Below are 144,179 nucleotides of genomic sequence, written 5' to 3'. Positions count from 1 at the left end.
AATGACATTACGCAAGATGAGCGAACCTAAACGATCGGAGAAATTCCAACCTGCGAGAGGCATTTGGACGGATGCAATTGTTCCGCTGACATTTTCGTGGGTGGCAAGCCAGCCAGGTTGACCTTATTCGCGCTCCCCCCGATCCCCATCCCCTGCCTTCTTGCATCCTGCATTGAAATGTCACCGACTAAACTATGTCGGCCAAAGTGTTGCGTTCCGGGCTCAGAATTTCGTTAATAACAACCACTCGCCCGCTCCGCAGTTAGGATCCGTTGTTCGCCTTGTTCCTACTCGATTTTCCATCTGTTCAACATCCGCGTGCCAACTGCTGCTTGAGGTTGTCCCTCTCAAAGCCCGAGCATTCTTCGTCGGGTTATGTGGCTGATTTGCTCCGGCGTTTGCCGCTGCATCGCATCTTTTCGCGCCACTGGATTAGGCGTGGTGCAGGTTCGATAATACGAAAATACCGAGTCGAATATTCTCGCTTGTCACTCGACGTCCCAATGGAGACGGTACTTTTATATTGGCTTCGAAAAATTACAATTCAGCAGTAGAAATGGGGCGCGCTGCGTGGTCCACGGGAGCCGGGACATTAGGATCGCGTTAGGAGTCCTCACGTTTCCAAATAACACAAAAACTCCACAAGACATCGCAAGTCAAATCGTACGGCATCCCGAACGCTGACGACCGGAAACCCGGCGTAAAAATATACCGTCATCTCGGTTGCAGAGCCATTATAAAGCGGGTAAAACTGTTTACAATGATCTATGGATCGCATTGCTCCTTGACGCCCTGCCAAGATCGGGATCCGAGAGGGATATTATTGACAACGGTGCATGGTCGCTGAAATGGGGGACCAAAAAATATTGTCAGACACCCACCTGGCCCCCGCATTGAACGCTGCAGATGCGCAATGGGGCGAGGCAACTCGACGAAAGGATGCTCCTCAGGCTACCTGATCTAACAGAGATATCCGCATAATCTTCACCGCTGCCACGGGGAAACTGTGAGAATCAAGATATCCGACAAAACAACTCACTACACCGGAATCGCGGCAAGTCAGTCTATAGTGAAAACATTCGATCAGAACGACTCGTTGCTGGACAGCTGAAAGCATGTAATAAATAATTGAGTGGATGCGTATTGTCTGTAACGAATGATTGAGTAGACGGTATCCGTACGAAAAAAATATCTCCGGGATTTGTTTGATGAAAAAAAACCAAAAAAACAAAACCATTAGATCTGAGGAGAAAATTTTTAATTCGTAATCCATGTTACACCTCGTTCTGTTAACTGATACGAAGCAAAAAAATCTGAGCTGTATCAATCATTTCAAATCAAAAACAAAGAACAACGTTCAATCGTCAATTTTTTACGAAGAAAGGAAATAAAAATGGGCTCTGGAAATTTCAGGTTAATTCGAACCATGGTTCTCCAATTCCAATCTACGTGGCTCGATAAAAAGTGACCGAAGAGAAACCGAGCCAGCCATCTAAGATGGACTTTTTCCGGCGACATCTTTTTACCGTTTCTAATTCAATATACACCTGGGCCAAACAAGGGACTTTATTCCGTACTACCACAGTTTTTAGCCCTGTCCTTCTTTGTTCTTCGTTATCTTCCTCGTCCAGTGTAGTGTTTCACACGGATGCTGGCTGACAGGTTGCAAGTTGCACCGATCCATTTCTAGAAATACAATTTCGTAAGTGTGCAAATAATTGGGTCGAATAGAATTTGAGGTGTTCCGAAGAGAAATAGTTGTAACAATACGTGACGAAACGGTAAAGAATTTTCATTTGACACGTTGAAATTTACACGAACACTGTGTCCAATACAGTGGATATTATTTTGAACGTAGAGGCATCTTCAGTTAGAGATTGTTGAAAAGCCAGAATAGAATCTTTTTATAACCATTTTTTTCACATCTCCACCGTCCAGGCACATACGGCTGCTAGGAATTCAATAGATCAGCGATAGCTATAGTAAAGATCAAATGGTTCATGCTTCAGTTAACAGATTGCGAATCACTTTCGCCATTTCAAATTGCTTGGCTTGATAGAAATGATTCTCCAAGTACGACATTTACGGGCACACAATTTATCGTTGAATCATGAAAACTCTCTGGTGTGTCTATCCATCAAAATTTTGTTGACACTTTTTTTACTGTCTAGACGCATCGCAGTTACAGATGCCTCGTGATCGATCAGATGCAATTTTTAAAACTCGAGTATCGAATAGGCCACTCATTTTCACATAATCCCATTGACAAATGAGTTGTATTCCGTGACGGAAGCATAATCCCAAACTTCCTTGTACCTGCAATGATTTCTACTCGATTTTATGGCATAAAATTTTTGCAAAAAGCGCCTGCCACCATGAAAAACGTTGACTCAACAAATTGTGGCACTGTTCCTAAAATATCGAGGCGATCAACGGTACCGATTTATTTATTTTTTTTCCATACGTTATGTTTTTACAAAAACACGAATAGGAAAAATGACGCCCGGCGGATAAAGAATGGACAAATAGAAAAATGAAAACTGATTCGGACAGCACGTCGGACGCTGCAAAGAGAGGCACAGAGATAGATAGAAGCAGAGAGAGAGAGAGATTTGTACGTACATGTATACACGAAATGTAGAAAGGAAAGAGAGAGGGAGAAAACTCTGGAGAAAATTGAAGTGAATAAATCAGGTAGGGCGTCCCTTTAACCCTTTGCCCTTTTAGCAAAAAAATTGACTTTACGATTTGTAATTTTTTTTATCGCTCGGAGGCTCGACTATAAATCACCTAAAATCTAAAATACTTATATTTATAACCTATAAATATGGAGATTGGGTAAAAGACGTGCTTGGCTGGTAACGGCGTCGCCGTAGTCAGCAAAGGAGCCCGCGATATCATAAGTCGAAGAAATTGCGCGCCCTCCAAAAGCGGAGGAGAACGAGTGAGCAAGAGAGTAAGAGAGAAAGAGAGAGAGAGAAAGACAGAAAAGAGAATTGTATCATTTTCGCAGAGACAGCTATACTCGTTTGACAGAAGCACTTTTCACCGTTCGATCCAGGCACGCATTTGCGCAAAACATCTCAAGGTGACCCGGTCCAGCCTCACAATCAGATCTCCAGCGTTCGTCGAGCCCGGAGCTAGTCTTCGCTTTACTTGCACTAGTTTCCGAATCGAGATTAAATTGGGTTCTGCGGTCAGTGAAATTTAGCCGCTCAGACATGCAAATTACCCTACGTCAAAAGACCGCCGCCTGTCACATACAGGCTCCAATGGCAACGTTATACACTTAAGCTTACCTCGCAAGAGCCGTTTCGACACAGCCATTGGTCAAACTTCCTCTCTGTGACTGCGTCTGCCTCTTCCACCGGTCTAAGGTAAGCCGGAGCTATACCAATGCTGGTACAGCTCTCGCGTGTCTTCCTGCATCTGTTTCGCGGTAACCGTCCTTGGCAAACCGATATCGGGCAAAATCTCAAGGGAAGCGGTTTATCGCCTACCGCTCAGTACAGAAGTAGTACGAGAACATAGAATTCGCGACGCGATTTTCCATGGGATGAATTTTGCCGAATTACGCCCACCTATCCGTCTTTAAAGACTTCTTGAAAGGGCAAATGCTTCATCGTCAGCTGGCATAATACGACCAGCTTTTAGTGAAATGAAATAAACTTGCAGTTGCAGGCTGCAAGTTTAAATCAATCACCCGCATCCTCTCGTTATTCGAGTGCAAATTATTGGAAATTCGGTGAAACCAGATAACGCGTGATGTGGTAGCTTGAATGGCAGTTTAGTCGTGTTACAAAGTTCAAGATCACGTATATTCACATGTTTGAAAATTAATTACATTCTACACAATCGCACTTCCGAGTGTCAATAAACAGCCACATTACAGAAACATTTAGCACGCTCGTACAGTTGAGTGTGCAGAGCTGGAATGCGTGCCTACACGGTGCTTTGAGACTAGATCCGCATTCGACACACGGCTCGGCGGTGATATTTCGTTGCCAAAAGGCAAGTAGTCGTAGCTGTTGGCAAGCCAGTAAGCTTATATTTCTCCTCTCATTCAAGGGACGTCCGTTGCATACATTAGATCAAGCGATAAGAGACTCGGCATGATCCCGATGTTGCCGAGCTCAAACGAAAGCCACGCGCGCTAAGTGAGAGCTTAGTATAAAACCGACCGCAAAAGAGAGCTGGCAGATAAAGAAAAGTGGCCGGAAAATTCACCGATCGGTAAGAGGCAATCCCCAAGAAGAAGGAGATCTCTTTCGGAAGAGAGAAAGAGAGAGAAAGAAAAAGCGAGAGACGCGAGGAGAGCGAAGATACCGAGACATTAGGCACCCCACTGCTTCTTGGGTCAAGAACAATGAAAATATCTCTTTAGTGCTGTGCCCTGGAGTGTAGGACATTCCCTAATTTACAATAAACACGCACAAGAAACAGGGCTACACGATCTATGGTCTGGACTCTGAGATACAAGACGCTGGTCACTGATCAATGCGCTTCAGGGTTTTTTAACGACTCCAAAGGGACCGTTTCACAATTCACTATTTCTAATAGTCAAACTGGACAGCGGTTGAAAAAACGAGTTTGAATGAACTAAAAAATGAAGAAAGTGGAGTATCTCTGTAGGGTAACGCCTAATCAGTATTCCTGTTACTATGGACAGGATACGTTCTTGTATATTTGCCAAAACCCCGATGAAAATAATAATAATAACAACAATAATAGTATTAATAATAATAATGGGGAAAAAAGAATAGGAAATATAAATAACGACGATAGTATGAGGATAATAATAATAATATTGATTATACGGCCTTTGCTGCTTTTCAATTCGATACGACACAGTTGGCGGATACAAACCTTATTAGGGTTGCGGGAGCCTTTCATCAATCGTTGAAACGGGAAGCACAAAGGACACGTATTGGCACACAGAAATGTACCGCTGCAATAATGGTGAAGATTCATCGAACCGGTAAATACATTTGCATTGAAAAAGTCGGTTTTTGAATCACACGTTGGCATCGTTTCCGTGCACTTCGATCGCCAACGTAGGCGCGAAATACGTCAATACGTGTACGTTCACCGACGCACACACGCAAGGCATTTTCCCCTCCTTGTGTGTAATAATAGACTAAAATTGTCGAGGAGGAACCTACGTGTAGATACCATCGAGTTACGAGTCTATTCATTATAACCTCGTAGTATCGGATGTGACAATTAAGGTCACTGAATTTGATTTTTTCTCGTTGCAGCAAGTGCGAGTTAGTCTATGCATGCATAGAAGCGAGATTAAAAGGGTGGAGGGGTTTGAAACTCGTTGGTGTCGACACATTATAACGAAAAGAATAAAACCCAGGCGTAATCAGGTTGCTTTTAAGCTCATGGCGGCAGAAGTGTCGGGTGGACGCGTCTGTTTGTAAATTCGCAGTAGCGGGGACAATATTTGCTTTGTACCGACATGAGGACAATGGGATCCTCTATCCATCACTTGATATACGATGCGTACTCGCGTCACAGGCTGAGCCACCCTCAAACTTGACGGTCCTTTGCCCTTCATGGTACTCGAATATCGCGTCGTACCCCGCTATCCGTTATCCCGTCGTCTTCCGGAGTGATTTGCAATTCGCTGTATCGAAATGTGTGTTGCCAGGAGTCGCGTAAATCATGTACGACCACGTTAATATTCCCATCCTTGATTGAGCTCCGAGTTGTACAAATTGCATAACTTTACCTATTCCCTCGAGTCCGTCCATAGCGACCATGTCGAGAGCAGCATGCGCCTCGAGCACTCGATATGTTACATTCAAGCTTGTTTCTCGAGTTCGTTCCAGTATCGCTTTCATTGTGGAGTCGATAACTTTTAACCGCTGTGTTCTTAGATTTACGAGGGAAAAACACCCAGCTTATTATTACCGGCAGAGTGAAAGTGGAAAACCCGTAGGTTTTGTCATGAGAACACCATTTTACAACGAGTCTCTTTTCCGAAATTATGTCTTGATGTAACCAGGTCAAGACCCGTTGCTCATTTGGCTCTGACCGTGAGCAGGGTCTTAAGTGAAACGGTAGCCGAACATCAGGTACCTATCCGCGGTAGTCGTACCTACTTTCCTTCGGCTGTAATTTACGTCATGGGTACTTGAGGGATTACCGAACGACAGCTTTCACCGACCGCAAACAGGGTGAGACCAAGGGCCTTCCGTTTTCGGCTCTGTGGGGTGGAAATTTGAAGAAAGCATAAATAGCGCTGCAGGCCAGAAGAGGAAACGAGCTAGGCGGACCTCCTGCGTTTTGGGCACCAAACGGTGTTTGACATTTGCCCATTTGCCCTCAAGTTGTGACCAAAGTGTCCTCCCACGCGGACCACCGACACAGTTCAGCTCCATTGTGCCCTCGCCGAGGTTCCCGCATTTTATTGGTGCTTCCGGATTAGCCGACTCCTTTCAGGATTTATAAGTAGTCAGAGAGTCGTCCCTGCATCGAATCCAGACGTCACGCGTTTTATACCACATGCACATTTATTCTGAACCTTGTTCCAGACCTTGCCATCGCTATAGACCCGCGCGTATGCGTCTTCGTATAAGGAATGGAATGCACTCTATAATTCTTTTGCCTGCTTCATATAACCTCCGCGTAGGCTTAACTTTTGATTTATTCAGGTCCCGTGGGTTAATTCATTTTTACCTTGCGGAGTTCGGTCAACCACACGTAATATTACCATGTATGGTCTCGCTTCATAACGGTTTCAATCCTACCGCTGAGGTTCACTGTACCAATCAGCCAAAAATTCTGTGGATTAATTTTGTCGCATCTTCTCTTGTTAATGACCTTTGAAAATGATTGTAGTCTTGTATCGTAGAAAATGAGTAATCATTTTTGAAATGTAAGAAAATGCATCCCAGTACGGATAATCGGTTGCTAGCTCGAGAGTAACTCTCCGAATTTTTCATAATATTTACTGCTCAACAGAAAAAAGGAAAAAATAAAAAATTAAATTAAGAAGCCGGACACTGTATGTTTGGTGAACGCGACATTTCATTTTCTTTAAATTAACCCTAGCCACGCGGATAACGTATGCGATTTAACGGAGGTGGTGAGTGGTGACAAATACCATGGTTCTCAATTAATACGCCGCGGTTCCAGAGGTGTCTATATTAAATTTTTTCAAATGACGAATGGTCAACGAGTCGTTAAGCGCTCTCTGGCGTGTTTTGTACAGAGTTATGATGGAGCGTTAAATGAATTAGTAAGCGATGTCTATTTATCAAGTTCACCGTGAAATGACCCCAACGAATTGGTGGGCTGAAGCGTTGTCTCTTGCTCGAAGAATACGTTAGCGTAGCGGAAGACTAACGTTTCACTAGGTAATAAATTAAGACTTAAGGTAAAACGGCCCGCCGCTGAAGCGAGGACGAATACCGCGAGGTCATTTAATGACACAGGCACAGGTAAGGCGGGACTGTATCAGCGAAAGTTAATAAAAGAAGAATCGAAGAGAAGGGAAAAGTTGGTGCGTCCATTTCATTTGTGGAACGGCGCGTCGCCGTCTGTCGCGAAATTACTCTGCCCACGACTCCTAGACTCCGCTCCGCTCGGTTTCTTCTCCTGTTTCTTCTTCTTCTTCTCCTCCTTCGTAAAACTGTTTTCGAAGCCTCGTATAAACTTTTTCCCGCCGACCCGTATCTTCGAGTCAATTACGAAGGTTGTCTCGAGCTCGACCTGCAGGCGCACTCCTCGTCCCGGCAGGATGACTACCTTGGAAAAGTCACCCTTTGACGTAAGGTGTAATAAATTAGAAGGGGGCTCGGATAAAGAACGCCGTCTGTCCTCCGAGAGAATGCTTTCATACCGAAGCTGAAGCTACGGCCGAGAAAGATACCGTGTCACGCACGCAGGAAGCGTGGAGGGCGGGAATGGGCAGGGCGCAGTTATACCTTGCCGTGGGTTTAAGTTCGCATTAATTTAAGTGATTCGAGTCGTGAGTCAAGACTAAAACCCAGCCCCCCGAACCCCCGGATAGTTTCATTGTCGTTGGGGGGCGAATAATCCAGGTCCCCGGGGCTCAGGATTTACGCACGAAACTTTCACCTCGGCATCGATGGCGACGTTGCGTCGGTGTGAAGCAAAGTAACCCCGGTCCTAATCTGGTGACGTCACTGGGTCAGAACCTCGGAAGAAAAGAACCCGAAAAAATATGCGGCGGAGTGCTGTGTATTAGGTATATTAGAGGATCTCTCCGTTCTTTTTTAGTTTTTTGCTTCTTCTTCTCTTCGCGGGCGAAACTCGGGCGTTTATTGGACGGCAGGTAAACACCGGCAAATTGCACGTATCCGAGAAGTTGTTAAAATTCTCCATCTCACTAAATCAAGCCGAATTTTGGGCCCGGTGAACTGCCAGAAATGACGTAGGAGAAGACTGACTATGTAGTTGGAGCTTTGGGCCACAATTTTAACCACCGCCATATATTTCACCGGGCAGTGAGTTATGGCAGAGACTCTCGACGCAAATGATTTAGGTTTAATAACGACGAGAACCGCACCGCACCGCGCCGCACCACTATGCCCCCTCAGGTCAGCCGGGCATTGTGGGACCTGGAAGGTGTCTCCGTGCAACACGAGGCAAGAAGGACCCCCGCGGCAACGGGGCCCGAAGACTCGGTCCCAGTCCATCCGCTCAAGGATACCCGATGTTTATGGCTCGGCTGGAATTTCAGTTAGCCGCAGCCGAGAGAGATAACGTAATTTTAGTCGGGCGTAATTGGGCCCTGAAAATGGGCCCCTATCGCGTAAATATCCACCTAATGTCCGGAGGCACTTTACTCCTCAAGCCTTTCGAGTCGCAAGTCCTACGGTGGCATGAAGACGTCAACGTCGCCTTCCTTGGGACGTTGCACCGAACACCTTGACCACGATACCAGCTGCACGTTACAGACGCGCGAGTCATACGCGCGTTTCGGGATCATTGCGCCACTCGACTGCCAAGATATTGTAAATGCCCGTGTATCACAGCCAATTTTTTGTCCTCGGCGAACATCACCGAGTGCTCGAAGCGCTCGTTCATCTTCGGAGAGTTAGTCACAGGTGATTATCTCCCGGTTATTATACCTGCCCAACGGTCAGGTGGATCACGCGCAAAATTCTTCAACTTTAACGTCGCTCATCTCGCGCTGCATGTCTTGGAACCGCGATATTTCGTAGAATCGTTTTTTGCGACACCTCGGGGTGATTCATGGGATGGAATAAACGCTCGTTTCGTCTTCGGCGAGAGCGGTCAAGAGAGCAATTTATTCCTCGGGCCGCGATGGATTCTTATGGGTAGTACAGGTGGTTTTACTTAGCAGCGGCAAGATTATACGATTCTCGAAAACCGGCTGTATAACACAGAGAGAAAACTCCTGGCATTGGTATATAGATTTCTATAAAGTTCGAATTTCGGTTACCGCGAGCTTTCAGCGAACCGACAGGATATACCTGCCATGCAGACGCGTACGAAGTATGCTGCCCGCCTGTGTAGGCGAGCGTTCGGCTTCAGGAGTACTATAAATTGCGAAGACGTAATGTAAGTAAGAAGTTTGAAACGGTTCAACTTTGTAATTTGATTACCACGACGCGAGATAATTTATAACAAAGTAGCCCGAAGAGTTGACGCAACGTTAATTCAAATTTATACACTTAAACTTCAATATCGAGAAATCCTGGAAAGAATTCGCCGCCATATATGAGTATGAAGAGAAAGGAAATAAGAACGAGAAGAAAGGAGGAACATTCCGCGCTCTGAACCCAACACATTAGCTGATTGACTATACGTTAGCAATATTTACCCGCCTCTCGTCTCCGTGGCGTCCGGAACGCGCTTCGTCATCCCCGTTGGACCTGGATGCGGCACGAACCGCTCCAAGTGACAACGATAAATTTAAAAACACATTTGTCAATTTTCACCTACATACGCGCACACGTGGCTGACTTCATTTCCGGGAGAGAATAACCGTAGTTTTGTTCATCGTTGATTGAAAAAATGGAGAACCCAAGGCTACGGTGCATCGTTTGCGCCGGCAATCGAGATCGCGTAATCGCATCTATCGCTTCCGTCCGTCAAAGCCTTGTAGGAATAATCTGTGGTCCATCAAAGGGTCGTTAAAGTGATTTGTGAATTGCAATTCCCCCCCGCACTGCATTCACGTCGTCGAGGCTGCACGGAGTACATTTTTCACAGGGTCTCGGAACCCTCCCCTTAGCTTTCTTTATAGGTATAAGCTTATATTATTAAAGACGTTTAGGGGACCCCAGCCAAAAGTGTCTCTCCATCCAGAACGATGAGTAATGTTCCCTCGTATCGTCGAGGACCGGGAAAGCGCCGCCCCAGCTCCCTTAAAATACATTTATGGATATCGGCTGCGCACTCGTAGCGTAGTTTAAAATTTTATCAACTGCCTACGAATGATTATTTCCCTCAATATATACCCACGTGATTTATCTCACCACGTCGAATAAATTTCGATACCTCTATGCACCTAGCCGCGCAGTGTCTTCATTATATTGGTCAAACCACTTTGACTATCCGCGGCAATTTAAAATTTTTTAAAAATAGTCAGGTGCATAATTTATAGCGCTAAGATGGATCGTATTTTAATTCCAGTAAATTTTACGCAGGTATAGCATACGGATTTCGTGCTTCCGTCATCGCCCTGAGGGATCCTATTTTTTTTCATCAGAATTCAACCGCATCGAAGGATACATCATAGCACGAGTATAGAATTTCGTATAAATTTAAGACCCTACTCCCCCCGTTTGGTTCGGAATAAAATCGGAGTCGTGGCAAACAGCACGAATTTAGAGTATAAGGCGGATAGGAAGGAAGGCCTGCGAAGTCTGTCGACTGATTGTGAGTGCTGGCTGGCCCTCGTCTTCGACCAGAAGCAGGGACCCGGGTACTCGGGAAGCCTGGCGTACCCGGTAGACCAAAACGCCCTCGTCTCTGGCTCGTGGTAAAAACGAGATTGCTTAAATTCAGCAGCAGCCCCCAAAGTAACCGAAGAAGACTGGCCAACCCCCTGAGTTATAAATAATGGGCTGCCCGCCCTTTGGCCTTCCATCAGTGTTGCGCTCAGCCAGGTTGCCGGCGGAATCCCTCCGCTCTCTGCCTTCCTGCGGCGCGACTTAGCGAGGCCTTCGGACATGCGGAGTCTTTTTTTCCCCTTTTCCATTACACGCAGGCGAGTAAGTCCAACGTACGTGACGCGCGATGTCTGCGCCGCGATTCGTCCGACGTCCGTAAATTTTTAGGAATGTGAAACTAGAAAAAGTCGTCCGAAATACAAGCGGCTTTTTCCCTCCGTCGCAAGAATTTACAACTATTATCCCTAATGCGTCAGCGCTTTTTGACCAGCCGACTGTGGGTAATAAGTCCGAGGGGATCTCGAACAATGCAATTTCCGAAAAATTATATTAAGAATAATGACAGGGGGTCATTCCCCTGGAAGATTAGTTTTGTGTTTACCCGACACTATCTCCTCTCATCAGTAAACATGACTGTTGATTTCTTTAAAAAGACTTCCCAAAAAAACGCCTTCTGCTCGGCCGCGGCGAACCGACGTCTCCCTTTCCAAACCCGGACTCGGACACAGCAGGATGTGCCAGGGATGTCAATATGTTTAGCCGCGATACGCTCGACCGCCCTAAAATTTCCCCTCCCTCGGGCTACCTGACCTTCAACTTGAAATTTTTAACCAATATCCGCAATGTCATTCGAGCAAATTTCACTCACAAATTCCTGTTTAAACAGCGAGCCAACAAATATACATGCACATTGTACACCATTAAATATCGGAGTGTGAGATTATATTTACAGGAATCCACGATGTGACCGTACTTTCAATTTCTCCCGGCTTTGTCCAGCCTCGTTTTTTCTACGAGCTCAGCATTGTCCGAACCCAAGGGTTAAAAGAGAAGTGAGAATGCCTCCAAAACCCTCGGATCCGCGTGTAAGGTATACGCACACTGCAGGGTCAACGAAATTGTCCCCGGTCAAAACTGTTTAAGCCAGTATCGAGGGCCTCGCGTTGTCGTAAACACGTAAGGGATTTGGTCATTTGGGATTCAACATGAAACCCCAGCCCTTTCGAGAATCCCTTAAGGCTTGGAGGCCTAGTCGAGATTCTTGCCCGGATAGAAGGGGCGGTCACGGAAGAATTTATAAACGGAGATGCGGACGCGGAGCAAAGCTCCGCTCCAGAGGCGAATTTTAAAAAGAGGACTCAACGCCGGTGCCATGCCATGCCGTGCCATACGGGGGCGGCTCGACCCCCCGGGTCGCCGGGACAAAGAACAGGCCGCAAACTCGAGTCCTAAGGAAAACACACAAGCTTTTAAATCATTATTGGGCAAATTTTGCGACAAACTTTATCCTGCCTCATCTATGTCGAGCCGGATAGCCCCACGTGTAGAACCTTAGCCGGTAGGTACTTTTTTCTCCAAAAAAGAAGAAATTGACTCGATGAAACCGGTGGAACTATTTCTCAAAGTCGTTCCGTGTTGTGAGTTTCGTCTACTTCTTATTATTTGCTTTTCGTTACCATCTATACACACACACACGCGCGAGTATATTTCGTAACCAGAGGATCACGTCGAATTTTATCGCAAAGTAGACTCTACGATGAAATATTGATTAAGCATGAAAGATTGTATTTCAAGTGAGTCGCTCGAGAGGAATTTGTGGACGAAAAAAGAATAGACAAAAACGTTCGAGCAACGAGGCGAGTTCGCTTGTCAAGATGATGTGATATTGTTGTCGATATTTGACGATTGTTTGTAGATAATGTGCGAGTCTGGTACCTGACCGGAAAGATTGGTCGTGTTCGTGGTAAGCGAGCTAACTGTAAAAATTCTGAAATTCCATTCTCAGCAATGTAGCACGATGCGTATACTTATACAAACGCATATATGCAATAGTCGGCGTTGGGAGAAAGGTTAATATTTTTTTTACGCCGCAAGAAGAGAAGTATAAGAGGAAGAAAAATGTGAAACTCTCAAGTTCTGTGTTATTCTAAGAAAGAAATTGCAGAACCATCGACATTACGAGATCGAACGGAGCTGGGGTGAGGGGGAAAAGAAACTACGATACGAAAGTTGGTAGGTGTACCTGTAAGCGGCGGATGGGTATACGTGTGTAACGTATGGCGTGAGGGACGTGTTGTCGGAAAATTAGCGCTCTTCTGCGTTTACAAAAACACAGTCTGAAAGCACTTCTGTCTCGGTGCTTAAATAGAGGAGAGCAAATATTTACTTTTCAAGCGTGCCTCGTAATCCAGAATAGTGCCGCGTTAGTTTCTCTTGGCACAAGGGGATGGCACCACCCGCACAATCTTGAATTTCCAGGTCCGCCGGAGTCACTCCCCGGCACCGCGAACCAAGCTCGTTTATTATCTTGCTATTTGAAATTGAGCCAATTACACGTCTCAAGCATAAAGTTTCAGCGACGCCGAGCCGGAGTCGGTATTACGTCTACCTACATTTTTTTTCATCTTCTTCCGCAGTTTTTTCCCCTTCTCCTTCTTGTTTTCACCGCGTTTCATTTCTCTTCTACCCCCTCGGCGAATTCGAGCTCCTCGTTTTATTCGAGGTCCCTGGGATGGACGCAAAGCGATGGTAACTGTTATCGTTACGACTGTGCAGGAGGCTCGGATAGTCGTAATCAAAAGTTACGCAACGGGCTGCGCTTTAAGCGCTAAGCGGTTCACACCTTTCGTATAATTTATCACCTGCCGAGATGATGCTTGTAAATATACGTCACACGCATATGTGGCTATAACAGTTGTATCTCGACGTGTGCATGTAAGTAATTTTCTTGCAGGCTAGGCGGGGCTGTCTTTGCAAGAATTGAATAGCCCCCGCTGGATGCTCGTCCTGCGGTTAATTCTTTACCCACTTCATCTCAGACGAACAGTTTATCACTTCAGTGATTAAAGTCTGAACGAAAATTCGAAAATCTCGTTACCTCTCGCTGCACGAAGGTCCTTAGGCACACTTGGATTTATATTTCACGCGTAAATCTCACAGAATAATATGATCCCGTGTATAGATATAGTTTATATTCAAGTTTACCGACGCGTATTGAGGGAAAAAATTTATCACGATTCGCATGTCTGATCCAATTTAATACCGCTGCGCATTTCATTCGACAATGTTCTGAATTCATTGGAATTTCGAAAATTCAGACGCACGAGGGGAACCAGTTTTTCGCCGTTACGTCAGGAGCATTGGAAATTTCATCGATAATGAAGTATTTGGTATAAACCAGCTAATTCAACTACCACGAATCTCGCGTATTAATTTAAAATTAATCTTTCTAATTGGTGCTTTGACCATGTGCAATCGGAAATAATTGATGATAATTACATACGCGGGCTACTTGGTTCGGACGAGGTGAATCGATCCAGCGTACATTTTCTATTCCAGTGATGTTATATAAGGGCGAAGGCCTGTGTGTACATATACTGCGCGATCTACTTATACTTATCGCGTCTAAGAGAGAAATTGTGTAAGAAACGTTAGGGAATCCCGGCGTTATATAATCCGTGGAAATTGTTGTTTCGCGAACACTCTAAAGCCTTGAATAACGTCGTTCGCTCTCAGACCCTATTAGCGAATAAATAAAACAGATTTATGACTTCACAACAGAGCCATAAAGGAGACTGAAACACCGGGGTTGTATACAGCCTGATTTTGTTACTCCCGCCAGTCATTTTATTTTTTTCGTAAAAAAGATGCGTAAAAACTTACGGGGAAAAAAATAAAGGGTGTTATATTATACGCGATAAAGCGGCAGACGCGAAGCAAAGTGCGACTCGGAACTCAAGAGAGATAAATTGTGTCACGGAGAAAAATCGCATTTCACGTGCAGTTTCAGAAAATCGAACATCCCACATCTCCCGATCTCTGATAATCGCCGATATCTTGACGCGTCCGGCAAATAATTCCTTCGTCGCATGAATATCTACCGTACTATAAAATGGGCTCGATCTGCCCCTGGGGGGGGAGTGAAATTTATTGAAAGACAGCCGACTTTTGTCCCCCGGGGCTGTTACTCACGATTCTTGGCGCCTCGCCTCCCAACCCTGAGTAACGCTGAGCTTTCGCGATGTACAAAGGGCCGTACTTGTCCCGAAGAACCCCGGGCTACGCGAAGCAACGCTAAGTATGTGGCTAGGGGTGGAAGCCGGGCGGCCCCAACAGCCCCCAACAGCCCCCAGCAATCATAACAAGCTCCCCTGAGCCGGTTCGAAAGTCCGCGGGGGGATTTCCCTACCGATTCAGTGACGCGGGGAGAGGAACCCCTGCGAAATAATGCGTACGCGCAGAATTCGCCACGCGAGAACTGCGGCTCACCGGGCGGCGCGAATCGTACCTATAAATTATCGGGCCCAGGCGCTAGCAGGGATTGTAATTATTTAAATCTAACGGCGGGCAAGCCTAGCTGCAGACGCTAACCGAGGGGCGGGATAATGCAGCGGGACACGTTGATGAAACTGCTCGTGATACGTCTGTATGCATCCGCGATTTGGCGAAAAAACAGTTGCATTGTCGGCGTCGAGTTGGCGCGGTTGCGGAATTTGAAACCTATAAATATACGCGTTCGCACGACGCGTCTAACAACAAGTGAGTTAGAAAATGTTTTTGAAAAGGGATGGACGGCTCCTTCAATCCAATATTCTTCCATCGTGCTGGATTTCAATGCCCGTTATCTTCATGGAGTTACCCATAGACAATGCGCGCGTCGGGGAGAAAAGGAGCGTGTTCGCAATAAAACTCGACTCGTGAATCGTCGCGACGTGAAATATGTTGCCAAACGGTTAGGATCGATTTTATCATAGGCGTGATGCGAAACGTCCGATACGTTGTAAAACATGCAGAAAACTATCTCTGTTTGGTCTTATGTATTTTCTAAGGAATTCCACGCCCTTGATCTAGAGCTTCAATAACCGCAGAGCTATTAACTACCCTACAGCAAAAAATGCACATCTCATTTTCGTGGAATTGATTTTCGATAAGTTCAAGATCATTCTTCCGATGCGAAAAATGTATGGAGCAATGAGATTGTGCCCGTTAATTTAGGTTCACAATTTTGTGGAAAAAATTATTTTAGCTCATATCTCTCAGGTGGATTCATACTTTTAAGTCAAATCAATTATGCACATACCGCTCTGTAATTTTATTCAGGCAAATGTCAGTCGTAAAAATTTCTGTATACGTGTGTGCAGAGTGGCAAAAATAAGTGAGATTGTTTGGCTCTTGATTAAAAACGCAGAGATTTGTAAAATCCAAGATCAGTGTTAACGAACCGCAGGCCGGCGTTTTGCGTGAAAAAGAGGCCGACAGGTTAATTATTACACACAAATTACTCACGGCTAACGCGTCAGAATAACCAATTGTACGTCGGTACGTGAACACGTCCGAAACGGGCTTGAATTCCACTCCTCGATGTCAATTTGGAGTGACATAAACGTAGAAAGCAGACTGCAGCGTCTGAAGGTTCTCTCGCGAATATACTTACGCATATATATATACATCTATAGAAGGTCTAATACGTAACGCCATAGAGCGCATAAGGTGGGTCATAGATCGTAGGTTAACGTCTCCCGAAAGTGGGGCAAATCTGAGGAAGAGCCATCGTAATGGTGAGGACCGGCTCATCCGTTCGAGAGTATAAGGAGAGGGAAGCAGAAAAGGAGCACAAATCGCCCGAGACAGGCATCCCTGGGTTTTAACTGTCCTGTGGGACCCAGGAGATCTCTCGTCGCGGGAATATCCCGAAGGAATTTGAGAGATCCTATTTGTTGAAATATACGTGACAACGTTAATCCTCCACGGACAGCCCCGCGATACGTACCAAGGTGTTTTTATTTATTGCCTACGTACCTACGTTTGTCCTCAAGCTCCTTTTTCGCCGTTTTCACGAGGGTGCGGAATTTCTGATACCGACGATGTAGCTGCAGCAGGCAGCCAGGCGAAAACAAGTCTAACAACGAATAGTCAAGAATTTAATTTGAATCCATACTAATACAATGATATTTTCCCGAATCAACAAGATCCAGAACATATTTTCAATATTCGTAATTCACGCCAGATTTTAAATATACTTTCTGTATGGCTGTATTTTTTTATAAATGTTCTTACCGTGATTCATTGCGTTGTCGCAGAATAAAATAGTGATAGTTGATCTTCGCCTTTCCAAATCATCGTATCAGCGTACTTCTTTTCTTTCCAACGTAATTCCGAAGAGGTTGGGAAAATCAACCTGTCACTTTCACCCCATTTAAACAAATATAGTTGATTATTTATTACACCGACCGACGACTCAGTTCCTCTTTCCTACAATCGTACAGTCAATCGTACATTACCTTTACAATAAATTCACCCAAAAAAATCTGCGTACCATATTTTACGCCAGTAAATATCCCACGGGGTTTGAAATTGCACAAATTGTCCTTGCGATTTTGTCTCCAGTCAATGTACGACTGTACAAAGATGCGGATCCGATGCTGATTTCGTGCACAGTCGACAATGAGTCACGGTGTCCGTTTCACTGCGAGAGCAACATTGGCATCCGGTTTGAGGTTTTAACCGGTGAACTGCGGGAGAGCCGCTGCACCAACCGAAACGGTCGTGAATTGACGTGAGTACGGCGATGCGATGGCGGTTTTAACAATGGCGGTAGAAAATTACAGGCGAACCACGTGTCTCGTATGGCGACCGCACCAGCTTCCGGTTTCTCGTCCCACACGTTGCCTCCGTCCGATACCAAGACGTTGTAGCGGCCCCCGCGTCTTCGCCTTGCGTGAGCGATGTCTTACCTGTCTTCCGCTCGCGGAAGCCGGGAGAAGGCAACGAGAAAAAAGTGAGAGGATCCGCCATTACGCGAATGGGATATCATTCGTATACCGAAGAGTCGGTCCAGATCCCTCTCGGAGCGAGGACCGCGAGCGGCATCATCTTAGGGCATCGCTCACTCCACGGACAATGCTGCAATACTGCTTTTGAACAATGGCCTAGGACGCAACGGATTTATCCAAGTCGATTCACCGCCACCCGATCCCCCGACGCTAATTTCACCCACGTCGTTTTAATTGAAGATGATCTCGCGGAACTGGCGCCGCCTGCTGCCGATGGAAACCTCTAATTACGCCGAGTTATTCATGCGCATGACACCTATGTCCCTTGCATGCACGTAATTACCGGTGCTTACGTGCTTCGTAACTGTATGCAAGCGGATGGACGGATATCACGGACCGCCTGCAGAGGCCAAGATGAATTCGACGTTTCCCTCTCGGCGGAAAGCTCTTATAAATTTTCTCCGAATTAACCGGGGTGATTTATCAGCCCCCATCCTCGACTCTCACACCTTCCGAAATACCTTTCAGCCTCGTTGTGTGTTGGGCTCCACGCACTTTGATCATATCGAGGAGCTTGCGGATAATCGTTCGCGAAAAGAATGGCCTCGCTCTGCAGGCATCGTTTTACTCACGCCACGGTGGAAAAGTTTTTTGCGAGCTTCCAAGAGTATTGCTTGGGTTCTGAAGGGGCACCGAGAAAGCATGCGGAGAAAATTTTAATCGGATAAAAGGCTTATGCGGGTCAAAGCTCCGGCCATTTTCCTTCCTCAACCCACTCTTACGCTCTCGAGTTTTCCAGGCTCTTATGTACACGCACCAAGGTCAACCTTGTTAAGGACCAGCTCCAACTCTATCCCCCGCGGATTTGCATTTTTATTTTCGCCAATTAGACCTATATCCGTTTACACGTTAATTGTCTCTGCCATGTTCTATTTCGCCCCAGCTTCGCTGCTCGCTGTTTTCGTTCTCAGTGATATTTTTCCCAACTTCTCGTCAGGCCGCAGACGACCGGCTTATTATACTCGGAAAACACGCGGACGGTGTTGACTCTGGCATATATTTGCTGATTCGAAATAATTTCGCCTGACGGCTACGCGGGTTGGAAAGGCGTGGTAAGCTGGTACCGCGATGGCACTGTGCAGGGGGAAGTTTGCATTGTTCACCCTTGAGAAAACTCGCGAAAGCAATATCGAGTCTTTGTTTCCCCAACGAAGTCGTAACTTTTTCTCTCAAGATGGTGAAAAGAGGCGAGACAAGAGTGAACGAATGAACGAAAAAGAGATAAAGCGACAAAAGATGAACGAGGGGTGAGGGGTGAGGGGAAAAGCACAACACCAGTTCCATCCAGGACGTCAAAATTCTTCGGCAAATAGCGTGCGCGACATTCTAAAGAAAGGCGAGTTGTTGAAGTGGTGGACGTACTCGAGTCTCTCCTATATCGAAACGGTGGTTGTCCTATTCGGGGTCAAATATTGACGAAATTCTCGAAGAAAGCGACCCACGCTGTAAGTCGAAGTATTATAAGGGGATGCGCGGGATGAGGAGATGGAAAACCAAACAAAATTCGTGCGTTGAAAGCAGAAAAAGAAAAAAAAAAAAAAGACGATAAAAAAATAAGGAGGATGAAGCCAGAAATGCTTTGGGGATAATCAAAGTCCGATTCCGGGAGTTATTACCGCGTGATCGAATCCACAGAACGATCAAACGACTGCGACGATCGGTTCGCAAGCACGCGGAAAAGCGCGACTTAGTAAGGGGACAGCGAAAGGAAAAAAGAGAGATTCCCGTAATAAGCGAGTCGAACGAAATTAGGCAGTTGATCAAAGCCGGGGAGGTCGTTCATCTACGTCGATCCGTCTAGTCGGGCAGACGGCTGGTCTCGGGAGTCTACCGTGAAAACGACGACCGTGCCCGCAGCGAATCGGCTGCAGTCACGCCCAAATACTATTGCTTTGTATTCAGTCCCTCGGTCACCCATCACCCCGTGGGTAATTTCGTTTGCTTGGACCAATGCTCACAACTGAGTTGCACAAAGGGATGATCGGTCCGTCCGCCAATCGGCCGGTAGCTCCAGGGGAAGACGCGGGACTCCCGCAGTTCGTGACGCCGATTCCGCCCCGAGGATCAACGTTTTCGGCCCTGACTCATTCCGGGGTAAGAGACAAGAGGAGGAAGCAGCAGCGGTAATCCGAACCAGATTTCGCTTCATGCTTATTCGAGTTCCGTTTATGATCGTCTCGACCCAAATCCACCGTCTACGTTTTCCATCCGACCGCTCCTCGGGGATGTCGCCCGCCGCAATGCGCCCCAGAGGAAAATTACGCGTGCATGCGTATCTGTACGGATACGTTTCGAATATATCCGCAAAACGAACCGACGCCTAGATTTTACGGCACTGATCGCTATCGCGCATGGATAGCTGTGCGTGCAAGTTTTTTTTTACCGTAGATTCGAGTGGCTTCTCTGACTACTCCGTCGAAGTTTCATAAAGAAACATAGTAATTTTGGGATAGATTCTTCGCTGGTACGACGCGACTGTTATACAACAGTTATCGTGGTAAGAAGAAAAATTTATTTTTACGTATATACACTGAAGAAAAATGAAAAGTTTCTTGAATTTACCAAAGATGGCGATCAAATATGAAATCGTGGAAATGTTTTGTTCATTGAAATAAATGTGACTTCATTTGATAGCACAACTTATTGTTCTGATCGTGAGCACTTTTCTGTCGAATCAAATAATATTTCTTCAGATTAAAAAATCAGTTGTTTCGCCGCACGTAATAGCCATATTAAACAAATCGTTTTTCTGTGTTCAGATGCTCCGTTTTTCCATTCAATGACCGCTACGCATTGACGAAACAAATAAATCGGTTATTACTGCGAGTTGAAATATTGATAGTCAATAAACATATACATCAATTGAAAACCCCTAAAATTTAATATCGTTAAATAAAAAAGTCACTACATGTGCGAATTTCAAATTACGAGAAAGAATATTCCGTACGCGGGTACAAACTGTTTCAATTATTCCATAGACAGAAGCCGGTGAAAGAGGAAAAAAAAACAAGTATAGAAAAAGGGTGAATTTGATCAACATTGAACTCTGCAGCCGTAACGTTTTCGCAGTCCACAGGCATTCGGTTGTAAAACCTGTCGACCCCCGGATCACCGCGGATGAAATCCGCGGAGGATGTCGCAAATCACTTGACCGTGCAGAGGATTGAGAAGCTGACGGTTTCGACGAAGGCCGAGAGATTCACGGTATCTCAAATTCCTGGCAGCCCATTGGCTCTACGCCGATCAGCATCGACGGTTTCGCGTTTCTGTGAACGTATACAGAGAGGCAGGGTGTTTGTGGAAAGCGCATTGCGGTGTGTCGAGCGACGGTGAGCAATGCCAGCGAACGAACGGGGGGCAATGAATTATTCGAGAAACTCGAACGGCCCGAGTCGTAATTGAAAGGCGGCACGCCGATCGCGTGGAAAGTGACGCCTCGTGTTCCCGCGGCGTCGCCACCCGGACAGCCAACCCCTGACTGCAGGGCCCAGGAGCGGGGCCCGCCTTGTCCCGCGACTCGAGTGCCCTTCCAGGAGTCTTGACACACCGAAGGAATGTCGCGATTGGACCTGGCTGCCCGCACTCGGCGGCACTTTCCTGGGAAGCCGGGAACCCCGGGGTCGAGGTTACCCTCCAGTCGCCACCGCGGGAGCCCCGCAACCCCCGCTGAACACGAGGCGACCAAGTACTTCGGGGGAAATAACCGACCCCTCTGTTCTCCCGCCTGTTTTTACAATGAATCCCTATTTATGGGGCTGTCAATGCGATATTTATGTTACCCGATATTGCCTTACGAACCGAGTAATTGAAATTTCCCTGCTGCTCTCTTATACTCCCGCGATTCCATCCTCCGGAGCTGAGTCAGCGATCGTCTTCGTACGAGCAACTCTCCTCTTATCCCCGCGGTATCCTTTCGGGAATCATTGCCAAGGTTATATACTACATGTGTACGTATATATCCCACCCTTCTAATCGCAAACGATCCTTCACTGCAGGTTAGAGAATCGAATTCCTTCATTTCGATAAAACACGAAACCTGTTGGAGATAGATACGACACATGGTTTCTTCCTCGTTATCTTTTATCTCAGTGAACCTGGCATGTGTCATAAATCTTACTCGAACTTTTTTATTCCAAAATACGTGAATTTCATTCGAAAGTTCGCGACCTCGTGACCATATAAGATACAGGCAATAAACGTGGTCGCGTTATGTATTCGCGAATGCACATCGAGGGAAAACTCATATATACGCCAGAATGGAACTTGTGCAACATAGTCTTGAGTTGTGAATAGTTCCTATGACATCGGTGTGGAACATGAATGGATATTTGGCAGCTAGCGGTATCGCTGTATGCCTATGTGGGGCAAATGGCAGTATTCCAAATCTTGGAGTTTGCGGCGGGGACAAAATCTTCTCAATATAGAGATAGGAGAAGCTTTTCTTGCCTGTAAAATTATGGAACACACAATTGGCAACTAAAAACGTACCTGGGCATAAAACGATCTCGGTATAAAAAAATAAATAAAAAATCCCGGAGGAATTATTATTGCCGAGGTTATACCCGAGGGTCTACGGCCAGAGTACGTGTCTGGATATAAATCCACTCAAAACAGCGGGTCTCTCGACTAGCCAGACGTGTAACGGTTGGTAAACGGAGCAATTTGAATAACTACTAGTTGCGTTCGAATACCTGAATTTCACAAACTATCGAGAAGATGCTGGTTTCCGGCGTTGTATCATTCTTGCGCATTTTTTTCCTTTCCTCAACTCACTGCGCTGGAATATGATCCAGGGAAAAAAACAAAAATAAGATTCTTTAAGCAAAAGCTGGGAGAAAATACAGTCGTAAGTATGCTATTTATTCGGATCGAGAAAATGTACACCGTCAAAAATTCGAAAAGAAGACTTCGCGCAAGCTGTTTCAAAATTTACAATTTTTTTATTGCCAATCTGAAACCATTATACGTGTGTATTAATATGAAAAATTTAAAATTAAACGAACGAAGGTCAAAGGTTCTCATTGGTCTACCGAATTGATTTATCTTTGAGAAATTTCGAAATGACAGACATTGATATTCCTCCGTTGCCATGTTTCAAGAAACATGACCTCGATTTATCCCCAGAAACCGAACAGCCGTTTCTTCACCGAAGAATTTATACGCGTACAACTCCGGGTGCTTCGCACTCTCCTCTTCGTGGAAAGTCCGCAGCATCAAAGGATCGGCGATGTAGAAGAGTGCCGCGAACATGGTTCGAGATTAAGCTCTATACCTCATGCCTCTCTCGTATAATGTGGCGTACAGAACCATGGCAGGGTATAAGGAAGCGATTGCCCGCAAGCTATGGAGAACCATAATTGTCGCAAGATGCCAGGCGGCGGATATATAAGAGGCACATATAGAACGGTGCGTGCATGAAGTTCTATGGTAATCCACTTGTTGAATACATGCATGCATGCAGCTGCAGCTAACGAGTCCAGCCTATCCGTATTCGGATATGCATTAATTTCTGTTGCATCGACATTCGACGTTGTCACGGGTAAAGCGAGGAACCGCTTTGGAGTAGCGATTATACTGAAATGTTCGTACGGCCATTGTTCTTCGGTAGGAAAATAAATGAGCAAACCTATGACGCGTAGGCATTTGATTCTTAATTACCGTGACTCACGTCGATCTCTCTCGGGAACTTTTCAAAAATACGAAATTCACGTAGCAATTATGACTGAGACTAGCCAGAAATCTTAACCGTTTTACTCAGTACGGAAATCAAGTTAACGCTTCCAAAGTTTTTCAAATTTTTGCTTTAAATAGGATTTTGGTCACAAAAGTATAGACTACGTAGTGTTACAATAGCAGACAAGGCGATGTGAAGTATCTGTATTGCAAAAAGACGCCTGAGTTAAGGAGTGAAGTGCGTTTCTTAAAAAAATACTGAAAAAAAGTTGTGTGACAAATTTCGAACAACTAACTGCGATTTCAATCAATTCTCGTACTTCCATTGTCCTATTAAAAGATAAATATATCGCAATTTCTTAGAACGTAAGTAATCAAGTCGGGTACCAATTGCTTTGATGATTCCATTTTATCGTTCTTACATAACTCAGTTTTGAATTAATTTCGATAATATACATATTCATAGGCAGTTGTCTGCTGTAACATGTTCCAGATAATAAATTGGATATCAAAGTGTATTCGGAGCGCGGTACTTCTTCCTAAAATTGTCACCACTAGATTACTGCAAAGTGCCTTACGATTAGCTTTCATTCCGCATGTAGAGAGACGTCGTATAAACCGGTAAAACTAGAATGATTATGGAAATTGTTGCCGAGGACATGTATCGATGTAGCCGAGTAACACGGAAAACTAATGAAATATAATCCACCTCTCAAAATGTCGCCCGCCCTCCCACGGAGCCTCCGTGCAGGCAGTAACCTGAGCCCGCCGAAAGCGTCGGCGGCGTTTCGGTAGAAGAGAAAGCGAGAGAGAGAGAGAGAGAGAGAGTGAGAAAAGGAAGGAGATAAAGAGATAAAGAGAGAGCGACAGAGTGAGCTTACTGTTATTACTTCTGACCGTAAAGCTGTCGGAGGGGCGCGTGCCGCGTTGAGAGGAATTCGCAAAGGCAGCTTCGCCCGGGGTGGAGTTGGCGTTAGCTATCGACGCCTCTCCCTGCGGGGGAGCTTTTCTTGAAGGGGACCACCACCCCCTCCACCCACACCTCGAAGATGGCTGAAAATGTGCATTGAACCCGAGGAGAAGCCGACCAGGTCGGACAACGGTGACCTTTGCGAGGATGAGAGGTGGAGGCGGAGGAAGAGGACGCGTTCATTTGTCCTGAGTTACCGCCTGCCGTAGTAATTACGCTTTCGCGTTGCGTTACTTCGCTCTGCGTTGGCCGGACGGCGAGGGGTCTGCACGACTGGGGGTCGAGGGTGGCTATGGCGAGGATTTTCGCTATTCAAGCTTTTCTTTGCATCTTTTTCCACCGCCATTCCGCTTTACGCCTATAATATTTGCATTTTCTCTCTTCCACAGGGCGAGGATCCTTCCATTTATCTGGCACGTTAGGTTTTCTATTTTTCCCCAATTTTTTCGCGCTCATTTTTCTTCGAAATCGTTAGTTATCAATGACCCAATTCGTCTGCAGTGAAGTTATTACACGGCGTTGGGTCGGTTCGGGTCACACGCGATGATCGGGCTTTGCTCAAGCATTTCTGTACACGGAAGCCTTTCGTGCTTCCGCGTTTGGTTATACACCGAAATCAGTCGATGAAAGATATATCAAGCGGTGGGTATACCCACTATGGCTAATACAGGAAGAGTGATAAGTCTGTTTGCCCAACTCGATCGTTGCGCCGCGTCGCACGAGGAACATGCATGCATAAACCGCAGTGCATTAAAAGTTAATCCTCTTCGCCGTATATACATAATATATCATAATCGTTATCGAAAGTGCATGATCTTTCACCTGGACATACCTACACATTACCGTAATTATAAGAACAGCCGCATTCCATCCGCGCATGTAATTAGCGACCGCGACGTCGATCGATGGCATCGTAGATACAGAATACCTGTACAACACTCATATCTGACTGCGCGTACAATAATTACGAGTTTAAGTCAACTGGCCTAGGAACGTTACGTACGATTAACCCGTTACTGACCTCATTAGCACGCGGCTCGGACTCGACGTTCCACGTTCCACCTAAATACTGCAGTAACGAAGGCGGATAGTCACGCGCATTATTTCTGCGACACGGAATATCCTCCGCACAAAAGAATGTTATACCTAGAAGCAAGAATATTCCACGGGTTGTTCGACCGTATTGTTCACAGCCTCGGCATGCGTCAGTAACAATAGAATTTTCGGCGAATGGTTATCCCGTCGGGGAATAGGCAGCCGATTTTTACGGTCGCCGATCGTTATTACCGTTCTGCAGTTTATACCTCACGCAGAATGCGAAACATTTTATTGTCCGGGTCTCCTCACTCACTAATATCGCTCCACGGGTACCGGGCAACATGCCCCCGCCATATGGTGTCCGTGCAGAGCTTATTTTCCGCGTTTGCAACCCCTTTTTTATACCCGCACTGCACGTCTTCTCCGTTCGTTATTATTTACAACGGCGAGGTAGAAGCTGTTATAGCTTTACGAGTTTATTAGCCGGTCCCCAATTTTTTTTTCGTCATTCGTGTTTTTTTCCTCGTCTTCTTCCAATCCTTTCCTCTTGTGATATTCACTTTTCTACCCGCGCTAATCCTTTTATGTTTTAATTGCACAGGCGTACCGCAATGACCGCACCGTCTAGGTAAGCCGGGTGATACGGGCCGGACAACTTTGCCTCCTCTGCAGCGGACCTCAACATTCTGGAAAGAGAATTTCCGTACTCAACACTACCCGAGCAACGAAAAGGGTATAACGATTTTTAACAAGGCCAATATCGCTGCAATGTATTTACCCAGTTTGGATCTACAACATTTTCCAGAAAATACTCGACTGTTATTGCGCCCCGCGATGTGGGGCACGAATGCCACCCATTGGACCTCGACATCCGTCACTTTATCGCGTCGGTTTCACCCTGCATATATTCTCGTTGTTTCTATTATTCATCCTGAGCCGCGTAGGTCGGGAAATATGTACAACGCCGTTGCTCTTTCTTATACATGTATATTCACACGCGGTACGTGATAGCCGGGAGAGTCTGGTCTGAAAACGACGGTGAAAAATATACTAGACACTAGAGGTCGTTGAAAAGGTTCGAAACTATCACCGTGGAGACGGAATTCTCCGTCGACGTCGATTCCCCGTCATGATTCAACCCGCGACATTCGTGGAACAGGTTTCACTATATCGCTATTCGACCATGACGTATTGTAAAAGTAATACGTTCAATCGATGTCTTTGATAATATGTTTGGCAGACTCGATTCATTGGTGAATTGTAATTTAAATTCAGTGGACCACTGAGCTAAAATAACGACTTGTCATTTGAATAACGTTTTTATACCTAACGACAGCAAGAATCTGACATCGTTAACGTCACACAGCTGAGAACACAAGTGGCGGTGTGGCAGGTAATTGTTGGGTGGACGGTTTTTATTTCTCTCATTTAATTGCAGCATTTGTACCGTACGCCGTTGGAATCGTTCAGTTGGTTTCATACGAATATTTTTCAAACATCACTCGTAAAGGTGAGAAATTTTCTTCACTCCGAACCATTAAAATTCAAAAACAGTGCGATTAGTTCGAGCCTTCACCGATGTAGAATACTCGTAATCAAGCTCTCCGTTACTTTTCACCTCGACTTTTACGTTTTCATTATTTACAGTAATTTTTCTATTCGCGTTTTTATATGCCTATATACGTGCACACTACCTCAGGTGAAATTTTTCATCCTTATTCATTTCAGTTTGCCCTTTACCCAACCAGTCGACTTTGCACATTTCGTGCGTCTAGATCTAATTCATTTTAAACTTCGAGAACGTTTTTTGCTTGTTGAACAAAATCAATTTATTACGGATGCGCGGTGCAAAAGTTTTTTCGAGGGAATACGATATTGCGTTGCATAATAAACGGATATGTAGTTCTCAATTTAATAAAGCTGTTTCTTTAGCTGTTTTCCGGATTCAAAAAGTTTTTTTACGAGATTCGATAAGTATTACAAAAATTTGGTTTAGTCAAATTTGTAAATTAGTCGGTAGAATTAACGTATTACGTGTTCGTTACTCACGTCGGTTACGTCGAGGATGAATTTATTTCTGGGCTTACACTGGAACAAGATGTAAGCGAATCCCAGGAGGCATTCGTTATTCAAACCCTTATAAATAGGGTATGAAGCATAAAGTTACTTGAGCAAAAAATTACCTAAATCCAGTTTCCTGTAGGTACCCCGTATTACACAATACCAAAGTAGGTTGAATCATTTCCGCGAGTATTTCCGGTAGCGGTCGTGAGAGTTGTTCTTGTAACAGGCTTAACACGCATGTGCCTACACGTGTATATATTTCCATGTCGATATTTGCCAGAGGCTGGAGCTTTGGCAACCATAGCCGTGCGCATTAATTGAACAATTCGACAAGCCAGATCCGGCGGTATACGTAACTTCTTGATCTGGGTCGAGACGAGGCGTCGGGCGATTCGCGATCCACGATCCTCGAAACCGCAGTACGAGTGACGTGTACGATTTGCACGCTGCACGCCAGCTCGCCTCGTTCCGAATTCCTCCAGAAATTCCTAGCGATATTGACCGAGTCATCGCGCCCTCGCGGCATGAGAGGAAAATTCGCGATACCTGAACACCGTTGAACCGTGCAACGATGCATGTGCACAGTGAAACCGCACACGCCGCGCATATCGATACATAAATATATTAAAATCCTCTGGCAGATACACGCGGACGTGCACGGCATCCCGCCTTCCAGCTTTATGCGCAATTCACGTAGGCCAACGCTCGCAGATTCTGCCGAAAAGGACTTGACCCGGTTTTCGGTAGCTTTGACAGAATTTAACAAATACCAGAAACGTAAACTAATCGTGCAGTCTCGCAAATATTTTTTTATCCCCGAGTGCGAGGAGCTTGCATGAATTCAATGGCGAGTTATAAGACGAAATTTTACGAACAGCGGTACACCTGCAGCAATTATAACGTGAATTTTACGCGGATATACGTATCACCTCGATTCACAACGAAAAACAAATCACGGGTAGGCGTTGCAACTTTAATCCCGTGGACAGTTTGTGAAATTTTCATACGACCGACTCGAAATTCTGTCTGATTGTCAGCGTGCCGCTAAATTTGCACGAACTCGTATACCTACCCACCGCGGTATGTATAACTGGAATCACACCTCATAAACGTGTTCAACAGCGCGTATAAAGTCAGTTCATTTAACCGAGTTCCTATCGGCACTAAAATATGGCTTAAGGTCCACAATCCGCCTGCAGCGTGAACTACAAGCGAACGGCAAAAATAGCGACCGACGGATGGCAGAGGGGGGGTCGATTTCTGCGATAGGTGGGGTCGTTCTTTCAAATAAAGTGCAGTAGCGTACCGACGACACAGGAATAAGAGTGTGCCCGCATACCTGGTCCCGTGCAGCAGCGTCTGGGGGGTTGGATAAGGAGCGAAGGGTGCGGCGAGGGTCGACCAAGAGGGAGATCCGGCAGGGGTGGTTTTGTCGAAAAGGTCCGAAAGAGGGACTCCGAGTCGAGGCGAGACGGCGAGTGGAGGGGAGGACCTCGAGCACAGCCAGTCGAGCCCCGGCCCCAGCTTGCAACGCGGTATTCAGTAGAGTGGCGAGAGCCGTTGCGAGCGGTGTAGGCTTCTCGCGATCGCTTCCGAGCTTTTAAACGCACGACGCGGCCGTCGTTCACCGTACGTCACACTGATATAAAGTTGTTGCGACCATAGTTGAGAGTGCGATACGTTTACCCCGACCAAGGATCGTTATCGAACGGGACAAATTCCAAAGGGAAGAAAAAAAGTAAACAATACGGTAGAGATATAAAGCGAGAATCTCCGTCCGTTTGGAGCAGGGCGAATAGTGACTCGGTACTCGGTTCGATTCCTACCCTTAGTTACAGAGGATCACGACAACGAGTGGCAACACGATCAGTGACGTTTTTGGATTATTGTGATTGTTCCGATTTACCGGTTACGTAGTCGGAAAGAGAGCGAGGTGACGAACGGAGGCTTATCAACGTCGACTAAACTCCCGTGTCGGGTTCGCTGCAGAGCCGATCTCACAGTGCGCGCCGATTTTCCTAAGTTCGAAACGGTTTCGTAGGCGCGATTCGAGGTGTCGCTGACGGCGATCGAATACGTCTGATTTGAGTGTCGAGCCTCTTCGGTGGTGTGACGTGTTTTTCGGTATTTGTGTGTGCTGAAGAAGGCGCAGGAAGAGAGGGAGAGTCTTCTCTAAGGCAGAGACGCAACCCATTACCGGACTGCACACAAACGCGATATCATAAAACGGGCGGCAGACTTGAAAGGAATCTCCGTCGAGCAAGTGGTAAGTTTTTCCATCCCGGACTGAAATTGGTTATACTTTGAGACGGAGGGGAGCCGGAGGATCCGGAAGGCTCATCTCGATCTGAAAGAAGGCCTTCCAGCGGCGCGCTTTGACCGTGATACGCGTGTGTTCGCCCACATTGCGTATACGATTATAGGTGGTGCACTAAAAGCCTTGTGTAAACAATCGTCCCCCTTCACCTTCGGCAACACCAGAAGGAGGAAACCTTTTACGACACGTTCATCTCTTTGACTAGTTCTTCAATCGCATTTTCTCTCGGTCCTCTCTGATACCCGAGCACGAGACTCGACCGATTGCGAGACTCTTGATACGTTGGGGGGAAGTTGAGAATAAGCCTGTCATTAATCCAGCCGTGTGAATCGGTGTTCGATATTTTTCTTGGATTGCGCGTCGAGCTGATCTGTCTTCGTACAAATCCGTACTTTATATCCTCGTTTCCGATACCAGAGACAACTGCCGACGACGACGAGGGCGTTTCAATGCGTAAAAATTCAAACTCAGGTCACGTAGATTCAGATCCGAGCTACTGATGCTGCCTGACGAAAGAAACGGAATTAGTTTTTTCAGCTAAATAGGTACTAATCGTGTCGAGGATTTCAGGCGTTAATTCGTTTGGCCAATTGTCTTTGGTTCCGATTTTTGTCGCTCGTAGTAGTACTTGTGAAAAATTTGTTAGAATTTCTTGATACTCACTTTATTTTATTTATTTTACTTCTATAAATATAGATTCTATATTACGTGATGAGATTTAGATAAAATAAGACCACAAATAGGGAAAAGTGATGATCGAAGCGTTGGAGGTTGTTAACCGTCGGAACTAAATTTATTACCATCTTGGAACGGTGGTATTCTATTAACATGCAACGCATTTATATATCGACGCCTCTTACGAAAAGTAGCATGTTTCAGATTTCTTACGAAAACTAGCATGGTTTGGCTTTCACTGCGAAACTAGCACGTTTTAGGTGTTGTAGCGGAAATTAGCAGGTCTCGGTTACCTCCGCGAAAACAATCATGTCTCGATTATTGCAATAAGGATTTTGTGAAGATTTGTGCGGTGTGCGGTAGACGAAATGAAAGTCAATTTGCGGATGCAGAAGTGCGTCTTTTCCCGTCAAAGTAAACTTATTAATATCCTCGAAATTATTATTATTACAGGTTCTTTACAGATATTTCATTTGATCTAGCTTTATTATCGATATAAATCAATCGGTCTTGTTATATTTACATCAATTAGTCCTTACCTAAACTATGCGTAATCTTTCTACAAGAGTGTAACAATTATTGTAACTTATTGCAGATGACGTAATCAGTCTTTATGGATTTTCATACCCAGATATACTACACTCTTACTAATCTGTATTAAAACGTGTTAGTTTTCGCGATAAAAACCACAACATGCTACTTTTTGCAAGAGGCGTCGATATTTGTATTAATTTGAAATCGTAATTTAGTCGCAGGCAAAAATTTTGCAAGCTGTGCGAGTCGTCGAATTGTTTGTTCAGGTGATTAATATTATTGTTGACAATCACGTTCGTTGGTCGACGAGGATAGTTGCAAAGCGCCAGCTCGTCTTGAGTTAACCCGTAGATAATTGAGATTGTGTTCCGTCGAGAAAAAGAAAGAGTGAGAGGGAAAGTACTCGAATGTCTTCGTTGTGAAAATCGTCTCCTGGTCCTAAAAGCCGTGGTTGAAGAAAGACAGCAAATCTCTCCAGGTTCCACGGTATGTGCAAAAATGCAGCCTCCGACGTGACGATTGCAACCGAAAATTTGGCCGTTACGTTGAATACGAGTTGAATAGTAGTGAGTGATTGGATTTGGGCGTAGTGGTATTAATTTTGATTCCTCCCGGCCGGAGGATCCGGAAGCCGACTGCTGCCTTAGTCGTCCCTGATTTTCACAACGGCATGCTGCCTAATAGTTTTGTGGTTCCGTTCCTTCGTCTCTCTTTCTTTCCTTCCTCTCTCTTTCTTCTTCCTTTCTCTCTGTCCTCTTATTCGTATACCTCGCACGGATTCTTGGTTCCTGGAAAATTTGGATAAAACTGTAAGCTGGAATTTCCAAGTTCGGATCTCTGTGCGAGTCTTACACGCCAGCTTTATGCGTCAAAATGTGGAGGAAACCGTCGAGTTTCGTGGTTTGGGTGAGATGTAAAATCCCGACTGCTTCTACGCTGACGTATTTCTGGAAAAAAGTAGTCAGTTCAATTAAGAGATGAGAAAAAGAAGAAGAAGAATAAGAATGCTGGCACACGACTCTGCGAATCTGCAGCAGTGCTGGCCGCGGTCATTGTGCGACGCTCGATTATTGCGCGGGGAGTGAAGAGAGCCTCTTTTACCGAGGGCAAAGTTGCGGAGATCCTGGAAAACACAAAGAAGTTCTTCGCCTTGTCGTCGACGTCCTCGGCAGCTCCGCCCCCGAACACAAGGCTGCTCCCTGGGAACAACAAAACGAAATTAAAAGCATTGTCGTGTTGCTTACGGAAATAAGAAAAGTCCAGGTGAACTATATAAGCGTAAGCGTCTGCCCCTCTCCTCGACGACGCCGGAGAGAATTTCACTCCCTCTCCGACCCTCTTTTTCCCTCTCTCTTTCTCTCTCTCTCTCTCTCTCTCTCTCTCTCTCTCTCTCTCTCTCTCTCTCTCTCTCTCTATTTCTCGGAGGAGTTGCACGTGTCTGTAAATCGGACGAAAACTGCGAAGCGTTCGTTCTTTTCTTCTTTCTTTTCGCCTCTCCAAGTTTTCCCTCTTTCGCGTTTTTTTTTTTTTTTTTTCCTCCTGTTTTTCCTTCACATTTCCCCAACCCGAGTTTGGAATACACAATCAAAGTTATAAGCAGGAAGAAATGGGAAATAAACCAGGGCTCGGTGGAGGAGAGGAAAATTACCCGGCGACGAGAGCTGGGACGTCGAGCCATCTTTCTCTCTTCTTATACCCGTCGCAAAAATCCGCTCTCCGCAGTTTGGATCAACGCGGATGCGATATCCATTAGTCGAGGAATAGCTGTTGCAGGTTCTCTCCTCGCAAAGTGGAGAAAAATTTCGGCTCGGATGGAACGAAGCCGGAGAGCCGGGAGTGGTCCAGATTCACGAGCATCTTTCATCGTCTTCGGCTATCCTCTTTAAGGATACCCCGAAGCTTTCTTCCTCTCTCCTCTCTTGTCAGTCTGGTTGGTTGCTTTTTGCGGGCCCGCGTTTTCGCATGAAAATGACGGCGGCGTTTTGTATGCACCGGTCCTGCAAAACGCTCCATTCAAACGAGCCAAAGAATATTTTCTATCCTTTCAACCTCCTTCTCCGACATTCTGACTTTCCGTAACGCTCGACGTTCCTCGTTTCTTCCGCCCGGCACTCGCGCTGCTGAGTCGCACGACAAGAATCATTCAATTTTCAACTTCCGACGCTTCGGCTCTTTTCTCATAATATATACTTGTATAACCGAGCGACATCTGTCACAACGCTTCCATTAAATAGAGAGACGCCCCGAGAATCCCAGGAGAAAACTCTATGCTGCTCCTTCCTTATGCTTACGTATTATTTATCCTAAATTGTATACGCTCCCTTTCTCGTTCCCGCGATCTGTCCCTTCGTCTGCTCGCCCGATTCAATGGCCACCCGGCACGAAACAACTTCGTTCGCCTCGAGCAAAGAATCAGCGTGTTCTCCGCGATGGAACAAGAAACAAAATCGAAAGTACTTGTTCCTACTGAACAGTAGCGATACATTCGTGGACGAGCGTGAGATGAATCGTGCAGAAAAAAAAAATCGATGTTTTAACGCAGCCTAGTAGTAAAAGAATCGTATTTCGGAATTCGAATTATTAGCTGTCGGCAAATGCAGTGATTTCATAACAAAATTTATACATTTAGATAGAAGATGAGGTTGAAGTTAATATACCGAAATATCGCCGTCAAATCACCATTTCGAAAATTAAGAATAATTTAGGAGCAGTTGAGATTGCAAAGTACGAGTATTTTTTATTCAGTATATATTTTACTAAATTTCAGACAGTCCTAAAGTTACGAAGTAACAATTTTTTGCCGAAAACGCAACTTACGAAAATGAATAACACTGCCTTATTAGATACTCGATCCTGTATCGAACTACCTGCCAAATTGGATAACTGAGAAGTCAGGTAGGTACGTTTCAGCTGCTTGCGTCGGTAGTGACGATAATTGTGAGATGAGAATTTGAACAAGTTTGCAAAAAAGTCGAGGGCTTATTCGGTTCGAATATTGCGAAACGTAGGATATGTGAGAAAAATATCGAGTAGGGGAGAAGCGGCGAACGGGAATTGTAACGATATAATAATTACACGATTTCGAATTTAATTGGAACTGATTGGACGCCGAGGCGGAGCACGTCGAATCTCTCCCTCGCGGGGGTTGCAGGCGTATATCACTAATGCGAATTATCAGGATTTGACGAGAAATAATATTAATTTGCACGTTGATTGGCGTCACTTTGCATACGTTTTGTGGACGCTGCTATAACCCGCCTGACAATGCAGTGGGTTTGGAAAATTAAAATAATTATCGAAGGGTTGTTATTGGCTAGGCTCGGACCTGAATTCAAAGCCGTTCTCATCCTGGAAATAATTGCATGTCTCTGTTACGGACCCGGTAATTTGATAACTTGTGATTCGATTAAGCCCCGGAGTGCCCGAACTGTTGGAAATAACTAGTGTTGTAGACTTCAAATTTTTGGGGGTGAAATTATGTAACACGATTCATAAATTGATTTGAATTTTGCACACGCTTTACCGGTTCAGTTTCCTAAAGTTTTCAACAATACACAGTCGACATATCTCATCGTCAAAAAAAGGGAACACGCAATAACGAAGTTTTCATAATTTTAACCATCGAAAAATCCAACCCCTAATTATTCCTCAACGTTGAATACTAAATTAGAATAATTTATTATTCGCATGCTCAAATTCTGATTCCGAAGTATTCAAACACGCGCCGATAATTCACCCCAAATTTGCGTACGTATGAATTTGTCAAAAAACTCCCGAGGCACGGTACTAGGTCAATCAATTGTACGAGGAGTAGGTACCCACTAGATTCTTGTACGAAGAAAGAGAGGGAAAAAGGGAGGGCGGAAAACAAGCATCAGAGAGTGACTTCAATTTTACTGAAGGTGAAATTTAACGGGGCGGAAACGACAGGTTAATACACCGTAGATGTGCTACGTTCATTTTGGGTCGGACGACGTAGGCGTACGGCGATCATTGTATGGGAAGAACCGTTTGTTGATCTACCGCATATTACAACACCAAATAGAATTGGTCCTTCGCCGGAACCTTATTATTATCGCTTAGGTGTCACCCTAATCGTTTTATTTATCTTTCCCTCCCGTCGTCGCGGAGAGAAAGCGAAACTTTGGCCTCGTTGACGTGGTTGCCGAACGTATTTATTTCGCGTTGAGCCTGGGGTGCGAAAGTGAGAGGAAAGCTGAAAGATGGAGAAAAAAAGGAGAGGAAATGAATGAAAAATAAGGAAAGTCCTCTTCCGCTCCCGCAACGCGCTCACGTATGCTTTATTTTACAGCCACGCGTCTTCATCCCCTCCACCTTTCCTTGCCAAACGGTCCCGGCTACTCCTTCTTCTCGTGTTGTTGTTATTCCGACTTTTCCTCTCTCTGCTTTCCAGCGCCGTGCAGTAGTCATAAATCCTAGAAATATATCTAAACTGAACCTCCGCCGTCGTCCGGCGAGCCTGAACCCCTTGGCTCTGTATATTATTCTATGTATCTACGGTGTTTGTTATCGCCGAACATTTCAACACCGACGCCACCGCAAGGCGAGAGGAATTTTATCCACCTTCTTGTTGCGCTGGATCCCTGGATAATGTATTCTTTTTTGAATTATTACTCCGACCGCTTTTACAAACTCGTTTTAACCAACCCGTACACCCTACGCCCAAAAATTTTCGATGTACCATGGCTTCGAGAAAGGAAGCTACGCGACACGGCCCAGAGCTTTCAAGCTTCGGGTTTAACCTTGTTACGCTGTTCTCCGAAATCCTTTTTTTCTTCTTTCACTTGCAAGTTGACCCCGTTTCTTATGAAACGCACATAGTCTTTGTTACTATAGCAGCTTTTACACCGGACGAAATTATTATGTGTAATATTGTTGACGAGGATTATTTTTACCGTGAAAAAGAGACGCGTTACCCGGTACCAGTTTTTTTATTTGGCATCAGATCATGAAGCTGAAGCTAGCCGCCAGAGTTACCAACCAAACGTGTTAATCATTTTGGAAGTAGAAAAAGGCAGTTCAGTTTCATCTTCAGCATTGGGCGTTCAAGGTATCTGACAAAATTTTTATTTTCGGTCGCTAGCTTCGGTCTCGTCATCAGGACTAAGCCGTTACTTTCCTTCTTCGGCTTTCGATCGATTAGTTATCAACGGAACAACGCGGTGTAACGTTAACGTTGTCGAGCCTTATTTTGTGTGAATTATTTATAGAATTTCACGTCGATCTGATAAGCTCAAGCTCGTCCGAGAAGACGGGCCGTTCCTTCCGACGTAAAAATAAGAAGCATATACGTAAAGGTATAACTAGACAGCTAGATAAGAAAAACAGGCATCTTCTTCCTCCACCCGTTGAACACATGTAGCGTCGCATTGCCTTTGAAGTGCATAGGATGTAACGACATCGGCGCATTTCCTGTGAATTAGAATTCGAGCCTGCCTCACCGATGTCACGTGGCCTCGGCTCGGATCGTTTACCAGGTGTCATCCGATCGTGTCCGGTCTTGGAACGTGTGTCGGTACCGGATCACGGTGTCTTGTGTTTGTCGTACGAATCGAAGGTGGGAAATACACACGGGGTTGGAATGTTAAATGCAGTGATGTACAAGAATCGTGATTGTAAAGGGGCATAACGTCGGTGAAACTGTTTAAAAATTGAAAAGTACATAATTGTGTTGAAAACTTGACTCAAGAGCACCACACATGAATTTTGTTAAATTCCACATGATGAATTTAATTTTTCTACTCGCTTGATATAAAGTGAAAACGTATAATTAGCCCTCGAGATAGATTTTTTTTTTTTTAATTTATTTCTTTTTTTATCTTTTATGGAACTGACTGGTTTCTCGTTTTTGGCAAGGTATGATATTTGAAAAATTGTTATATACCTATACCTGGGCTTTGATCCAGCCATGATTGTAATCTTCATCGAGGCGTGGGTCCAGGAGAAATTAATCGGCGTCCATGGGGTCACGGATGTTGGATATAATGCGGAAAAGGGAAGGGCTGAAGGGTGGCGTTGCCGGTGACGACCTCGCGTCGAATATGTGCGAGAGCTGGTGGACCCCGCAGGAACAGCGAGCGAAGAGGGCGTTGGTCGAGGGACGAGTGTGATCTGTAATTTGGTTGTCCGTATATGTATACTTATGAATTACAACGAATAGAATTCGATGGACGATATGACGGTCCGAGACACACCAGAGGGGTAATTTGAAAGGGCGACGAGGCATTAAAGTCGCCCGTCCGCAGTATAACTGTCATTTGATTCGACAGTCGTCGCGTCCTCTGTAGCTTCTACAACCGGGGGGCGTTAATGGTCGGGGGTGAAGAAAATTCGAACCGTCATTTCCGCTTAAATTAACCAATATCAGTGCCTACTACTCGCCACTTTTCGGGGGTCGCAGACGCCTCGGGACAGACTCGCGCCACCACCCCTCGTCTCTCCTTGATTCGAACATTTTAATTGCGTCTTCTTTACATTCGACTCGGAACTCTCGAGTTTCTTTTGCGAGCCATTCTTTCGTCTCTGGCTCCTTCTATTCAATTTAGTTTCATAATTGAAAGTTATAACCATATAAATTCAATTGTAATTCATTTCTTTAGTGAGCAATTAAATTTCTGAATACGCGTGCCATTGTTTTCCTCATTTCCTTCAATCTTTAAAGGTACAACACGAATGACCGAAATCCAAGTTCCTTTCTTCTGGCTAAATTTGCAGCTGAGAATATCTCACAGACGTATGTACAGTCTCAGTAGTAGGTTTAAAATACGGTGGTAAACAGCTGCCAAGTGACAGCGGAATCTGGGGGAAATTCGGTTGATATAAACCAATCCACAGAAATTCTATCCCCTCTCTAAGCGTGGTGTGGCTTCTTCTTCGGCGGCTCTTCCTCCTCGAATTCGAAGGTTATCTTGGATTACTATTTTCTACCGATGCAAAAAACGCGGATGAACAAAGGTTACCCGGCGTAGGCGTGCGTCTAACGGCACGTACCCTGTACGTTATTATCACCATCAGACGCAGCGGCATCGACGAGGTTGGCCCGGTATCCAGTCTCGGGGGCGTCGAGGGGCGCTATTTAGGGGCGACAGACCCCGGAGCACCGGTTGACAGCACCGCAGGCAATTCAGTGACTGCCTTCGCCGGCTTACACACCACAAGCAATAACGCTGCAGCGTCTATAAATATACAGCATCCACACCGAGACCATACCAGACCATACCAGACCTGGAATAATATAATTATCCTGGTGATATACACACTGTGACTCTCGCGTACATTGGCCTGTTTTCTCTAGACCGTTCGTCACACAGCCTAATACGTTACTCGAAGACTCGACAACCGCCAGCGTGAAAGGCTCGTTCATTTAGGAAGGAGCGGTACGTATACGTCGGTTAAACAGTGAATGAAATACACGCTTCTAATTAGTTTCTGTGCCGTAGCTTCATTCAGCTGCAGATATCCTGGTTCGCGTATTCATGGTTGAGAGTAGAGTCTGTGGTACCAGGGACAATTTTTTTAGTGGCATTTCTCTGGTTGTATTTTGATCTCTTTCCATTGAGGCAATTTCCGGGTAAAAGGGAATGAGAATACTCTCGGCGTGCAGGTTGGTTGGAGCATTCTGAACGAGATCAGCGGTAACGATTCTTGACCGAAGCGAAATATCCGCGAAAAAGGAGTGCTGAGTATCCAATCAACCAGGGCTCCCGCTAATCGAAGGTAAAAAGGGTACTTGGGATTTTTCACTCAGCGTTTGCTGCTCCATTTTACCTGCAGCTGTAGTGGCTCTCAATATTTAAACGTAAGAAGTCCGCAATACCTTTTGTACACAATACGTTCTTTGTATCGTAGCTTGTGATGCAGGGGCAAATCACTTTGCGATTAGCACGCATGTACTCTCGTTGACAAAAGATCGAGAAATGTTTTCGATTCATTTAAATGTACTTTCGAACGTTATGAGCGACGAACAATAGTATCTCCACTTGAGACCGAGCGAATCAAGGTACAATAATTGATTTGCGTTCAACGTACAATTAGATTCAGGGAGATGCAATCTGGAGTTTGAGGTTGACGCCGAAATGGCGGGTTAACGCTGACTCACAATCAAGTCAAGCCAAAGTGGCTGCTGTGTGGTGGAAAAAGTTTCGGAGTAATCTCGAGTAGTGTCGGTGACCTTTGTCAGTAATTCTCCTTAATTTTTCACTAGTTTTTATAACCTCGGATGCTTTTTGCCAGTTAAGCACAGCCGTTATACGCGATACACATCACGGTTGAGCGTAAATTCAAACAGGAAGAGAATAATTGGTCCCCCAGCTAGCTCGCGCTTGGTAAACACATGGTCAGAAACTTTGTGACGACGCGTTGCCCGCAAGCCGCGCTTATACAACTTATCACGAGCGAGACGACAGAGCGAGCTATTTTCTTTAGCCCTCGAAAGAGCGAGAGCACACCGGCATTATCACTCAATAAGGGTGAGCGGCGTTTAACGGGCAACATATGCGACTAGGTGACGACGAGTCCTTTCCCTCTTTCCCCTCGTCTCGTCTCGTCGCGAGCTTCGAGAGCTTCTCCCGCCGCTTCCACTTCTTTCTGCGTATCCAACGCAGCGTCGCGACGCCCAAGCTGGTCTTGACGAATGTTTGCGATGCAAAGGGGGCGAGTTGCGCCACAGCGCAAGCAGTCTGGCGAGCTTTTCGTAGGGGAATTCCTGCCACGGCTCTTCAGACATGCGCACCGCGACGATTAACGCGTAGGTGCACTTCGTCAGACGGAAGAGCGACTCGCCTGGAGTCCTTTTAAGCTCGGGAGCGTGTGCGAGACCTCGTCGCCCTCCTCGTTCAACCCGCGACGCGAATTTATAAACCCCGCAAAGGCACACGCATCGGAGGAAAAACGAATTTCAGAAATCTCTCCGCGCGAATAGACTCGCGCCCTTCCGCAGCACACCACCGTAGGTACGGTATAAATTGATTGTTTGCGGACGATGGGGAGGAAGGCGGCAGCCATCGGCTTCTACCCGCCTTACTTAATATCTGATTTTCAGAGGATCCCCACGTCGCCTCGAGCCAGAGAGCTGAGCTGCCATGATAATTCCGAAAACCCCGTTCCGCTCGGTGAACCTTATCGCTTCTGCTGGTGAATGGAGCGGGGTGAGCGACGGTTTCCTTCTTCGCGCCAATTCAGGAGCTCGATTTCGTCGAGCCAGAAAGAAACTCTCGCTCCTCACTGTGCGATGGCGTTTGATTGTGATCGGTAATTGGACCAGTAGTTAACATTTGATTGGAAACTTTTTTCCTCTACCTTATACCTAGGAATTCCACTCAGGCACATTTCTGTGTGAATTACGTATGAGCGGTGTGCTTGACACACGGCAATGACACAAATTTGTCGGGTTCGAGTTTTTCTGCACAATCAATTTCGTCCCTGGTTCAAGTACCCGTGACAAATTTTATCAGTACTGGGGTGTCCGGTGACTTGGAATAACCGAAAATTAGTGCGATATTTTCAATCGCTGGTCACGATAATAACGCAAGTTTCGCCGTCCTTTGAGAAGCAGTATCGCTCAAAACTGTTTCGAAAACTACCCATCGCGATTCCGGACTGTTCTGCAATCAATACGAGACTGAATTTTGACCGATTTCGGTTCGATCGCGTACTCGCCGTGTGTAGATATATATATGTTCCATCCGACGAATATTCTCAAGATCATAAACAACGCCTTTGAGAGGGGATCGTTGCCGGTCGCGGGACTAGAAGGCAGCAGGGTTCAACCCACGTTGTAGTTATGGGCGTGGGCCGAAGGCTGGACACCGAGTATGGATCAACCGAGTGGCCGAAGAGTCCTGAGGGTACGTCGCGACGGCGGTAACGAGTCGCGCATCTGTTGGCACGTGTATAATCTGCTCGTGCCCCGGTCGACGGGCAATGCGTCAATACGAGACATCGGGCGTGGGTCGTCCAGGATATCGCGACGGAACTCGGCCCTTCTTCCTTCATCCCTCTTCGCCGTTCACACACCTCTTTATCCTCCGGCTTTCGCCGCGTATCCAGCAGCTGTCCGACCCGCCATCGGTGTACGCGACGTTACCACGGAAGCTCCGGCTTAGCGGCGGGTGGAGACGCTCGGCTCGGGCGGCCTGTCGAGACTTCCGGTCCCGTCATGGGCTCATAGCCAAATTAAACTTATTACCTACCGGCGACGTTCCAGAACGGCCTCGGATCTCGCATGGATTCGCTCGAAGCACCACGTGTTTTTCACCCATCTCCGGTTACCCTTCGGGACTATTTACGACCCGCACAGACCGGCTTGATATTCCGGACCTAGCTCCGTGACGGGTGAAGGCTGCGGGATGCAGAGACTGATTCGGACCTCACGATTTAGTCGACTGACCCTCGGAAGGTGTCCGAGTACTCTGGACATTTTTAGATGTGTCACAAAATCGTTTCTATCGAACAATCAGTTTTGAAAAAAATCGTTTTCGAACTAATATTGTTACTAAAAATTTGATGACTTTTGCAATAGTTTTAAAAAATTACCAAAAACCAGCTTGCAACCGATTTCAATCTATAATAAATTTCACGGCTTCATACATCCAGAGTATCAGTTGCTAAAATCGGTTAGCTTGAAAATATTTGATCAAAAACCGGGTGCTGCACGGTCTTACAAAATTATGTACAAAAAGAAGAGGAACGGTTACTTAATTTTAGTTGACTATAATGGCTGGGTTTGTAAAAACGATAAAAATTTCATCAAACTCACAAGAAAATAGTCCTTTCCAAATCGCAGAACAGTCTTCCTATTAGACAGCTGTAAGCTCCAGAAGCTTTTATCCTCACAATCGAATACGTTGGTCGAGTTGAAACGGCTCGTCGGTGCGTCTCAAGGTGGGTACATCTAGGTACATTTTGACGACCCCGTCCTTTGTCTCCGGTAATGATCAGGATCGCAGTGGACTCTGAGAGACTTTGAAACACCGTCAGACTTTATGCTAATCCGCTTTGGGCCTGGCCGAGGCGCGGCATTGTCCGCTAATAATCATCTCGGGGACGACGACTCGGGGCCTCCACGGGGGGAGAACCAGACATCCCTGCGTCCGGAGACTAGCAATTATCACGCTGGTACGTGGTTAGAAAATTCCTGGCTATCATTACAGAGCGTAAGGCATCGTCCTCCGCGTCGAGGAGATGACACTAGCCAGCCCCCTCTGTAGGATTCATGCATCGTACGTGCAGTCCACCTTATCTCTTCAACGCACCCCGTGTATTTATATGACCTTTCGTATTATACGAACGGGTTCGCTTGGGAATGAATTAACAATTGTGAGGTGCGGGTTTCTTGAAAGGATCTGTTCGTGTGATGAAAATACCGCGTCGACGAGCTTTGGATGAATATTAAATAGTCTTGTGTCTGGAAATCTGCTACAGTGCTTGGAATACTGTGCTCCGAACGTAAATTAATATTACAGTGGCGATTTTTTTCCACGAGTGCAATTCGCGGTTGTTCATTAATATCCTGATTGCTTTCCTTTTTGCTGCGCCGTGGAGTTTCGCTATTTCGGCGAGCGGCTGAATCGAGTTGAAGCGCCCTGCAAAGAAGCTGTGGAAATTCGACGCGAGGTGCGGGTGGGCCTTTGGTTATGTAAGAGATTCTCGCGGCCGTCTTGTGCTCCTCCAAGACGTTACGAGTCGTCGTCGTCGTCGTCGTCGAGGATTGCGAGAAGAACGATTTAAATTTAAATAAGCGTGACAAAGCTGCGATAAAATATAATTAAGTTTCATAGCGGTGGCGGCGGGAGAGGAAAAAAAGAGAATAAGAAAACAAAGGCGACGTGGACGAGGAAGAGGAAGAAGAAGAAGAAAAAGAAGACGAAGAAACTGCTAGCTCGAGGCGAGACGGCTGGCGGGGAGGATCCTTGAAGTCCTGGCGAAAGAGGTCCTCTCGGGGTTGCGGCGCTGGGCGTCACGTCGCTGCTTAACTTGACGAACTTAATGGGAAAAGGCGTAATGGGTGCAGACTGCGAAAAAAAAACGTAATTAAGGAAAGGAAGGATACCGAGCTGTTCCGGCGCGAAGATTTATGCATCGCTGCCCTCCTTTAGCGGCGTTCGCGTTTATATACACGGGGGAGAACGAGGAGCCTTGCCGCTTGCTGCAGGACGTTTTCCGTTGAACACGATCGCCAAGTCTCTCGAGAAGCAGCGTGTACGGTATCTCCGCGAAGGGTATGCAGATAGCGCCCGAGCATTTCTCATCCTAATGTGATTTATGGGGCATTTTTAACCCCGGGTAATGGCGCGTGGTGGGAGGAAGGAAACCGCCGCGCCGCTCCGGCTCTTCCAATCCTTCGCCACTCTCCCGACCGAAAAACCTCATACTCGCGGGTTACCGGCTCGAGTCTCCCGCCGCGAAACATCCCCGATATTTTCGCCTAATTATACAGGGGTCTGTGAGGTCCCGGCAATAATATTGCGATAAAGGGGAAGCAAGGCGAAGTAAGGAATACCATATACATTTATTTTACCTCCGTGGGTCGATGTGTTGAGAAAAAAAAATATTATAAACATTTTTTACGATGATTGGTCTTGCAATTGGATCGTCCGAGGCTTAATGTTTCAAAATATTTTGATCCGTTCGTTGTATGTCTGTCCAACTAGTATGTGAAAGAGATACAATTTGAAGGAAAAAGGATTCTTAGGAATCATTTTTTGAAGTATACGGTGATCGGGTGTGAGAATCAGCCGAGGGATTGTTCACTGCCGAGCATACTCGTTTCTCACTACCTTATTTAACTTTTTTTGCCTGTCTATCCAAAGACTCGTCGGTAATCGCCGATATTCACCGACGAATCAGCATCTGCTGTGGCGAAAGTTCGCGCCCCGCAAAAAAGCATAGCAGTGGATGTAGTCGATTTATTTTTGTATCCTAAGATATGTTAATTAAACTCCTGATCTATTATAGCCCAACGTATACCTAATAAATGATGAAATTCGCCTTTCTTTAAGTCAGACTCATATTGTTTTCAAGTCCTTTCTGCGACCACTTGATCCAGAAACTTTTAACAAGAATTCTTTTCGTACTGGCTTATCTCGACGAGCGATGGAAGGTCAGCTCTCTAAAGGATTTGAGGTTGGGTAAGGGAGGTACAGAGTTGGCAGAAAAAAAGAAAAAAAAATAAGAAACGTAGAAAGGAAGAGATAAAATACATGACAACGACGACGCGAGTGCGTAATTCCGTTTTCGGAGTTTCGGTAGAAGGAGGTGGAGGGTTCATACATAAAAAGGTTATACCGGTGACCGGAAGTCCTCTTCACGCGTGGATGGTATCACTCGTTTCTTTCTCTGTGCGTTTCGCACCCTCGCGAACCCTTCGGATGTTTATCCGCATCCTCCGGACCCTCGCGAGAGAAGGAAATGAAAAGAAGAAAAATTGTGAAACAGGCAAAAAAAAATGTCAAGTTCGGAATTAGACGGCTGTTTTGCCTTCCAAATATCACGCAAAAACGAAGCCGCGACGATGAACGAACGAGGGGATGCAAGAGTGGGTTCGGTTCGCTGGTTGGTTGGAAGGTTCGCGAGCTGATGAGTTTTTCATAAAGTCACGGCCATCGGGCCATCCTCTCCACGTAGGAAAACAAAGGGGCGGAGGAGGTGGAGGGGTACCTTATTTTCAACGTTCATTAATCCCCGACATCCCATTACACTTTGCGTCGTAAATAATCGCTGGAGTCTCTCGGACGCGGCGCCTTACGTGTTGCGTCGAGACGCCGCGCAAATAACCACCGGATCGTAAAGCATAATCATAAAGACTGGGCGATGGACCAAAGATTGTCGGTCGCTAGCACAACGCCACTGCTGATCTTCGCCGCGTTGTTGCCGTTGTTGCTACTCCATGCATTCGGACCCTTCGGCCACCCCGGGAACCCGTCGATGATGCCGTTGCTGATGCTGCTGATGTTGCTGCACCGGGCGTAGGTGTCGGCTGTGGTAGGTATTTGTAATGAACAACGCCACTTACGGCTTCCCCTCCCCTCTCCTAACCTCCCCTACCCTACCCTTCTTCGCCCGCTCTCGCCAATTCACGTTCCCGTATATGTATATGTCTTTGTAGATTCGTAAATTGATACGCGCACGTACGCCTTATGCACCTACCTACCTTCCACCTTCCTGCATGTATATGCCGCGTCCATCCACCCCACGCCTAGCAATCATCTCCGCGCGAGATTCGCGGCAATTTGTTCGACATCGGGAGAAAATAGAAAAAAAAAACAACAACAAACGAAAAGAGAAACTCTTGTTTGCGAAAGATTTCGAACCGTCCAATTACGAAAAACGCATCAGATTTGTATGTCGGTCCCGTTTTAAAAAAGAATCATATTCAAATCTGATTCCAAATATCGTACGTGGTATTTTTTTGTCACACCATCGTGATCCATACATTATTTCTTATATTCTGATTTGAATCCCATTAAAAACCGATCGATTCAAGGCGTCAACAGATCGAAGGCCTGAAAAAATTGATACTCTTATCATCCCAAGCACGAGTTAGAGAGAGGAATTTTTAGGTATTTTTGCATTTCGTATTAGGAAGCAGGGAAAGTGTGGAGGGGCTATCCGAGTTTATTCCTCGCACTCTGTTCCGACCGCTTTTGTTGTAATTAAATACATACGGTGGGTAACGTCCCAAAACGACATTTCCGCAAATTACAAGCTACCGCAGTGGATTTTCCCGCGGTCGGAGCTGCACGGGAGGATGATTTCAGGGGATGTTACTCCGGTTCCGTCCCTCAGGGGGGTTTCGCAGCCATGGTTCTCCGGAGGAAGCGGGGCGATAAATACAACGTTGCACGCCTCACGTTTCATCGACGATACAATATAATAAACCGTGAACAAACCTCCGCACGCCCAACGATTTATGGAACGCCTTCTGGGACCAACAAATTTTTTTTTCTGCGCCCCTCCAATCATCTCTTCGGAGCAAAATGACTTAGGGTCGGAATTAAAGATTCTTCTCCCAACCGCGGATGTGCCATTGAACAATAACTCTACGACAGCATCGTCAACTATATGCCCCGTAGAGGTTGTGAAACGGTATTCCTAAAATGGCGCGCACGGCTCAGGCGTAACAACGTCCATTTCAAGCACCGTCATCATCATCATCCGTTCTTCTTTAAAGATTCACGAAGGAAGAACAGGAAAAGTCGGGAAGACAAAACGGTTGGATATTTTCAAGGTGATGCGACCTACTCTGTCTGTGGCTCGCCTTCTTATCTCTACGGAGTAAAAAATATCTCTCTACCTCGACTCCAGCTTCCTCCTGCTTCCATTCCCGCGCCGCGGTGAAGAATGATGAATTATTTTAACCCGTCAGCCTTTCGTTCGTTCTCGCACTTGTACCAGCTCTCGGGTCGAAACAGACATGGATTTGCGGTGCACCGTTCGTGCATTTATCTGCAATATGCACAGCCAACTATGGTTTCTTTTCTAATTAGACGTTGAACGGATCTATCTCGCCGAATGCGTATCGTTACGAGTGAAGACCTTAACCGTCTCAACTTACTACAATGACCATGATTTCCCTCAATTATTGGATCGTTCGAGAGATGAAAAAAAGAAAAAAAAAATTGCAAACTCAGAGATAATCGTAACTGTAGACTTGCAGTAAATATTGAGTCAAATGCAAAGATCAGAGCTACGTGCATGGATTATTCTCTTTTTCACCTCGGCACTGAATTGTTTATTATATCGATTGGAATCCGCGCAGCTCAATGCCAGGGTGAAAAAAGCACAGGTAGACAGAGACCGGAGGCAATGACCCACCGCCCGGTTTCTCTTGCGCGAAGTCTCGACTATTACACATATTTATTTCGCGCGCTATGCGCACAGCTTCGTACACAATCACGGAAACTCGCATAAAGTTACGTAGGTTGTATCGGTGCGCACCAGAAGTGCAAGTCGAGCGAGCATTATTCAGGAGTCGTTAGTGTTTTCGCGTTTCTTTGGAACTTGCATGCGGTTCGCTCGTTCAGTTTCAGTCGTGCCGCACTTCCTACCGAGGTTTACGATGCGGATGACCTCAACGGCGGTTTGTATGCCCGGTGGTGGGAGGACGGACACGATTCCCGTAAGTAATTTGCGGGGACCATTACCGTCCCAGTTTGTTCTGCCGATTATAGGCGAACTCTAATAACGAGACAATTATGCCATTTCGAGGGAATTCGACCGCCTGTGGTGCTACGGAACAATGGCTTCGTTAAGGACCCCGTACGTGTGTGACGCGCGTATATCGGATGCCACCTACACTCTTCGAGAGCTTCCTCCTGCCTGGACAACAGTTTCGACGCAGCCACGATGACGGGGGTCTTCGTTGCGGGTATAGTTATACGGGTACATTGGTGCCTTCGCCACACCTAGAGATCACCCTAGTTCTGTTTCACCCAAATACGTACCCCTGATGAAGGGGCGGACCTCTTACGGGTAGCTGAGCTCCAGGTATCGGACAATTCGTCGTTTGCCAGCTGAATTCCACCGTTTTATCAGATCACGTATGTAACTCGCTTATACCGAATCATCGCATCGTTAGGGTTACAGTTTACATGGATTCAACATGCGTTCTGGGAACGGCCGGGACACGGAAGTCTTCTTTGAAAGATCCTCTTTAATAAATTCTTTCCCACATTTAATCAAACTTTGTAGAACGCTCGGTTATGAAATCTTAATAGAACTACGGTTTGTAATCTAGGTCGATTGAGGAAGAGCTGCCTGTAGCAGCTTATTTTGAAGATCCAAATATCCGGAAAATTGGAGCAAGATGTCGATTTTGTTTGAAATATTCGGTATTCGGTGAGTGCGTGTGGCAACAACTGTTTTAAAATTCACGGATAGGGTGGGGCTTATCATCATTCGTCACTTTCGTTTGCGAGACTGTTTACCCTGGATCAAAAGCATTTTTTAAACCGGCGAAAGAGTCTGGAATTTTGACGTTAAGGATCACTGTTTGTTTGTACGTCGCGGCGTGCGTTAGCGCCTCACCGTTCGAACCGGAACTCGGTCCGACGTAAAACATCAAACTAGTCAAAAGTCGTGCTTTTGATGTTTGCGCAGAGCATAAGGCATTCGGACCTTCTCTCTATCACCTTACTCGAAATAACTCGGCCGCTCGTTACGTTTCGGGCCGATCCCGATCCGCGGCCCTCCGAAATACCGATATCAAAATCTCCGTTGCTTATGTACACATGAGTCCGAATGTCGGCAGGCAGCATTTTTTATTACTCGATTTCAGACACCGCTCAGCATCCTGCCCGAATGCCATACTTCTCGCACCTCGGAAGCAGGCAGGCTGGCAGGTGGGCTTTGAATAGTCCCCAGAGTGAAATTAATCCGTGCCTCGTGTTTATTTTCCTTCTTCCTCGATGTAGATGTACATGGCTACGTATACGCACGTACATATGTGTATATACGCGACTTTCACGTAACACGTATCTGGGGCGGTGGATTAATGGTGACTGGCTGCTCACCCTTCTCGCGGACTGCCTGTGTCGGTAATCGAATAACGTGAAATTTTACCAGCGAAAAAAAAAAAAAAAAAAAAAAAAATAAAATAAAGGAAGATGGAACTGAAAATGGTATAAAAAACGGGGTGCGCCGAGCGCTTCGTCGCTCGAGACATGAATATAAATAGCGTATGATTCCTCGATCCGCTGCCCACGTAATATCATCATCATCGCCACCCCGTTCCGCAATATACCCTAACTGCGTCACAAATATCCTCACGAATTCACGCGGCTGTATAAGAAGGATATTACAAGGAGGCGAGGATAGACCCGGTGCGTAACGAGGTTGCATTATCTCCGGACGGCAATTGCCGCGAGGCGCTAATACGGTCAATGAAAACATTGGTTCGGGCCCAATTTTCTCATCAAGCCTCCGAGCCCCCCAAATTGGAAGTCGGAGTATGCACGCATCCGAAGTTGGCTCTCATCTACACGTCAGAATATACCTAATAGTAGAGGAGAGCTGTCGTGCGTTTTTTGGATAGGTGAAACTCCCGCCTGCCCCCGTACACAACAATTTAATCTAACCGTGCAGCAATAACAAGCAATGACACGGCACGCGGTTTACGAGCCGTAGCTGAGGGACTTGGAGGCGAGAGAAGGCGTCACATAATTACATGCCGGCTGCCGGTGCTGTTAGTTCTGATGCGAAGAACTCTCTTCGGGAGTTCCCAGTTACTCGGAGCGTCGCGGTGTCGGGTACTCTCGAGAGGTCCGCGAAGACGGGGGTTCCTTATGCAGCGTTCCCGGAACGTGCCTTTGGAAGACGAGATGGAAGTTGGTGAAACGCGTACGTTCACAGGGACGGATGTTTCCGGCACGAGGTGAAACTTGGAGGGTATGCGCAGGTAGCGGCGTTCCTCGTGTAATCGGGGGAGCTGAAATAGCCTCTGCATAAACGAGATTAACGTCGCATCACCAAATTATTACTCTGTATTAATATTACATCAGAGCACTCGTCTACGCGGGACCTCCGCAGTATAGACACGGCCTTTGATCCGGAATATACGCGGCTACCCTACTCGATGGATTTTTAACGCATTAAAAATACACTCCGGTACACGTTGCCCGTGATCCATAAGGTGTGTGTATCTGTGTGTTTGTGTTGGTGGATGTGCGATATACACGTGCCCCGTTTCTTTACCGGGCGACAGGATTTACGATGTCCCCATAATTCAACCTTTTCAAGCACCACCGGCTTCGCCGTGCTGTATAAGTTCAACGTTCATCGATCAAATCTTTTCAAAAGTATCACTTTCCGCCCTTGTAGTTCTCGACATACCCCCACCCCCTCACTCTTTTTAGAATTTTGACGCGTAATCGTCCAGACGTGTTTTAAACACTCGGAACCGTCGAACGTCATCACGATGCTGCTGCGTTACGATATACGTGCGCTTCCATTTCACGCCCACCCCGACAAAAAAGAAAAAAAAAAAAGAACATCAACGCCGATAAAAAGCACTTGAACTTCGTATCAAGACCTCGGATGCTTCAGAGTCAGTGAAAGAAACCGAGTGTAGTGAACTTGGATAGACACGAGAGACAGACGATATGTGTTCTAGACTTGTAGTTACACCCACAATCTGAATTGTAATCAATCCTGTTATCGGTTAAGTGCGATGTTCTTTAAGTGAGTTGTGTATGTGTGTGTATATACATTATGTATATATGAAAATGACGCCGGCGGCGTCTGTCAATGCATTCGTTGCATTCTCCTCGATCTTAATTTCTACTATCAATATCTCGCGATCTTTCTCTTGCAATTACAAAGATATTTCTTTTCTCTCTCTCTCCCCCACTCCCCCCACCCTCTCTCCCTCGCTCTCTTCGTCAAGTTTCTTTCTCCGAGGCAATGTCGGTAGCTGCAGGAAATCTGCGATCACGCGATCGTCTAAGAGTCTAGACCCGTTCCCCGGTCTTCTTTTCCTCGTCTGCGCTGTTCGTATACATCGCTTCTCGCTAGGCTGACGGTGAAAAACGGTAAAATCGTTTCTCAATCACGCCGCGTCCGCTCAACTTCTCAGGACCGAATCTCTGAGAAGAAGGTGAAGAGGGAGAACGAGGAGAATGAGAATGAGAAAACGAAGAAGAAGAAGCGGATTATTATCTCTGAAAGGGGGCTAGACGGGTACTACCGGAAATGAGAGCTCGGGTGGCGAGGTGCCGGCAACAAGCGGCCCGTCAACATCGAGACACTGCGGCGCCGCGGCTTCTGCGTTCGCAAGCGTTAACAGTCTCTTCGTGATCGCATTCCCAGGCCTAACGACATCTTGCCTTCAAGGGATGCGTGCCGCCGTCATTCGGTACCGCTGCGGTATAATATTCACTCGATGTTTTGCCCGGTGTTTTTTCAACGCCTATAATACCACCGCGTCACGTCCTTCGCGAAGTCGGTTGCAGTTTCTTCGCCGCTTCGCTATCCGGCTTATCTGCATCGCGCGCGTTGTAATAATAAACGTGACGTACCTACCTCGCACAAGGGTCGGCGATAAATGTTTCCGATAGCTTCTGACCGGACGAGAAGATGGTAAAGTCAGCACCTGCGACGAGACGCGGAGGTGTGCCATTTCTCGCTTCGCGCATCATGTTGCCGCTGATTCGTTTTATTCACCTCAACTCCGCTTTCCCCGAACGCGAATGAAGATCGGAGAACGGGCCGGAGTCCTCATTATTGTACGCAACTCTCGAAGATGACCGTCGATCCGCTTGTCGTAACGCGTACGAGCCACGTGATTTCAAGGTTTTTCATCTCCACCTAGGCACGCGGCCTTTTCTCAAGTTCATCTTGGGACAGCCGGTGTCAGAGGTCGGAAGGCGACAGCCCCGGGTCGCGGTCCCGTTGCGTTCGTTGCCGGACCGACTCCGCGTCCGCGCCACATCCGAGATCTCACCAGATTCCGGCTCTATCTTGGGACGCGACCGATCGCTCCAGCCTGCGGCAGCCTCGCCTAACTCAGCTCCACGCCACCTCCGATTACACGCCGGCGAACCAGACGAGCCCGAGGTGTAATTCCGCCTGTTTTATTATCCTTGGATCACCGCGCCCATTCCGCTCGCCTCTCCTCTCCTTTTTGCGACACTCTTTTAGCCGCAGAAGCCGGCTAGATCTCTACCTCCGAGGCGCAAGTTGGGCCACCCTGGTCCTTCGGGTCGGCCAGGTCACCTCTGCACGTACCGTTACACACCTCGACTCGTTTGGCTCACGTTTTCTCAGAGGCCGCATCTTGCTCGTCGTCTCTCCCATATACCTCTACCTTGTACCGTCACGTACGGCCGTAAAATATTATGTTGATGTCGTGCCGCGATCCTTACTACAAACGCCACTGCGACTTACGATCTTGTACCCGTCTTTTGTACATACAAAGCGATTACATTTGCTCCGCTGCGGTATGTATACGCGCATTATACGCTCGTACATATTTCCACGTCTTCGGTGGACGGGCAAACCTTTCGCTTGTGTGTTTTCCACACAGTGTGCGGGTTGCGTTTTTCATTCTCTTACGCGACACGTGCGATTCCCGACTACTTTCAGTGCATCATACACACGATATCGGTAGTTCAACGAATTCAGTTTTAGATGGAATTCTCCTTTATTTCACTGCGAGAATTTACTTCGGCTTTTCCACCAGCTATAACGTTGAAATTTCGCAAAACTGATACATACTTGTACTTTCTATCGGTGGCGGTACGCTATAGATTCTGTGACTTTGCCGTGTATTTCATACCGCGAGTATATCATGTAACCGTAGCGTACGTTTTATACCGGTCGTAAAGTGCAGATATAACGGTATTGCTTGCACATATCGGCTGCGTATCTGCCAGATGGTGTCCAAGAATATGGCACACTGACCGTGTCTTATACTGTTTGCAGATCGATGAGAAGGACTCTCTGGTATTCGTTCGAATGCCGTTATGAGAGGTCCGGTGGTCGTCTCTCACTCTCTCCTCGCGTCAGATTCCAGGCTGTATCCTCTCTCGTTCTATCCCGGACAATGGGCTCATATGTATTGCAGAGAACACCGCGTTATATCCATCCGTATTCCATCGATTTCGCGAATTCGTCGACACCCTCGGGACGCGAGGTCATTCGGAATCATTTTTTTTTCGCGCAATATCGTTTCTCGATGATATATATTTTTTTTTTATTTTCGTCTTTTTGTCTTTCCATACAATTTTTTTTTTCTTTCACTCCTACCGTTTCTTTTTATTGCCATACGCCCAAACGCTATTGATCGCTTGTACGGAATTACTATTTGGGAATTGGAACTTGCCGCAACTGTGGCTATCAACTTTCCGGCAATCAAGCTCAGCGTTCTTGTACAGCGCTTCAAATTTTTCCCCCCACCGAAGTAAAAACGACGAAGAACGAGCGGGTTGAACCCAGCCGCGTGAACCAAGAAAAATTAAGAAGGAAAAAAACCACTTTGCCCAAACATTGATCTTTCAACTTGTTGATAAATCGTGGATGCAGCGTAGTTGTGCTAGCGGTACGGAATGGTGAAAAACCGGGGACTCGAACACTTTGGACATCTGCCACCCTTTTTGGGGGATGGAAAGGCACGCATGTATAAACACTCTAAAACCGAACCTAAAATCGCGGGCGAAGAGGCTTGAGTGCGGAGCCGTTAAGTGACGAAACACGGTTCTCTGCTCGGTCCTGGGATGCACTAGGATGGGTCGGACAAGAGGATCACGAGAGTTCGGGTCGTCAATTTAACTCGCTGGGTGGGATTTGACGGACCAAGAACTTCGTCCCGCCGCGCTTCCGAGGACATGAAACGAGTCTGAATTACAAAACACGGCTTCTTGAGATATGGCAACAGGGTATATTTGCGTGACGATACTTACTGAACTGTATCTGGGTGTAAGCGAAAATCATCGCTTTTACACGTAGATCCGCAGACGAACGTTTTATCGGATTCCAATAGAAATGATTAATTTGACGAAAAGTTTGGAAATACGATCCGCGCCATTATACTTCGTGAAACCGATAGCTTCCTGGATCCTATAAGTCGGACCGACGGACTCGAATCCTGAGAAAAGCAGCTGCTTGTTGCTTCTGTACATCACAGCTACCCGCGGTGCGTAACGCGTGCATCTTGTAACGTAAACTGACACGTAATGTAAAACTGGGAAACGTGGTTAATCCGGCGTGTAACGTTTGCGCGGGGCTGCCGCCCGACGTGCCCGGAGTAAAGTTTGAAGTTTTTCGTGAATGGAGGCATCTGTTAGACCCGGGGGGAAACTTACTTTTGCCAAAGAAAAAATGACGCCAAGTAGGATCGGAGAGGAGGAAGGAAGGCAAGCGGATCGAGGTTCGGCCCGTTCGGTCGGCCGGAGGAGGTAAAAATAAGTGGAGCCCATAACTCAGCTCCCGGGAGTGATTAGAAGACTTATGTTTTCACAGTAACGTTGATGCGAGAATACGTACGAGAGCGTCTTCGGCGCCAAGAGGTTTACTCATCATGGTTGCTGCCCAGATGCTCGTCTCGTCGACCGAAATGTCGACAGCATGACGTTTCCCGGTCTCCCAAAGAGACCTCCTCCTCTATTTGATACCGAAACTTGACCTAACCAACCGTGTCTTTCTTGCTCCGTCTCGATATTCGCTTTGCTTCGGTTCATCCTTCTAACCGCCATGCTCGATTCTTTTTGTTTCAGGTGAGTTTCACGCGGTCCATATACCGATGCGCACAAGTCCGCGTGACGTAGATTCGCAAAGACGAGGATCAGCATCGCTGCACGGAGCTCGAAGAGTCTTCGTCTTCGTGGTCGTAACGCGCGGGTGTTGGTATGCCCGTGATGTACGTTCATCGAACGATAACTATACTTGATACCCGGGTTCGCCGATCAATCTTTCGAACCTTCTATTTTGGGGTATCGGGTTTTCACGCGAGCCCGGGTCAGAGGACCTTGGAATTCGCTCGTGTGTTCAGTTTTACGACCGAGTTGGTGAACCGCTCCGACCGGGGCTGCTGAAAATTCACCGCGTCCTTTTTCCCTCCTTGCAATTAAGGTTCAGAAGTATCCACTCGTAGTAATCAGAGGGCCGTTGCGGAGTCCCCTGTAATATAATATATTATCTTCGCCTGACGATTTCGTGGCACATATATACCCACGTGAGTTGGCAAGTATTTCTTTATCTTTCTCGCCTCGCCCCCTCAGAATTTCCTATCGTACATCCCTATCACGTCTTCCTGATTCGGGGCTGCTTCTATTCGGGTCCTTTTGTACCGACAAGTTGTGCTTCGCCCAACTGAACCCTTAACAAGCGTTCCTCCCTACTGCTTTTCCCGGGAACAAACTTGCCTGGACATTTTCGCCTTGATTGATTCTTTCGTTGTCAATGATCTACTTGGCCGTCTAGTAGAAAATTATGGACGTTTCACGCAAGGAACTGGTTACGCCCCGGATGAATGTTGCACGAGCCATTAGGTATCGTCGTGTCTTTGAAGTAAATTAGCCGAGGATAAGACCGGAATGACAATCCATTATTACACGTACAGTCCGTTCACGGTCGTTTGACGAGTCGTTTCTTTCATTTCTTTCATTTCATCCGTTCGCTAAAGTTTGAGCGTGAGATTCCGTGTGGACGGTTTACTGTAATGAATTTCACTTTCGCCTTGGGCACTTTTTACTCCTATGAAGTCATTGCGCATGCGCATCTTTTCAGTCATTAAAAATAAATTATCCCATCGTTCCTAATTTACGTCGTATCATTTTTTACTGCCGCGGTCAGGCTTTCGGCCGTACAACTTTGAAAACTTAACCCGCTTTTAAAATACATTTTTACTGCTTGACCGACCGCTTTGTATCTATACGTATATGATTACGCATGCCGCAACAAAGCCTGCGTCTCGGCCTGCGTTATACGCCACAAGGCTTTCTGCAACTGTGTCGAGGAAATCCTTCGTAGAGCCGTAAATACGTTGTAATAAAGGCCGTTGAAATTAAAGCATTTGCCTAATTATTTTAAAACCCGGCTTCGTGCTTGTTCCATCCACCATCTCACGAGTGATTCTCAACTTGTATATCCGTGGGGATTACAAAAATCAATATGGAACATTTCTGGCATAGAAAAGCACCTTATTCTTTTAAAATTGCCTTTGCATCTTCTCTGCTCTTGTAAAACCCTGCTCCGTATTTTCAACTGGGATAGACACAAATTGCAGAGTCCACCGAGTCTCGTTTTGTTTTTCGTTTCTCATATCTTTGCCTGTCATCGGCGTAAGTTGTCCTCTTCAACTTTCCACGAACCAATTACAATTTCATTTAAAATTTCCCCCTCATTTTCCCTTCGGCGATTCTTCTCCGCATTCGGAGAGATGGTGAAACGGATCTAGGACGATGTTTCTTCTTCCGGGAATACCTCTGTGTCGTCCTTTGTTCCGAGGATCAGGCAAATTTCCTTCTCGGAAAAGCTAAACGAAGCACTCCTTGCGAGGCTTATGGGAAAGACTGAAAACGCGGAATTATGGAATTCTGGGGAAAACGATCGATTTTCTTGCTTCCATTTCCTCTCGCCCTACCGGGTTGCGGATGTTACTCGGATACCAACAACACCTGCTCTCCACTGTTGGGGTAAGAAGATGCGGTTGACAAACGACCTAATAACTCAGCGCATCCTTGCAAAGTACTGCCGAACAGCGTTCCGTATAAGCCAGTCCTTGTTGTTTGCGAAGAAGACGACCTATATTGAAGTATCGTTCTGTTCGGCGACCGACCAAGCTTACGAATGGCCAAGCCGGGCATTTCCTGCCGATCCTAAATCCACAGTAACGGGAGACCGAAGGATTCTTCCTACGCGCAAAGACAGGGATAAAGCTATACGTGTGTGTACGCACGCTGCAGGATAGTCGCGTCTGTGGCGGGTCTTGATCCCGCTGTTGGTATTTTTTATTCCCTGTTCCATTTTCAGACGGTGTTCCCGATCCTTCAGTCTCGGCCAAGCGGGGGAGGATTAGCCCCGATGACCAAGGTGTCAGGGTTAAGCTCCTCGCCATGATACGGGATTATGCCGGGTTGAAATATCGCCCGATACTCGCACCAACGAACGTCTACGAATTTCTCCCTAGGTCTTGCACGGGTCCTGTTTTTCGTTGCCCGAAACCTGATCCTTCTCCTTCGCCAGAGCTATACCACCGTACCTCCTGCTCGCATTCCGTTGGCGTTTTGAAACGTTCGGTCGGCGGCAGTCAAGACGCCTCTTTTGAAATCAATTCGAAATCAGATATTCCTGCTTCTGGTGCAGCATGTCTGCTGGCGATGCGCCGCGTCAGTTTTGATTTAACGGGCATGGCTGTAAAGATTAGGCGTCACTGGAATTGGAAGATTCGATGTATTTTGCTGACGGTGAGTTCTCCTTCCTGAAATCCACTCGGTCTCTGGAATCGAATCGTGCAGCTTCTACCGGCCTTTAGCAACGTCCGTTAAACGGCACGTCCGTTTCACGTTCAACGTACGCCGATGCGAAAAGCCCCCGGGGTCCCGACGGGGCACCGGATTCCGCAGGGGAATGACGGAGATCGTGACGAAGGGCGACGGAAAAAGGGGGCAAGGTGTCTCGCGGACAGCTCCGGTATTGTGCCGAAGCCGGCTTACGTGTAACGCGATATCCTGCCGACGCAACTACTGCGCGACTTCGTCGTCTTCGTCGTCGTCGCACTTACGTAATCCATGCGGAACACACCGAACACGAGCCCGACGCTGACTCCGGGATACATAACACGGGGCCAAAACAACCGACATCAGGCCCTAAACTTACGACGGGAGGTTCTTTGCCCTCTCTCTAGAATCTTGGATGCTGCGCAGGGAGTTCCCTTTTTGTCACTGAATTCCCGGCTAATTAGTCAAGAAGTTAATTACCCAACCTTCCCATAGCTCGCGGGTCTCTGCAGCTTTTAGATTAAATCTCCTTTCCACGGCGCGATGCAGATAGGTATATTATATCTCCGTCGTGTCGTGTTTGAGATCGAGAAATCTCGAAAGAAACGGAAATGAGAATTGTGCAGAGGTAACAGCTGCCGGTGAGAAGATTATTATTATTGCTTAATTAGTAAGGTGCGACGATGCTGATTATCGTTGCTGATCCGTCAAAGCAGGTGAGGAATGCGACCGTTTCGGGTTATACCGTGAATTGAGACGCGGGTGTGACGCTGCGCAGTTCCGACTTAATCCTCTGACAGATCTCGGAAAGTCTTCTCATCGAGCGATCCGCGAAACTGAACGAATAAGCCGGGAGCTGAAAAGCGTCGTCGGTCGACAGCCGATTCTTGGTCGGAATGCATTCGGCGTGAAAGTAAATCTTCGCGAAGATTAAATCTAGTCTCGGGTGTAGTCGAGTATTGTATTTGACGCGATGAACGTTCACGCGCATGGATAAACTTGTCCGAGAGAGAGAGAGACGCCTTCCAGCCGAATTTTAAATCCGAAGAAACTAACTGGAATCGACGAAGCAAGGCGATAGATATTCGCACGAGCCAATCGAGCGGCAGTAATAGCGATCATGGCAAACTGCGACGGCGTCTTGAAGGAGGTGGTCGTATGCAAGGGATTCCTCCCATTCGCACTCTGGAAATTATGAAAGAATATTTCACTCTCATTTTTTTTTTTTCCGACACCTTTCCCCCTCACCGAAGCTCTCGCATCCGGACATATTTTCTCTCTCTCATCTCGAATATTACTTTGCAGAAACGCGCTGCTGTTCTTTCGTCGCCTCGAGTCGGGCTGCTCCGCAGATTTTAATCAACTATGCCTGCCCAAGGTAAAGAAAGTATCATGGGACCTGCTGCTTCGGGACGAACTTCATTTGATCCCAAGTATCCTGTTTTATTCCGCTCCTTTTTTTTTTTCTCCCTCTCTCCTACTTTCCTCTCACAATCAGCTGTCATCTCCTTCTCGCAGAGACAGATAAAGCGCTGAATTTTCGCCATCTTGGCGCACGTGCGCGGGGGATAAAGAGGAATCGCATTCGCATTATAGATTCGCCTGCGGGGTTAATTTACACCAGCAATAAATACACGCCCCGGACAGTTGGTTGTATTTTTTTTTTTCTTTTTTAAGCTCACGCACAGCTACGTCGCGCTGCCTCGGTGCGAAATCTCTGAGTAGCTCTCAGGTAATTTGTTTTTTATCGTGCGTCTACCATCGGAAAAAAGTTTTTTCTTGCAGAGTAACGCTCGGCGAGCTGCTGCTTCATGCTCCTGTGAATTTTATTAAGATGTCCGCGGATAAGAATCCCAGCTTTTATAAACCCTCGGCTAGGTGTTTACGACCGATCGTTCGCAATTGCTACTCGACCGTTGAGTGACTTTATTACGCCCAGGGGCAAGATATACCACGTATTTTTTCTTTTATTTAGTTCGTTTGCCCTGCATCGCCTGACTCGCATACGCGAAACGAAAAGGGGGTCGAGAGAAATTGGTCGGCACGTGCCCCGGTGTTGTTTGAAAAGTTGTGGAATTCACTTGTACCTACCTACGCCCACGCGATACGTCTAATCAACCGGAATCGGGACCCGACCCTTTTTGTCCCAGGGAAAACTAACGAGGGACAGAACAGGGGGCCTGTTTTCCAGTTTCCTCGCCGGTCTAACGCTCGAAGATTTATAACCCGTCGACCGACTGCGTCCCCCGGAATGAGTAATGATGGATTTGTTGGCATGCAACGCGCCAGAGATTGAAATTCGCGATAAGAGAAACAGTTGCGTCGGGCACGAGTCGGGGTGCCTGGTTGGTTCCACCCGCGGGTTAGTTTGTATGAAAACAATGTCGCCCGGGTCGTACTCGCCCCTAAAATCATCCCCCAGTGTCGACCGTGACCGAAGGTACCCATCTCCCTACCAGAATATTAACGCATCCTGGGTCCGCGAACCTTCGCTTATCCGGCGCAGCCACCGCCGACTCCGAATGCTTCGGGAGAATTTTAACCAGTGGTAAATTAAATTATGTATGAACCTTGCTTACGGCCGTTACATCTATATGTACGCGCTTTCACCTCTTCTTATACCTTTTGGGAAAACTTTCGCCATTTCAGCAGCAGCAAAGTTGTGCGTAAAAAATCCAAATCCTCGCGCCGAGATCATGTCTTGGTTTTCCTCGTTTCGCCCAGGCTGATGGAGCCCAAATTCCAGTCGTATTTTATGGTCTTGCTTTTCGCTTTTCGGGGGCAAACACGCGGGTGAATCGGAACCGGTTGGCCCGAAACTTGGGACAGAATACGTATCGCGTCTTCCCCCCCGCGGCGACGGATGACTGTTATTTTTGTTGAGAAACGTTGAAAATGATGAGGAGTAAATAAACGCGTTTGTGGTGAAAAGAGTAGTGCGATTTTCCAGTGATCGGAAGACCGTAAAATGCCGCGTAAATACCAGGCATTGCAACGAATGCCAGGCATTGTTCCCTCGTCAGTCGCATGAATAAATAATAATGCAGCGGGCAGCGGGACCCGCTCGAGGCCTTCTCTCTTGTTCTCTTCTCGCCCTATTCGCCCCCGCGGAAACCAAAATATAAATATTTCTATTGAACCGTCTTTAAAGCGATCCCACAACCGGCATTTCCCCATTCATTCACTCCCGTCAATGCGGCTTCTTACCATCCCGCCTTCCTTCCTTCCGTCCTTCCTCCCATCCTCGGAGCACAAGGATCACCGTTCGATGTTCCCGGCAACCACCACCCGTGTCCGTGATGCTGCACCGTTCTCACTCGCTCCGCCTTGCTTCACCTCGCCTCGGTTTAAGTGCCTCCGAACGGCAAAGGGTTGTTTGCTTGGCTTAGCGAAGATCGAGGCGTGTCAGGAACAACAAACTCCTAAGCAAGTCTGAATATTCCCTTTCAACGTAAATCCTTCTCATACTGCTTGTCTATCATCCCTGCAACGGTACGAGGTACAGTGTAAGGGCGCTCGAGTTCTCGAACGTCAACCGAGCCGCAAGTTCTCGTTATATCCGTTCTCGGCGAATGATCATTATTATACCTGCCTTATGTAGACCTTCTCTTTCCCCTTAATGACCCTTTTGCACGATTACGCAGCAGAGAGAGAGAGAGAGAGAGAGAGAGAGGACTTTGAATCGTGAAATTTAGGCCGGTTGTCGCAGTCAATTTCAACGACATCAGTCGAAATCGTTTCATCGATCGCGTCGCGTGGACCGGCGCTATCTTTCCGCCAGGATTCCAGCACGAAAGCACCGCAGGAATTATAGACAAGGATTAACAAAAGTGATGTTGGCACACCTGCCCTCCGACGTCGTTGTTTGCTCGGCGCACACAACGGCCGCCCAAACCATCGAAACCCAGCCGGAGTCCCGGCGAGTGGGCTGTGTTTTTAAAATAATATTTCACACGGATTATTGTCCGTACAGTCGTGAGGGGATGCCGCTGGCCGAACGGTGGATCGATCGTGTCCACCGACATAGTTGGCTACGATTACAAATGCCGTTGGACTTTTATCGATGGGCTGTGGGGAAAAAATTGAATAACGATCAAAGATAATAGAAAGAAGCTCGGTGTAACGAAGCGAGCTTTCAGGCCCTCCGCACGGACCTGGTCCTTCATACACTTTACGGGATAAATGTTTCCCCGCGACGGCAACTCCGCCTCGTTGTTTTTCCGCCCGCCTGCCGACGCTGCAGGTAGTATAATCAGCCGGAACCTCGTATCCGTCTTGGTTGGCGTTTCGGGTATTCTTTGGGGAATACACGAGTTCCAAACGAAGTGTGCGCCTCTGGCTAAAGACTCTAATGACGCGACGTTCATCAAGGAGCACCGAGGCACAAGGAAAGGCCATGCCTCTGCGAACACCGGCGTTCCCGTTTCGCCGAGAGGGGGGAAAGCGGATGGAAGCGTGAACCCGGGTTCCCAAAGCTCGGGAACTGGCTGGCTGGGAGAAAGGCTGGTTAACCGTCGAGAATACCGGCGTGCTATGCCCACCCGGAATAGAATGGCATTGAGGCCGAAGATCCTTGCCGGGTCGAAATATAATATATTATGTGTGCACATCCGACCGCCGATGTTTGCGTTCGCGTAGAATTTTCCCACTTGTTAAAAATGGGAATTCCTACTTGCTCGAATCGAGGAAAAGGAGGACTTAAAATCACGCGTAATAATGATCGTTGCGTGTGTGCAAACACCGTGCGTGTACCGTACCCGCGACGTCGCGTCTACAACAAATATTGATTTTACCTTAAAGCCGAATGCTACAAAACGACAATAATTTGTCGACGTTTCAAGGTGTGTACCGAACTTGGACCCCGGCACAAGATGCGGTGCCACGATGTTTGTCAAACCGAAAGACGAGGAGAGATGATAGTGGGAATTACAAGAAACCCGGGTCATCTTTCGGTCGTCGCTGGTTCCGGCGATGCGCGCGGCCGACGTCGGGAAGGAGATGGACCGAGGGACCTCGAAATGTTTTGTTCACTGAAATAATCCGTTCCTGTAAAGCCCATCGACCGAAGTCAGTAAAAGCCATTACAAGACGCGGCTAAACGCGGGAATTACAACCTTGTTGAATCGTGTGAAACCCATTTGCGCCTTCATCCGATATCTGTCGCCGCTGAGATACCATACCAGCTATACATACGTACACGTACAGTCTCGGTTCGAGTGTTTTATTGCTTTTATAAAGAAATTAACGACCACGTTTCTTCCCGCCTTTAGACTTGCCTACTTGATGTGTAAGTACTCCTTTATACTCATACTTTACGACTAATTTGTCGGGAAGCATCATCGAAACGAGGGATATAAATATACCTGAAACAAGAAATTCTCCGCGACTTGAAATCCGTTAACGGGCCTCCGGCCGGTCGCAAAGACGGACACGATTCACTCTCTCTCTCTCTCTCTCTCTTTCTTTCTTCCTCTTTCTCTGCCTTGATATTCGAATTGAAATTCAATAAAAGAGCGGATAGAGCCGGGCATACGTGAACGAGCTAAGCCGGACGTTACTTAGCATTATCTAATTTTACGTCCGAAGCGTTAGAGTCGAACTTTTATGTTCCTTACCTCCCCCTTCCTCCTTCTTTGATCCGTCCTCAAAGGGTCATTTCTTCAAGTTTCTCGTGGTTCCCCAGCAGTTTACGACACGCCTTAGCTTACACCTCCTGCCGCTGCTCTCGTCCTCTTTCATGCCCATGGAGAGACGCGTCTAAACGACCAATTTGTACTCTTCGTAGAAATCTTGTTCTTCGTCAGTGTCACCACGACCACCGTCCTCACCACCGCTGTACCGGCGAAGACACGGGTGATTGTCACGACTATCGTCTCTCGACTTCCCCGCAGAGCGTTACTGAATGCCCGTTTTATACCGGCGTTTGTATGTTGATCGAATCTTTTATTAAGGGAATGCGACTGTAACGTCAAGCCTTCTTCTTCTTCTTCGCGGTTTTATCGATTCTACCGCCTATACCCGTTATTTCACGCCTGCTATTCAAGTCGAGATTCTAGGCGATCTTTATTCCCCTCGGTTTGCTTATTTTATATTTATTTTCACCTTCATTCCTTTCTTCTTCTTCTTCTTCTTCTTCTTCTTCTACTTTTCCTCCGACTCCTCGGCAGGCGGCAAGGATTGTAGTTTTGCTCGGGTTCAAGTTTTAGCGTCATTCAATAATTATTCTCGCCTCAGTCCCTCTAACGAGTTTTGCGAATACCGTGGGATTAAAGGCCGAACCGTCGATCCGGGATAATCCCTTCTCGAAACAGACGAAAACTCGGAGCACTTTGAATATTTGGTTGGAAGGCGTGGGTGCGCGGCGATGTAGGTATACGGATATCGTAGATCGTTGTGTACAGAGGAATCGGAAACGGCATTCATATAAATTCACCAGTCGGCCTACCAAATACGACTTTCCATTATTTCGAGCCCTTGGATCCAAAAGCCGATATTTTATCGCAATATTTACCCACGGATTCCGGCGTTGTACAAACGCAACAAGCAATAATCCTCTCCTCTCCACCTCCCCGGGCAAATACGGGCGTTTCAAATTACCGGGTTTAATCAGAAAATTTCTGATTCCGTATCAAATAAATTCCACTTTCATTCTATTCAATTGTAAATACTGAAGAATCGGCAGTTTTCGATAAACTTTTTAAACCGCGATGCGTCCGCTTATTGAAAAAAAAAAAAAATATGGATGCTTGGCGCCGAGTTTTAAAATTCATTCGTCAGTTGAGAAAAAAATACATGTTGCGGATGGAAGGGAAATTGAATTCAGAGCCGTACCTCGGTGTCCTTCGGGTACAGCTTTGTCCTAATTTTGTCTACATCGAGTCCTGCGGGGTAATGCCGTCGTCACGCATAAAGCACCCGGAGTATAAATATCGGCGGGGGAACGCCATTAGTCAGAGACGTCGTCGCGTGCGACTGGATCTTGTGAACTTTCACGGAGGGCGAGTCCGCTGCGTCATTCTGTAAACACATGCCGGCGTCGCAGCACTGTGCTATTTGTTGTAAAGCTCACAGTAACTTTCCTCCTCGAATCTACTCTATGAATTTAACGATTCGGTTTTGAAATTTTTGAAATTCGTAAAAGCATGCGTGCACGAATGTACGACGACTAAGTCTAACCTTCGATATTTAGACGGCTCGTTTTCGCTCCGGTACAATGAACAAGGAAGAAAAAATGAAGAAAGAAACGACAACCCTGGAACTTTCGGAGCAGGGTTTGAAACGACTGCGACGATTGCTCACCCAGGTCGCGAGGATGTCACCTGAAGTGGGGTCCTTTTACCTTGGTTCGAGTATCGAATGGATAGTAACTTCATCCCGATGAAGAAGGTGTACGTGTGGATGCATCTCGGCACCTGCATCACCACCCTGAACGGTTTTGTGACTACGTCACGATCTTAGAAAGCTAAGACGAGAGATATATGGGCTCGGACCGACTCGTGCCCGAGTAATCGATTGTCATCGACATCAGGCCGGTGTTGGCGACGCCCAGTTGGCCCGGAGGCAAGGGGTGGCGAGAAGGTTGGCTGACCCGCTTTGGCCGAGGACCGCGAGGCCACCCAAGCCGAGGGATCATTATCGTGAAAGTATTTTCCCGTCGCGATAGGATTTTATTGGATAGCGAACGGGGTGATAAACCGGCTGAAGAACTGCAGATATTACGTAAAATGGCGGGTGCAAGAAAGAAAAGGGAGCGATGTAACAGTGGCAGTCGATGGATGGTGCGGGTGGAAGAAACGGAGGTGGTTCCGCACAATTGCCAATCTGAGAACAGCGCGAAGCGCGGCCGCGCGTGAAGGGGGGAAAAGGAAAGTGGAAAAGGAGGACGGATACCGAGCTCACCAAAGGAGCATCAACTCCGTCCCGTTTCCGTTCCACGGCTCCTTGTTAGCGCCTCGCTACGCCAGCGATTGGGCGAAACCACGCGAAACTGCGGAGAACCGTCTAAAGGATCCGGAGGCCTCCTCGAGAGCGGATCTCTGACCAGTCGTTTATCCTGCCCTTATTATTACCGTCGACAGGGACCATTTGCCCTGTCCGCCACGTTTGAATTTATCCTGCTGGCGCCTAAAACGTGCAGAAGGTATGGTATCTCCTGCGAAGTGTGCGCTGAACTTTATGGACTGTTGTACCGTTATGAAAAGATAATTAAAGCTCGGTTTGGTGGAATTTAATTGTGGCAACCAGTTGCTGCTTTTAACAATGAAGCTGTTGGCGGGTGTTCATTTTTTCTCACTTTTCACCAAACCGACGCTCCACCCTCGCGACCAGTGTGCTTTTTATCAGTTTCCAGCCTGCCGCGTCGCTTCTGATGCTCCGTTTTGTTCTCGTCGACCGGTTTTCGCGGGGTGACCTTGACCCAGAGTATTCCCAGCCAGACTTGAGTGCACGGCTTAAATAAACTCTGCTCAGACGCTCCTTGGAACACCTTGGAGACATAAATTTACCCATTTTTCGAATTGGCACAGAACCTCCGCCAACTTGGCTGGACTTATTGTGTACCATTTGAAAACGGGGCGCGGATCGATAAATAACTGCTGCATCAGGCGAGGACTACGATTCTCGATATAGTATAAGGTAAACTTGATCCGTGAACCCGTTTCGACGTAACAAGGGGTAAACTACGGGCGAGCTTCCCACAATTGGGAAAACATGTCGGCGAGTTTCTTAGCTCGATCTACAGCTCGAAAGTAATCGGAACAAGTATTGTTAATACTCGACAACGGCGACGCCGGGCAGACGGAGGCTACAACTGATATTTGTGTGTCTACAGGTTCGGAGATTCTTGGAACTACAGAGAGCGACCTTCGTAGTCGTTCCTTCATTATCGACTTCAATCATTCCCAGGACTCTAAAACTGTACACTTTCGGTGAATTTCCGGTTGAATAGAGCAATCTGTTATTTACTTGGGCAAGTATATTTGATGAGCGAATAGAGCAGAGGGAGAAAGAAAACGAGAGAAAGAGAGTGAGGGGGAAGAGAGAGGGAAATGGTGTAGGTGTAGTCAACTAACAACGGTATAAAACCGTTTCAATTTGGCGCCTATCGAGGAATATCGTCGTTTCTACTTTAAAAAGGGAACGAGAAACTCGCGGTTCCACTGTCATGGGTAACATTAGCTTAATTGATATGTTTTACACCGGGAATATGTATGTACATATAACATTGGCACGCAAACAAATTGGAGGATGTACCTACTTACTCTCTGAGTTTATAACGCAGCTCGGCATGGAAAGCGATGGGTTAAATCGCGAGATGAATTTTTTGGATCGAATTCTCCACGAACAAGAACCAATGATTGAAAAATTTACCGCTACGATTTTTCAACTAACTTTCTCCTTACGGCGCGTATCTGCCATAAATTAACTGGTTGTAGTCGCGGTGAACGCAATTATAGCGCCTTAATTAACGTGTTGTACCACTGTTGTAGCAGCAGTGGCGTAATATCCTCGCAGCAAAGAGCACGGAGGATGTTCTCTTCCGGTGATTTGAGAAGAAAAAGAATAATCTTCCTAAATGGAGTGGTGGATTCGAATTTAAAACGAATCTGATCAAGCGAGTACTTGGTTTCAAAATCGAACGGATCGTTGGAACCAGTCAATTCGGCTTAGCGAGTATTTCATTCGGTTATTTCGGTGGTTTCATTAATTTACGCCGTACAGTGTGCCTATCAAATTTTTTATTTTAACACATAGTCGTGTGTCAGGTGATTATAGAAGCTTTATTTTTATCACAGATAAAACATCAGTGAAATTTTATCCGCACATATTTGTTCACAGTTGGTTCCATTTCACCCCCTTCACTGTTCATTCGGTTTTCAATAACTGGGAGGAAAATACACCCTTTCATATCAAACAAGCCTCTCGAGCTCCCGTGTTTTTGTCATTTCGAATACAAAACAATAATTCAGCGTACATGTTTTCCAGCCTACGAATAGTCTCACCGGAGTTTCGTCATCCGTGGTACAATTTAAAATAATTAACCCTTACGCAAAAGCGTGCTGCGGGGCCCGGGGGAATGGTCCATCCTTAATTAAAATGTTTGACTACTGTCTCTGCGCCGCGGTTCGTTATGCTTGATCGCCTTGTGTGACCGATTCCAGGAATAATCGTACGTAATCTGGATCGGGGAGAGAAGAACACGAGGGATAAATATCGTACAGCAAAGTCTGTACGGTATTTGTATCCACTCATTCGAGAGCGATCTCGTCCAACGAGGAACTCACGTTCGTGCGACTTGGAGAGTCTTTCAAACTTGAACATAATTTTGAGCAAATTGCCCGGTAAAGTAGTGGAATATTGCTGCACGGAGGGTCGGGACCAGTACTTTGCCACAAAGTGCCCTCTCTTCGGTAGAGGAAACTACCAGATTCCGCGGGGCAGTTTGAGAGAAGATGGCGGAGCGCGACTCGCGAGACCTCGCAGTGTTGCATTAGCCTCTGGCCTCTCGGTAGCTGAATTACCTATTACACATTCTTGTACTAGCCGCCACGTTGAGTTCGTAATTTCTTCTCAAATCACTTAGCTTTGTTTCAGCACAGCAAACTCTCTAGCATTCGTTAGTTCTCCATTTGCCAGCGTGCAGCGCACCAGCGGTATTATCATTGAAGAGGACTAAAGTTGGGCTGTGTTTTCATCGTTGAATTAGTATCGTTGCTCGCTAACCGGCCTCCACCACCTCCTTCGCTCAAGATTTTCAACGTTTATATTTTTATTTGTTTTCCCGCTTGAATTAACTCCGGGATCTAATTGAGCATGAAATGATCACGTTGAGGTATCTGTTTGAGTGACTTGGCAGAAAATCGAAACAGACCAAGTTTTGACCCGCGGACAAGAGTTTTGGCGAAGAACGAAGATCGCGTAGGCGTGGGTGAAAAAACAAAACGGAGTTGAAGTTAGCAGCCAGAATTAACAGCCAAACGTTCTAACGTTCGTCCGAATGAGGTAGTGAAGTCCGAAAATCGAAATTTTGTGGAATACCTCGAACCCCCGACACGTTCATACATTTATAAGGATAAGATTGAACCGCATTTTTCTACTTCCACGAAGTTTAACACGTTTGGCGGCTGCTAACTTTGGCTGCTAGTTTCAGCCACATAAAAACAAAAAGGGTACTCGTGATACCTGCAAAATTTTCGTTAAGTTCAGATTGAAAATTTTTACCCTCGTGAGAAGAATTCTTTTCTACCTCGGGGGCGAATAACGGTGCTTTTTGTTTCGCGGAGGTTTACTTTCGCTTGAAACGTAAACATTCGATCATCCTCTGAAATTTTCATACATTATATTGCCTCCATGTTTGTTATCATTTTTCTTCTCTTTTATTTTTCATTTTAGAGCCAGTATACCTGTATTACGAGTGCGAAGTTATGCCAGGAAGGATACGGCGACGTTTCGCTGGAGCGGAAATTCGCTGAAGGTATTGCGAGCCGAATAAACAGGTCAAAGGTCGCTGGCAACATGCTCACTACCAAACGACTCGCAACTGTTCTCTCATTACGCGGGGGGCACAAGTAGGTCATTCGTATAACACGGAACGTTACGAATACACGTGTGTATCCCTCTCGAGTGTTTAAACATATATTATACAAGGTATATACGGGCATATATGTATATACACGCTTATATACACTTGTGCGTATAATAATATTGTTTATAATACAACGTAGGAACACAGCTACCTAAATTCACTTCTAATTCTCCGAGACATGGTAAACCCGAGAGGAGAAACGGCCGAGTAGTGCACGGCCATAGAGAAAGAGAGGTTGGCGGGAAACGGCGGGGGGGGGGGGGGGGGGATAATAACGACACAACCGAATGTCGCGTGTTCACCACGGGGTGCAAATTGAATATTTTTCTTGGCAGGTTCCCGGCATAACCCCCTTCGTTCCTTCCTTCCTCGATTTAGTACACGAGCATTTGCGCTCGGGCTGAATAATAATTATTTCTTAGTCGTGGAAAGTCGGTCCAATCTCATTCCAACTCCCTGGTACCCGAAACGCAGTTAGATTCTATCGGTAATAATATCTCGAGTTAATCCATTTGTTTGCGGGCCGTTTTTGTTTATTTCTCTTTCCCACCCGTAAACAAATAATAATGACGATAATAATGATAATAATAATAATTTCGCAGCGTTTCCCGAAGGGGAACGGGAGCCGGTGCGGAATTGGGTTTGAACAGAACGCGAATAATTTTCCAGGTAGGGGAGCGGGAATTAAATTGACAAACAACCCGTTCCAGCATCCCGTATTGCTTTCTCAGCCGGAACTGACGAGGTTCGAAACCGCCGCAAATCCAATCGCCTTCATCAGCCTCGGAGAGCTGCGGGCAGGCAAATATCAGTTTTGCTGCGTGCTCGTCGCTTGCCGATCTTCGTAGGAAACGGTATAAGGTAGCGGATCGCCGGGGAACTTTTCGACGATTGGCTACCACCGTGAGGGATGAAAAAAGACAAATTCTAGGACCGAGAGAATTTGAGGCCGGAGTATAATGCTGGGTGCAGTATTTGTGGCGTATCGGTTGATCGACTCGTTCGCCAAATGACGAGAATCGGCACCGCTTACTCGCTGCTACAATTTTCACCGAGCGAAAAGCGCAAACCAATTTCAACCGGATCGATAGATTATTTCAGACGACATTCTCTGACTCGCTCGTCTCTGGAAAGCTCGTCTCACCGAACCACGCGACGCATTCCTTCGGCTTTCTTCCCTCACTATCTGTTATTTCCTAGGTCGATGCATGGTATAGGTATATCGGTATGACGTATAGCGGCGAGCCGCGTTTGAAGTGGATATCAGCTCGTTTTTCCTTATTCTCAAACAGAGCCGACACAAAGCTCTCGGATATTCCGATTGCTTTGATCGTAGCATCGCGGTACTGATCCACAATCGTAATTACCTTCTTGTTTATTCAAACAGTCATTTCGACGTCGATCATCTAGACTCTGTACAAGTTCATTGTTTACAATCCTTTAGCACAACAAATATCATCAAGATATGTTGAATTTTACAGTATGCATCTAACAGTCTATCAATTAACATTCAACTTCCCGCACTCTGGCAATTATCATATTAAGTATCTGCAGTCAGCCTTGTCAGTCGTATATATACGTAAACCGCAATTTGCTTAATTACCCGGAAATAGCGAAGGAGGAGAAAAGCAGACTTTCGATATATGTACAAGAATTGCAAATTTCAACGTGATTATCTAGGCTATTACGCGGTATAACAAAAATGTTACGAGGCAATTTGAAAATCATCGGGTGCGCGGGTTGCCTGTATGAAAAAAATTTCAACCGTCGAACATGCCATTCTATTTCTGTATCCCGTCCGCACATTTGCATCCTCAACCTGGAAGCTGCGGCGTTGAAACTGGATGGGCGAATGCCCGTATCGTCACGTCTAGCGGTGTTACATTGCCGCATGAAATCTTTCTCCGCGAGTCTTCCACCTGCATCCAAATACTCGAATAACGTCCCCAAGTGGTGGTGCAGTGCTAATTAGCTCGTTAACGCGCGGTTTGTCCGGGAAACGTCTACCTACCATCAACGGTAATTGACCGTACGCCTGGTCGCTTTTGATGCCTTTCCGACCTGGGTGACCCGAGTGTTCCATCCTACGCGGTCAACTTCCGCCCTCGTCTAGTGCAGTTCGTTGTCGCCACCCGCGCAAATGCACCAGTCGTCTAACAAAGCAAACACGGGTCCATTTTAGAATCTCCGGCCTTTCTACTCGAGCACGGTCGGGAAAACGAGTCTGTCACAGAGCCGGGGGAGTGAAAATTTTTCGCGGAACGGCAATTCTCCGCTGGAAAGGGTCCACCCTGCGGAGCTTCTAACGAATAAACGAGGCCCCGCAGAATTGGGGCAGCGAGTATCACCTGGGTCGGCTTTGATTTGCGGCGTGTCGTTCAGTCGATTGCCTCCAAATTACGTCCAGCACTCCCGGCATCGTGTTGGAATGTCCAATAGCGGGCATCGCTTGACCGTTTCAATTCCCTCCGCTCACCTCCGCCGCTCTCGTTGACCCCGGTGCTGATGCCTCATTGCATCCAAACGTGCTATAAATTAAATGAATCTGGTTAAATTGTTGTCGAGAACAAATTCCGGATTTTCTGATATTCCGGTACAGGTCCGACCGCTCGTCGAAATTCAATCAGTCGACGGATTGTGCTCACGATCAGAGCCATTTAAAAATTAGGAACAAAAAAACAAATCGGAGAAAAAAAAAATGGCGTTGGTGAATCGGTCGATCAAGGCCTAATTCGCCCGGACGAATAACGAATACTTTCGGTCTGCTCAACGGTTGTAGATTCGTGACAAACAATCCGCGTCAGGTTTCGAACCGCGATACTGTGATAAGTTTGGGGCTGGGCAAGGCAGGACTTGCTTTCGGTGAAACTTTGGAAATGGAACTATACGACCACTTGTAATTACGGCATGATACTCGTGGAAAACTTGGTCGAACTTAGTCAGCAGTCGGCGGGGGTCGTCTGGAGTCCCGGCGCGATATCGAGTCCAAAATTGCTCGAAACACGCAAGTTTCGCCGTGGCTGCCAACCATTGTCGAGGAGCAAGTGCCGAGGCCCCCGCATCTTTCCGAACCGGCGATCTTAGAGCCGGTACCTTTCACGGACCGTTTGAATTCGCAGTTTCGGATGATGCGGAACCCGGTGGAAAGGGAGGGACACGAACGCGGGGTGGGAAAAGCGAAAACGGGAGGCAACAGAGGCGGCTTGAGTGCCTCTCTCGTTCGCCTGCTCAAATATTAAAAGGCAATATTCTCACCTGGCCTACGAGGATGTAAAACTCGCCTAATAGGATCGTAGCGGGATGCTGATGCGGCCTTTATCGCCCGGATATATATACACGCACCGCGCGAATACCTGCCAGCTTAGCAATATTGCGAGTTGTTGCAGGGATTTTGCGTATACGTATTATATTCAAAAGCTGAAAATTCCATCCTCCAATTTTCCCCATTCTTGTCGAGCTCCGCGGCGGAACTTCACCTCTGTAACTAACGGCCGGTTATATTCTCTGACGTGAACACCCTTGTTAAACGGCCATTCGAAACGCCGCGTATCCTCGCCATTAACCTAGCCGCAGGGGGTAACGAAGACCGGAAAATTTGAGACTCCTTGTGAATATTGTATCATATGCAGATTACACCTGGCCTAAGAGATGAGAGATAAGTGGAAAGAACGGGATGACGAAATCCTGAAGAATTGCAGATATCGTCCCATTCGAGGTGTCGATGTTGCTGCGAAGCAAATGCGCTGTACTCCATCCGACCTGAGGGAATTTTGCTCAACAGTTGCGTTCACCTTTCTGTTCCAGATGCTGTGAGTCGCGTTACAGTCTCAAAGGCGAGGCGAGAGAGGCGCGGAAAGTACTCATCTCGAACGATGGAAGCTCTCGTTGCAGCTTTTATCATCGCGTTCGCTCTCTTCGGCAACTGCCTTTGCGTCGAATGGCGACACAGCGCGGTGCTCGACAACAATTTCCTTGTCCTATGGACCCCGGGTGAGAAGGACGTCACCTTCGAGGTCCAGGTAAAGACTCTAGGCTACGTTGGCCTGGGATTTACCAAGGATGAGGGACGCGCCGGAGCTGACATGGTCATTGGCTGGGTCGACAACAATGGACAGGTTCATCTCCAGGTAAGATCCTCACCCCCATTATCTCGCGATTAGAGAAATACGTGGCGTCAGCCTTCGATCCGGGGCGGGTTTCCCGACATCGGTCGTTCGGTACGAGAATTTTCGCGTCGAGCGACGGAACCTGATTACTGTAAAGCCGTTCAAGTTTAAAGGTGCAAAGCGCCCGGCTCCGTTAGTTGGCGCAAGCGGTTACATTATTTCTGACTCCTTTTGTACATCCTTCATCCAGACATGCCGACACAATCGAGCCTGCATCGAGCGACGTGGAACGAACTCTGAAACATCCCGTTGCACTGATTTTTTCGAGGCTCGCTACCGTCGCGATCAGGTGTCCCGGTCAATCGTATGGTAATAACAGAGTCGAAGGTTATAACAATCCGCCGAGGAAATGTCGGTAATGATAGTCGTTGAGCTTCGGTAAGCATCGGGTGTCCGGTTTCAATCGGTGCATCGAACGGTAACGAATCCCACCAACTGCGGTCGAGGCGCCCTGTCATTACGCGTTATTGTTATTTTATACGACGACACCGTCGGTCGCGCGCCAAGGATCATCTGCGTTTCACCCCCCAAAATTCAGGACGATTATTTCCCTCGTACGCAAGCTACGATAAAACCACGCACTCAGCCGCAGGGATCGTCCTGCACGAATTCGCCGTAAAACATACATCGCAAACTCGGAACGGTATAATAGAAGAAAGCAATCTTCCGGGAATACCGAGTGACCGCAAGCATCACGTGGCAGAATGAAGAGCCGCTTGCGAGATCGCAGGCATTGCAGCAGCAGCGTAGCGGAAGAGTCGGCAAGTCGCATATTTAAACGCGTCCGCGGTATGGCGTGTTCGCTATTTTTTCACCACTTCTATCGCCGTCCATCGCGTCTCTCCGTTCCATAATTCATGCCGGTCCGAGAACGAGCGTCGCTTCTGTTCGCCCGATGCGCAGGTCAGGCCGCAGGAGTCGCGGAACGCTGGGCTAATCTCCCGCGGTTCGGTTTTCTCGGCACAGTCGCGGTGCGGAACAAACGCAGCCGCGGGGCGAGCAGCACGACAACCGACCAATGGGAGTTAGAGGGCTTTTTCGTTATGATTGTAATCTTAGAACCAGACCAGCCCCGGGCATCTAGACCTCGAACTGACCGCGGGCATTCCCCGTACACAGCCGCCGCGGACACCTTTATAAAACCCATACCTGTAACGTGGCTATTTTATCCGGCACCATGGGGCAGCGGCTCTCTTGTCTAGAACCACCGAGCGATCTCGACGCTGCAGCCGCAGGTAGTTACACACGTATAAGTCCATTCCCATTTCTCACAGTGACCAATATGAATAATTCAGTGACGCTTCGCGTGGCAAGTTTCTATCGCCGCGGCGAGTCAGGGGTGTTATTAACTTTCATTACAATTGTTAACAGTCCGGGAGCAAATTGGGCGGATGATATACACGCTTGACCCGATGCACTATATAAATTCTCTTGGTCCAGGTACGGCGCACACATTTCACCTTTCGGTAACACGGCTAGGTTTATACTACAACTATAACCTGCTTGTCTATGGAACATTTCAACCGAGTCTTCTTTCATCTTGCCACTCGGCACCCTTGTTATTCATTCTTTCCACGTCACTTTTATCTCTACGCGGTTCGTTTCCCGATTCCACGTTACGGCTTTCGAATAGTTTCGCAGATGTCCCTCCGCGTCCTCAGTCCCGTCGCCGTGATATAAAACGCGGCGCGACGTGATGACGAAAATAGTTTACTTTTACCCCGGAGTTTCGAGTACTTTGAACTCTGCATCATGCTGCTCTGCAGTGCGGTAGGTACTTGTTTAGCGGCGTGGATTCTGGCACATATTGTCGATGATCAAGGGAGGCGAGGGGCGGGTCAAACACAGACAAGGGAGTCGAGAGAGCGACGAGAAGCGGGGTAGAAAAGAGTTAAGGGAACGAGTGCTCTCGGCATAAATGAAAACGCCACTCCGTTTCTACATCAGGGTGGGTGTAGGTATTTCATACACGTTGAAAGCGAGTTTAATGCACTTGGAAAATCCCTACGAGACTGCGACCGTCGCCTCGACGAATGCAATTATTTATTTCATCAAACGTTACCGCAGCTGTCGTCCCGCACCGGTGAATATAAAATAGCGAAATTATTTTTCATACTGTTCGTAAATTTCTATACAGTCAAACGGCAGTCGAGACGCGATCAACGTTTGCGAAACAATTAACGTTTTCTTTGCGAAAATCTAATTCCCGTTCTATTCATATCTCACACAAATGACGCCGAATTTTTTCGACCTCCTGCCAGTCGGTCGCGCTGATACGGCCGGATTCACCGGCGCCAATAAACCGTAAGCCTATTAAAAATTACAACCATTTATACTCGGTGGGCGCGATAGTGCCGCGCGGCTATTGAAAGCCTCGGATTCAAACACAACCACCGTCGCATTCACGGTCCGGTATAACTGCATTCGTGTTGAATCCTATTCACCGTGCCGTCACCCAATCGCATCCCAATCCAACTCCGACTGCATACTCCTCGCGAGTTACAGCCATGCACCCTGTGCATGGGTAGCGAGCTACTGCAAGATACCGGGACGCAGTTGCCTTTCAATGGTTAACTGATGCGGTCGCGTACGATCGCTGTTCTCTGCAGCGTGCGGATCATGCATCCAGCGGAAAATGCACAATCCGGCGTATTTTATACAAGGATCGCCGCTCATTCTTGTTCGCAATGATTCCCAGTTTCTGTATCATCTTCGCACAGAGGACTGTATTTATGCGGCTATTCACTCGGCGATCCGGCTATTTTATATACCAACTTCATACCGCGGTTGCGTTCAATACGTATATTGTGGACATAATAGGGAAGCTACGTGCGACGTTTTTACCTAGCATTGCAGGCGAACGAATGGAAAATAGTGTGGGACACGTTTTAGCCGAGAAAATTGCACGTTTCCGAACGATCGCGTACACGTGTATAGGAGAAGGAAGATTTACTACCGTCGTCCGGGTAAATGAAACTCCCGTACCGAACCGCTTTTATAGGCTATCTTCGAAATCTTTGCAGCCACCGCATTCGCGACGCGCGCCGTAATCCGATGTAAGATTAATTCGTACGTGCGGCGGCGGCGGCGGCCAAGCTCTACGTGATCCCGTTTCTAAACCACGGCTCGTCTCGTTAAGTGCCCAACGGAATGGCCCAAATAAGGCCCGGCTTTTTTCGGCCCCACTGTCGTCACCGTTGCGCGCGCGCGCTTCTCTAGCCCCAAGACTTACTTGGCAGCGCGTATAAAACGACGGCCAAATTCCACCCGCGCTCGCGGATTCCTGCTTCCCAGATTTACTGTCCGCACCCTTGTTAAACTCGGCTATATGTTAATACCGCGACGACGTATGCGCCTGTGTTACGCCGCTACCGCGCAAATTCACCGAGGCTTTAGTCGCCGGCTGATATATCGCCGCATCCGTGCTGGACGTGCCGCCATTCTTCAACTATCGTTCACTGTACAATTATTATACTCGCGGCCAATTAATTTAATTATTTCTCTCATACAATTGTTGTATACCATTGTATGAAATTTCGCAGGTGAAAAAAGAGAAGATATTCGAAGAGAAAAGAAAACTCGGGAAACTGTTATTATATATATAAATTGAAAACGCGCTGAATACAAGGGACAAAGAACAGCGTGGGGAGTGTGGGATATTAAAGGAAAGAAAAAATACAATCGAAAACAATGGAATACTTCGTCAAGAAAAAAAGGAGTGAGGCTGCCGGGCCAAGTTTTGTGAAGAATTTACTCGACGCAACTTTCTGACCTATTTCGCGTTACAGTTGAAGCGTTTTTTTCACTTTAATAATCTTTGTTATTTTTTTTTTTTTTTTTTGTACCCATTGTTTTTTATTCCATTTTTTTCATTCCGCCCGAGACCCCTTTCGCGATAACCCAAACAGCCTGCTTGGATTATTCAAATAGGTTATCTACGATTTTAGGAACCCTCGCCGTTACTCGAGTAACATCTGCAAAAAGCACTTGACCCTGGACGTGCCTGGTGGACGCACTGTACGTCGGCGAATGGCGGCTCGACAGTCTAAGGGATCGAGTATATACATATACGCACACGTACCGATAAGCCGGTTGATATAAAGGGTAACAACGAGTCACCCGAGAAGCTGAGTTTTATTTTACCGCATTGCATAAACTTTGCCGGGGTATAGAAAATCGGGGAAAAGAGACGTACGTGTTTCATGTAGGTACACGTACCGAGTTATACCTACCCATAATACACGTGTGTAATGCCGGATGTGTTGGAATTGCACCGACTCGCGTCGGCGAGAAACATGCGGGGCAATCTCGCATATCCGGGAAAGAATAAGACCTCGGAGAGAAATTTACCCCGTATACGATATCCGAAGAGCGGTCGAGGATTGTGTATGTACGGACCTCTGTCTGCGGTCTCTCTACGCCGGGAGGGTAAAGGAGAACGGAGAGCGAAATAGAAGGTGATGGATCACGCCTAGTCTCGTGGATACGCTACAGATCAATATTATAACGCCAGCCGACTGACTGACTTCGCGCCGGTACAAACGTCCAGCGGCTACCTTCCTGGTAGGACGTCGATCATAGATCCGATAGTGTCACACACGGATACGTAAGGTGCGAAGGAACGACGGAGAATCTTGAATCTTGAATCTTGGATCTTGGATCGGGAGGGAGATGCCCGGACGTCAGATACGGGATCGAAACGAAATTAGGTCGAAGGAGTCTGCGGCGCTATCCTTTTTAGGTTCTCCGGATGAACCCTTTCTCTACTGACACCTTGATCACTTATGTCACAGAAAATTTCCACCCAACAAAGGATAAATATTTTGGCTCCAGGCTCTCGAGTTTCTATCACAGTACGCGGCCTGTGTGTGTTGTTACAGCGTGCAATACTTTTCTTCCCTGCTTATTTGTTCTCTGTAAAGCCGAAGCCTATCGGTCGACGCCAATCTGTTAGCTTCAAAGCCGAACGTTGCGCTCGCGCGGTACGTCCATAGTCAAGACGAAGTGCAGCTGTCCCCATATCTTCGAGTAAAGAAGAAAAGAAGAGGAAGAAGAAGAAGAAGAAAAAGAAGAAGAAGAAGAAGAAGAAGATGAAGGGTTGCTGGCGCGTGTATACACGAGAGTACAATTGTACACGTACATGGATACCTACCCACATGTCGTAGGCACGTCGATATATCTTTTCACCCGTTAAGCCAGGCGCCGACGCCACCAAACGGCGTTGTCCTTATCTCGTCCCTCTAAATTCCGAGTCGTCGTTGTTGTGCCTTTATCCAAACTTTTGGCGAATGGCTCCGTTCCTTATTTGCATTTTTATTCGATTCGTATGTACGATACTTGAGAACACCGTGATTTGCCGTTGCTTGTGACGATATGACGCGAACTTTGACCATGAGCATCAGAGATATTGTCAATGGCGGTAGACTACCTACGGCAAGAAGACCGTTATCGTCGTATGGACTTATGATTACTGCTTATCTGGTGAAATTTTCGGAACAGGCACGAGCGACGTAGCTTGATTATGCTCAAATACCGCGCATCGACTCGCTTCTCGTTCAAACAAGCGTCGTCCGAGGCCGGCCGTTGGAGGTTATATCGGTGGGTATCGAAACCTGATGCCCGCGCGTCTTATCGATGATCCTAGACACACACAGTTGCTTGTTGGTTTGTCGAGTGACTCGCGACGAGGCAATATGTAACCAGTTTATCAACTGACTTGGAGCCAGCGGACCTTGGTCTGCCGATCGAAGTCCCGTCCCTTCTCAGACTGGCTAATTGCGCCACGTTTTGACGTCCCGCTGGTATTTCCACAAATCACAATTCAGCTATGTCCGAGCTACCGTGAATCGGACGGCTTAGCAGCAAACACCAAGTCAGATCCGAAATTCTCCAAGCAGAAACACCCGATCGTCAGAGGTGACATCCGTCGGATCGGATCGGATCGGGGTCGTTCGATCCATCATGCTCGGGCCAATTAACCAAGCTGTCTCTTTGTTCCACATACATAATGATACGTTACACATGCACACGGCGCTCGTCGAGCCATAGGTTTGGAATGACCGGCAGCGATGTGAGAGATTGAAGAAACACGCTCCCACACGAGCGATAGCCCGGAATGAAGGCACCGCAGGCGCGTTTTGTCAAATCACGCCTTGTCATTCTGATATTCGTTTTAGATATTATTTACTCTGTGTCTCGAGCTGCTCGCCTTTTGAAAGAGAACTGATTTAATACCATTTCCATTCTAACTAGTTTCGTATCTATCCCCCCCCCGCGTTCCCCTACAAAGGATAACGAAGAACATCACACGTATATTATCCGTTCAGTGTGTTTCGTATTCTCGCGTACCTGTCTTCGGTACTTGGCGCATCAGCTTTTAGGCCCGGTTCGGCTCCTGCCGCCGGTTGACAGGTTGAAGTACAGCTATTATACCTTACACGTGTTATTATTACGTGAACGAGCCAGAGGCTGGCTTCCTCGTCGACTCGATGGTAAAGATTCCTTGATATATCCGGACAAGCTCGCGGTATGCTGTAGCCGACCCGTACCGAGTCCGAACGCCGGCGGGCCGGTATCGCCGTCAGTTTGTGGTACCGCGCTGACACTTTGGTGTTGTGCTACGTCACCGGAGTCGTCGTATGTGGCTGTTTCGTTCGTACGGGCGAACATACGCGCGGCGTGGTGAAAGAGAGGAGAAGAGAAGAGAACGGGGCGCGAGGCTGGTCCACGGTCTGAGTCGAGATACGAGATGCTATCGCCCCTCTTATTATGACAATTTATTTGTCCCGGTTTATTCGGGCCACCGTCGACTGTTATTACCCAAGAGCCCAAGTGGTCCTGCAGGTCGTGCATGGTCGCGGTCGCGCCGGAACGGGACGGGGGCGACTCTGCGAGCTTGAGATATTATGTCGGTCCGTCTACGTCGCCCTTTGTTCTCTTTTAAGCCTTTCAAGTTTTATCTGAAATCTGCTTCAAAGGGTCCTGCGAGGCGCTCTTGAAACCCGCTTCTTCAACCAACTAGCGGAATGACGAATCACTGTCGACTTTACGGCTTGCCCCTAGTTCTGACCCACGCACACGCACATGGACGACGTAAGCGACGCAGGTACGCACGGCGGGCCGACTCTAAGATGGAACGGAGTTTCAGGCCTTCCGATCGCGTGTAAGTTACTCTCCAGATTTGTGAGTATTTTGGTAAAGAAGAATGACGCTGAACTTACGTCGATTGATGCCGAAGTATAAGTATTTTTCTCATCTTACGGAGAATAACGGATGGCAGCCGGTTTCCAGTGGGTGGTACAAAGCGGAGCGGAGGACTACACAAAGGATCAAATCTGCTGGCTTTTAAGGACCTGGCTTATGACGTAATCCTCGAGGCGAAACTGGCTTACACGGGCTGGACGGAACTGGAGAAGCGCTATACCGTACTCGCGGCGATGAGGAGAGACACTCGTAGAATATACACGAGCGTGCCGCGATGTTCCCCGACACAGATAGAGAGTCTTGTTTCTAGCTGGCGGATGGAGATGTATTGCCGGGGAACCCCCCTCGCCCATTTCAAATCCACGTCCAATATCTCTGCGACGTAACAACTGCCTGAGCTGCAGCGTAAAGACGGCTTTGCAGAGTCAGCCGCTAGCCAGTTCTATAACCGTCCGACAAAATGTGCTAGTTTTTTCCAACCCTTGAGCTCCCCGATGTCCCACCACCCTTCTTCTTCAGATCGTATCAAACCGCTCTTTGTGGTTATATATATATATATATATCCTGACGTTTTTCTTTCCTCTTTACCGTCTTTACGAGTACCTTGAAAAAGAGCGACGAGTGAAAAAAGAAACAACAGGTATTCCGGCAGACAGACTGCACGGAGGCAAAATTCCGGACGTAAGTACAAAGTCAGCGAAAATTGGAGACCGCCCCTGGAAGAGAGGGTTGATACGTGCTCCGTATTGACTGACACAGTACCTCTCTTTGGGGCCTGAAAGCCGCGTGACACGAGGTCGCAACCACCGTCCTGTTTCTCGATGGCAATCTCGTGCTAATTGCGAACCAGGTTCTCGGAGTCAGCCGACGATAACGACTTGAGAAGTTCCGAGAAGCTCCCGCACGTTTGTCGAACCGGTAGCCGAGGAGGACGAGGGCGCGTGGCCCGGAGGTATTAAGATTCAGCGATGCAGCTGAGCCTCGCCGGCTTTTCCCCACGGCCCGGCACGCCACTGATCTTCTTTTTACGACGGGGAGTTGCCCACCGGCATAAGTCATCTCGGACATTTCACGGTCGACGAGGTCGACGAGGACCGAGAGATGATATTTTCCGTACGGTACGAGGTGTTTGTCGTGCAGACCGTCACGAGATACGGGGGCGAAGAGTCGCCGCAACCTATCAACCGCGTCATCTCTCCCGGAGTGATCTTATAAGGTGCAGCCGGGCAGCTGCCGCCGCCGTTCTTGCGCGTCGAGACGGTAGTCGAGTCCGAGATCGTTTCTGCTCCTCCTCCTCCTCCTTGCCGCGGTTTCCTGCAAGGTACCGAGGGTCCTGCGAGCCGGACCAAGAACGTGAATCTGTACCGGGGAATGATTCATGGAGGACGAAATTATACCGAAGGAGAGGGACACGAGGCGAGGAGGGGAACTAGTTATGGTAATGAGAAGATGCGCCGATAGCTTGCGAGTATACGTTAGGTGTGTGTAGCCAACCTTCCTACCTACCTACCTACCCACCGACCGGCTATCGTTCGCTGCTCCGCTTGGCAATGATCTCGAAATCGAACGAGCGTCCTATCGCGGCATCCCCCCTCCATTCCTACTCGTTCTCTTTCCTTCGTCCCATCCCGCCGCCGCCGTTCCGTAAGACAGGCATTATCCGAACTGTTGGTTGCAATCTGAGAACGGCCGCGTGCCTGCGTTGTTATACCGCAGGCACGGGTACGCTTCAAAAATAGGAAAATAAGTCGCGCTTCTTTCTTTTGCCCCCCAACCCCACCACCACCACCGCCACCACCGTCCTCGTCCCCCGACCCACCCCCGCCGCAAAGAGTGAGGCGCTTGTTAGAACGCTACTCCCGCTCCGCCAAACATTCCCGCGTCTCAATTTCCCCCTTCTTGTTTTCCTCTTTCGCTTTGAGACCGCTTCTCCTTCTCCTCGGCTTACCACTCAAATTGGATAGCTCTCGTTGTCTATATACCTTTATACGTATATACATATACACCTGTAACGTTATTTCGCGTATAGAAAAGACCGAGCAACAACGTTATTTTCAAACCAGAGTCTTTATCTGCGACGTTGTATACCAGCCGCACCGTGACAACTTCTGCACCGTCGCTTCTCGTTCACGAAGCGGAGATGGTTTTGAGACGGATCTTTAGTTTTTTCCTTGCTTCTCATCTCCATCGTTGGGAAGAAACCGGCAAGGTAATAGAACCTCGAGAGAAAGATGTAATTTCCGTTGGTTGATGATCAATACCTTAAGGTTGCGGTAGGTGGGGATTATCTGGTCGTTAATTCGTGTAGCTAACCAGCTTGCAGCTCCGTGCTACAGCTTGACAATGCCCTCGGAAAGCGTCTACAATACCCGTCACACGATCTTCTCAGCTGGACAATGCACACTTTTTTCCCCCCCTTGTACCCACCCATCAGGTTGTGGTCACCGAGCGAGGTGAACGATTGAATGACACGACGCCGTGCCTCGCGAGCATGGAAGAATGTAGATGATCCATGATTGTGGAAATATATGGGCAAGAAGCTCGCCGTTTCTGGATGACTCGATTTTCAGGCTAGAATGGTAATTTCTCTTTGCGCACCTACTCGGAGTGAAATATTATACCCACACGGTTATCTCGGTCACCGTAAAGCAATGTTGACTCCATTGTAGCCGTAAGCAGTTCGCGTGGTGATCCTGGTCATTCTTCAACGTCACTCGTCTGGCCGGTACGTACGTCGAAAGCACGACACCGGAGTTGCCTACTTGGCACCGACGAATGTTAATTGCTGGAATGAGTGCAATGTTTCGTGAGTCACGTTTGGACTGGGTGCGGCCTGCAGCCCTTGTGCCTCGTGACCTCGGTCTCGAGTGTACCTACTTTGTATTGAGAGAGGAAGGCAATCGATCGTGAAGCTAGCACCGATCGAAACGAGATCGAAGCTCTGATCTCCCTTCTTGAAATACCCGTCGATTTTTCAACCGATAAAGATAATTTTTCTCCAAATCGGTCGATATTCCTGTTCCCGATAATGGCTACTCTTTCAATTCCGATGCACCGTCGTATCAACGACGCATATGCGAGGAGCAATCGGATTGAAATTGACCGCCGTGCTTCGATCGCCGGGGTAACGTCTTAATCGATTCCGGCTCGTATAAAAGAGAAAGTTTCCTTCCATCGGTCAAGTTTACATTTGTGAATGTTCGGCACGCGGCCCCTCCACGTCCGCCATGACCAGCTTCGTTCCGCCTATAAAAACGCCCGAGTTACGTTGAGTAATGAAATATCATTGATTTTTCCACGAGTTTTTACCCGGCGCAAGTTTGTATCCGTTTTGAAACCGGGGCAACGCGTTTCCTCGCCTATACTCTGCACGCGTCGTATTTCAATCGCGAAATCGGGCCCCCCGTCTGTTGTTTCTGTGACAGAAAACGATAAAAAAAAAAAAATGCGGAGACAGAGTGAAGAAAAAAGGACATAAAGAGGAAAAAGAAAACACGAAGCGATGCGACGCGGCGAAGACCACGAGTCGGCAATAAAACGGCGCTGAGAAAAAGGAGCAGGACATCGAACAGGCGCGACCGCGCAGCGAACAGTGTCAAGCTGCGAAGCGCAAGAAGAAAACTGGATTGAGATCGGCGTGTTTCAGAGCTGTGTGTGTGGGCGGGGGCGTAGACCCAGCCGATCTCCACGCCTGACAACCAAGACGCCTATTTCTGGCGCCGCAGAAACTCTCGATCGCCTCTCTTATACGTGTCCCACGGAGTGTGCGAATCCGGGATGTGGAATGCAGTTGCGGGACGATATTTCGGAATAAAATATTTCATGGAAGCAATCGAGTGTCTCGGCTCAGCTGTCTCCGCATCTCCGACGTAAAAACACATTACAAGCTTTTCTAGCTTTCAAGTTGAATGCGATGTATAGGTATATTTGAGGAGAGAGAGAGAGAGAGAGAGAAAGAGAAAAATACATGATTCCGATACAAATAATTTTTCAAAGATAAAGGCAACGGGGTAGAAAAATTGAAAGCGGTTTTTCTGAACGCATATTTTGATCGTGAATTCAGGCCAACGACTATCTTGTTATTATTACAGCCCCGTGAATGGCCTTACAACGAGCAACGACTTCACGCCAAGAGTCCCAACGTCGGTGTCTACACGACCCATTAGTCGAATTATCTCGAGATGCCGCAGCCACCATCGATAATAGAGGCTGGCTTTGACCACGACGTGGAATTCGAACGACCGACATTTGTGGAGATCTGGTTATAGGAGCGCGAGTTCCTCCTCTTTCTCCTTCTCATCCACCTTCTTTTATCCTTCTTCTACTTCTTCCCACGTAGCTTTACCGCGTGTACAGACCCGCACGCGTATACACGTGTAATACGGCTTCGCGTACAGACGAGCAAACCCACGCACACGCAAGCTTACCGACTCACACGCGTGCAGTGCGTGTGTCTCGTTGTTCCTCGCCGACGGTAGCTGGTAGCCGGTAGCCGGGCCCTCCGGATTCCACCGTCCGTCCATCCGTGGGCACGCGTGGAAGTCGGGATGGCAGGCGGCCCTCCTTGCTTCTCTCGGCTCCTTCCCTCTCATCGCAAACGCGGCTCCCCATCGCTTAGTTTATCGTCGGCGTATTAAGTAGTGCGGGTATACGTCAGGTATGTGTATACGCATGCTTGTGCACGAGGCAACTGACCATCCGCCCTTCATCGCACTGCAGTCAAGCCTGATATCTTCGGTCGGCGTTCTTGCCGAAAGAAACCTGATTTTGTAAAGGTTTCGGGGGGACGGCCGGAACGAACGGGGCCTTGTCGCCGGCCGGAGGTATTGTACAGCAGAAAAGCTCGACGACTCGCTGATTGTACGGGTTCTTTTTTTTTCAACTGTCTAATCTTAATTGAAGTCGCAATTTTCCGGTTATACGCAGATTTGTAGTTACTCGTTTTACTGTACTTTTGCTGTCCATGAGACCCCGACTTTTAGAACCTCCGCTGTTTAATTCACAACCTAGATGCAGGGAAGTCTTCCTTTGCGCACCTTCAAGCAACCGACCGAAGAGACTCGTAACTCCATTCCAGATATTTTATTCGGTTTGTTTTGTTCCCAAAGTGTACGCCCGTATAGAGTCCCACGACATGAATGACGAATCAATTATTCAACCGGTTGAAAACTAGCGGTGCTATGCAACCGGGACGTCATAGATCGACCGTGACGTACTTTGCGAGACTTCGACGATACAATTCTTACGTCATTCTTCTGTGTTAATTCATTGAAATCGTGAATCGGTGCGCCCGATAGAGAACTAGAATTTGCGAAATGATATCTTCCTTCGGTATCTTGTCACTGTTTTGCTCCTAGCGTTGTTTTCGTGAGAATGATTTCACCGTGTGTTACTAGTTTTGTGCAGACTCGGCAAATCCGGGTGCGAGGGCGGAAATTCTTTCACCCAACAAGCTTCTGAAACCCGTAAAACCTGTTCAATTTCCGCAAACATAGAACGTATACCTACCTTTTTCCGTTACGAAGGTGTTTCCAAAACGGGATCGGTGCGCCTGAACCACCCATCTTTCCATTTTCGACTTCCAGGCTTTAGTTTGATATTCAGATATGTTAGATTCGTGCTGCGGTTGATCCTCTGGTTTTACTCCATGCCTGGAAACGCCGCGTATTTTCTGTTACGGTTAACGAACTTACGCGTCGAGCGCAAAGGCAACACAGGTGCCTGCCTCGCTTGTACGGTTCGCTGGAAATATATCGGAGCAATGAAAAATGTCAATTTCAGGACCGGGCAGAAGTCGTTAAAACGTTTACGACGGTAGCCAGAAGTGACCGACCACCAGTCAAACTGAAATTATGGAATATTCTGCGGTTGGCAAATCGTTTTTCAATAATTGCATCGTGAGCAGTGTGCCTGCAGAGTCCGTTCCGCGGACTTTTGACGCTTAGTGACGCCCAACGTTAACGAGAAAATGCCGCGTCGTAAAACCAGGGCTGAAACTTTCACCGTCACATTCTTACATAACGATTATTGTTGTCGGTGTGATATTCGCGTGGAAAAAAAATTCTTGGAAACGAATTTACGTGGGTGCGGAATACAAGCGAGCGTCGAAACGCAAAAACACCCCAGTGTTAAAGACGGAAAAGCGCGCGGTCTTTTTTGCCACTCCTGTGAATGCGAAAAAGCTGGAAAACGGCGCGACGCCGCAGGAGACTTGTGCACTAATTGTCGGTACATACCTACGTATAACACGTTTCTTTATTACGCGGTCTTTCGTTTCGCGGGTGTGCTTTTCACCTCAGTTTTCTTTCGATGCATTTTCATGAGGCTTGAAAAGTTTCCTCGTCAACTCAAGGAGACTCGTTTATTCAGCATGTAAGTTTCCTCGCGGGTTTTCATCTTTTTTTTTTTTACTCGCTGCACAGGCACAATCCGACTCTTTTCCACCCTCATCCCCCCCCCCCCCCCCCCCCCCCCCCCCCCCGGAACGCGGAAGCACGAGTCTTCACGTATACGTCCCGAAGTTAAAACAGGGATGTAAACTCGGTCTTGTCATGAAATGCGCTGAGTAAGTTTTAAACCGGGAGCTGAATTGGCCCGGCTTTGGGAACGCCGCATTGCTGCTGTATGTTACAGAGGCCAACCTCGGAAAGGGTGAGGAGAGTCGGCACGCTAGCGTGTGCAGACTGCAAGCGCGGTTCTAGAGCTTTCGGGCTTCTTTTTTCCCATCCATTCTTTCCTCCCGCCACTATTTTCCTTCCGGGTCTTCGCTATTTGCTCTATCCGCGCTCGTTGCAGCGAACATAGAGAGTAATTAGAAATTATTTACCCCGCCTCCTTGAAACTGCATCGCACCACGGAGTCTTATACATGCCCGGCTGTAGGTTACCCGGCAAAGATACAAGCTCCCGCCTTTGTCGGCGCATCAGCCTGGGTAATTCACGTCTCGGGTGCATTATAATTTACTAATAACGCGCAAGCTTAGGTTGTTACCTGTCGGAACGGTGTCGGGAAACGACGCTTTAAAATACCTCGCTTTACCCGCACCGGAAAGGTCGGAGAGAGAGGCCATTTCCTTCGCTTCCTTCCCGCCTGGCAGAGATTCCTTGTGAAGTTTTATACACACCCGGTAATTTTCAACCAAGATCCGTTAATATTACGTCAAGATTTTTCCCCGGGCCGTCGACGGGACGGGCACTGGTTTTTATATGCAACGTACAAACAGCGTTTTAAGAGTAGTGACGCTGGGGTGTTTCGCAAATGCTTGAAAAGCACCGACAAGCCGGGATTTCTTATTCACTTTCTCTCCCTTTCCTTATCGCCCGAGTCTCATCGTCTCCTTTGCACGGGTTCTCGCGCCAGATTTTCTACCCAATTAATAAACCTCACTTTGATCTTAATTTATTCCCCTACCGGTAGGAAGGAGAACGAAAAAAAGAACAGCAAAGAAGAAAGTTAAAAGTGTTGTAGCTTAGCTCGTACTCCAACTCCAATACCTTGTAAAGAGAATTCACTGATAAGGAACAGAGTGACGTGCGCGTCCCTTAAAAGCACTAGGTGGAATCTGGTAGCCGTAGTGGTATATGTATATCGTCGAGATAACATCTCCGCATTATGAATCTTCAAGGTGTGGTCCAGCGGGGTGGTCGCCTCGTCAAATTAATAATCGTTCGTTTTGGAATTTTACATGGCCGCCAGAGCCCTCGAGCCTCCGAACCGATTGCCAAGAGCATGGGAGATATCTCGTCGATAAACTGTAACATTACGTGTAACTGTAAATAACCGTTCAATCGCGTGCTGAGAAATGTCGATGGAATCGCTATCCATCCGTATTATCGAATATTGACGAAGGGAGGATGGATATTTAGAAGCGGTCTTATCGAGCCAATGGCTTCACCTTACAGCGTACGCGTTTTCTCTTGTGACCGGTGTAGTTTATGTCCGAGTTGCGTAACGTTGCCTTTCGGCATTTATCCGGAGTCTCTCTGCCGAGGGAAGAAGAACGAGGGTTTGATCAATGTTAACGGTATCGGCCTTGTCCGACCGCCTATGTATCTCTTTCATTTCTTCACCCGACTTTAACAATGTAGGATCACGCAGCGGCTTGGCCAACGCGCGTTTACGTAACTCGGAGTTGGATAATTGATCTATTTCTTTCCAATCGTGTTCTTCGTCTTCTTCTTCTTCTTCTTCTTCTTCTTCTTCTTCTTCTTCTTTTTCGACTCTCCTTCGCTCCTTTACGGCAATCGGAGCAAATCCTCTCAGCTTTGCCTCGAAAATGAAACCGCACACCTGACACGAGGTCGCGAAATTTTCCCCGCCTCGAGAAACGCGTGACGCGTTATTCCCACGGTGATACACTAATCCTCGATAATGGCTCTTGGGGTGGACGTTGACAGTTTCTGAGCCGTTGAATCGACGTCGGAACGGTGACGCGCCGTGTTCGGCGGGCATCCAAGAAGAGAGTGTGTATCGCGAATGTTAAACGCGGGTGCGTTGGCAGGGAGATTTGTCATTCAAGAGATTCGCCGACATGTCACCGGAGCACCGGCCCGCGGTATATCTATTGTATATTTATGTGCACGCCGCGCGGTTAAGGCCGACATTTATGCATAAACATCGCGTCTCGTATTCTCGGTAGCTGCGCAAGATCGTGCTCTGGCAGCGCGGTGCGGTGCCGTGAGTTCGGTTCTTTTATCATCCGAGCCTCGTCGAGTCGAGAAGAGGAGGCCTGAGCTAAGTGGCGGGGAGCCGAAATGGAAGAGAGACGATCGGCAGAAGAAGGAGGAGACGGCGAGCAGCTAGTCGGGCCGATCGTATCACTCTACATATCCCGGAGCAAAACCGTAAAACTAATGTCGCGAGAGCACGTCGCATATGAATGCGTTATTTGGACGTTTAACCGAGAAAGAAAACAATCTGAAATCGGATCGAGCCTGGGCTGTTCCTCTTAAGTAGGTATACCAGAAGGAGGAGGAGAGAGGAAACGAAACGTAGGGTTGATACGCCGAGAGCGTACCGGCGATCATGCGGGATAAAGAGAGAGGCGAAGGTGGAAAGCAATAACCCGTTATGGAGATGAGAGAGCCACCGGACAATGCTTCCACGGGAGGAGAGAGGGAGAGGCGGATCCGGAGGACGAGAACGGGCCTGAATTCATAATCCTCGTTCCTACGGCCGGCTCACAATGATCCAAATATGTTTTATGTATAACAAAACGCTTTTATAAATGTTTATCATTAATTTAAATATTATCTGATGCGGGTGGCATTCGGTGTGCATATACAGAGAAGAATAGGAGGAAGAAAAAAAGGAAGAAGATACCCGTGGTGGACCATGATCGTCAACCGTGCTTCTGGCTCCGGGATGAAGAATGGCTTTGGGATTTTTCACCGCCTTCCACCGATGCAGGATCCGCGCGTTCCAGCGATCCTCGTTCATCCCTCATCCTCTCTACTTTTCGCTCCTCATCCCATCCTCTCGTACCTCGGGCAAAAGCTCTTCTCATCCTGCACTTGCGGTACCTGCTCGCGAAGCTAAGTTGGGAATGAATTGAGCAGAGCAAAGCGAGCTCCGCTCTCTGGTGCCCCAATCAGCCTATGACCGACCACATTTCAGCTCTCTTTCACCGCTTTCTTCGGCTCGCAACCCTCTTACCCTAGCTCGCCCGCGGATATCAATAGCCGTTGGGTAGCCTTCAATCAGATAAAGAGCCGGGAAGAAGAGTCAGCACACGCCTGGACGAGCACCTACTTGTCTACTCGTCTGCCCCGAGGCTGCAGTTCCTTCTCGAAAGCTCACCTGCTTTTATCGATTTGATTCCGACCGAAATCGGCGTCACTGCTCGCCCTCTAGCTTCGCGTTTTACACGGGTCCCACCATCCCTCCAGGGTTTCAATTCGAACTTGGAACTTGAGTAATTGCCAACCAAGTCTCCCGCTCCGTCAGGTATCGAACGCCGCCGGAATAGCGGTTTTCGCGTTTTAAATATCTTCAGCGGTCTCGCGTCAAGTCCGGGAGTACCAAGCTCCGCATTTCCTGCGACCGGAAGTTCAGGCTGCAAATGACGGGCCGAGTAATAGGGTCGATTACGCTGTTGACAGAAGCGTCGTATACAAGAGCCGATACGCATATTACACCCTTCTTATTATCGTCTCGTAACTTGAATACAAGATCCTTGACACACGGGAGGAAAAGACACACTCGATATCACGCCAAGGGAACAAAGCTGCTGTGGTATTCAAATGTGCCACTTGATGCGGCGACATTTTTGTGATGGAATACGAGATGGAGTGAAGTGGAGAACTGAGAAGCGGAGGAACGTGATGGCATTAACCTTGATTACTTCATTCGTATATTCTTTGTTTACTCCTCGTTAAGAGACCACTGAGACGAGAGACTACTTACTCTCACTTACCCACTTTGGACCTGGAGAGAATATTTTTTACCGCTGCTCTCGCCTCGCGATCCCGTATCGTGTTACTTGACGGGTGTAAAACCGCCTCACTGACTCGGGAAGATCTTTACCTAATTTTTTCCCCCTTTTTAGCTTCCCTTTCTTCCTTTTTTCAACGGAGATATTTTCTTCATTATTATACTTTTACGCTTCAAGCCACTACGCCTAAGCAGCCGAGTTCAGGAAACCGGGCATTCGGGTATCCCTTCGAAATTATCCACGATTAGAATGTATTAAAACATCCGGTGCTAGTCGATCTCACCATCAGCCACGAACCCAGAAGTAATTTCTCATCTTTCTCAACGATCTCTTGTACAACTTTAAATGTACTAAATTCTAGGCTGCCATACCGACGGTTTACCGTCAGTTATCTCTTCTGACATGCCTGGAAATATACATATTTATAACAGTCAAATATACAGCTGCAACACAAATCGGAAGCAAAAAGATACCAAAGACTTCTTCCATCACGCGGTAAGTTCGTCAAATCCTTACGGAATCGTTATACCCTGATTTTAAATAATCTTTTGCGTCACACTCGAGCCGCTCACGTGTATATTTCGCTCGTCTCATTATTAGCTTCTTGCAGTTGAGTACAAATCATGAACTCCGTGCGAAGCTGTCTCCACATCGAAGCGCGCAGAGTGGTTGTCGAAACAATTTCAAGTCCGATAGCTGGGTCATTATAACGACCGTCCGCTTGTTAGGAGTTTCCAGCTGCTGAACTATGAGGTCCGAGGCTGTTTGGGATCATCCGGGCAAGCGACGATGAAGTAATTAGAGGCTAACTCGGCCGCGAAAACGGAGTTTGAGACGTGTCAAGGAACTCCGTAAGCTCATGGGACGGAATGCGAGCCTCGTCGCGGAGAGGCTGTCCAGCTCTCATGATGCGCGGGTCCCCGGGTCCCGGAGGGCCTGAAACCTCCCGGACCCCTCGCTGCAAGGGGTGAAAGTCAGAATCGCTGCATTCCCAGATGAGAACCGAGATCCCCGTCGCGGTGCGACGCTCCACCAGCGTTTATCTAAAAATCTCAAGATCTCGTCTCGGTGCCGTGCCACCCGGGCACACACGTGCACCGCAGGGACGAGATCTCGGAATTCTGGATCTCGGCTGTCGCTCCGGGAGGAGTTGCGTCAACTCGTTTGAGAAATATGAGACCGAATTAATCCCTTTATTGCGTTAACTGTTTCCATCTCGTTATCCCCACGCAGTCGCCTGCAGCTTCCTCAATTTCCACACACGGATCTGCAGCAGCAGATAATACCGACCACCTCGTAGCGTCGTCTTCCCCTTTCAATTCCACGCTCATCAATATTCAGCCGCAGCTTATCACTGTTTAGCGACGAGCGCAACAGAGCCGACCAAAAGCGCAGGCCTCGTCACCGCGGTGAATGCAAGACGACGCGCCAAGTCATGAGCGCGTCGAATCGGTCGCCCGTCTGCTCCGACACGGTCCCTGAGCCACGGTTATACCGGTCCCAAAAAACCGGCCTTATACTTCTTCGCGGTTCTCTCGTGTCACGTGACCCTCGTATTATATCGGGACCGCGACGTGCCTCGTGTTATTACCATTCGCAACACCGGCGTCACCCAAATCCGCGTTGCACGTTACAATCGTCGTGTCCGGACGCCGATCGGGATTACACGCACGGACGTTGAGCGATCAATGGCCTAACGTATGCGCGATCGAATGATTTAAATACATTCGACAAAAATCGAATTAACGCCGTTCAAAAGTCATCGAGATACACCGTGTATTGCCGTAGAGTTTTTCCGAGTATCGGAATATCGCGACGTCCGTATCGAATTTTTCTTACTGTAAAAACATGCTCGGTGGCTGTTTACTCGTCGCGCGTCGGTACATACATACATCGGAGTAAGTATATAAATTTCGTTTTGAGAAATCGCTGCGTAAACATCTCGCCTTGTTATATTGTATCCCGCGACGTGGATCTCGATAGCGTGACGTTTGTACAACGGGTACAAAGTCGATATGTATTTAAAACCTGTGAACGTGCACGAACGAAATGCGATAAGCGTCCGCGAAACTGTTGCATTTATTTTGTACGACTACTATACGCCACGGGGTGGATATTTATGCCACTTGGTGCAGAGTAGCTGATTGTGAGAGAGGCGCATCGAATTTCTCCATCACGAATCGCCGCGGCGTATGATCGACGTGACAAGTGGACTGATGCGTGATCGGTCCCGTATAATCGTTGTATACCTGGTGTCGAGTTATCGGGCTGGTCACGCCGATTCTCCAACCGAGTTATCGCGTTTATCAAGCAACAACGACAGGCGCTTCGTCGCATCTTTGAATCGCTTGAGGTTATAACATACAGAGGTCGATTCGCTATCTGCATGAAGGTATATACAAAAAGCGTGGATGATTGTGACCTCTGCTTTTTGATCGTTTATCACCAGTTCGCGGTGTAACGCGATGTTTCATTCTCATTTTCGAAACGGATTGACCCGCTACATACGAAAATCATCGATATCGAAAAATTCAATATTACACAGCATCGACAACTTGTGGTTAGAAATTGCCTACTATAAATGACCGAGGAAGGGAGATTTCTTGAAACGTCAACCTGCAATCACGGTGGGTTGGCTCATGTCAAACCGTGAAACGTCTCACGGGTCGAAATGATCAGAAAGTTTTGACTGACTGACATTATACCCGAGTCATCGGTAATTCTGTCGTAGTTTTGTACGCACTGTGCACGATCCCGTCGACGTTCTCGTACCGCCCTAAATGATCAGATAATCGCTGAAGTAACTTGAGCTAGCGGTCAACACTTTACTGCAGGGTGGTGCAACCGATGTTTTTTTTTTTTTTTTTTTTTTCTCGAGAAAAAATAATCCTCTGTTATTACCAATCGCGTTTCTGCGGGAAATGTGATGCATTCGGGGAAACGAACGCGGAAACAAATAGGGGAGAAAAGAAGAGATCGACGGATATTGCGGTGACATCGAAACCACGTAACCTGCAGCGGATTAGGAACGAGTGTTTCTCCGGTTTCCGGTGAACAAGGGCATATGCGGCACAAAGTCGACGGTTTGGAAGGAGAGGCGCGGTAACGCGCGTGACGCCTGCAGTGGCACGCAACCGTCGCGAAGCTCTAGCAGCCACGGGACCGAATAAAATTTTAATAAAACCCGGGATGAAAAATAAAAACTCGTTTAACAGCAAACAATAGTTTCCAATCGCGCACGCCGCTTACATGGGCATATACATTGTGCCGTGAAACGGTGCAACGCCAACCCTGGTTAATTATTTCGAGGCGACGGTCCGGAATTCTCTGGACAAAAACTCGTCCTCCAACCCACGAGGATGTTAAGAAGCCCAGGGCGCAAACCCACGGACGCCCAACGTCGAGGCTGCACGTACCTTGTCCGTGTCCCATGGACAGCTGACGACGGTGGTTGGTTATTCGATCGCACGGGAATCAGTCTCGGTGAAAATTGTGAAACACGTCGCGCCGTTATATTGTTGTGAAAACACCGAAGAACAGCTCGGGATGACTAGGTGGTTGTATTCGGTACGTAAGGAAAGCTGTTTCGGAGCTTCTGAAACGATGCGAGAAAACTCTAGCTGCTGGCTACCTCGGACGATGGCGAACTATGCCCGGGTATATTATTCAGGTCTACTCGTCCCATCTCTCGCCGCTGCTTGACCCAATTTTTCCTCTTACCCATAAATCTGGAACGCGCGGTAATCGGCACTAATTGTAAGTTTTGTCGCTGGTCTCACCCTTTAATCGCGCCTTGTTTGTACGACAACGAGAGGCCGCGATTCGGGACGACGTGAGAGCTATTACAAACGCAAAGGTGGTAGGGAAACGTCCAGGCACCAATTGTTTCGTCATTAAACGCCCCCGCGTCAGGATCGATCGATCTCGGGTCACGCATAGCGGGGGTGGTGCGAAAGCTTCAACCCGTCCTGGTGCTTCATCGAACTTTCACCCGTGGTGGTCGAGAAGGGTTCACCTTATTACGAACGCCACGGGATTTTCCATAGCCGGAATATCGTAGTTTTCGATCGATGCCCCGTGCCCTCAACTGCTGCGACGCCAAGATCACACCTGTAGCTTTTCCCATATCCTCTCGAGGCCATCCGGGTACTTGGATTGCAATTATTATGACCAAGAGTACACTTTGCAGGGTGTGAAAACTTGTTTATTCACCGCAACCGAGTTCACGAGGCACTCTTATCGCACGACTCGGTTCGCTTCGGGGTCTCCCTGCGGCACATGACACGCTAATAGTACCCCCAATGGAAATAGGTACCTACGTACGCGGAGGGAAGCGATGTTCGAAATCCGTCCCAAGAACATTTCGTACTCTATGTTCTTATTCCCATTTTATTTTTTTTCCCAGGATCGACACGTGAAGGATGCCAGCAGAGATCCGCAAATGGACTCCAGTCAGGACTATCGTCTTCTACTTGGATACGAGAACAAAACCCATACGGTACTGCGATTCAGCAGAAGGTACGACACCTGCGACCCAAGAGATCTGAAGATCACGGTGAGTGCTCTTTTCTATTGTACTTTACATAGATGTCTATTACACACACGCACGCACGCACGTACACACATATGTATATATGTTATATGTATACATAACCCTCCTGCCCGTAGCCCAGCTGTGCTGGCCGGTTTCATTCTTCTCATTTCTACCTCGTTCTTCTCCTATACGTATATATACCTTTTCGCTCGTAGTTGGACGATCCCCGCGACCTTATTGAATTTCATTCATGCCCCGCGGCAGCGACTCTCTTCCTTCTTATCAAAGGATTTGAACGAAAAATTGTCTTCCACAGGGACATACTTACCGATCGGATGAAGACGTAATTGTTTCTAGATTCAATCTTCCTGTTCAGCTAAGGGATAGGATTTACGGAACGTGATTGTATTTTCCAAGAGGGATAGAAGTATCGGCGAAGGTGTGGGTGCCCAAGGTATACGTATGTAAGATGGTACATACACGGAGAGGAGTGTGGAATGGAATACTGGCACAGTGGCTCAGTTACGTTCCCTCGGAATCAGTGCGACGATTCGCGAAAATTCGGAGGGGATGCGTGCACAGGTAGTATCCTTCACGAGCTTTAAAGCCTTATTCAATTTTGGAGCATCGCGACGTTTCACAAGGGTAGGAAATTCCTCGTGCACCAGAATATATGTATATTTATATACGTATGCGCGTCCAATTGTGCCCCTGCTTTGAACCGGCTATTCAAATTTCCGGGAACCTCAGAATCTAGCTGAAGTCATTACGCCTTTGGGTTAGAACAGAAACGAAACCTTCAAAGGATCAGAAATTAATTATTCCACCAGATCAAAGTCCCATCTCACTTTCCACCTGGCAAAGGAATGAAAATTCAGTTTGGCAAGCGCAGCGAGAAAATTAACGAAAGGGTTGATTTTATGCCGGGTAAAAAGCTATAAGAATTCCAAGTAAAGATTTACGAAGGTCTTCTCTCATACCTCCTCCACTCTTCTCTAATATTTTATTTTTCTAAACCCGCTCACGAGTATCGGATTCAACTAAAACCAAGGTTAATAACAGACTCTCAATGGCTTCTGTCGAGCTGCAAGCAATTAAAGCGCAGTAGCGCAAGCGGCAAAAGGGAATGGCAAATAATTCTTTACGAGGCTTAAGTGGAAAATGGGCTTAAGCAAAGGCGGCGAAAGACCGTTGAAGCGTGTTCAAGATACAACCGGTGCACTAGAAACGGTATAGTTGTAGCTTTGAGATATATCCGCCTTGTTAAGGAGCCCATTTATTCACGTTTCATTGTTTTCTGCCCACCAGGAATTCCCTTCTTTTGTATAGGTGGACTTATATACCTATATATAAATATATGTATATACATATTACTTCTTGCTCTTCCGTTCCGCGTGGAATTTATGCTGTGGCTACCACAGTCTTTTGTGTTTACTTTATTTCTTCTTCTTTTTTGTTTTTTTTTTGTGCTTGTTTCCATTCCAATTTCTCTCTCATAATCACTGCTGCAGCACGACACAGCGATCTCGATTGGATCCGGTGTAAGGCCACTATCGTTCATGATCGGTACAAAGTACAGTTATACTTTCGGTAAAACTAATTCTCCTAAAGAAGCCGTACGTCGTAAGAACTTTTTCTAATCTCCGTTGCTCGATCCCCGAGCGACCTCTGCGGTTGATGCATGGCACGCTTTTTAACGAGGTTGAAGTTCGTATAGCGTTAGCATAACGATGCGTATTCAAGAAAAAAAAAAGAAAAAAACGTTCACTTCGCAACTTCAGAATTGTTTTAAATTCAGTAATCCGTAATTGAAGCAGAACGTACTCGTATTGTGCAGACTAAACTTTTTTAAAATCGTTCCCAAATAGTAAATTAACGAGCTTTGTTTCGATGCGTCATTACTTTAACTTTATACCAACTTCAATAGTGTGTTTTTCACCGCGTGCGGATTCTAGACTCCAATTGGAGAGCAATTTTCGAGGTTTCGAGATCGGCCACGCGGTAATAGGCAGCATGCAAAGTGGGTAATTTCTGTAAAACTGCATTACCCGCACAGGTATCCCCGTAAAGATGCAAATTTCGAGATCGTAAACCCCTCGCATCGGCGCTCGGCAGTAATACCGGAGACCTCATACGGTTCACGGTGAAGAAGCATCGAAGAACCGTTCCAAAAGGCGCGGGGCAACCAGTTGCGTCGTAATGACAAGCAGTGATCGCTCATCTTCCTCCGAATGAAAAAAAGCCACAATCAAAACGCGTGTTTAACAGAGCGGCCGTTCTATCGACGAGAATCGGGAAGTCGAGGCTAGGGAGCGATTACGCCATTAGCCGTGTTATATGCTAAACAATGGCGTATAATGATCAGCGCATTTATGTAATAATAACCGGGTACTACGGAATTACGTCGTTTCGAGGATGGCTCGCCGACGGATATTACTCGCCCTCGCCTGCCGATGCCGCGATGCAGCCTAGAGCCTAGGAGAGCCGCGCTCAGGGCTTATGTATTCATGTATTCGAGGGCGTCCGCGTCGCGACGCCCGACTTATACCAACGGCGCACAACCTCGCTGGTCCAGACAAACAGCCCTGCGTATTTACATATAATTAAGTAGAGACTCTCGGCTAATGCACCGGGTGGAAATCTCTACGGTTATAATTTTGTGGTTGCGGGTTGCAGCTGCAGAGTCGCTTCGAACGTCCCGCGAGTGCTCGGGGTCGGTGACTGTCGGTTTTATTATATATGCAGGGTTAAAATTGAGGGGTTGAGATCGGCTTGAAAGCCGGGGGAGGCGTGGGTGACACGCAACAAGAATACCTGCCTTTCCCATACATATCGCACGCGTCCCGTACGGCGGGCATGTGCTTTTAAAAATAGCAAACAAATCGAGATCTTATCCCCCGGGAAACAGCGTCCGAACAGCCCGACGGTCTGCATAACTTTATCTGATCGCGTGACGTCCTATTCGAGCCCCTGGGCACGCTGTGTGTTTTCACGCTGACTGCAACACGCGTGTGTATTTTTTTGTTCACACCACGCCGTTTGCCTGGAGTCACCGATCGAGTTCGATCTATCGCGATTCCGACAGCTCGGTCACCCAAATCTGTTTGTTTGTACAAACAATTGTGAAACGTGCAAATCGAGCTGCAACTTGATAACTCGGTTCTCGTTTTACGGCGTTTTCAGATGGGGTAGACGTCTACCGTGATTAAGACGTCTACGGCGGTTCTTAACTATCGTGGCGACACGGTTTCTTATCCGGGATGAATTGTCGTATAATATTTACCTTTGCGTTGCATTACTTCTTATTAGGTGAACGAAACGTAACCATCGTCTGGTCGGACGTGTTACGTGTGCATCGGGATCGCGATTTTATGCGGAGAAAGATGGAACGATGTAACGACAACCAACAAGACGAGTACTTTGCGATGATCGAATAAACGTCAGTTGAGAAATTTGACTGCGGCTGAAAAGAAGTAGGATTAGATACCGGTAATATTTTACTCCGACCTTTCGGGTAATGCGTGATTTATCACGCGGACCGGCGCGCGGCGTGCGCTCATGTCGTGTATATGCAAGGTAAAGTAACTCCTTCGGAATTTCGTCTCGGCGCGCAAGGCGGATATTCAGCAGTGTTTCGAAAGCTCGGTTCGCATTCGGCCCTCGTATCTGGAAAGATTAGTACGATATAGCAGGGGGAAGAGGAATTTGATTAATTTCCAACTGCCAATGCCTCGTGGCTTTGTCGAATATCACACGTGTACGTTGAAAATCGAGATATCCTGCGCGCGTCGCTGACGGACGAATCATGGCGGAATTTCCGTTGTAAGACCTTCCCTTTTCTCTTCCGTCACGAAATATCTGGAGGGAATCGATCCTCGCACCGGGTTATGGAACTAATAAGAGGCATTCCTACTCCAGGAAGCAATTCGTCGAACGGTTGGTTCGTTGGAAATTTACGAGGTACTACCAAAGAACGTGAGAGCACAGATGATGCCGCGCGCGATTCACGGACCGTCGGGACGTACGGCGAAAGCTCGCGCGAAAATCCTGGGAATCCCGTCTCCCTTTCTCGGTTCTCTCTTTCTCCCTTCAGATCTTCGCGAGACGCGGAACGATCGAACGAACTGCCTTGCTTGTTTGTTCCTGGTATGTAAATTCGACCCCGTCCCTCGGGGATTCTCGCTGCTCCGAGGAACGTACTCTGGGGGCCGAAATAAGGCGATGCCCTTACCGGTATAAAATTGGCTTGTTGACCTGGTTTCTATCTCGGTTTTCTGACGACTCTCGCCTACCTTTGCGCTACGAAAATACCTGCAATATCAGTGGCAGGCCGATGTCGTTGAACCGTTGCCCACTATCTTAGGTGAAAACTTTCTTAATTGACATTTGGTTGCTGTTGAATCCGATCCGCGAGCCTGAATCTCTCTACAAATGCGGCGGTACGGCATCGCCGTTTCTCGCTATTTTATATGCTGATTTTCCGTCGCGAATACGCGAGCTTCCTTGGTGAAACGGGGATGATGGGGAGGAAACCACTGGAGAATCCTATTTACGGTGGCAATAGTTTACCTCTGAGAAAAGTTTGTTTTATTTTCATTCTTTATCTTTTTTCCCACTCCGAGCAAGGGTATTTTGAGTTCTTCTTCTAGAGCGGTGCCAAAAACATGTTTATCCAAGATTTGTAAACAAACGACGGAAACAACGATCGAGGAGCACCGTGTCATTTGAGCGTGTTTTCGATTTCTTAAAAAAACTAATGTCGGTTGCGAACACTGAACTATATCGTTGCAAATTTCGCAATTGTGAGAAAGAAAATTTATATTGCGCCCGTCCGATTGCCGTAGTGAAAAAATCGAAATCTCCTCCTTGTTGGATATAGTTTTCTGTTTGGTATACGAGCGTGGGAAATATAATGTCGCCAACTTTTGGTTCCAATTTACCAAACCCGTGAACGAAAGTTTCGTAAATCAGTTTCGCAATCAGATTTCTACCCGCTACAGCTATCCGGACCAATCCCTTGGAACGTCGGTCCGCGATTATGAGGGATCCGAAGGGTCAGCAATTAAACTCGTATTTCGGATTATCCTTAATTCCGGTCTTTCGTTGAACCGGCGCTAGTTACGAGATTAGTCACAGATTACACAAAGTTATACTCGAAGCTTCGCCGTGCTATCGTATAGTTATTAAAGTCGCGAAGTTTCTTTACGTACCACGAAGACGACTCGGAGTAACGCTTCCATACTTGTAACCGAAAGATCCTATCTGATCCTTTCCGACTGCGTCCCCTCGACGAATAGAAACCGGAGGTGCTCTTCTGCACTTTGCGATAATTATCAGAAGGATTTTATCCGCCGATATGGGAGGAGCGAGGAGTTTCGCTTGTTTTCTCAGGACGAAGATCGGCCCGATAGTACCTTTATACGGCTCATTGCAACTCGAGACAAACTTAATCATCGTAAGCGCAGGATCTGCTCGTGCAATAGTTTCGAAAACCCTTTCGGCCGTCTTGTCAACGCCAGCTGTGCAGGATGCCGCCGGTAAACGGAAGAGGATGATTCCATACGATAAACGCGTTTCTTGTTCGGAAAAAAGGGGTTCGCTCGCTAACATCGCACGATCAGAACTCCGCGTCGTTTCTCGTCAACGGCCAGGCGATAACTTCCGGTTTGCATTGGTTTATTTTGTATGCAGCTAATTTGCATGCTTGACGGGTAAGATGAAATTGGTTATACCTGCAGGCCGCCGAGCCCTGCATGCTTCGATGCTTAGACCTGCACCGGGTCTCAAGGAGTTACATTAATCCTTCCTACTTACGCTAAGTCGACGAAGCTCTGCCGCTCCAGGAACAATCCATCGCCAGCCTATACAACCCCTCACACCGAGTGATTCGGTTAATGTTGAAAATTTTAGAAAGTTTGAAAAGTGAATTTGTAATCCTCGGGTTGAATTTTTTAAACAATTTACGGAGAAATAGCTGCGGGGCGCGAACACGACGCTGTCCAACTCTAAAAGGAAAGTTTGATCACACTTCCAGCACCCTGCGAGAAGGCGGGAGTCTTGCCCTGTTAAGTTCGCTACTGTTCCAAGGCGGGTGCTGAGGTTCTGAGGCGGGGAATAAGGTCACTCTTATCGCCCGGAGTTTGGAGACACGGAACCAGGAGCCAGCTGCACCTGGGCCGAGTATAAAACACCTGAGCAAGCTGTTATCGCGCGTATTTATTGGCGTGGACCAGCGCCTTTGTAACTGCGGGGTATTTTATCTCTTTGAAGGAATTTTACAGAGTAGTTGGATCGTCGATCCCCTTTATCGCGGATAAATATTGCGGCTAGTTCGTTACTTGCTCACTCGGCTAATACGGGTAGCGTATTTTCGCGCGCCAGTACGTTGTACGTACGTAGAAACCGCAAGAGTTGTACCGCGGACAAGCGAGCGAATGAGCTGCAGCAACTGCATCACGAAGCAAGATGCAAAAACCCCTTTTGTAATTAATTTATTGCCGTTTCTCCGATGAATAATCGTCGGTATACAAGCGAGCGAACCGCCCACCAGCAATTTATCTAACAAATGGTTTGAAAACGGCGACTCATGCCGCGTTCCGTAAATAGCGCGGGCCTGCCTCACCGAGTGAAATAGCTCTACAATACGTAGACTTTCTATACACGTGCAGCGATCCAGCTCCGTTGGAAGTTGATGTGGAAGTCGAGCGGTCAACGACGGTCGTTCCTTGTCACTATTTGTTCATTTGCTAGTACAAATCACGACCGACGCCGAGGTGTTTTTCTTCCCTTTTCGTTTCTCGATCGTGATATACTTTGCTTGGATAGAGCAGGTACGCGGCTAACGGGCACGTCAAGTATGCGCCTTGACAACGGACGCTATCCATCAATCGGCGGTGAAATATGGGCGATGGTGTATTTATTTTAATACGCGTACGGATCGACGACGTCAGGGTCGCGAAGGCGCGTTGACCTTGCCTTGGCAGCGAGGACCAAGATAACATCGAGGTGAAACCAAAGAGCTAGATAGAGATCCATTTTCCTGGAGCGCAGGGTGGTTCGGTTACCTCGAGGATGAATAGCGTGTCCACGTATCCACTGCCCGAATGTCTATGGATGTCAACTTGACCAACTGCTACGGGAGTATAATGTATAGGTAATGCTAGGGTGGACCAGGATTTGGCTTTGCCGATGCAGAAGCGCGTGCCTGTTTCCAAAACCGAACTCTCAGTATGCATGACTCTCCCAATTACGTTTGAGCAGCTTCTACCCGTCTTTCCCTCTCTCTCTCTCTGAGGGCGATAATGCAACTATTATGTCCGCGGTTATCCTTCAAATCAGAGTTAGCGCAGTCATCCTGCTCTCGGCGGCACCTGGAAGGAGGTAATCCCGAACTATCTCGGTGGACCGGGGATCCGATAGGACGTGGAGCCACCTACATACTTGCAGCCTGAGTTAGGAGCTCGCCAAGTTGGCGTTCAAGTTTACAGCTCCAGTTCTCGATCCGAGTGCTCCGACACCCTCGCGCCTCGAAAACCTCCCTTGGCTCCCTCTTTCTCGGCGCTGTCTTTCTACCGATCTTGGCTCCGAGGCGCGGTACCGGAGAGACGTTCCTGGAACACTTCGACCCGCGTAGTTAAGAGAAGTCGTCTCCGCTTCTGCAGGCAAAGTTGGAGCCTTAATCCCGAGCAAATATCTTGGAATCAGCGATAGTTTAACAAACTTATAGCCTGCAAAGCCTCACCCTCTTCTCACAGAACCCAGGATGCAGCTCGCTCGCGTCTTTCGACTTGAAATCTCTACCTTATTACCCTTATTGAGTAAAACCGCGTGTGCGGCGCTGGGAAGAAGCTACGGGAAATTGGTTATCTCTTATACCGTTCAACGTCACTTTATTTCCATCCCGGCTGTACCCGGGGGGGTGTACAGGAATCGTGCTTCAAGCATCAGACAAATTCATCATCCTTCTCTATCCCCGGGCACTTTCAAGTGCGATACTATAAACGCTCACGAGAAGAAACGTGAAATTTATATTGTGTTGATGAAACTAACGATTAACGATGTATGCGAAAATTTATGACGAGGCATGCGTGACGCAGGTAAGAATTTCGACAAGGCTACGACCAGAGACCAGGGAAATGGTTGCGGACCAATTTTGAACGAAATGAAAGGACACGAAGAAAGGAGAGTAAGGAAAAAGGGGAAACGAAACGAAAAATTACACAAATGTTTCCCCGGGTGTAATTTGGAGTAGCGGAAAAGAGGACTGGAAATTTGCGTGGGGTTGGTCGTTTGCTTGGAGCGAGCGACTCCCTGCGGACCAAATTGTAGCTTATTTAATGTCCCAGCCGAGATAAGAAGCGTGTCACGTTGTTCTTGCCGGGAGAGATAAAGCTGTCTAATACTATTTAGGGGGTACGAAATATCACCGTAAATACCGTGTTTCTTGATGCGAAATTGGCTCGGTGGGATATTATTTATACCTTTCGAGGACGGCGTCGCGCGACTCCTTACGATTTATAGTTTCACAGGTTCACCCACCTTCTCTCCGTGGGAGGGTGCGATCACCTATCTCAAATTCAATTCTTGACCTCCAGGGTGAGAGGCGCGAGCGTATCATCGTCGCATCCGGCCCCCGTCCAATCATCTTCTCCATTATTACAAATCACGAAGCTCGTATCTACCAAATGGGGAAACTAATTACTGATCTGGACAACAGTCGGAATGCCGATACGAGGTAGAAACGAGAGAAGTGGCGAGGTGAAGAGAGGAGAGAAGAGCCCCTAAACGCCCTCCTTCGCTTTGTGGAAGGAACGTGTGCTCAATGTTGATAGGGAACAGTGCCATACCTACCGCTTGTACTCGGGGTAAGGTGCAGGATAGAGTTTCCTCGCAGACTCGCATAGACGAGCCGGAGCATCGCGTAGAAATGGCAAGGTCATCGAGTACCGCTTGTTCGGGGGGTGTGAAAGGCGTTACTATACGTCTATACCTCGTCTTCTATATACGTTGAGACAATAAGTGCCGTTGAGATAAAACGGGGCTTAGATAACCCGCATGAACCTCAGATCCAGTAATGGAGGTGGATTCTGTTTTATGTTCCCGCCATTTTTTCCCTGATAACGAACAAACGAGTACGTGCACCACGGCTCTGGCTTTGCCAACCGTATATCCACAATTTCCTACCGTGACGATTGATCCAATTTTCGTTACGGCTCGTGCCGTTCTATTCATGCAGCCACTAAAACTGCACAGTTATCCGATGTATCAACAGTTTTTCAGTGTCTTACGGGAGTTTCGCTATATCACACGTCGATGACTGCGCGTGTTTGTAAATCGAGACTGCGGATGAAAAACCTACGACAGTTTGGTACTTAGGACAGAATGTATCACCAAGTTGAATAACCGATAGGAGAGTCGATTCAGCTGTTACTGTACGTTGAAACATACATTCGAGCATGAAAATTTCTACGGCATTGCAATCAACGGAATAAGGTACTGGTAAGGTCTGACAGGTGCTGAATGAAATCTGAGACGATTTTGAGGATCTTGAAGCCTTTACACTTCTAAACTTCCGGTGGTGCACGGACGCTGAGTATTCATTCGGTATTATCTGATGGCGAGTTGTAACGAAGTTCTTGCAACTTCTCAAAGCGATGGTTCATATTTCGCACCGTTCGAATGAAACAAAGAAAACTTGACATTTGGAAACCTGTAAATTATATATATTTGGCAATATTGGTCTGACAACGAAATGTCGAGTCAACCCTAAAAGCAGGTTGACGTTTCTCGCGCGAAAAATTTGGAATTCACTTCAATTGTTTATGCAAACCTAACCTTAATCTTACATGAGCGCATCGCGGAGGCAGTATTCACTTTCGAACCAAAGCTCGAACGCTGAAACCATTCCGCTAATTATTTTCTACCGACTTTCTTGCTCCGCCGTTGTTTCAGGGTTGATGTTAACAATGAATGGCGAGGGATACCCTCGTTTGAATGCGGTACTGTGTACGATTGTATGAGCGGGGATTTTTCTCGTTATAAAAATATACCCGCGCTGCAACTATTGTTGCTATCTACTTGCCGGGTCGTAAATTTTTTCATAAAGCATTGCTCACTCTGCTGCGTCGGAATGAGTAATCCGCATCCCACTAATGTACTGAAAAGGTGTACCAGGTTTTTATTTCGAATGAGAGATTAAGGAGTGTAAAAACATAGGGAACAACGAAGACTGCCGCGGTAAAATAAATTACATGCATGCAAGCCATGCCAAGTTGTTACCCACCACCAGCCACGCCGGCAAATACGGCTATTAGGCAAGATTATAACCACTGTTAACACGTCTATTAAAATATGCATTCTATCGTTACGTTGAAAATCTCAACCGAGACGTACGTGGCTCTACGCCATAACTATAATCGCAGGTCTCCGTGCACGCCCACACATTCAACTACACTTACGTTTCATCCATCGACGTATAAAAGACACCCACACAGAACTCGCAAACCGACGGAAAGTTCGTTAACATCGGACTGTTCGATGGTTCGATATTTCAACAATTATGATAGAATAGCAGAAATTATCCATCGATCAGGATACTCAAAGCTATAGTCGACCCTTCGACCTACTCTCAAAATGATATCAGAATCGTCGGTTGTTCTTCTCGTTTTTTTTTTTTTTTTTCTTAGCACGGGATCGCCTAGTTCATTATCTATTCGATTTCTCATTAGGAAACGCGAACCGAAATAATTGGCACTTTGGTAGAGGTTTGTACCCCGGAGCGTACGTAATACTTTCCCGTGTCGTGTACAGAGCTACTTAAAATTGCAGCACGAGACGTAGATACCTACCGATCTCGTGCCAGCTGCTTGAAACAGTCCTCGTACGTGTATTCTCGTCAATTTTCGTGACTCATTTGAAGTTTTGAAGGAGTTTATTCACGAGTCACTGCTACAGCGGCGGATTATGTATTATAGGCAGCTGGGAGTGAAACGAGCGAACATTCCCGAGCTGAAACACCACCGCCGCCGTCGACGAGGCGGCATACCTAAGAGCTAACATGTGTTTTACCTGCATGACTACCCATCCGTTCAACTATGTTGAACCGAGTGAAATGCGAATGTATAGCTAATCCTCAACGCATGATGGATAGCGTACGGCGCAATTCAATTTCCCCGCGTTAGCATTTACGTCGTTGCTGCTTGTGCTGGTGCTGCTGTTGCTGTTGCTGCGTGAAAACCCGGTGTTTCGAGCTGTTTCTTCACTCGCCTCGCTGCCGCTTCTTCTTTAGCGCGGAATAATCTCGCGAGTGCCGACACGTCACTCCGTATTTCTCGCCCCCCCGCGTGCATACGGGGTGAAATTTAGTGTTCGAGAAAATCTTTGGGCTAATAATTAATCACGATACAGCTGAGAGAAAAATCGTGCGGTAGACCGTTATGGTTATCCACCTTCTACGCGTCGCTTTATAACTGCGAACCGGGAGTGTGCGTTTTCATTCCCTCCCCCCCTGGCATTCCGCTCCAAGATAACAGAGGGAGGATGTAGTAATTGCCTGTAAGTGAGGTTAAATATTTGAGTAGACCTCTTATCGAACCGCGTAATGGCCAGAGTAGCGCCCAAGTATAACTTGATGTCCGTCTAAGAACGGCGCCGAAAGCAGCTTTCGTCCGATAAAAAACGATTTGACGAAACCTGCATAAAGACGCCATGCATCTCCTCGTCGTCCAGTTTCACCGTGTCCTGGCCCTTTTCGCACGCGTAACGCACAACGGCCCACGGCCTTGTACTAAACGTGGTGCGAAGTTCAGTTGTACGATGTTGACAGGGGTTGAAGTTGGTGCAAAAGTTTAATCTTTCAGGCGGTGAGTCCGTGCGCGTTTCTTGCGGTTGACGTCATGCTTCTTTTTACGCGGTTGCGAAAGGGGAAAGTTCAGGCTATATACGGCGAAAACATCCCTCGTTGGGTCGTGTCTCCTCGAGCCAAGGGAGCATTTAAATTACAAATTAAACCAAACATTAACTTTCTTTGCAGCGCGGCAGCTCGCGGGGCTCTACGTCGGATTTTTAGGGCCGCAAATTATTTTTATGGTAATTGGTCGTTCTTAAGTTCACCACCCTCGTCGTCGCCACCACTCCCGAGTATTCCACGCCCTGTTTGCCTGCAATTTGAATGATTTTTTTCTGCCTTTCTTTCTCTCCTCGTCCTCGGGTTTTTCTTCCTCACCTTATTTGTTTTGCTTTATTTATTTATTTTTTTCATAATTACTCGCAATCGGTCTTAGTCACCTGAAACCACCATGATCGCAAACGGTGTCCGTCCACGTTTTTATACCGTCACGACGACAAGGCGCTCATGCATATACGCGAGAGTCCTTTTTCCTTCTCCGAGTTATCGTTGGCCTTCTTGAGCCCAGTTTCAGATTGCCGTAAGCGACGGTCTTAAAAATCTGCCACATGCGCGATACGTGCGGCTATGGTAAGTCGGGCAATAGCACTGCGCAAGGTGAGATGAACATCTCGAAGCCGCAGGAAATAACGAATAACATTGAGCCTTAGCCTTGGTTATTCCAAGTCGTGAAGAAATGATCGAGTGCCACGTCACGCGAGTCTAACTATAACAACGAACAGGTACAACTTCTTACTACGCGCAAGGCAGAAACGTGGTGTTTTCTTCCATTTGAAATTTTTATTTTTAACTGCCACTTTCGGCGAGGCCGGAAACAGCCCAGTAATTTTACTAGATACGCAACATTATGCCGACGTGCGTATTACAGTTATTTATTTCTGTTTCCTTCGTCTCGATATTCCTCACCGATAACGCCAACAATAGGGTGACTCAAGCTTGTTATGAGACGACGGCAGAACTAACTTTGAAATTCGCCGTTGAGCCGTTCGATAATGGGGTTGGCGATGGTGGCGAGGGGCAGGGAAGAGCCTGCTCTAGTTAGGGGTAGAATAAGAGTTGAGCAATGAGTGGTGGGAGGTGGGAGAAGGGCGGGGTGAGCCGCGGAGGGAGTTGGGTAAATTGGGGAGCGGACGAAGTTTGCATTCTGCGATAGCCCTTAATTGCTTTTTAAAACTCGCAAGTTTGAAAATAGAGAATTCCTCCTGCCGCACTTGACTCGATCGCTCGCTCGCTTTCGTACTTGCGCGGAAGAGAGGAATGTTCGATATTAGATTTCCATATCACGTTGCCGATATGTATAGCCGGCATGATCCACCCACGCCATTCGTTCTCGTCGATATTATATCCCCAGAGCGTAGTTCTCCAAACTCTCTATGGCGAAAGGTGGATCGAAGGAATGTCCAAGTTTCTATTTTTTCCCTCGGCTCTTCTTCGCCTAGTCTAACTAATTAACGGTGTTACTTTGAAGAAAGAGGATCCTTTATTGGCTCACACCCAGCTCTTATATTATATTTAAGACGGCCACGGCTGCTACGAGTCTCCTTTCGCCCATTTTCAAAGTGTGTGTGTGTGTGCGTGTGAGAGTGCCTTCGCGGACCACGAGAGATTCTCCCTCGACCGAGTGTAAATTGCTTTATATTAAGTTGACGACTCGGGGAATTCGCCGCTCTCAAACACTTTGGTAACTCTGAAGCACGTCAGAGGCAGAGACGAGGGAGGCAAACTCTACAATTCACGTAAAAGAAATTTATAATACCTCGCTGTAACCAGTGAGAAGGTACGAATGCTTCAGGGATTCTCCGATCGGTCAAACAACGCTAGATAATTTGTATTCCTGAAACGATTATCGCCAGCTGTACGTATAACCTGCAATTCGAAATCGATTGGTTGCTCATCGTCAGCGGTGATTGGTTTCGAGCTTTAGAGCAAACAAAATTTCAGGGGCTAACGTAACCAGATCAGGTACCACTGTATATCGATTCGGAGAAAGTCACCGAGGGATGAAAAGTCACGTTATCTTCCCCTCCCCGCCGGCCCTAAGCCGCGAAGACGGAATATCGCACGGTGCGCAACCCAAAGATCTGTATCATAGGGTCGTCACCCGTTCAAAAGGTTAGAAAGTAAACGATCTGGCGCTTTCTCCGATGGTCCCTTTGCTCGCTCCTGCCGGAAGAAGAAGCATGGGATCGGGTAAAAGCACCCCGATCCAAGGATATCATCGCCGGCCCTGATCCAGATTCAAACAATATGCTGAGACCCTATTGCGGGACGTTTAAACGGATTCCGCTCTATCACAGCACCACCCGGTTTATTTTCCAATACGATGATATGATATACCCGCTTCGACGGTGGAATCAATCGCTCGGAACTTACCGCGATTAAAATCGATATAGCGAACATGCCGCAGGGATGCAGGGGCGCACAGCCTGCTGCAGTTGCTGTTGCTGCAAGTTATATCGGCGGCGTGCTTGTATTGTCGAATCGATGGGAATCCCGGGTCGCCAGTTCGAGGCACAGATGCAATTACTGCGGGCATTGTGAATAAGCTCACCCCTTGGCCGAGAGAGCCTTCCCGAATCCCCTCCCCCGGCTCCCAGAGGACTCTTCTCACTCCTCCACGTCCTCGTCCTCGTCCTTTCTAGGGTGTAACTCACATCCCGTTGCCCTTGTGCGGCAGCGTCGAGCACGTCTATAGGATGCACACCCACGTGACACGCGGCTAAGTCCGACGCCTGGGTGTGGATGAGGAGTAGGGGCGGTGGGGGGGGGGGGGGGGGGGGGGGGGTGGCTCTATACGTTATTACGAAAGCTCCCCGGGGGTACGTTCTGTCACGATGAGCAAGTGGGCTTTCGGAAAATGAAAATGCGAAATTTATGGATCCTTCTCACGAGAGTTCCTCACGCGCGCGATTGCGACAACACTAGGCAACCACCGCGTCTCTGACGGCATTCAACATCGTCGTCGTGGCCGTGCGGCATTCATCTGCACGGACGGAGAACGGGGCGCCGCTGTGTTACGCTCATTTCACGTCAGTTTCGAATTACTTTATAACGAGAGAGGAGAATATACCTCTGCAGCAGCCGATGTCCCGTCTCATTCGTTGAGCTCGGTTCCTATTTCATTTCCAACTTCTGCCACGCGGTGCGAGCTGCGAGAATGCGGATCGTAACAAGCGGTGCAGCTCAAAAGCACGTTCTTCCACCTTGAGATATTTCACCTCTCATTTATTCCATGTTTTCATTTAAAACGTTGTATATGTAATTTACTGAAAATTTTCACTCGTTTTTTTCTCTCTCATATATTATACAACTTTTTGCAGTGCCGTGCGAGCAGGTCGATTTTGCGTAAGACTTGGAGATGAGGTTTTCTTTGATTGATCCCTCTCTTTTGAAGCCTCACATTTATATAGAATATACATATACCTCCGTGTGCACATTTTTTTTTTTTCTTCCGATTTCGATCTTCTCTTTTCCGCCGTTTTCTCTCTACTCACGGTGAGCAACGTAGCGCGAGATCTCTTAGGTTCGTTCCTCGTTCCCCGGTTGCTTATCTTTTCCAATCGGTTCTATCGCGGGTCGCACTGTAGCAATGCCGCTACCCTTTTATCGCAGCTCAATAAACGCAAATAGATCGACGTCGGCTGATTTTGCGCTCGCAAGCTTGAGCCTCGACCGGTGCTTCGAAATAAGATCAAAGCTCCGACCTTTCCCTAACCTTTATCCTCAGCCGTAGAACCCCAGGCCGATTCGAGATTTTTTCCTCGATTGAAACACGAGTATATTTTTTATCCCGAAGATGGAGCTAATATTTACATGTATACTGCCGTTCATATCTCTGTCACATTACATTTTCCTGATGAATAAGTATAATATATTACAGTTTCCTCGCTGCGGCTGTTGCAGTGGATGCGAATCGTACAATTTTGCAGGAAAGTCAAAGCAGTAACAGTAAACACGTTAGTGTGTTGCATCCGTCAATTAAATCTAGAATTTGCCTCTTGTGAGACTGCGTTCATAGGCTCGTCGTTACGTTTATTTATTTTTGTTTTTTTAATGAATACGATCTGCCGATCCTTTTCACCCTCGAACGTTATGTGAAAATATCCGCTTCTCGTCGTTTCCTCCGATGTTATTTCGGTAGACCTTTTTTTTTTTTTCTTTTCTCGTCCTAAAAATGTGGATTTGGACAAAAATGAAATAGCTGGCACCGAAGAAATTCAAAATTCATTTCGCACGCGTTCTTGGAGACGAAGTCGCGGCATTGTATGTTTCGTGCCTCCTATGCCGACTCGGGACAGCGGGAAAAATCGTCGACTGCCACTGAGAGGCACGCTTCATTTACCTTGGCAGCAGCGCGACGCTTGAGAATTGAATTTTTCCACTTCAAGTAGAATTAATATCCGTATGTTATCGCACCCCGCCTGGGAAAAATGGTGAACAAGAAGATATGAGTCTTGAGAATATGCGGAAAACAAGCTTTCCCCCTTTTTTTTTAACGTTGTTACATTTTTTATCTTGTTTTTTTTTCCTTCATTTTTTCTTCATTAACACTTTCCTCTCAGCTTGTCAGTTTTCTTTACCTATAACATCTAAAGAGTAGACAGTGCGAGTTCCTCAAAATTCCTTCCAACAAATGATATACGAGCCTCGGAATGTTTTTCGTATACACACGTATACAAAATTGGCACGAAAAAACGCTGGTAGAAAAACAAAAAACTTGAAGAGATATGCAACGGAAGTGGGTACGGATTAAAGGAAATAAGGACGTTACTCCAAAACTGATCGTCTGATTATTTATATTTAAGTTCACATGAATACTCCGTATTAGCTCTCCTTTTTTTCGTCCGTGCTCCGGCACTTCAGCCTTCTTTTAATCTTCACGTTGAATGTAGTAAAACGAAGAACATTCAGCCACTAGGTCGGCCTCACTTGCACTTCTAGCCTATTCGCCGTTTCAAACGGTTTACTTCTCCAACTTACGGACTGTGTAAACGAGCTTGTATACCGAAGTAAACAGGCCGCATAGACTATGTATATAACACATATATATACATATATATATATTCCTCGGGCAGTCGTCGCCGCGCCGATTAGAGAGTGACTCGCTAATTTGTTTCTCTTCTTGACGTCGCGACGCCGAAACACGGCGAGGATGCGAAGGAAAGTGAGAAGAGGAGTACGAACCTAAGCTGGCGAGACATTTTCGACGTCTGTCAGAGCTTCGAGACGCCTTGGGTGTTAGGTCTAATTTCGTCTGCCTGTAATCTTGCGAACACAGTATTTCTCACACCGTCAATTCGACGCGTTTTCTATCCTCTTCACCCTCTCCTTTCCGATATTTTTAAGGTGACGTCTCACTAATTAACACCGCGATTTTCCTCCATGTTTCAGAATGACACAATGCAGGTCGTTTGGCAGTATCATGCCGAGGAGCCCGTATCAGCTGCGGGGGTTTTGCCCGATCACGGAGACGTCAGGGGGACGAGACCCCTTTATCTCGTGCAACGCGATGCGCAGCCACGTCGCAGCTCACGAAACCAGGAACCAGAGACGCCGCTCAAAATCTGGGACGTCTTAAACCAGCAGGTGAGTTGATCGACTTTTTTACAACCTAATGGTGTGATCTTCGTTTTGAGCAATCGGAAACTCGCTGATTTTTCGTGTAACAACCAGGAACTTTTACCGAGCGTGCTCTCAAAATGATGAAAATACTTGGAAATTCGCAGGAGTCACTCAAAAATCGCTCGATTAACAAAATTCCTGAGCTCCGGAAGGCTTCAGAAAATCAATGGAAGTTACAGGCAGTTTCTGCGATAAAAGGGTGATCATAACGCACGGCGAGTGAGGGTCGAGTTATGCATCGTAATCTATGACCTTCCAACGCTAATGAACGTATAGTTTTTGCCGGATGTGACCTGCGCCCGATTTATGTCGTCATAAATTCGGTGTCGTACAATGCCTCCGTTGGAACCAATTGCACCCCGATAAAAATTCGCCCTGCCTCCCTACCCTCGTTCAATTTGCTCGAGTATTTCACCCGACTCGACTGCGATCATTTCAATAATCACACGTGATGAAAACTCCCGTAAACACCGCAGAAAACTCGATGCGATATTCTCGAATAGAGATTATTTACCGGACGCAGCTAAACACGTAAATATTCAGAGGTACCGTTCTGGTATTTTTGCCTCTCTTTAGTTCGTCGCTTATTTTTGTAACGGATGTATGAATTATGGAAAATGAGCAATAAAAGTGCTAATTTCGGAAGATCAAAATTGAAATTGGAACTTGGGGCATAGCAAAAACTGGCACGGAGAACGGGGAAAATTGTATTTTCCTATCGTATCAGAGAACGAGAAACGGCTACAAGCCACACCTTGGTGTGCAGTGGTAGAAGAGGCGACTAGCTGTTCCGAATTGCGATGTTCCAATTACGGGACACATTGCGACAACGGAAAGGAACTTTTTATTTTATTAACCTACAAAGGCTGCCCCGGCACTCACTTAGGTACCTGCGAGAAGACCACCGAGCCGGTTGTTTCAGCGGTTTTTTCCCTTCTCTTTCTCTCAGTGTCTACATTCGACGTAGAATGCAAGCTTAAACTCGGTAAGAATTGAAATCAGTGAACGTTAATAAAATGCAAAGTTATTCATACACGTACTACATATTTCTCGGCGCGACGCATAATTTCGAATTGTAGAACAAATATAATCTCTAAAAAGTACTTGAGGTGCAAAAACCTTGCGCCGAATACATGAAAGTGGAAGCAACCGACAAAAATTTACTTTTCAACTTGTTATAAATCACCAAAATGATAATGCACATTCGAATACGTATCAGCAACAATTCCCTTAAGTACAAAAAATATTTAAACCAAAATTCTTACTGCCAAGTATGTCATATTTTTGGGAAAATAAGAAATCAACACGAGAGTTAGGGACGAAATGGAAAATTCGGGATTAGTTCTGATTAGCGGGCCGTTTTGGAAAAATGTCTAGAGGAATAACTCAAATTTTATTACAATCGTTATTTGACGTGAGTCTCTACCGAGTCTTTTGATAAAGCGAAGCGGTTCAGAGTGAAATAAATCCCCGGAAAGTTTCGGCGAAGTGAATTATTTCTGTTGCTTGTTTTTTTCGCAACGTATTTCCATTTTCAACTTTCGCCACACTTTACCCCCTGCTTTAAAATCACCCTCACTGCTACATAAGAATGCAGCCAATTTTTCAAGCTCTCGGTTTACCGGGAATCGAGACGACTTAAGCCAAGTCGAATTCGTGCTCGCGTATATTTCCTTGCGCCTGCAGGTTACACCGAGACTACCGCAGCACGCCGATCTAGCCTGATATGTATCTCGCTCGAGGTTATTCCGAGTGATAACGATCCGCTTTCGCGCTTCTGCCGCGACGTGGGCGTGCAAGGTAGGGTGAAAAAGCCCGAGAGGGATGGAATAGAAGCGGGGCGAATGAGGGAGAGAGACGGAGAAGCGGGGGTGGCGACGTTTACACCCGAGCAAGTTTTGTAGATTAGGCTTTGTCCGGCGGCAAACAGAGAACGAAAGAGTCAGCGTTTCGCCGAGGCCACGCCGCGTAATCCTTGAGACACGGGTCGAGCCGAAAATCAGCTACGTAATGAAATCTCCGTGTTCAAGGTAACCCCGCGTGATATCTGCTGAATTTTCACCACCCTCAAAAAAATTCGCACGCAATATCACGCGTCGACGCGTGATTGCGGACCTTGTACAACGAAATAGTATCTCCAAGATTTCAAACAATTCTTACGCTAACGTAATGTAAACTTTTCTCTGTATTATGTTCTCCAGGTTCGTCTGCCCATGGAGGAGGACACGTTGCTCTGGTGCAGGGTGCTCGAGATGCCGCCGATCCGGCGCAAGCACCACGTCGTGAGGGTGAGTATCCCACTTTCTATCCGTCCGCCATTTTGGTATCGCGGAAATATTTCGTTCGTACGCGCACGTGTCGCGAAAGGGGTTAAGGGGCAACTTCTAACTGGGTGAACGGTGGAAAGGGGATGTCGGTAGGATGGAATTGGGCTAATTCAGGGTGAAGGGTGATCGACGACAATCAGGTGGAGGGCTACATCGATGACGCGTGGATGAGGGGTCGTCCGCATTGCCACTTATCACGAGCCCTTCGAGTTTAAATTGACGGTATAACGTGATTAGCGCGAACCCAAAGACGAGAGCGAGTCGTGCCAACCCTTTGATTATCCATTCCCTTTCGAGGCGCGATATGTTTGCTCTTCCATGGTCGTACACGTTTCGGTGCTAACTGCACACCGCTGAGTGACTCGCAAACATATCGCCTCACTTTCCGCCAATGGGGAGGAAATCGATTAATCGATCGTCCGCTTCCCTGTAATTTCCAGTACGAACCGGTTATCCAGCCTGGCAGCCACGAGTATCTCCATCACATGACGCTCTACGAGTGTCGCGGTTCCGTCGCCGAGTTGGAAACGGCGGCTCGTTCCACGGGTGGAGTTTGCTACCAATCAGGTCAGCCCACCTTGCAGTGCAACACAATAGCAGCCACGTGGAGTCTGGGGTCCGAGGTAAGCCGAGAGAAGTTACGAGTTTGATAATCCTATTCCTTTCGCGCAAAGAGCACAGAGCACAGACCGCACACACAAACACACTCGTGTGGAGTGATTGCCGTGGCTGGTGTCACTTTCAGCCCGCGTTCACGCGGCGTAAGGATTCTCGCGTATGTACCGCAAAGGAGTCGTCCTGCAGCTCTTTGCGGTTCACGTCGAAACTTGAGCCCCCTGCGAAGAAGCTGATCTCGGCGCTCTTGGTCTAACTGCACGTTGCCCTCTTCTCGTTTTCGCAGGGTTTCAATTACCCCCCGGAGGCCGGTTACGCCCTCGACCCGCACGCGGGACCGCAATTCTACATGCTCGAGACCCACTACACGAACCCGCAGCTGGACGCCTTCATCAGCGACAGCTCGGGCCTGCGGCTCCTCTACACGGAGCGGCTGCGTGTCCACGATGCCGGAGTGCTGAGCATCGGGATAGACCCGAACTGGAGGCACCTCATCCCCCCGGGTCAGCCGGAAGTCGTGTCCGAGGGTCACTGCGTCGCCGACTGCACCGGTCAGACCATTCCCAACAACGGGGTCAACATGTTCGCGGTGATAATGCACACTCATCAGCTCGGGAAAAAGGTCCGACTGAGGCAGATACGCGCCAGCGTTGAACTCCCGCCCATCGCCTCGGACACCAACTACAACCCGAGCTATCAGGAGTATCGCAGACTCCAGAGACCCGTCAAGGTGTATCCGGTAAGTCGGACTCCTAGTCCCGCGATTCCGGGAACATAGTCGATACCCACGAAAATGGTCGTCTTTACGAAGTGATTAATTTCCTGGGTTATAGGGTGATCATCTGGTAGCTGAATGCACCTATTCGTCCGAGTCCAGGGCTGCGATTACATTGGGCGGATTGACCACCAGGGAGGAAACGTGTCTGATATCTGCTCTCTATTACCCACGGATAGAGCTCTCGCTATGTTATTCGCTTCCCTCCCTGCCCACCGTTCTCCACAGTTTGGGCATCCAGCAGCTTACGCCGTGAGTATTACACTCGTCGTCTGTATCTAAGTCACGCTCTGGCGCTTCTACCGACGCTCCGCAGTGCCGGTCGCCACTCGAAAGAAGGGAATCGGAATTCGATGCAATTGGCACCGTAATTGACTTTGTTCTAACGGAAATTGGCAGTGGTTTCAACTTAGCTAAGTTTCATCGTACGGTAAAACGGAAGTCTATTGAAAGGAGAAACCCAAGAAAGGAGTTTCTAAATTGAACTGGTTTCTATTCCCCTAACCGTCGATTCTTTTTTTCATAATTGAGTGATAATATAAGTAGAGCTGACATACCGGCTGTTATGTATAAACTAATTCACACGTCCCTCGGCTAGAGAAAAGTTTACCGCTGTTTTTCGACATTGAGCATTGGCATCGTTGACCCAGTTGTACCTGCAGCAGCTAGATGTAGATATGACAAAGTTGGACTAAAGAAACGAGCCGATGCAACGTGTGGAATTACGGGACGCGTACTCGAGTTCAGCACTCCTCTCGTAATACTGTAGATAAACGTATTTCTCCGAGCATAAATCTGATCCCTGGGTAATTTTGTTCCAGTAACTCGAGTCCCGTGAAGATTCAGGCGCCCCCTGAGCTCTCAGGTTTAACGCTGGAGGAGCGCCTGGTCAGCTACGACTGGGAGACGAGCTTTCAGAGCTTTCAGGAAGCCACGCGGAGCGGTACGTTCAAACCGCTCTGCTGGAGCAGTCGAGGCGATCTTTTGCCGGGCACGGCGCAGCTGGAATCACGCTACCCGCGGATAATCACGCCGTACAAAGAGCCGACGTTACCCTGCACGAAGAAGCCGACGCAGAACAAGTTCTCGAAGCTGCTGAGCAAGGACGGCGACATCGGAAGCCCAGTCGAGCCTGACAGCGACGAAGCGAACGCCGTCGAGCGGGGTCAGCTGGTGCGAAGCAAGGTGTCGCGGAGCAGCGAAGGGCCCATCGCCGGAAGTTCCAGGACCCGAAGCGTATCCGTTGCTCTAGTCGTCGCCGCCCTCGTCGCCGCTCTCAGATGAACGCCTCACGACGTGCCGCAAACTTGGTGGTGAATTTCGTTCGTTTGGTGCCGATTGTGTGTTTCGCGTTTCGTGTCAAGTGCGAGGTGTGGTGTCCCGCTAGGATTCAGGATCAAGGATGGAGGATCGAGAATCGGGGTGATCAAGGATACGTGGATCGGACACGAATGTGTGAGTATGTGATACCTGCATGTCGGACAGAGGAGATTTTCCGCGTATCCGCGAACACGTTTGCTGATCTTTGATTTCTTGTTCCCCGTCGCGATTTTGCGATGAGTATAAAATCGCGCCGCAGCGGTTTCCCGCAGGGTATTCTTCTTTTCGCCGATCAACGGATTCGCCTAATTTTCACTATTTATTCACAGCTCAAACTTGATAAATTAATTCTTACGACACAACTACGGAGAAACGATGCGAGGCTGTCGTACTGTTGGTACAATTTATGCTTATTTACGTTGAGCGCGTACCTTGCGATTGGCCGATGAAGAAAAATACCCGGCCACGGTGCGAGTCCGATACATGTAACGTATAATATGTGTGTTTCGGGATCTATGATCTATAGGTATTGTAATAGCTCCGCGAGACATGAAGTGAGAGATAAATTGTAATATTGAATCAATCATTGTTGTTGGCTGTTTATTTGCCCGACGAGAACCAGTCCATGTCCGATATACGGAATTTAAACAGTATATACATTATGTATATATTTATACACTTATATACTAGTTATCTCATTATAATATGTATAATACGTATATCGCGTCCGAGAATTACGCCTGAGCGCTTAAATTATTCCTCTACCGACGCCTCCAACTACTGACTCTATTATCTCGTTATTCTGCTCGAGGCATCTCGTGCACATAGTTTGAGATGTACACTACTGTGTGTACGCACACCGAGGGTTTCTATTTTCTTTTTATATATTTTTTTTTTTTATTTTATTCGTTTTTCCTAAAATTTTCTCGTGTAAATTTTCAAGTGTACATAATTATTGTACATAATATACGTTTTTCGTAATCAATGCACGCGCATATGTATTATATATTTATATATTGTGAACCGCAATATTCGCCGGAACGGTCGTTGATTGGGTCTCGTCGGGATTTTGTAAATTTTGTTAATTATTAAATTTATTACATGGAAACGGGTCGTTACGTGTGTGACATTTTGTGAAATATATGTATATAAGCGCTGGTTGACTCGCGTGCCGAGAATAATAATAATAATGATAATGATGATGATGATAATAGTAATAATAATATATACATGTAATAAATCGTTGCCTCAAACGTTGCTATTAATAGGCTGGTATATTTTTTTGGACTAGACGCGAACACTTTTTCTCTTGTTTCATTTACCTTTTTTCTTTATTTGTTTCTCTAAAGAAAAAGCTTTTCCGCCTTAAATTCGCGACCGTTGATTAATTACTTCACGACTTAACCAACGCTTATATATCGCAGGATTTCTCTTGTGTGTTATCATGTACAGTATAACGACAACCCAGTATTCTATTATTATTATTATTACTATTACTATTGTTACTATTATCATTATTGTTTTGAATACGTACCCTAACATAAAAAATGGAAAAATGAAGAAAAAGAAAAGAAAGAATGAAAAGTGAAAAAAGTAAGGGAAAAATATTATTTATTCATTTATTTAAATTACTGTAAAGAGAGAGATTATTTTGAAATAAGGTTGTTAACACTTTTCTATATATATTCATCCACAAATACGATTTGATACCTAATCTAATGTAATATCGAACCCCCGTAATTGATATCTATAATTACTGTAATCCTGAAACCCTCTAGCCTAGAGCCTTGTCCCTAAAATAGGTTTAAGACTAAAAACCGAACGCGCTATAACAATATGTATAAATTAATCGTCACACGCGTTCAGTCTTTCTGCTATAGACGGTATACATGATATAATATACACAAGCAAATTAGCTCAAAGCGAAGGGATTGCGATGTCGTTCGGAAAATATTACTCAATCGGAATCATCGACCTTTTCAATTTTTCACTGATGTCGTCTGCAAAATATTTTCAGCTGTATATTTTTCGTGTTATTTCTTATTCGGTAACAATTTGCTGCTAAGGGAACTGTATCGTACACCTGTAAGTATTTATCGATCTTCAAGCGACATCGCTCAGAAAGAAACATGAAAAAAAAATAACATACATTGACGTACGATATTCGTGACAGAGAAGCAGGGAGGCAATATTAGAAAATTATAAAAACGGATACATAAGCCACGGATTCCATTTTTGATGTTAGACTGCCCCCCCCCCCCTGCTAATATGACATATGCACGCACTCTATTCATTCTCCTCTCCTTTCGCCTTCCCCTTTGCCGAACCTTAGGCAAGTGAATATGAATTCCTGCCACCATAAATTCGCGCGGAGGTTGAGAAAATCGTACCCCATCGTAGAACGTAGACATACAGTAGCCGCAACCCCGTATATAGCAGGTAATAGATAAACATTAATTACGATACGTAAACAAAAATTTTACAATTTAATACAGTAATTCGTAAATGTAATAGGGATTTGTGTGTGTAGGCCGTAGGGCGGTTAACTTGCTATTTGAAAAAGAAAGAGAAAAAAAAAAAAAATTATAATCGTAAAAATTAAACGCTGTATAATATACTTAGGAAATTAAATAGTATTTCGAAAAAACGTCACCATTCGAACTGCCAACCCGTTATGCATATATATTAATCCGTTTGTCCAATGTTATCAATTTTGACATATTTTTTTCTACCATCGACATTCGATTCCAATTTTTCTTTCTTCGTTCTTCCCCACATCCACGAATACACTTTCATTTTTGCTCTGCATTTTCATTGCATACGCTTACAATCGCAATACCATATACCTATTATACAACATTATAGTCACGGATATTCAATTCAATCTCCGAATCGTCCGGAGATTGCGTTGCATTCAAATTGAATAAAAGTATCGATATTATTGTTATTATTGTATTATTAATACTACTACTATTATTATTATTATTGATAAGTGGTAACCGGAATGCAATTGGTGTGGACGTCGCGTACAATGTTGAGTTATGGATAAAAAAAAATATGTTCTTTCGTTTATGTTAATTTTCAAAATTTGCGAATAGAAAAGAAGTGAATGTCAAATATAAATTTGGTCCGTCGTAATTATATCTTTCCATCCGTCCACGCGACTCGCTATGCGGTTACCGCTGTATTAAGCCGACCAAAGCTACGGAATGAGAGATCCTGGGGGGCACAAGGAGCTGCCAGTGATATGACCAGAACAATCAGCAAAAGCGTGACAGTTTCGCAATGATAAGAAAAAAAAAAAAATAAAATAAAAATTAATGAAAAAAGAAAAAGAAACGAGTCACTTAAAATACTGGAATTATGTTAGATAGAAGACGATATTAATGCTATGTCTATATACGACGATCTTGTATCATGTGTATGTTATAGTTAATTTCCAATGCGACGCTCGCCTATCGCTCCTTTTTCACACGTAATGAACACGGGAAACTGCAGGGTCTTTATTTACAATCGATCGGAGTTTGCTGTCTCATGTTCTTGGGACAAATCGTCGAGTTGCATTTGTTTGCGTATAATCAAAGAGCATTGTCGTCGTTGATTTGTTGATCATGTGGATTAATATTTTTCAGAGAGTATGATTTATTTATTTATTCTTGCATTAGGAAAATTTTCCTCCCTGCATACCTAATATTCAGTAAAATGAAACATGTTGCGGTCAAGCGAGCGTCGCCACTTTATGTGTATATTGTATGTAGAAACCTAGGGAATGTCGGTCGAAATAATAAATTTAAACAAACACGACCCGCGTAATGCGGGTATGAAGCAAGTCAAAGGATGGCCGAGGTCACGAGATGAAAGAAAACCGGAATGAGTGAAATAGAATGAGAGAAACATGAAGAGCGAGAGGGATGGATAAAGAGAGAGAGGGAGAGAGAGAGGAGAGAGAGAGAGAGAGAGAGAGAGAGAGAGAGAGGAGAGAGGAGAGAGAGAGAGAGAGAGAGGGAGGGAGAGAGAGAGAGAGAGAGAGGAGAGAGAGAGAGAGAGAGGAGAGAGAGAGAGAGAGAGAGAGAGAGGAGAGAGAGAGAGAGAGAGAGAGAGGAGAGAGAGAGAGAGAGAGAGAGAGAGAGAGAGAGGAGAGACGACGAGAGAGAGAGAGAGCGAGAGAGGAGAGAGGGGAGAGAGAGAGAGAGGAGAGATGAGAGAGAGAGGAGAGAGAGAGAAGAGAGAGAGAGACGAGAGAGAGAGAGAGAGTGTGCGAACGTAGAACTGTGTAAATATAGGAATCCTGTATATAGTAATAATAGTAGTTTAAAACACGTCCTGATATGTAGTTCCATAGACACACTCGCGAGATGAACATGTAGCAACATAGAAAGAAAAAGTGCAAATACAGAAACAAACAAATGCGATAGAATAAATTAAACTAAAACTCGAATTGATTATACACGACTTGACTTATATCGTTGTAAATTGAGTTCGATTATATAATTTATTAAACACCGACTGCCCTGTTCCTTCACATAGTTTACGCCTAATCTAAACTTATGTACCGTTAACGTTAAATACCTAGCCACTACTATCATCTGTACTGTAACAAATTGTATTATATTTTATATATATATAAATATGTAAATGTTTTTCTAAACACGTCTCTCAATTATTTATGCTCTAAATCCCAATCATTCATCCAATCCCCCGTAGTGAATTCGAAAAGCCTCGCAGTAATTAATAACACCATCGTTTTGCGCTGCGATCCATGATAGGTATAGTAATATTTCATTGCAAACGTCATTTTCCAACGCGTCTTTCAGTATACGTCAACGTACTGTACGAAAATAAGAGCCCAAGAGCTTCTTCATACCGCGATATTCACGCACATTTCACCCGAAACGATCTGTTGTCAAGTCTTTCAGACGCCATATTGCTCAGTTACGCCCTTCGCAAGCTTGTCACATTGCCTGCTCGACACTTGTGTTTATCAACCGTGAAGAGTCTTCATGGTATCAACGATGGTTGCCTCGTGTCTGGAATCAGAAGTTTGCCATACCTGGAACGGGACGGTCGCAGATTTGTACACATACCGCGAGCACATGTTTATTCTCTGCGATGATGATCGTGACTCGGAGAATTGAGACGGGAGTGTCAGATACGCGGGTGAGAGAGTGAGAGAGAGTGTTGTTCCGTTTTTCTCGATTCAGCAGATAGCGCATAGCGCGCGTTGAGTTATCGACGTATAGGCTCGTACACAATTCAATATTTTTACACGCCACCTCGAGAGCTCGTTTTTTCGTGCAAAAAAAACAATAATAATAATAATAAATGAACCCCTCGAGAATCCGATGATGGAGTCGTTTACACCCGAGTCACGAGGGCGAGTTGACAGTGAGGGAGAGGAGGGATGGAGCGCGAACCAATTTCATCGAGATTATGCCTACCTGCAATCGGTAAGTACAAGATTATCAGATTTTACCGTTCCTGCATTGGATTTCATTTCAAATTTACATAACTATAACATCACGATATTACCTCGTCACACTCAATACACGCTTATTATCGCGTGATGGGTGGCAATTTTAATCAAGTAAGAGACGAAAGGAGGTGGCGTCTATATACACGTATGTATATTCTGCGAGAAAACAAGGCTGGAACAGGAATAGCGGGTGTTAAAGAATTCGAACAATTCTGCAATCAGGATCAGCCTTAACTCGTTTCTGATATTTTAACGCTGATTCGAGCATTTAAATGCATAAAGGTTCACCCTGGAAAATAATAAAACCTTCTGGCGTTCGATAAGAATCGGGGTTCGACTGAACGGCGGTTAGCGAAGAGGGTTGAAGACTCCAAATTAAATCTCACCAGCGCAGTTCCCCGTGCTAACGACAAATGTGATTAGATCTCGAGCCAGCAGCATCTTTTTTTTTTGACAATTCTTTCTGGTACTCCGATCGATTCGTCCCTAAACGGTTACATACGTGATGAACTTGTTCAAAACTTTTTCGTCAAATTTCTGTTCAAGTTGAATTTAAAGCACGAGAATATCCTCTCTGGATTCTGGAATACGACTGGCATTCCAGGGGTCGCTAAACTGCGACTGTAAACATTGTACAGGCGAAACTTTCCGTGCCAATTGCGCTGCTATCTTTCACCTTTATGCAGTGCATCTCACATTTTACTGCAATTAACAAGCTTCCCATCATCAGTTCGGAAATGTTAAATGACCTAATTTTGAATCAATTTTAAGCATAAGAAAACTTTTCTTCTTTGGATCGTTTGATTGGGGAAAAATACTGCGACAAAAGAGGAATAATCTCTCTCGGCTTCTGTCACAAAATATTTTCAATACCTAATGAAGAAAAAAAAGTGAATTTCGTAATTCGGTTCAAAGTATATTCCGTTTTGAATTGCTAGCTGGAATAAAACCGTACAAATTGCCAACGTCTATCGTATTTATTCTCGTTCAACTTCTACGGAAATATTCCATCAATACGATTCAATCGGATAAAAATTCGGCTATCTTATAACAGCAACCCAAGGTTTCACGAGGCTTCACATAATTCTGATCGGTTGTTAAGGGGTACCATCATCTCTGATTGGATTTCTGAAGATCCGATCGGTAGAGAAGAGCGGCTAGGTTACAATGTAAGATGTGATTGTCATCAGTGGCTCAAACTATAAACGGAATTGGAATTCTTCTCGAGTTAATGTAAGGGAGTACGATCGTTCCCACATTCCTCCAACCGACGCAACGAGTCTAAAACCGTCCGTGACCGAGTAAGTGTCCAGGTAATGACCTGAGGTAACACGATATAGCGATAAATTAGACAAACGCCTGGGTTCCCGGGATTTGATACGGTGCATTATAACCGGGCATGGCGCGTATGTGAAACACGCTGCTTCAAGAAGGTCAATTCTCAAATTTTTCGAAGGTCGTGCGTCTGCCTACCTGCGTGCTTTTCGAACGCGCTTCACGCATGGACACCTACGCGTTAACCTGGGATGGACACGAGGATGCCATTAGCGCCCGCTAACCAAAGAGTTGACCGAATGCGTAACCTGCACGCGTCTCTGCGGTGTATTTGAAGTAACGTGCACGTCTACTACAGACGCGTACGCGTTATATATGATTTCACATCAGCTAGCCAGCTGTGAAAATAAGAGTCTGAAATTTGTTCACACAGATCGATAAAGTGAAGTTTCCAAAAACTTAGCAACCCCGATTAGGAGCGTTCGGAAAGATTCCTCGGATGTCCTTGGCAGTAGTAAAATTGCACGGAATAATCACAGACGTTGCTTTTCGTTGTTTCCACGTTTTGACGGAACATTAGGGAAACATTATACCAATCGTGCAGCTCAAAAAAGGCCGTAATTTTAGAAGAAATTTATTTCCTTTAGATTTCGTGATGAATCTGAAGAAGGATGTAGGTAATTATCGATGAATCATTGAACGACGGCAACCGGGAATTGAGAGGATTCTTCTTTCTTATAAACCGAGTGTAACGCGGCGTCTGATCAAAAAGTGCCGGACGCTGCGTTCAACGGGAAATCGATCAAGAGTCCGGTCGAACGCAGGATCAAATCGCGAGGTGCTGCCGATGGCAAAGTTGAAATTGCCACTTCAACTTAGCCTTGCGATTAGAGCGGTTTGCGCAGCGCGGCGTGTAAGTGTTCAGAAATTCAATCCCCATTGGCAAACATGCCGCCACGGTTTATCGCTTCCCTTCAAACGACGCCCGCAAGTAGCGTCGCGTCAAGATGCAGGGTGTGCGAAGAGCGTTGCGAGGTGTGAGTCGCCAACACGCAATTGACTTCCGGTCAATCCGGACGCGTCGACGTTGATTTCTTATGGCAGAGGCCATGAATGCACGCGTGCACCGCAGGGACGATGGAAATTATTACCAGAGTTTCCGGAACCTCGTCCTTTCTGCATTACATAATTACCTACCTACATATAACGTAATTTCCCTCTGGCTCACGTTTATATCCGAGTATCACTGCCACGTGATACAAAGATGGGCAGTAAACCAATCAGCGTAGCTTCACGCCGGCGTGCTGCGATAAATATCCTGCAGAGAGCGAACGCAAAGCAACGAGCTCAATGAGAACTCGATTGTAGTTCGCGGTCTCGACTCTGGCGGTCGGCGAGAGCTCTTGATTGAAATTTATGTCCGATGGGACCGCGCCAATTCTCCAACACCATCCGACGCTGCCGCGCGATGCCGTTTCTCACCTATTGTACCTACCTGCCCTCTGTAATATTGGTACAGCACCGTGGCGACGGACCGTGCGATTGAGATCGTGAAATGGACAATTATTTGGGGAGTTTTTAGTTTTTATTTTCATTCGATTTCTTCGCTATCCGTGGGTAGAGATGTACATAGTACTGCGGCGATGAAAAACTTGGAGCGGGTTATTAATTCTGGTAAAATATTTCATCTGCTATCATGTTATAACTGTATCGAAAATTCGGGCACGGAATGAGCCCGTGCAATTATCCCGCGCATCGTATAATTGCCTCCGCGAGTATTATTGCTGCCTTCAATTTATCACGGATACGTTTTCCGCGGTTGATTTAATTTCATCTTTTTTTTTTGTCATTTTCGCGTCAAGTAAGATTGTCTTGAATGTTTGAAAAGCTAAGTAAAAACTTAACGCGAGTTTGGAATGTGATTGTGATTTTTTTAGTATAACTGACGATAAATTAATGCGAACAGTTAATGTTGTAAATTATGAAAAATGCATAAGATTTGAAGAAACAAAGATGGTAGAAAAAGACACCAAAGAAAAAATAACAAGAAACGATCAAATCAACTGATGTTCTATGAAAATAATGGAGACGTTATAAAGATCATTCCTCGTCAGGTTTGCGAAACAACCAATCGATAAACGATCTTCACGACGACGAACACGTTACGAGTTCCGTTTGTACACACATACGCGCATACATAATACATGGATATTTATATTCCACGACAAGCTGGTTCACCACGTTGTGATTCATGATGCTGTTTGTTGCTCGGATTTGCCTTCTGATTGAATTGTGCTCGATAAGATAAATCACATCAGCCATACTCAACCGGCGTGCCACGCCACGCCACGTCGCCCTTCTGAAGATTGCCTCGTTGATAACATTTCGTGTTTCCCCTGCAGTTACTACGTTACGTTACGTAGTCCCTTTCAGGTACATATTTACATCGACGTATATTTATACAGAAACTCCAGCTGCCGCCATCAGCGTTCAAAGTAATTGCTGTGTTTACCGCTGTCTAAATTTTGATCATGTCTCCACCTCTTTCACACGTTATACTTCTTACCGACTGGCGTACACGACCGCTGGATGCTATCTATGCTAAATAATTCAACCAGCCCCCAGAATAACTTTCCGATTCAACATGGAAATGGTAAATAGTTACTTGCGCCGAGTGATTAATAATGAGCATCGAATGATTCATTTAATAGTTTGTGGCAATTCTACTTAACTTTAATTGCATCTTTTGGTTAAAAAAAAAAAACCAGGTTATACGTATTTCGTCCTTGCATTGCTCAAGTTAGCCTGCAAGCATATTTGTTCCTCTCGAGCGTGTTTGCCAACGAAAATGAGTAAATAAATAAGCGTAATTGATTGGAACGTGACTAGTGAGCATGCATGCCGCCGAATAAAATACCTGCAGGAATTTGCAAATTTCAAATACGAATATTACATATACATACACACACACACACCCACATATAAATATATATACATATACTTATATTCTGCCATGCATATACAAACATTTGCATCCGACTTAATAACTCAACGGTAAATAGTGGACCCTTGACCGAATTACGTGCATTGCTGCTATTTCAAATGATCACCTGCACGAGCAATGTAAATATTTACGAATAATAGAGACTGTTGATCAGCGAAAATTTCAATACGTCGTGAATTAATATCGGACAGTAATTGCAATGTAGGAACTCAATTTAATCCAGGCTTCGCAGAAAAACACTCGATCGGCATTGCAGCGAAAAAGTAAAAACGACGCGACCGTACGGACGAGAAGAAAAAACTTGGATATATACGCCGTAGGCACGAGAAGGTGGCCGGGATTTTTAAATGGCGGTAAATCGTGAAGGCTCGCAGCACGCGTGGGCGGTTCGTGGTCGCCGTTCGTTATCTGTGAGTGGGATTAAACGCGCAGCGTTGCATCGAAGCGCGCGTTCCGCTTTGACGAAGAACGCAAGAGGATGGCGATGGACCGACGAAGAGGAAGAAGACAGAGAGAAGGAGAGCGCGAGCGAGACGAGGTTCGAAATTTATGAACACCGGACGCACTCGGCCGCGAACTGTCACTGAAAATTAACAGCAAACAGAGAAACGAAATGGCCTTCCGCGCTGGCGCGAATGTTGTTTGCGATGCTACTCATTCGGCGATGAATTAAAACATAAATTTCAATCAACCATTCGCCAACGTTTGCGCACTTGCAGGACACGGACGCGTGTGCAAGCCATGAACGGGAATATGCGAAGCACGTGGATTCGTGTACGTACACGTATCCACCGTCGTTGAATTTCCGTGGATTTATTTGGCCACAGGTGTCTGTATCATCCTCGCTTTTGCCGTTGTGCAATCGGCCTTGCGTGAAAATAAATTAACGAAATTTAACACTAGGAGAGACAGAGACGGTGCGCTGTTGCGACTTTTTGTTAACCGATCCGTGACGCGATGCCAATTGTTTATATCGTATACAGGCACGCAGGGAACGAAACTGGAATGTCACCAATTTGATGGGCTCGTTAACCGTGCTTTACGCAAACTTTTTACCTTCTCTTTCTCTTTTTGTTTCATTGTTTAATCCCGGTTGATGAGTCTGCCAATTCCTCGTCACGCTTCATTTGTGCAGCTGTGTTTTATCCCTCGCATGTGCCGACGATCGCGGCTTGGCTGCTTGAAAGTAACAAACACGCGCGGTCGAAACGACAATAATCCGCATCTCTCGTACGCGGACATCGGTTCTCAGTGAAACGGGGCCGGTACATTCGGATGGAAATTGTTCAAAGGCGCGCGGTAATTCGATGCCTGTCAATGAGACCCTCGGCCTTTCGCCGATTTCGGCCAATTCGGATAAACGGTATTAGCGTAATTGAGGCATTTTCATCCGACTCCGGGGGAAATTTACCGGGAAACAATCATTCGATTACACGGTGTACTCGTAGATGACTGCTGGTCATCGCAGGATGCACACAGGCGAGAAGAGAAGCTGTAAAAGAATCTCGAGCTTGCGACCTTAACCTTACACGTTGACCGTCCTCGCTATACTTTGCCCCGTCTTCAGCCCCGCATATCGTGCAAGAGAACCGCAAAACGCGGAGGAAACTTTCGCGACTTTAACGCACCGCCAGTGCACGGTGATAGACTCTGCCCTTCACCCTTCGCTGGGCCCGAAGATTTCGGGCAACTGCCGTAGGTACTTCAGAAGTACTCGGTGCGCCGCTCTGAGGCACTATTTCGTGGCACTCCGAATCCCGGCACCTGCAGGCGCGTAGTTCGAAGGTTGGGGTCGGTTTCGAGGTGTGGCGAGGATCGACGCGGCCCCCGGGGGGATGCCGTTATATAATTAAAGGTACATAGAGCTTCGCCTTGTCTGAGCTGGAAGGATGCGAGGCCTTCCACTGCGCCGTACCATAATGGTACAGGTGTGTAGTTACACGGATATCTATCCGTGTACGTGAGCCGTCCGCGTCGGCGGGTATATTCGGTGTATTATATATTCACACCGTGCAGGATACAGGCGTCGATGCACCCGCGTTTCGTTACACGTTACACGGCGAGAAGGATCCGGGTGGATCGCGTCGGATGCTGATGATACTGTCTATACTCATGCCTCACATGTAGCTTAAGCGCCGGTACGAACGGTCTGCAGTTGAGAGAAATACGACAGGATCAACGGGAGAACGTTGTAACGGTATCAAGACCGATCCAATCAGCTGCATTGTTTAAAAGTACCCCGCCATGCACTTCGACTCAAGGCAGCGTTATTCCGACTCTGCAGGATCGTACGAAATGCGTTTGTTTCCTTTTCCGATCCATGATGCAGCTTGTGGTATGCGTACAGACGTATGTATGTGGGCACGTTCGACGTGAGTTACTACGGCCGCGTTCCACTTTAATTAACATTAGTGGATTAACTCGATTTAATTCTGCTCTACCTGCTGCAGCCTTCCGCTATTCCAACACGGAATTGTCCTCCTATCTCTCTTCTCGAGTGGATTTCTTCAGCTTCAAACGATGTCCGCGATCCACGGATCTTAAGATCCCTCAGTCCTGATGGATAAATGTTGACCTCGAAGGTCAACCTATTTTATACGGTTCTTAACCTATTTCTACAACCTTTGGATAGAAAAAATCTTTCGCTAATCGTTGAAACGGAATTACAAGGAAATCTTTTGCAGGCAAGTTATAAATTATGTAAGGATACCGAGGATGCAATCAAACCTGCGAAGCATTGATTTGCCTTTCATCGATTCTAGCTGAAAGCAACGCTTTGAAACGCAAATCGATGTCTATCTGGTGGAGAAATCTTGGATGCGAGTCAATTATCCAGAAAGCAATATCCTCACCTTTCTCAGAGTCCTGAATCCATCGTCCGCCGGACCGATCATGAGGGTAGAATTGATTAAATTTCTTTTGATCATCGGCCGAGGATCGTCACGTGTTCGACGAAATTACAAGCAAGTTCCAGGAACCTTTTGATCAGTTGGGAAAATTGCGAGTACGGTGTCTTGGACCCGGTAAGCCGTACGGCGAATTCCGCTCTAAAGACAGGCTTCGGGTGTCTGGCGTTCGAGGCGGGATCAATTAACGTCGACGACTCTTCGGAAAAGGAAGTCGCTTCGGCGAGCGAAGTTCTGCGGGAAGATTTGCTTGTGCTTCGCGTGGCTGCTGAGCAAGTTGAAATCGCGCGCGGCTTTTCACGTAACCTGATCGATGTACTATATCGCCGTTGAGAAAATGGGGACATGGGTAAACGGCGGGTGAAGGAGGAGGAAGGGAAAGAGAAAGAGAAAGAGCTGCGGACGGTTAGCTTGAATGGGTTGTTAGCGCTCGGTGACTACCTCAACGCTTCACAATCACGATGTCCCTTTGAAATTCGTACGTCCCAGATGCGGTCGCTCTGGTTTCCGACTTGCATACTAACTAGTGGGGCAACTAGTTACCAGCTACCTTTCCCGCAGCTATCGGGGATAAATTTGTGATTAATAGCCGATTCACGGACGCCGAATGGGGATGAAACTTCCCTAACCACCCCGAGTCTCCGAGTCTACTTTACGTATAACCGACGGCGCGTCCTGCCCTGTTATGAAGAACCAATCGCTACCAGCTTACGGAATTGCTACTGCTGCTGCCGCTGCCGCTGCGGGAGACTTCCAACTTTACTCGTGGATTTCCGATCCGATTCTCTCTCGAAAACAGCTCTTTCAGACCGAAATTCGACCAACTCCGATGAGATAAATTTTCAACGTTATAGCCGCGTCGCCCTCGCGCTGCAGTTTCACAAAGTCTGATGACCTAAGCTATGATCGTACTGTCCTGAACTCTGTGATTGCTCGGATCAACTGTTGTTCATAGTTCGTTGAACGATAAGATGCTTCTAGTAGTTCAAGAAATTCCTCTTACCCTCGGTATTTTTGTCGTAAAGATCGTTCTCAAGTAGAATAAGACGGCTTACGGCGTTTGTAATTATTGCCTAATTGAACAAAAGTTTTCTTATGTATATAGCTAGTTCGAAGATGTATTTTCAGTCTTAAAAGTGGGAAGTAAAACACAAGAAATAAAAAAGAATACGAGTATCGTGACTCGTTTTGATGAATGACTTTAAGAATGGATGAGACAGCTGGCGAGTAGAAAATATCAGGACGAGCGGAATTTGGAGAGGTAAAAAATGCCCGACGCAATATGCATGTATAATTATACCTGGTCCTGAAACAACGGTTACTTCGAATGCTGTGAAAATAATACGAATGGCGGGGCGGCCAATTAAATTCGGCAAAAAGCGAAATAATTCGGGAATGGAAAATAATCTATTTTGCATGTAAATTCAGAAAAGCGATTTATGGAAATCTGTTTGTAAATCAAATAGCAGGTCGCGTTTGGCGCATTGCGTATTTTAACACCTTATAAACAAATCTTCCCCCCCGGCGGGCTGCAGGATTTCGAAGAGGCGATTCGGGTGGCTAGCTTCCGTTGGAATGGGAAGAGATTAGGATATAACAGACGCATCGGGGGGCGAAAAGGGGGGATAAAGAGGCGGGGAATCAGCGAAGAAGAGGCTCGGCTCTTCAAGTTTTTATTAAACTCGCAGAGGTTAACAAGAGTCCGGGAGAGACAAGAGGGATAAGGGCGGAACGGGGGGTGAGGAGGGTTTGAGGGAGGGAAAGTCGGCGGCTCGCTTAAGCCGGGGATGACGACGAGGAGGGTGAACCTTAGGGTCATTTGCAAACTCCAGCGTCTCGTGCCTCAGGGAGATAAAGGGAAATTCGGTAACTCTGATACAGTGATTGCGAGTCTGCGGAGACGATTCGCGGCGTTATTTTTACCGCGTTCTGAAGAGGCCGGGCTTATCTCACCTGGTAATGCCATCCGGAGTCGAGGCCCACCGTCGACTATTAGAGGGATTTCCACCGCGACTTCAAATTTCAACAGGATATCCTGTGGGCGGTGATATTCTATATATCAAGATAGATATGGGACTACGTCTTTTCGGTTACCCGAAAGTACCTACGCTCAGGGTAAGAAGTAACGGAGAATAAAATGAACATTGATTTTCAAATATTAGATGAAAACTGTGTTTATCTCTGTATTCACCACGAATCGAAAATTTAAATGCATAATTGGCTGCTCGAGTCGATGATTGTTGGAAGAGATACAGATCAAAGTGAAGAAGAAAATTTCCATTGACTGTTTTTTCTGTTCTTGAATTCGAGTTTAATTTTATTCATTGACTTTTTACTTCATATACATTTCACTTCACAGCGGCAAGAGACGGTTCGTCAAAGAGCGGTCGGACTTACAAACAGGAATGAAAATGAGAGCTTGTAATCATAATGAGGGGGGGGGGGACTGGCTTTACTTTGTACTACTTTTTCAATTAACTCGCATCGCTCGACAGTAAGAAATTTTTTAAGCTTAACAAGCCTGGAGGTACGCACAACGCAGTTTGACTGACGGCTCAAAAACCTTTATGTATTTATTTTCTTGAAAGTTGTTGACAATAATCGCCTTCATCTACACCCTTGAGTTTCCGTTCGTGTGACGATGTTGGAACTCCAAAAATTTATACTTTTTATTAACTTCATTACGAAATAGTCGTAATAATAAAATGAGTTATCGCACGAGTGTGGAAGCGAACAAATCTTACGCCATGAATATTTAACGATTTTCAAGTGGTTTCACCGAATCAAGCACATCTAATCTCTTGGTTACAATTACAGTCATTTATAATAAATATCCTATCAACAATCGTCCGATTGTAATAAAATCATTGAAAAGTACAAGCTTTTAGCTTATCAACCCTCTTTCGAGGATCAGAAGATCGCAATGTGAATTAACGGAAGCTTTCAACGCTTGAATTCTTAACCGGAAAGTCAACAAGAATGTTCAATTCGACCCAATTCCTCCGGCAGCGGTAATGCGGAGAGGGCGTAAGCACCGGCTAGGTACGTAAAAAACGGAAAACATTCAGCCGCAGTTTGGCTATTCGTTAGCGAAGGCGAACCTCTAATTGCCCGACGCTGCTCGAAAAGTGCACCGCTACGCGAGCTAACGGGAGACGCGATCGCAGCTCTGACCCCGATCGAGGGATCGAGCTTTTTTCCACCCCGTTAACCACCCGCCACGGTAGCGTCGATCCAACCGCTAATCGCCGCGCTTTGACGTGATGTTTATTCTTTATTGATACACGCGTGTTCCCTTTCCTTTCATCATTTTTATCAAACAATCCCGACACGCTATTCGGCGATTAATTATCGCCGCGTACGCACGTCGCCTCGGTTGATTATAATATGCAAATAGCCGTCTAGCCGACTCGCAGTTCCTCCGTTCCGCGCGCCGAGAAATAAGGGCTGCGCTACCTTTATTAATGCATAAAAGTTTACGGACACTGTTCCCGGGACTCCGATGCAGTTATGGGGATCGTTATACGGGCTGCTATTTGGTCACGCGTTGAACGACTCGCCCCGAGATTTCAGCTTTCAGGTTCCAGTTTTATCGCCGCTGTTCCGTGTACGAAATCGGTGGACAATAACGAGTCTTACACTCGCACAAATATATCATGAAATGTATATCTGATCGTGTCTTCCACCTACGTACGGAAGGTGCACGCTACCATTCAAACGGCTGAAGGATGTTGAATAAAAGAGAATACCGATAGAAAAATGATTGGATCAGGTTGAGAAGGAAGAATCCTTGAGGGTGTTCTTTGTTTGAAAGGAACCTCTTCCCCGGATGATCCCAATTCTCATTTGTCGGCCAGAGATCCAAGGAAAAGAAAACCGGGAAGAAATTTCGCCGTTCGTGATGAGAAGAGTCTGCAGGGAAGATCGTATCTCGAGATGAACACGTCTCTATCCGTATCTCTGTATACCTGTATTTATATGTTTGTACAATATACAGGTAGGTGTGTGGGCGAAAGAAAATTCAACAATTTGCAGAATCGTGCCAGCCTTGCCGACTGAATTACACGCGAACAATGAGGAGAATTGGATGAGGGCTTTATAATTCATTGATACATATATACATGTATGTACCTGCAGCCGTAGCGTAAATATATCAAGAAGTTTGTAATGTGTTATGCAAATATTTCCATGACTAGAATTCAGTTCGTGATTTGCAAATTGTACCACGCGCCGCTTGTTAGGAATTCTCAACGGGATCTTGAATAATTAAATTAGACGCCGAAAATCTTGAATTCAGAAATGTGACCTGGTGACCCGAGGGCGCTGATTTATACTTATCATTTTCCACGTCTTTCGACGAGATATGAAATCTCCCAAGTACCGTACCTCATTAGCACGATTAACTGGAAACGAACGATGTATATACATTTAGCCCGGGATCCCTGCAAGGTGGTGAGTAAATTATTCACTCCGGTTATTTAATAATGTTTCACGATTTTCGGGAGTGAAAATTGAAATTGTGCAGAGCAGCCGGATTAGGCGGGTCAAGAAGCGAAAGCGGCGCGAAAGGACTCGGAAGTTTTTCGTTATTTTCTTTATTTACCCGTTTTTCAGCCGCGTTAACCCTTTGAAACTAAATACCCCTAACACTCTCACGTCCCGCAATTAAAACTCTTCAACCAAGGCCTCGCGACCCCGCGCCCTACACCCTCTACCCTCGCACACAAAAGTAAAAGCTCACTAAACACAGTTAAGTATTTAAAAACAAACGAAGTTAGCTACCACCTAGGACACCCGATACTGCCAACTCGACGGCTCCGAGGACCTGAGGCATGCGCCCTTTAGCTCAAATAACACAAAGTTGTAAAGTCCTGAATGTTTCCTCCTTTGCACCCTTGAAATTCCAACTTCTGATACCGCAGGCCATTAGCGATTGACGAAAAACCAAAGTGCTGACCCAAAAGACCAAAGAAACGTGTTTCGAACAGGTTTTTTAGACTAATTTCCAAAATTTGACCGTCATCTGTTATCAGAGTTTCCAGGATGGAGATTCGGGCATGTTTCACCTATCGTGCATGAAACCCTCCTTTCAAAAGCCTTTTAAGCGACTACCGGCGGTGCCTGAGGAAGTGAGCAAAAGCGCCATTTGTTTTCCGCAATCTCCACCGCGGTAAATCCAGACCCTAGCTGTGGCGTGCACGCGGACCGGACCAGCGGAATCGAAATTGGGTCGCTGTCCGCGTCGAGGCTTGAACGCTCTTGGAGTGAATCCTTGGCCGGTTCACGATCGGTCCATCTTGCACCTTCCTCTAGGAAGAAAGCCTCCCGGGGAATCAGCCGACCTTTGGCGGACAGGTTTCCGCGTTCCTCTAGGAGTCTCTTGACGTGTAATCGCCACTGCGCGTTATCTGAAGGGCTGAAACGGACTTGGGCTCTGGCCTTCAGAGGAATAGAAATCGTCGATGCAGGTGAAATAATGTCGAGGAATATTGCGCGGCGTAAAGTGTTCTTGTGCAACATGCTTCACACCTGCACTGCAGAATCTCACATCACAGAATCGCAGATCAGGCATCAAGTTGCGGCGTGTTGCATGTATAATCTACGAAGTTCAAAGTCTCAGGGTAGCTTCCCGACTCACGTGTGGAAATGCATTTCACTTTCAATTATGCACACGAGATACGACACAAAATTTTCACACAAATTTATTCACGTAGAAGAAAAAATTTCGTTACTTTTCATGCGGGCAATTTTTCTTTCCCTTTTCGAACAGCCGAAAGACCCCGAAAATCGAATCACTATTGCGTCAAGGTGTGATGACTTTTCACAACTCAACAATCAACAATTCTTGCTAGTGCGAAATCTTGAAATACAAATTGCTTGTGGATCGTAGGCCCTTACTCCTTACGATATCCAAACTACCGTATTGATGAAAAAATAGTTACCACGTGACGGAATCTCCATTGTCCCCCGTATCCCATTTACCTCAGACATGTATTGTACTACTAGTTCCCAGAAGCATTTTCCGGTGATGCAGGATTCACAGAGTGGAATGTATATTATGGGAAGCGTGCACGCGCGAAAGCCATAAGTGTATAGCTTGAGTTGAGGTGAAGTGCAGTTCTGGCGGTAGGTAAATTGTGCGGCGATCAGACGAGCAGGAGCAAACCACCTGTTTATGTAATAGTTGAGTTATGTGACACGTTGTTAATCTTTCTTTCCCTGTACCTACCCCTACAGCAAAGTGGTTGCGCATGCTTCGTCACGTCTTCCCCATAAAAATAGTCGACTCTGTCGGGGTTTTGCGGTTCGTCGACCCTGTATAGTAAGTCACCTTCATTCCCGTCTTTGTCCACATTTCCGCAGGACGATTCCCTGCGGGTAAAAATTTCTTCTACCACCCGAATGCTACAGATGTTTGACACTTGAATTCACAAAATACTGCCGTTGAAAAGAAGTCTTGAAATACCTTGGGTGTTTTATTTCGCTACGGAATTTCGGAAACTCGCTGATAAAAGTGACGTATACCTACCTTTCCGAAAAAAAATAAATAAATAAATGGTCAGATTTGAAAGACTTGCTTTTTCGTACGATAATAACACTTTCCGGTCAATATTCTCCTGATCAACTTGAAAGCTCTGTACCTAAAAAACTTTCGTATGAGAAACACTTTCTAAAGCACTAAACTAGTTCTTGTTACTCGACCCCATCAGAAAATTCAATATAATGATTTGCAAATGCTGCAATTTTATTAACGTAAGAGCTTAATATTTTTATGAGTATTTCGAAAAAAGATATTAACTCTGCATTTTCACAGTCATTATGTGACTTCTTGTAAGTCTGCCTCGATTATCCTAAACTGGTATATTTTACGCTAATTGTGGATAATAATCAATAACGCAAACATTCATGGCAAAAGTCTCTCCGTATACAGTGACAATCACGGTTCACCGAATGAGGGCATGAAGCCAGATCGCAAGGCAGCGAGATGCACCGAGACGTAAGTGAATCGTCCTCGAAAAAATAACAAGAAAAGGTATGAAATATTTTTGCCTCAGAAAAAAAGCAGGGAGCTATACAAGTATGTAAACCTGCTTCGTGAATTTAATGGGAACGACGGTACGAATTTACGTTTTCCCTTCGTATTTCGGAACCTTTTCATCTAACAATAAGCACGATAATGTAGCCAACTCTGTCAATACAGAGGCATGAATTTTTGGTATTTGTAATGCGTGTAACTTTCTATGCGCATTTGTGGATGTGTAAAATATACTTGGGTGTATGGCTCGTGCGTGATCTTTAATGATGCCAAAACTTGGTGTCGAAAGAAGTTCAACAATCACTCCACACTGTGGAATGCCCGAATCAATTCTCAGTAAATATAAATTGGTGTATATAAATTTAGCGGACCATTATTTTATACGCGCATTGCTTCACTTTAAGGTTAACAAAATAGCTTGTGAAGGTTGTAAGTCGAATTTATATAACTATTTGCAAATATTGTTTTCCAGACACAGAGAAGAGATTCAATAAATTTAATGAAATAATACTTTTTTCGTGTATATTATTAAAATATTTAAGCAGAGTCTGGTATGTAAATTCAACTGAATTGCTTCATAAAGCTTATTGAATATATTTGGTGAATGAGAATTAGGATTGGTTAAATTTACAAATAATGAAAGTTACCAATTGATTACCGTAATTAAATAATATGTTACGTAGAAAATCTATAAAATATTTTGATGGAATGACAAATAGTCTTTTCGACGCGTGAAAATCCTTTTTCCCAAGAGCAGTAAGACGAGTACTCTAGTAAAATCAGCGTAAACGAAATCATTCGTGGCTAGATACCATTGAATTAGCTTGTCTATTCACAATGGGCATATTTCTTTGTCGTTGTTTGATGTGAAACTTAATTCGCACAGCATAGATTACAATTGAACGATAATTTTTTCGGTTACACCAATTGCATAATTATTTTGCATCCTTCAGAAAGTGATTTCATTGCATCTGGCTTTGCAGTCGCAACACAATCTATGATATTTTGATGCGAAACTTTTTCTTAGATAGGTTTAGAGTATTTTTGTTTCGTATGCAAAGTGGCTTGATTAAATTTTTTCGGGCTGCTCCGACACAACATTTGGTGGGTTGTATATTAACCCTAAAATTTATTCACGGTGACAAAATTTGTCCGAATACAGATTCGAGTCGTATTGACCTTATAGAACTCCGTTGAGAGTAGCTGAATATTTAGTATCGAAGAAGTGGATTGATGCAGCATCTCACCAAATGATATTCCCTGCTGAAAGATGTCTTTTTTTTCTTTTCTCTCTTTTTTTCCATTAATAACGTAACTTTTCAAGAGCAGCCATTAGCCATAAGGCTGAAGCTGCCGGGTGAAAAAGTAAATTCTACCTCATTAGTCGGGTGAACTCTGCAGTACGGGGTAGAAGTCTGAAAAGAGAGAGAAAAAGGGAGAAAGATTAAAAAAATCAATTATCCTCACTTTTTATACATCGATGATCAAAAATCTCTGTTGACGCGATTCGTTTTTAACCTGAGAAAATTTATGATATGGTCTTTGATCTTGCGGGTGTAGGATAGGTATAAGAGAGGTGAAATGGGAGGTGCTTAGTTTCATGCGAAATTCAAATACTCGGAAATACGTAACGAGATTCATGTATTCAGCAAAAAAAGCTTTCTTCCCAAATTGGAACTTTCCTTTTCTTCTCTACACGACCGAATGTACATACATATATGTAACGTTTTGCGGTTAAAAAGTTCTCTCCCACATGCGGAAACTCTGATACGTAGTGAACCTCGATTAATATCAAACCTCTCTGGAGTTCCTCGTTTATAGGTGCCTTGTACTTCATGCCTGGTTGCATCCTAATGCGTTCCTTGCATGTCAAGCGGCTAAGTTGGTCCAAGAACTCGATTCGCCCACCGAGCAACACCCTTTGTACACCCGCTTGTGAATTACATTTGCTTTCTCGCTCAGCAATTTTTATCGGCAAGTATTCCAATTACCTTCATATCAGAATATCAGTCTGTAATGACGAGTTAACGAGGTTTTATCCTGAATCTTTTGCATTGCAGTTTAAAATCCAATTTTTAATATAACAAGTTCTCGCTTTTATAACTCGCTGGCCGTTTCAGAGCGATATTATAGTGGCATCCGGTATCGATGCTTCTTTTTTTTTTTTTTAATGTTTTACGCGCGAGTATAGGGAGAAATCGTGTTTCAAATGAAGGTAAATGTAGATAATCCGATCACTCTGTAGGAATTTTTTTCATTTTCTTTCACTTCGAGTGTGTAAGTATTCTCTTTATCCGAGATTCGTTCAATTTCCGGTTTGAACAAAAGCGGCCAGTCAATCCAAAGTGGATTCGGTGAGAGAGGTACGTATAATGAGGTATATCATTTCGTTTCTCTCATTTTTCCAGATATCAAATTCTGAAATGCAAATGCCGGGGCTGTGAAATATACCTATTTGAATTTAAAATCAAATTCTTTTTTCACCTCTCCTCCGCTATAGGCAAGCTGCCGCTTCGTAAGCTGCGAGTGAGCTAACGCCCGTTTATTCATTTGAGAGAAAATGTTGATCAATTGTTAATGACATTCAGCCACGTACTCGCTACGGCCGGTTGTCATATTGTACGAGTTTCTATAGGTATACTTATGCAAATATCACTTGACGGTGTGGATGTTCTCAAAATTAGAAATTGCGTGAATGCAAAGCTCTCGTTTTACGCATGCTCAGTGTATATTTTAAGAGGTTAAATAATCGGAAAAGGGTGAATATAACTTCTGATCAAGATGATGGTACTGCAAGTATTATTCGAGCTCAATTCTATTCGCGAGCACGTAGGAAGAAATATCCACAGGTCATGACGCTATGACGTCTATGCTAGAAATTGGCCACCTCTCGAGTCGAAGCGAAGTTTGTAAAAGCTGCGGTAGAATATTATTTTAAGTCTGCCGCTCCACGGCGATAATAGGTTTGATGACGATACTTATCGATCGGGAAATAGGTACTTGGGAAATTACAGGAATAGAAGTAATTCGTGACGTAATTCTGTTGACGGAGAGAGGCTATTGAGAAGAAATGCTATTTCCGGGGAAGGAATTGTGCCAGAGGGTGAACTTCCTTAAATCAGCCTAGACAACTGACGGAGAGCAAAGAAGTTGTTGTCGTCGCTTTGCATCCGCTCGTTTCAAAGCACCACCTGCCTGTTCAAACAGTCGACTACCAGAGAGCCTAAACATCAGAAAGCTGTTAATATTTATCCAAGGCTCTCGAGCTCGTCGCCGTTGGCGATTTCACCGTAGTCGCAATTACCGAGCTTACGACTTCGCACCCTACGGTCAATTTTTAATAATTAAGCCAAGGCGCCTGTAGGACGAGGGGCTCAAAGCGACGCTGAGCGTAGCGCTGCGGTGCGCAAATACATGGCGAAGAACGGCGCAGTCTGCCGTGCCACGCCGTCCTGATATTAAAATTGGAAAATGCCTCCTCCGTGCTTTACCCCCGATTTCTGATGACTGCGACAATATTCAAATAAGTTGCCAATAAGCCGTCTCCGTGCATCGATGTGACGCCATACTCGTCCTCTCACCCACACAAATATGGTCTCGTCTGGCTTGATTGCGTAAAGTTTCGAGGGTAACGCAGCCTCTCAAACTCACTTGGCGTCAGCGTTTCTTCGCCACCGGATGTCAGCCCCACGGCTCGATTCTTCACCCCGTCGTAACCAAGCCTAGGATTGACAATTTCCTCGGCGCTATCGACGCCGGGACTTGATGCACTTGATGCCCGAGAAATTATGAAAAATTGAGGACAGACCGAGCTCGCGCCTTCGTGACTAGGACATCCGGTGCAAAGGATCAGCCGGACGTTGTTCCGAGTTCCAAAAGCGTGCCTGCGAGGTGTTTTGCACGGTCGCGTGCCGATTAGGGACTGATCGGTCCGCCGGTATTACGCCGCTAATCGCTGACCGTTGACGCTGAAATTGCCGAGGACAAGGTATTTACAATTAGATCGGTTTCCGCACGTATATAATAACGCGATCCCGTCCGCATGTGTGCAACTTCGGGTGATTGGTCTCGGGTTTTAGCTCTACGCGCAGCAAATGCTGCCGTGGAAACTCTTTCGTAATGTAAAGTTGGGTCGGCGGAAGCTCGAAGGAGCTTTTTGTTCCTCGCTGAGACGGGAACCTGCTGGAGCCCTGGAACGAAGGAAAATAAATTTCCGTCGGTCTTTAGTGGAAGGATGAAGGCTGCAGGTCGAAGTCCAGGTAACGGGAAATCCGCTATTCTTGAAAGTCTTATTGCCGGGTAAGGTTCCCTTTTTCCAAAGGCGAATGTAATTTTCCAACTCAGGATGACCATTGTTCGCTGGAAATGTCCAACAATGAAGATTGAGGCGTCCCGTGGACCGACCCTGCCTGCATCGGGCGACTCGGCCAGTTTAATCAATCCGTTCTTTTCCCGGAGTCCCGCGAAAGCTTCTTCGATTCTTCTCTTATCAGACTTATTCTAGGACTCGAAACGTGGTCGTCCGTAATTTATTGATGGCTAGAAAGGCTATCAGAGAGGGTCTAACGTAGGTGGAAAATCGGTTATCAACATCTTTCTTGTATATTGTATATACTCGGGAGGATCGATGATTTTGTTATTGTGGCAGGTTGAGCTTGAGAGCGGCTTTGACGAAGAAACAGCCCATCGTTCATCTCCGAGGGTGAAAGTAATAAGACTATTCGAACTTTTTTGTTAAAACTCGGCAAAGGTTTGCGCAGTAAATAAGAAGTGGTAAAAAGTCGTTGAGAGCCTAGCGCGTCGGGGGTTGCGGGGTGTGGTGTAGGTATATAAGAGCCGGTGGATATTAAAAGTTATTCCGGCGCCGAATAAAGTATCAAAAGTTTCAACTTCCTGCGAGGAAAAGGTACTCCGTTATCTCCGTGATCCTCGACGCCCAACGAAGGCCCTTTTATAAATCCTGACTGAGGCCGAGCGCAAAACGGCGTCGCTATTTCAGCGTACACAACGGCGAAACGTCGCCCCTTAACGAGCTTCCCTTCTCTTTTTCGATTACCTCGTTCCTCCCCGTTTTCCCGGCATTACGTGCAGGCCTTGAGTATAATCGCGAACAATCGGGTCGACTCGTTCCGGAACGAATTTTCACCGAGTGCGTCGAATTTTTATTTTTCTACCCCGAATTTCGGTCAACATCGGTTCGTGGCCAGTCGTGAGACGAAATTTCGTGATCTACAGGAAGCGAAGACGGTGATGCACGCCGGCGGGATTACAGGAAACGGAAATACTCGGCATTAGGGAATAGGAGGAACAGCAGAGTCTACAGTCAGCAGCGCCGAACGAAGTCTGAAGAGACGTTGATTGAAAAAATAACTCCCGGAAAGTTTGAATTTATCCTTCAGCCACCGCACGACCACCACCACCACCACCACCACCCTTCGCCATCAACCCGCACCTCGCCGCAGTGCTTCCATTCACTTATGAGAACGACGCGGCGGGGGAAAAGAGAGAAAGGGAGTGAATATTATGCATAACTTTGCATCTCCGCATTACTTTATTCGAGCTCGCTCTCTTTGGCATGGGAATTGTGGCTTCGGCGTTGGCGAATCAGCACAAACGGAGCACGTGGGCTCGCCTGACACCTCGAGGAGGATTCAGGCCCCATATGCGATGGTCTCGGTGTTGGAAGCGAGACTTATTGGCGATTTGAAAAACGGTTGCACTTGTATGCACGCGTAGGTTATGTGGTAAAATAGAGGAGCGGAGAATGGTGCATGGGAAAAACTCGGTGCCAGCCGGATTCGTTATTCATCAAACGTTGCATATGCAATCTTGGTGCAGCACCGAGGCGCTCTGCATGAAGTATGCACTGCGACCGCGAGCTGTTATAAAATGAACTAAATAAACTGTTATACGGTGAAACGTATGCGCTGGCTGACCGATGAAAAGCTCCAACTTTTTCTCAAGAGCTACGTGCTTTCCCAGACGGCGCCAGCGATCATTATATCAGAAGTAGGTATAGTGCTCATTTGGGAGTTGTTTAACGACGCAGCGCTACTACGGACCGCAGAGCGGACCATTCCGGGCTGTTTGTGTGTGTTTTGATTATGCCCAGCTCTATTTCTCCGCCGGATTCTTGCACTATTCTGGTTTTTCAATTTTGACTACTTCTTCCTTCACACAACTTAACTTACTCCATTTAACATTGTGCGCAAAAAATTAAACCACTAGATGAATAAAAGCAGCGTTAATGCTACGAACAGATGGGCGAAACGGTAATAAAATTTCTTAAATCAGTGGCCAAATTTTTTTAACGCATAATAGCTATATTTTTTTCTTCGATGGTATAAGACTTGTTGCTGCGGGCTGAAAAAAATATATTTTCACATATTGCATTTTTTATGTACATAACCAAAATTTTTTTCATTACCTATCTGTAATCAACACTGTGTTTGTTGTTTTCGCAGGGCGTTGTATTAAATTTTTTTCTCTACTAGGGGATGTGAGGTTGAAATAGAAATGAAACCGAATTGGTGTGAAAGTAATTGATAGTAAATCAGAAGAATTTCTTTGAAATTAATTGTAACTTTATAATATTTGCAAATATATCAGGACGATTGATCAAGCCTTCTTTTCTGACCTAACATTTTAAATTGAGGAGGCCTGTATTCAATGTTTTCAAAAAAATCCTACCACAGTACTCGACATCTCATTCATACGTAAGAAAAGCCAGGATTCTTCAACATGATCAATGAGAGCTTGCGGAAGAATTTGGTGTCATAAAGTACGTCGTTGTAGTCACTACATACAGTTGATACTTCGGGGCTTATTA

The 144,179-nt window shown here is 46.5% G+C and overlaps 1 protein-coding gene across 1 annotated transcript; it reads left to right on the top strand.

Annotated features, from left to right (window-relative positions):
• The first annotated feature begins 29,226 nt into the window (after positions 1-29,226).
• Positions 29,227-120,995, top strand: olf413 (DBH like monooxygenase olf413). The gene is made up of 9 exons (XM_046621037.2): positions 29,227-29,961; positions 72,562-72,884; positions 94,964-95,113; positions 112,389-112,583; positions 114,821-114,907; positions 115,387-115,569; positions 115,848-116,300; positions 116,395-116,588; positions 117,158-120,995. The coding sequence occupies exons 2-9, from the start codon at positions 72,630-72,632 to the stop codon at positions 117,618-117,620; spliced, it is 1,980 nt and encodes a 659-aa protein (XP_046476993.1). The 5' UTR covers positions 29,227-29,961; positions 72,562-72,629; the 3' UTR covers positions 117,621-120,995.
• Positions 120,996-144,179: the final 23,184 nt, after the last annotated feature.

The sequence above is a fragment of the Neodiprion pinetum genome, chromosome 4 (genome assembly GCF_021155775.2).
Source record: "Neodiprion pinetum isolate iyNeoPine1 chromosome 4, iyNeoPine1.2, whole genome shotgun sequence".
Classification (NCBI taxonomy): Eukaryota; Metazoa; Arthropoda; class Insecta; order Hymenoptera; family Diprionidae; genus Neodiprion; species Neodiprion pinetum.
The sequence above is the reverse complement of the archived record's forward strand: the minus strand, read 5'-3'. Positions and strand labels throughout refer to the sequence as shown.

Bases quoted from the DNA above. Each gene is read 5' to 3' on its own strand.
- olf413 (XM_046621037.2), top strand. From the start codon at position 72,630: ATGGAAGCTCTCGTTGCAGCTTTTATCATCGCGTTCGCTCTCTTCGGC. The intron at 112,584-114,820 runs GTGAGTTGATCG...TATGTTCTCCAG, and splicing joins GGGACGTCTTAAACCAGCAG to GTTCGTCTGCCCATGGAGGA. The intron at 116,301-116,394 runs GTAAGTCGGACT...CCTGGGTTATAG, and splicing joins GACCCGTCAAGGTGTATCCG to GGTGATCATCTGGTAGCTGA.